The following is a 124,244-nucleotide window of genomic DNA, read 5'->3' as shown; positions in this document are numbered from 1 at the left end:
GTCAAAGACAATGATCAAGCTTGCATCATAGATTAAGGCTCGACTTGTTACAACTCAGTTACATTATATTTATATATATGCTGGGTAATTCGTACACTCGATTTATTGATATTGTTGGAGGAAAAATATTTTACCAGTTGAAATGTACTTTTATGAATTTGTAGTTGTCTATTGATTTAATTAAAACAAAGAGGTCTCCCGTTGTGGTAAGTGGATTACAAGATGCTCCATCCAGTTGAATTAAGATGCATGGGAAATTAATATCATCTCAAGATAGCACAAAATAATTGCAACCGACTCATTGTATTTTTTCATTTTAATTACTCTTATTACCGTCGATGTAAGATCCCTTAATAAATTGCTCAACTCAATTAGAGATTCCCACACAAATGTGTGGAGTACCTCCTGAAGTCCAATCGGTAACAATTTGATATCAATCGCCATGAAGATTGACTTAATGTCCAAGTGATTGCAGATTTCTAGGCAAATTATATATGGTTATGCATTTTCCTTTTTATTTAAATTAGGTCAGGTTTTCATGGAATTTGAACAAATTAGGACTTATTTAGAAATTGATTAAATTCAATAGAGCAAATTTGATAAGATTATTGTCTTTTACACTCATCATCGGAGAGATCAAAGTTATTGGGGGATTGAAAACCAAGGTCTAGGTGACACGTTTTTTGTCTAATTTTATGTCCTACCTTTGTTCACTTATTCAAACTTTCCTTTATTAATAACAAATTGGTGCGGTGATTGTTGTTGAAAAACGTTCGTCCACATCATGCTTGGATGGCACACTCCCGCGCGTCGAAGTGGGATACTCATATTATAATTAACAAGGTTCAAATGCATCTACAACATTGTCTAATTGTTTCATAATTACAAAGATTGATTCCAATAATGTAGTAGGATCTTATAATAACCAAATAAAAGTTGACAAAATCTCATCACATAAATAAAAGACTAACATGAAATAGTACTAGTACTCTATTCCTAAGGAAAAACAAAGCTTCCTCTATACTCAAGAATCTCAAGCTTATCCCTCCACATCTCGAAATATTCCTCAAATTTTTCTTCATAATAATCCCAAAGTCGCAAATACCTATTTTTCCACTGCAAAACAACACAACTCCTCTCACACAAAGCCTTGGGTATGAGAGCAACAGCAAATGGTCCAACACCCTTCAAAAAATGCGTTTGCAGCCTATTCCCTTCAATTGTCATCCTTCATATGTTAACCCACATATGCCATACCCCAGCACTACCGGAAGAAGTAAACACAAGAAAAGAGTCATCACCCTCTTCAAAAATCATCCACATCTTTTTCATACTCCTTCAACCTCTTAAAATTCATCTCCAAAATACGGAAACCCTCGTTCCTGAAGTCAAACGACAAGATCACCTCATTTCCCGCCTCGTCAATCGCTAGTCAGTGTGAGAAGTAGCCATTCCTGCACGACGACTTGACAGGGCTAAGAACACTCAAGCCATCACCAACAATGCTCCCGTTGGCCCAGGAATTCGTTGCTCTGGAGTATACCGAGGCATGCAAGTTTCCGGAGCAAGACCACAACTGCACCACCAAGTAATCTCGTGCGACCTTGTCGAACCAAATCCCGACGTCGCGAGGATAATCTGGATCAAACGACCTACACTAGGGTTTGGTTTGGAATTGGAATTGGAAAGGGCAAGGTGGTAAGATAGTGATAAGACCTAAACTAGGGTTGCAAACTGCAATTGGTGCGTCAGAATCCCTGTAGTAGATGAAGATGAGGCCGTGAGCAGGTCCCGCGATTCGAGCACAACGGTCTGCTGAATCGGTTACGTCGAGGCTGAGCGTCAGGTGGTTGTACAACTTGCGGTTGTGTCGGGATAGCATAGACACCTCCGAAACTCCTTCGAGCCGGAAACTGAACTGCACGAGTAGTCTATCGTCGTCGCCGCCGGCATGTGTTACGAACGCACCTGCACCGTCGACGGAGAACGTGGCAGAGGAGATACCGGGCGAGAGTGAGGTGAATGCACCAACGGTGGAAGAGTCGCCGTCGGAGGCAGAAGCGGCGCTGCAGGAGCAGGCAGAGGCACCGACGATAGGACGGCAGTTGAGGCCAAGAGATCAGCTCAAGCCGCCCAATCGTCTGCTGAATTAGTCCTTATGTTTTTTTGGTATTTTTTATTCTATTTTTGGTAGTTATTTTGGGAAGAATATTTTGTTTGATTTATTTTAAACTTATGTTGAGTCGGGCGATTTATAAGCCCCGTCGAGTTTTTTTTGTTGGTTCTTTTCTGATGTCTAGGTTAAGTTGAACCAATCCTAGGTCCTTAATAAATGAAGAGAATTTAGAGAATGGGATGTTCTCTATTTCCCAAAAGTTCAATCATCCCAAGGAATTATTTGTATTTAATTGTTGCAAGCCGTGGTTGTTATTTATCTGTTTTAATTTTTTTTGTCATTCTTTTATAATTTATCATAAGTCTTTGTTGTAATATAATCTATACATATATAAAAGCTAAGTTGTGAGAATTTTTACTTTCTCCTTTTCGTTAATTTTTTTTAACGATATAATTTTAGTAGCATGCACTATTTGATATTAATACAAGATTTATAGTATGAGATATATAAAAGTGTTGTTAAATTTGTAAATAATACTACCTTTGTCCCCCAAAATTTGCTACACTTTGACCCGACACGGGTTTTAAGAAATGTAATGAAAAGTGAGTTGAAAAAGTTGGTGGGATGTGGGTCCTACTTTTAAAGTATTAGTTTTATAATAAAATGTGAGTGGAAATAAGTTAGTGGAATATGAGGTCCACTACCAAAAATGGTAAAAGTGAAGTGTATCAAATTTTCAGGGACGGACCGAAATAGTAAACTGTATCAAATTTTCAGGGACAAAGGTAGTAGTTGTCACGATTGAAAAGGTTAAAAGTTAAAATCAATGGTATATTATACTACTGTTATTATCTAATGGGTAAAATTAAAATTCACTTATCTTATTGCATTGATGCTCGATTGATTTGATTAGTGAGAGGAATGTGTTAATGAGATTTTTTTAGGCAACGTATACATTTGTTTGGTTCAATTTGTGTTGCTTTTAATTAACCTAACTTTGCGCTAACTATAGAAAAGTCATTTGTGCAAATTGCATCCGATGCGAATTTCGTAATATATGACATAAAGAAATAAAATGAGTAAAATATGAAAGATCAAAATCAAATGTGAATAAAGTAAAAGAGAAAAGATAAAAATGTGAGTAATAAATTAAAAGTTATTTTTCATTTTAAATATAAGACTATTTTTTATGGATGGTCGGAAATGAAGATGTGAGACTATTTTTTATAGACGGAGATAATATTTAATAAAATGGATGATTTGATAGTGAAGCTAAATTGGCCAAATAGTCTATGAAGGCCCAACCCATGCCCGTGAGGCCCGAATAATTCAATCACGATACTTTGAAATTGTTATCCATTTAAAGCAAGTGAATAAATTAAGGTGTAAATATTAACTTTTAGACTCTAGATATTGATCCTTTTGTGTTTTATTAGCATTGATTATTTAGAATCTTCAAATTGTAGATAGTATGTTTATAGAATTATTGGGATTCTATTTGTTAATTTAGTATAATTCATTCGTTTGTTCTCAACTATGGAATGATTGATTGTTGTAAAATTTGAGATATTTTAGCATGCATATATATATTTATAGAGAAGTTATTTTTGGGTCTTATTAATAAATTTGTATAGTTATGGTTAGAGTTCCATTATCCACAAATCCACTCTTAAAGACTGAACCACCGAACCCTACCAAATTAGGGCTTTTAGATCTAGTTTTTTATGGATAAGATACAGAAATTTATAAATTATTTTTGTCTTCATCACGAGCCTATTTTAATTCATCCGAAGGTAAATAAGTCATACTAACATGTTACGAAGATTTAACTTCGTCCAGAATATATTACTTCATTCTAGTAGGTTTTTACTTCATACCAGTAGGTTTTTACTTCATTCCAGTACGTAAATGTGGTTTCGCCGTCGCGTGCCGTTCTTTCTCTCTACGATATCTATCACCACCGCCATGGCGCTAATATGGTTTAATAAACACATGGAATAATATAATAAATTATTGGAATGAAGTATGTGTAGAAGCATTTGAAGTCCTACTGGAATGAAGTAAAAATCTTATCCAATGAAGTAATAACGTTTCTGAATGAAGTAATAAACTTACTTGAATAAATTGCATATTTAAATGTCAATCAAGCAAAAACTCACGTCAATGAATTTGAATGAAGCATATGTTGAATCATTTCAAAACCTACTGGAAGCAAGTAAAAACATGTTGTAGTTTCAATGTATTACGTACAGAATGAAGTAATAAACCTATACAATGAAGTAAAATGGGCTAGTAATGAAGCAGAAAAAATTTTCACAGCAGCACATCTCATCAAAAAAACTAGATCTAATGGCCCAGATTTGATCTCTAGTTCGATCTTTAAAATTGGTTCGACATTGATCACAGCTCGTTATTATTATATATAAACTATATTATTTGATTGTAAATTGGTTTCTTTATATATTGAATTTCTGATTATATATTGTACTCCTGGTAATTGGATTGTATCGATTGAATTTGTAGAGTCAAAATTTTCAACTTTCTTTAAGGGTTCGGGCTTATTCGTATTTATTTAGTTTTTATAAAATTTTATTTATCCTTCATAAATTTAGTGCTAATATTAAAATTAAAGAACAATGTCTCAATTAAAAATACTTATATATATGATTAAAGAACATTGATAAATGTACATAAATGACGTTTTAGTTCCATTTTATTAAATAATATAATGTGCTTAAATATATATCCTTTAGCAAAAATTTAGGAAAGGATTACGGATTACATTTTTTATGTTAAATACTTATCTATCTATAATAACTATATAAAAGAAGAGTTTTGGTCTAAATTTGAATATTTATGAATTCTAGGTATGAATTTGAATTATTGTAGATTTAGGAGTGACTGTTTTTTTCTAAATTTTTTTTGATTAATATATAAATAAATACTTAATGTTGTGATAACAATTTAGGGTAATTTTTAAATAAATTTGAATTAATATTTAAGTAAATAATTAATGGATGGTTACAATCAAATTCCTTTGATTTAATTGATTTATATTTTAGCCTCAACTTTTGTACATGTACTTTTTTATCTCATAACTTACATGTCATCAAGAATTGTAAAAGGTTACATTATTAAAAAAATTGATGGCCAAATTTTTTAAATCAGCCATTTCACTAAAAAACAAGTTAAAGCGTCAAACTATAAATTAATAATGATTCTCAATCATAATTTTTTTTTTCTTTTGGAAACCTACTTAATCCACATTTTAAAAAAAATATCAATAATGATTCTCTATTTATTCTCGTGATGACTTAAAATCATAACCTATTGGATTGAGAAAAATCGTTTTATCAACTGAGTTGCGCTTCGTCGTCTTCTTATTTTAGCATGTTCATTGCACGGAATGTGTTCAAATAAACAATAAGTCTAGCTTTTGTAATTAAAAATTGAAGATAATTTATAGTAGAAATATATAGAAATAAATAGAATATATAAGAAAAAAGTAGAGAATTCTAGAAGTGAAAAAAATATTAGGATGAAAAGTTTAGAACAAATACATATGTAGTCTATATATATATATGTCTGTTGTAAATATTTCGTACTATAGGTTAAGTTTTGGAAATTTAGTTTTTTTAGTTTTCAAATTCAAGTAATGAAAAAGTGATATATGAAATTAGTTTTCATAAAATTAATTGAACCGTGCATCGCACGGGAGTGGACACTAGTTGCAGATTAAAGAAAAGATATATCTCGATAATTATCTCTAAATCAAATTGTAAATTAAGTGTAGATTTATCATAATTTTTTCATATTATTTAATTTTTTTGTTGCAAAAAATTCCCAGCGGTGAACTAGCCTAAGACTCGGGAATTAAGAAAGTTCAATTTCGTATTTTTCCCTTGATTTTCCCATTTTTTTTCATTCACTTTTCTTCTCTCCGGTCAGCTAGGTTCACCACTTTCCTCTCTCATTATTCGATCGAGTTGTTCCAGCCATTCCCTTTCTCGGTCACCCTTTTGAAATCGGTTAGTTCTTACTTTACTTGCGTTAAATTATTCTTTATATCATTGTTGTAATTTTTTGGTAAATTCTGTTTGATATGATAAATTCTAGTAGTAATTTCTTTGGTCAGAAGTGTTTGTGGAAATGCGCATAAGATCAAAATGTTATACTAGATGAAAATGCTTTTTTCCATTTCAAGAACAAGAACGCAAAGATATGATCTTTATAAATACTTAATAAATTTGCATGTGCATTTGATTACTATTTTGTAGTATCAAGAATGGATGATCTTTATAAATAGTACATTTACTTCTACATTTTATTACTATTTTGTAGGTATCAAGAACGGCAGAATGTTAAAACACCGTCTTCTTCAGCTGGTTAGCTGAACCACAGTGCTGCAGTGTGGAGTGCCTCTAGAGTGAAACTTTTAGAGAACACTAGAAACTACAAGAGTCAGTCTGTTGATGATGAATTACATCTGGCTGCATCGTACAACATAAAAAGCTGAAAATTGGCGTCCGACACAAAAAGCTTTGGTCAAAAGAGCATGTGCATTGGCTAGTCTTCCAAACCCAAGTTTGATTCTTGAGCCAACAGTGGTTGCACTGCTGCATGCACATCAGCAGCAGCAAAACATGCAACAGAGCTTGGGCTACTTAAATCAGAAAATTGTTTTGATATTCAACATGGGTGCTGGATTTTGCAATGTAGTGGTTGATGCCATCAGAGAAGGAGAGCCGCTGGAAATGCAGTAGGAGGCGAAGACATACTTTATAATACAATGCGCCACATCTTACCTGATATGGACAGTCGTTTTTCGACCTATAGGGTGGAAACAGGGACGAAGCCACTATGGGGCCTGGGGGGCCACTCAGCTTATGATATTATTAGTATATATATTCTACACAAATATATAAAATCTCACCTAGTGCAGTTGGTTTGGGCCCAAGCCCTCTGGTCTTAGTGTCCCAGGTTCGAATCCTGGTATGGACAAATCCTTATATTTTTCTTTTTTTATGTCCTACTGTTTTATTTTCCTTGTTTTGTGTCCCAAGTTCGAGTTCCCTCTTGAACAAATCGATTTATTCTCCTTGTTTTATGTCCAATTGTATTGTCTAACACTCTTTTCTCTATTATCTAAAATAAATGCATTTGTACATTATATGCCAATAATCATTTGAATTGATTAAAATTTTACAAATCTTAGTAAATTAAAACTAATTATAGAAAAATAATTTACCTAATTAGATAAACTAACATATCAAATAAAATGAATTTATCGACAGCTTTATTTGACGATTGTATGCTTGTAACACCATTTGGTTATTTGTAATTTAATACCTAATCTTTGGGATCATTTAGCTAGCTCTAGCAATCATTGCAATTTATTAGATCCCTTCAATTTTTCTATGTGAAATTGCATTTGAGATTTCACATGAGTTATATTCATACAGAGTCTTTATTTTATTTTCTTACACTTTTATGTTGAAGAGTGTTACCCGGACTGCTATTTATTTTCATATATATCCGATTTTTGTCTTATTTTCTAATTTACTTACACTTTATTTTCTAACAATGACCAACATATCTATATCTAGGTTCTACTACGTATCTCTAATTTTTTTTCCTCTAATTATTCATCTATATCGCTTGCAACTATCTATTTATTGAAACAACTTTTGGCCATACCGACACTAAAAAATACCTAAAACTCGGGCCCCTCAATAAAAAATTTCTGTCTTCGTCTCTGGGTGGAAAATATCGCTAGATTGGAATTGCTTCGTGTTGACACGCAAGCTTCTATCCACAAACTCTCCTCCCAATTAAGTGTTCTTATCAGCCTTGACTTGACTTAGGGAATGGGAGAAAGAAGCGCAAGATTCTCAATAGGAAAGAATTCGAGCAAGTGAATCAAGAAATATTTGAGAAATGTAAAAGACTCATCGAAGGCTGCTTGCGCGATGCAAAGGTCTATAAAGGATATAAATGATGTTATACTTGTTGGGGGTTGCTCTAATATCCCTAAGTTGCAAAAGATTGCAATTGGTATCTGCGAAAAGGTTCCATACATGGAGATCAACATGTTGGAAGCTGCAGTTCAAGGAGCATCTCTGATCAACATGTTGGAAGTTGCAGTTCAAGGAGCATCTCTGGAAGCTGCAGTAGCTTCTCAAGTCAGCAAATCTTTCAGGAGTTTGAAAACAACTATTCAAGCAACACCGTTGAGCATTGGGGTGAAAGCAGATGGGAATAGCTGTATCCCGATCATACATCAAAACATAAAATTGCCTGTTAGATGCGAAATGGACTTTACAACTGCGCATGATGACCAAGCAGAGGCGTTAATCATTGTGTGTGAAGGAAGTGAGAAAACTGTGGAAAAGAACCAGCTTCTCGGATACTTGAAGATCAGAGGGATACCAAAAGCACGAAGAGGCGTTCCAATTATCAACGCGTGCTTCAACCTAAATGCAGAGAATGATCTCACAATTTTTGCAGGGTTGATCATGTCGTGGGCTAAAATCCCTGGAGCTCTGTTCATGGAAGCCAGCATGGGAACGATATACGATGGTCACGGATGGCGTTACGACGTGTTCAACACAACATACGGGTCTACCCTTGATTTAGCGACCATCCAAAAGGAAGGTGTGCATCTCATATGAAAGTTAATAAATACAGTGGTTGGTTTTTTGTTTTTTTTTTTTTTTTTTTTTTTTGTTTTTTTAATATTGTGCGGCCCAAGCATAGAGCTAATCCAATCTAGTGTTTTGTACTTATAGAATAATCTTGATTCTGGAATATTGTTGATGGTGTAACATCCCTGACTCTAAATATGTTTTATTTTGAATATGTTTATATTTTATTGTCTATTGACATTATAAACATAATAGGTTGTTAGAGATTGTATTAAAAATGTATATTATGTGTGTATATTTATATATATATTTGTAGGTTTGTGTTAAAATGAAAACTCCTCTTAAAGTGACACCGTGATACCACTTATACAACAATATTATAAACGTTATACATCAATCTATAGATTGTTGTATAGCGTGTTGGATATTGCTGGTCAAGAAAAAAATTATTGTATAGTGTACAAAATATTGCTGGCCGTCTTTTTCAGAATTTTTTTTCTTTTTTTGCCATGTGACAGTTTATTATTCGTCCATGTGTACAAATGATTGACTAGGAATGATGACATGATGTTATTTTAAGAGGTGGTGGCACCCTAACACTCCCCTATACTTGTAAGATATGAGTAAAGTTAATAAATACTCCATCCGTCCCTGAAAATTTGTCACTTATTTCCATTTTCGTGGTCCCTAAAAATTTGTCACCTTTCACTTTTACCATTTTTTATAGTGGACCATACATTCCACTAACACATTCTCACCCACATTTTATTATAAAACTACTCCTTCCGTCCCGGCTAAGATGACACATTGCTTAGCCGGCACGGGATTTTAGGAGTTATTGGTTAAAGTGTTTAATTGGAGAGAGAGAATGTGGGTGTAAGTATTAAAGTAGAGAGATAAAGAAAGATGGATATTTTAATAGGAGTGAGAAAAAGTGGTTGAGTGTATTAATTGAAGAGAGAAAGTTACCAAAAAATGAAATGTGTCATCTTAATTAGTTGGGACAAACTAAAAAGGAAAACGTGTCATCTTAAGCGGGACGGAGGGAGTAATATGTAAACGTAGGACCCACATGTCACTAACTTTTTCAACTCAATTTCTATTACATTTCTTAAAACCCGTGCCGGATTAAATGATAACAAATTATGAGGGACAGAGGGAGTATATGAAAACTATAGAGCAAATATTAAAACAAGCTATGTGCCTACATATGCATATATGTGCATGTAGGAAAATGGAAAATAATAAGATTATGTATAATTTCTTTATTTTTTATGAATAAATAATCAAATAGAACCAAAACCAACGTTTACATCATACACTCGGGCATACCCGAGGACATACAATAGAGAAACCACAAGTAGGCTAGAATAGAGCAACAAGGTAAAGACCAAGAGACAAACATCACGGGCCAAGCCCCAAACAAGGACGAACACAGATCAAGTCACCCATCAAAACCCAGAGTGGGCGGGCCTCGTTAAAACCCCTTGGGGAAAAAACCCCATGGGATAAAACTCCCCAAGGGGAAAAAGAGTACCCTGATGAGTGACTCAAAGAGTGTCGTACACCAAAACAACTAAAACCTGAGGGCTTCATCATCTGTCTGGAAGGTGGAGAAGAACCTGCTCGTGTGGAAAGTGTGAGTACAAAATGCTGTAGGTAGATTCTTTGATCTCAAAAATGACCCTCGCTGCGTCCTAAGCTTTCCCATCAAAAATAATCTTGTTCCGAGTCCTCCAAATGATCGCTACTGAAGCCATGAGAGCAATCCTCTCATCTGAACAATCCGTGATCCTCTAATATGTCGTCCTGCCCATTCGATGACACTCCTAATCGTCGCCGATCTCCTCGCAATGCCAAGCCAGAGCATGATCTTACCCCACACTGCCCAAGACTTTGGGTACTTGAAGAAAAGATGATCCACTGATTCCTCCTCACAGCGGCAAATCTAACAAGTAATGTCCAAATTCTCCATGTAGTGGAGGCGATCACGTGTGGAAAGGCGTCCTCGAAGTGCAAGCCAAGTAATGAAAGAGTACTTAGGAGGGACAATGTCCTTCCATACATATTTAGCCCAGAAACGCCTCTCACCTCTCGGCCTAAACCATTCATAGGCCTCATGGACCCCTTTTCCCTCAAACCATTTGCTCCATAGAGCAATGATCTCGTCTCTAGTGCACCTGCCCAACATCTCATCCCGGATGGATAAAAGTTTCTTGATGAGCATGGAATCCCTCTTCTTGTGTGTCGTTGTTAAGGACCTTCTCCTTAACTGCGATCTGCAGCGTGTTTGCGGCGATCGAAAAGTGTTCCGGCGCCCTTCGTCGGGTCGGCGGAAATAATAGTTTCGAGTTGTGTGCGGGTTCCTCCCGTCGGGCAACGCGATAACTAGGCGGCTGATAGAATACTCCGGCGTCCAATCAGGATCGGCGGAGAGAATCCAAATTAGGTTTGGAAAACATACGTTATCTTTGGGGAGAAATAATAATTCATTTATTGGTTGAATGAATGAATACAATATCTCCTATTTATAAGACTAGAATACCATAAACAAATATAGAAAAGATACGGTAAATCAAAATATAACTAAATAATTGTGATAACTAGAGATATGATATTGGATCGTATCAACTCCCCCATGGTTAAAATTCACCTTGTCCTCAAGGTGGAAACCACGAAGCAACGAAGAGTTGAAAGAAGAAGCTTTGGCGAATAATCTCCTCCTAGATCAAACACACACCGAGCAACTGAGCGTTTCCCTTCATCATCCCAATTAAATTTTCGAGCATTAGTGAAGACAACATGTTTGGCAAGCACGTGTAGCTCGATGCGAAAGGTTTCTGCGGCGGCAAACACACACTTGATAACTTCTTCTAGTGGCAGCTCTTTCTCGCTCTCATGTAAATCCGATTTTTCCATCTGCATAGCAAGAAATCCATACTTTCGTTTGCTAATACTGACACATATACCAGGATCGAATGTGCGCAAAATGATCACTTTGATCATCCTAAATATATCACTGTCTTCCTCATCTTTACTCCCCACTAAACCCTTCAGCCCCATCTCATTTTCTTTCCATTAATCTTCAACAATGTTCTTCTCTCCCACAACATCATGAGAACAAGGCACAACTTTCTTATGCCGCTCCTTTGACCTTGAGCTCGTGACAGCAGCTTGCGGAAGACGATTAGAAGCCAACAATGGAGCTTTCTCCGGCAGCGATTGCAAGGGCTGATAAGGTCCTGGAGCAGAGTAGGGCAGCAGCTCCAAGGGCGGTGGAGGACTCAGCTGCTGTGGCTGGCGATCTGATCTGGGCAGCGTTGACGGCGGTTGATAGTCTTGGTGGGACTGCTTTGCGACAATGGTTGCTGGTTGGGGCAGATTCGAATATCAGACAACAGCTGCAACGGGCGGCGACGCTACTGAATTGCAGTGGCTCGCCATGCTCGATTGTTGTAGTAAACCCGACGTCACAAAAGAAACCATGGTACTTCTCGATGGAGGATATTCTATCTTCCGAAGCGACGGAGAAATATATGGTCGATCAAGATCGGGCTGTTGCGACGATCGGGACTTGCTCACCCGGTGATCAGCAGCATCGACACGAGCGTCCATCCTGTCAAACGTCTCTAGTTTTGTGTGAATTGGGTCCTTCGCTGTGGTGGCTGGACCATAATCTGAATATCCTCGCGATGCACGGCGAGGCGGTGGTTCCCAACAAGAGGGCTGTCGCGACTGTGGTGGGTCGTAACACGTGGTTGGCCAATTAAACTGCTGATCATACCCGCCTATTAGGTGACGATGTTGTTGAAATCTTGGTGGGTCCCAACATACACCCCTGCGATTTCTCCCCTCGCGACGATATCGATCTCTCCGCGGGCAGTCACGCGCCCCAAAATTAGGGTTTCTGGGGGAAGACCCCCTCTCCCAATTACGCCTCCATCGTGCCCCGTCACCATCAGAATCGTCGTCGTCGTCATACTCTGTTCGCTGATCACGCCTGCGGTTGGGGTTTGGTTCAAAATTATCGAACCGACGATTCGTTTCATCCCACCAAGAATCAAATCTATCCAGTCTCTCCAACAACTGATCCAGTTTGCAGTTAATTGAGTCGTCGTTGTTGCTGTTATCCAGAGGCCGCGTAGACAGCTCCTCGTCCAAGTGCGGTCGTTGATGTCCCAGGTAGTCACGACGGACACTGACATTGTTGCGTCTGGAAGAACCGTTCGGAAAAGCATCCGGGCGGAGGCTCCCCCAAGTTCCTTTCCCGTTATTATAAAAGCGGGACATGAGTAAACCGATGAAAGCACCAGTTGTTAAGGACCTTCTCCTTAACTGCGATCTGCAGCGTTTTGTGGCGATCGAAAAGTGTTCCGGCGCCCTTCGTCGGGTCGGCAGAAATAATAGTTTCGAGTTGTGCGCGGGTTCCTCCCGTCGGGCAACGCGATAACTAGTCGGCTGATAGAATACTCCGGCGTCCAATCAGGATCGGCGGAGAGAATCCAAATTTGGTTTGGAAAACATACGTTATCTTTGGGGAGAAATAATAATTCATTTATTGGTTGAATGAATGAATACAATATTTCATATTTATAAGACTAGAATACTAGAAACAAATATCTAAACAAATATAGAAAAGATACGGTAAATCAAAATATAACTAAATAATTGTGATAACTAGAGATATGATATGGGATCGTATCAGTCTTCCACTCCCAAATAGAACCATTCCCAATAAATTCTGAGTGAATCCACAGAATCCAGAGAGAGTCCTTCTTTGAGTGAATGTTCCAAAGGATCTTGGCATAAAGTGCCGAGTTCCAAGCATTGAGGTTTCTGATTCCCAAGCCTCCTTCCTTTTGTGGCTTGCAAACATCATCCCACGCAACTTTACCAAACTTCTTCCCCCAAAGGAAAGTGCGGGCAATCCCTATGAGCTTGTCGATGACTGTCCCAGTAAGCGGAAAGACTTGTAGCCAGTAAGCTTCCACGCCTTGCAAGACAGATGTAATCAGTTCCATGCGCCCAACAAAAGAGAGAGTCTTACTTGGCTATTTTTTTATTTTGTCCGTCAGCTTGTCGATCAATTGGCCATGGTCTGAGGAGGCAAGTCTCTTCGATGCAAGCGGAATGCCCAGGTATTTGATTTGGGAGGTTGCCTTCAAGGAAGCCGAACACTTGCAGCAAAGTCTCCTTGGGAACTTTGATGGAGCCTGCAATGAACTTGTTAGACTTGTCCCGGTTGATCCCAAGTCCTGAGCATTCGGAGAACTCCTCCATGGTGTCTGCCAGAACCTGCATAGAAATCAAATCTCCCCTGCCGAACAAAAGTAAGTCATCTGCAAAAGCGAGGTGAGTAATGTCCTGATGCTGACACTTATTGTGAAACTGGAAGTCCTTAGAAGTGCGAACAAGAAGCCAACTAGACAGATATTCCATGCAGAGAATGAACAAAGAAGGAGACATGGGGTCTCCCTGTCTGAGACCCCTTTAACCTCTGAAGTAGCAATGGTGGCTACCATTCACCATGATCGTGTACGAAGGTGATGTGACGCACTCCATGATCAAGTGAACAAAAGAAGAGTGGAAGTTGAGACCAGTGAGCACGTCCCTCAAGAAACTCCAGTCAACTGTATCATAAGCTTTCCGGATGTCGATCTTGACAGTGCACCTCGGTGAACCTCTCGAGATTGTGTAGCCTCTCATAATCTCCTCGGCTAGGTAGATACTGTCCATGATACTTATCCCCGAGATGAAAGCCGATTGGGAAGGGCTAATCATTTTAGGGAGGAGCAGCTCGAGCCGCTTAGAGATGATCTTTGTGATCACTTTGTAGACCACGTTACAGCAGGCTATCGGTCTGAAGTCACTGACCCTTGGGTTTGTGTCTATTTTCAGGATGAGAGAGATGGTTGTTGTGTTGAGGCTTTTAAGGAGCCTCCCTGTAGTAAAGAACTCTTTAACCGCCCTAACCAAATCTTCCCCAATGAACAACCAGTGCTTCCTGTAGAAGGTTGATGTGTACCCATCCAGACCCGGTGACTTATCCACACTGATGTTGAACAGGGCTTCCTTGATCTCTTATGTGGTTACCTCTCGGCTGAGGCCTTCGTTGTCTTCATCATTAAGTCTATAGCCTCTGTCAAGAACCTCCATCCTCAACGGTTGTGCAACTCCCTCAGTGCCCAGGAGTCCCTTGTAGTATTGGATGAAGCTCTCAATAATTTCATCCTGGTCCTTTGTCACAGAACCATCATCTCTACAAAGGATGGTGATCATGTTCCTCGAGTTGTTCCTCGAGACAAGCGAGTGGAAGAAAGTTGTGTTCCTGTCACTCTGCTGAAGGTGTTTCAGGCGTGATTTCTGTCCATAGAAGGCCTTCTCTGATGTGCTGTAGAAAAGGACTTTTGGTCTGACTTCATTGATTCTATCCTGAATCTCTGCATTCCATGTATCTCTATCCGCTGCCAGTTGGAGATCTTCTAGCTCCTTGGTGTAGTCTTTAACTTTCTCTGACAAGTTGTTGAACTCCTTGAAATTGAAAGCCTTTAGAATCTTCTTGAATTCCTTTCCCCTTTCCATAAGAATGAACTGCTTGCAACCTTGGATCGGAATCCTCCAGTGGTCTCTCAAAAGTGGCTCAAAACCTGCATGTGTTAGCCAAAAATTGAAAAACTTGAAGGGTTTAGGAAAGGACCTCAATTCCCCGAAGAGGGTGGCGATGGCTGGTGAATGGGGCTCCTGATGGAGGGAAGCGTGTTGAAATGAGGTAGCCCGCATTGTGCCAACCCTCGTTCACCATGATCCTGTCAATCTTCCCTCCTTGATGGATGGGGTATATGTCTTGCAGGTATCTTTGTCGGACGTTCCCCGGGAAGGAAGCTGTGCTTTCGTTGATGAAAAGATGGCCTTCTCAAGCTTCTGTTACATATCATAGCAAGGGATGGATGTTCTTCCAAAGGTAGCCCGTATTACATCAAAGGTAGCCCGCATTACATATATTTATAATTTAATATATGTCAAACTGAGACATTTTATAATCTTGCTGTCAAAGGTAGCCCGCATTACCTGCAATGTTTGTAATTCCACCAATTGACAACAATATAGTTCTTCAAAGATGAAGAAAAATAATCGACTGCGTGAATAAATCTTCTAGAGAGGTGCTACACAAAAACAGGAAGCCAATTTAGTGAGATAAATTCTTGGTAATTGAAATTGATGTTTTAAACTCGTGTGGTGTGGTGTGGTGTTGTCTCCATGACCGAAAAGCAAAGAGAAAAAGGGACGAGATGGTGCAGTGGTGCTACAATAATTCCGATGAAAATCAAAGAGCAAAAGGGAAGAGAAGATGGAGAAGTGGTGCTGCATATCAAAGAGTGAAAGGGAAGAGAAGGTTGTGGTGCTGCAGATCTAAACGAAATCAAAGAGAAAAAGGGAAGAGAATGATGGAAGAGAAGAGAAGATTGAGCATAAGAGGGATAATTTTGGAAGGCATTTAGTTTCTTGACCAAAATTTGAAAGCTAGAAAACAAACCTCCCCTGCATCAGCGATAAGTTTAGTCCAAAATAGTGGTATACACTCTTGGGCCTTTGCGGGCCGGGTTATTTCGCGGGCTTCTTAACCAAAATTGAAAATGTATTAAACAATGGAAAAACCTAGGAAATTAGTCATTTTCTTGGTTTTCCTGGGCTATTAAACACACCCTAAAGGGGAGAGGAAATATGTACTCCCTCCGTTCCATAGAGTCATTTTGCCATTTTGGTACGTTCCATAGTACTCCCGCCGTCCCAGGGAAGATGACCTCTTCTTGGGACGGCACGAGATTTTATGCAATCTTGTTTAAGATGTTTAAGTAGAAAGAGAAAAGGTCGGTGGGTGTTTTAAGTATGAGAGAGAAATAAATTAAGATAGGAAAATAAAGGAAGAAAGAGAAAATATAAATGGAAGTTTTAAGCAAGAGAGACAAATATGAAAAATCTATAATTTATTTCACTTATTGATTTAAAAAATTCTCAAAATATACAATTAAAAATATTGACAATTTCAACGAATTTTTTAAAATTAATTATATGCTGGATTAAAATTTTTGAAAATTAGGATATGATTTTGTCATTTTCAGAAAACATCATTATAAAGACCCATTTGATTGTTAATTTAATTAAAGTGTGAAAAATCATAAATTCATAAATTACGTAAAGTATAAAATTATGTGAAGAAAAAGAAAACCTGAATTTAACTTGGCGGCAGATCCATTCATTCAATTTTGGAAATTTCAACTTGGCGGCAGATTTAACAATTGATGATTTCATTCATTTCATTTTGAAACCTTTCAAGTTGGCGGCAGAATTCAACAATAGATGAGGCAAAAAGGATTCTTCCACACAAAAAATTAAATTGCTTCCTAACACTAAAACGACAGCTGATTTAGAGGAAGTTATGGTGGGAAAAAAGGATTCTTCCACACAAAAAATCAATCTTGTCGTCCAATTTATCCGTCGTCAAAATCGGCAATACGCCTAAAATTTGGGAAATTTGTTTTGACATCGCCCGAAAATCACATCCGTCTCGTCGGTCATTGCGGGGAGGGTGACGATTCTCTGCGCTATTTGGCACGGACAAAAAGAAGATTGATGAAAGGAGAAGATTGCCGGAAAATATTGTCGGAGACGATTGCCGGAGAACGAGATCGCGATTAGATCTATGGTTTTGTCGAAGAGAAGCAGAGGTGGGAGGTCAAATTGGGTAGTTAATTAGTGAATTAATTAGGGTTATTAATTAGATTAAAATCCCTTATTTTATCCTAATTATTTCCTTATTAAGTAATGAGTCATCTTGATTGGGACAGACGAAAAAGGAAAGTGAGTCATCTTCAGTGGGACGGAGGGAGTAATAGAGTCATTTGCCTTTTTAGTAAAAGTCAACACATTTTTTCACACCTACTTTACTCTCTCTTACTTTTTCCTCTCTTCATCTCTCTCCCTTTTTCATTTTCCACTTTATTCTCCCTTTACTTAAGTTACCTAACACAATTTTTCTTAATCTTCGTGCGGAAAATAAATGACTCTGTTACTACGGAACGGAGGAAGTATGTTATTAGAGTATTATTTTAATGGAAATAGAATTAAAAAAAAAAAGAGAGAGAGAGAGAAGAAAAGAAAGAAAAAGGAAAGGGATACTTCTCTGTCGAAAGGAAGAAAGAGAGGAAAACGAGGGGAAAGAATGAAAAATTTGTTCCAAGGGATCAAAGATTGTAATCATGATGAAATCACAGTACTATATGGTTGATTGTTATCTATTAAATTAATAGTGAATATTTGAATTAGATGGTGAAATATGATATGGATATAAGATTGATACAAATGATATATTTATACAATGCATTGGAATTATTTGATGGAATATAATAACGATATGTAATTGATAGAGTTGATATGTTTTACATATAGTGGTGAAAGTACATGAATCATGTGATTAAAGAGGATCTGTGACGGTCTTGCACTGGATCTGAAATTACAGAGGGACCTATAAGTCCAATACAGAGGGACCTATGAGTCCAATTACAGAGGAACCTTTGGGTCATAGAGAAATCTCAGACATCACAGAATAACAAATTGAACAGAGAGACATATGCATATGGATATAAAGTTATTTTAAATTACTCCATCCGTCCACAAACAATAGATCACTTTTGTCATTTTGGGACGTCCACAAAAAATAGATCACTTTCTTAAAATGGAAATTTTATCTCTCATACTTTTCCCACTTTTTCTTCCCTCTCTCATACTTTACTCACTTTTTCTCCTTATTTCTCTTACTTTACCTACTTTTTCTCCTCCTCTTTCTTACTTTACCAATTCTAAATTAAAACCCGTGCCACACACAAAGTGATCTATTTTTTGTGGACGGAGGGAGTATATGTGATGATTTAGAATATGTTTGGATAAGTCTAATAAATTATGAATTTTGTAATTATAGTATTTGGATGGTGGAACGATTAATATGCGAGTTCTTTACTTTAATTTGTTTTTTATTTATAGAAAGTATACACGTTGGAGGGGTTGGATGGTGACAATTGGATTCTTTGGAGTTTTGTCATAATAGATGATGTAAGATGATGCAATGTTGAGGCTATTGTTAGTCGAATTTTTTCCCATTCTTGTTGTTGCTTCTTAGAGCACCCGCAGCGGTGCTCGCTGGCATGGACGCCGTCCGTGACGCTGACATGACGCACCACTGCCGCCGCTGGCATGGCGCTGCTCGGTCCATCGAGCACGTCCGTGCCAGCGAGCACACTACGTGGCCCGACGAGATTTGCCAATGGCATTTTCAGCATTCTTTTTAAAATTCATTTTTAATTTTTAAAATAAAAAATAAATAAATAAATATATTTTCCCACTTCCCAAAAAATTATATCCGTTTTCTTCCCACTTTTAATATTTTTTCAATTTTTTTCCCCAAAATTCACATTTTTCATCTATAAATACCCACACTTCCACACCAAAAATTTCACACCACACTACACAATTCTCATCTAAATTCTCTCATCAATTCTCAATCTTTGACTCTTACAAAAAAATGTCCGGCTCCAGTGATCATCCCTCCGGCTCCCGCGGTTGGAACCACGATTGGTTCGACTCAGAGCCATTCCCTAGTCCGGAAATGCAATTCTCGGCCCCTTTTCAAACCCAAGGTTCTCAAGTTCCGGATGGCTACCGGACTTACCCGGTGGACAACCAAGATTCCCCCGATGGGCAATACGGGTGGACACCCGAACAAGAATCGGGCGGCTCTCAAACTGCTCCTATTCCTACTCCTACTCCTACTCCTCCTCCTCCTCGTGGCACCCGAACCCCGTATACTTCGGCGGAGATGGATCAGTTATTCAAAGCCTATTTGATCATCTCCGAAGATCCCGAGGTTGGCACGAACCAAACCGGGGATAGGTTTTGGTGGCACGTCTCTCTTCGGTACAATGAATATCGGCCTGCTGGAACCATCATATCGAATGTTCTTCTGACGTCTGAGGACCATAACCCTAGTTTATATTTATATTAAATATAAACCCTTTTATTTTCTATTCGGTCCCTCATCAAATAGAAAATCACAAAATGGTATCTACACTTATTTCCATAACAAATAAATACACTTTAAGCCCAAACTTTAATCTTTATTGAATCACTTTAATTGGACAACTGAAAAATACCTATACACACTAAATTAGTCATGTAGAAGCCCAAATTTCCAACAATCTCCCACTTGGGCAACACATGACACCAAATAAATGTGTACAAACAGAATGAGTGCTCAAAAGTGCTATCACATAGTGTATTTCCGACAATCTTATCATCAACCATATCGACATAGGACTAAAGGGGCAGTCACCATATTTTTTTATGATTAAACCCATCAATAATCACATATGCAAATATAATCAACAACAGATCAATTATGGAGTATAGCATGGAAATTTCATGCAAGGTGATCATACATGCCTATTTTCAACTGGTCCTCCTAAAGTGAGATCAAACCAAAAATAATGGACAAAACATAATACTTTATTTCTGCAGAGAATAATATGAGTTTTATAACTACATGTTCAAACACAATATAGAGCAATAACTAGTACTACTCCCACTGAACGGAAGTATCCTTAAGCAACATAACACCCATTTGGGCTGCATGCCCATGAAAGACCTTGGGTGATAGTCCCTTAATGATTGGATTTGTAATCATCAAATCCATTCCCTTATGCTCTATATGTATTTGTCCATTCCGAACCCTTTATTTAACAACTAGGAAGCTCGTGTTGTTTTCACAACATAACTTAAGTGATCTTTCAATACCTTACAATATGCAGTCTAGTGACAAAATTTCACAGTCATATTCATTAACTAGATGCCCCAAAACAAGTCACGAATTCTGTTGTCATGGCAGAAGTAGCTACAAGTGTTTGCTCAGCACTTCTCCACGAAATGGCTCTAAAGCCAACAGACACACGTAACCTAAAATGGTGTTAGGTTTGGTATACTGAAAAGCATGTTTCGAGCAAGTTTCGCTCGAATAGAATCTTGCTTGTATACGTAAAACTCTATAATCCACTTTTAACCCGATTCAGTATTATTCGAGCAGTTACGCACGAATAGAATCACTATTATTATTACATTGTGTTGCTTGTGCATTTATAAGATGTTTTATAAACATTTAAATGTATAAGAAACAAACAAAGTCTAAGGCTTTTGCTTAGTAGACCGGTTGTGGGCGGCGTCCACTTTAAGGTAACATGGTCAGATCTATGCAATGCTTTGTAAAAGAAAAAGAAGAATTTCACAACCTAGATAGGCTTAGACTACCTATCGTGAAAGGTTGAAATGTCAGTCCGCACATTAGTGTGGTATAGCACTGAACGGATCTAACAGCAAGACGTGTCTTTATGCTATCTACTGAAACACTACGTCTTGATAAAATACTATTTCTTAATCTACATATGTTAGCATTGAGCATACGGTATTGATTATGCACTACTTTGAATTATCAAATGGTGCAGGTTTTTCGCAACCCAATAATCCTGATATATTGGGTAGTGGTGATTAATATGGTGCTAGGATTGCTATTATGTTGAATCGTGCACGAGGTGAGTCTCGTTTGATAATATCCTCAAGAGGAGCTCGAACAAGGTTTTATTATTTGGAAAACTGGCCAGTTGGAGTTTTATTACTCTATGAATAATAAATAAATGTTTCTTGCTAAGTCCACTCTTGGAATTAATAAGATATTAATTAATTAAGTCCATAGCAGATATTAATTAATTAATGGACATTTATATCTTAAGCGCGGGAAATAAATAATAAACAAAGTGGAAACCCGGATTACTTGTAATTTCAGATTTGGATGGGGAGAGTTCAATATTACTTCTGTAGTGGCTGCTCGTAATATTCCAGTATAAGCTTTTATTAAATTGTGGGTTCAATTTAATTTATAAAAAGCTAATTGGGGGAGCTCATATCAAAAACCTTCCATAGATCCCTGTCTGGTCCCAAAAGTAACTTAATATAAATAGGAGAATAAAGGAGACAGAAATAATTCATTATTATTACTCATATTTTTCGTCTCCCTCTACCTAGAGGAGTTCGAATTTCTCTCCTTATTGGAGAAGGATTTCTTCTATCTTCTTTATTCGAGTCCTAGTATTTTGATAAGATCAGCCCACCCTGATATCGAGATACAGTTCGGGAACCAGAGAGAAGATCTGTGGTCTAGTATCAAAGATCATCATGTGGAGAAGGCGCGAGCAATCGACGATTCTTTGGAGAATCAAATCGGTAACTCTAAACCGTAGAAATCATGTTTAGGATTTATTTTCTATGAGCACGAATTATTTGCGTTCTAGTATGCAATTATCTGTTTAACATTGAATTGATTAATCGCATAATCAGTCAAATAGATCCTACGTCTGATTTATTTGTTTTGTACAAGTCTTCCGCTGTGTAAGGGGCACCAAACCCCATCAAATGGATCACATACTGTATTAGCATCTAACAAAATCAGAATCAAAATGCCTAAAGATCTCTCCAAATGATCTGATTTTCTATATGCGAGCATGTAATGCTTAGTTCTCTATAAATATCTCATAACCCGTTTTGTTGCTTCTTAATGATCCATATTGGGTTATTGAAATATCTGCCCAACATATAAACAATTAAAACCAAATTGGGTCTAATACACACTTGAGCACACATTAGGCTCCCAATCACCGAAGCGTATGGAACCTTCTGCACTTTCTAAATCTCAAGATTTATCTTAGGGCACTGAATGAGACTAGGTTTGTCTCCTTTTAGTCATAGGGGTATTTCTTTACTTGCAATTATGCATCTCAAATACTTTAGGCACTTTTTCACTATATCCCTTCTGTGACAATCGAATATTATTTCTTTCGATTCCAAATACAAAAGAGGCTTCCCCAAGATCTTTCATCTCAAATTTCTCCGAGAGAAAATTCTTGGTGTTAGTGCAACATATCCTTATCGAAAATTATTTCTTTTGATTCTAAATACAAAAGAAGATACATTTGCTCCCACTGAACTTGTGATACACACAACCATCAATAGCATTCTTTCTGAATTCAAATGAAAGAACTACTTCATAAATTTATGGTACCATTGGCGAGAGTCTTAATTGAGGTTGTTGAGATTGACTTTAAATGATATCATCCGCATGAGATTGAATGTTTACAACAATATCATCTTGAGGTTCTTAATATGCTTCTTCTTCAATGATAGTAATTGATACCTGATCATTGTCAGAAGGTGTCTATACAGACTCATCCTCAAAAGTAATGTTCCTTAACACATTCTTCCCCCCAAGCTCAACATCCTCAAGGAATACTATATTTCTCGTCCCAAAAATTAGTTCATTTTGTGGGATCATAAAATTTAAAAATCCTTCAATTTTTCTAGAAGACCAAAGTGAGAATATATGCTATAGTCTTTAAGTCTTTAATGCATCTCCCTAAAGCGAATGCGACAAGGAAGAATGATAAATCATACTCCTTCACATATCTTTAAGAGTTTTATTTCGTCTTTTAGCTACACAACTCATGCTAGGCGATCCCTACATGGTGTACAAAAGGACGATCCCACACTCTTTAAAATAGAAGGCAAAAGGTCTTTGACATTGTTCACCTGAGCAGTCATTTCTGTCGTAGTATTCGCCACCACGGTCAGATTTGACTTTCTTAATGCCTTTGTTGAGTTGAAGCTCAACATCAACCCTGAATGTTTTGAACTTGTCTAAAGCCTCAGACTTCTAATAGATTAAATGTAGGTGCTCAAAACAAGAATATTCGTTTATGAATAATATAAAATATTGTTGATCATTCCAAGAAACCAAAGTGAATGAACCACAAATGTCTGTATATATCAATTCTAAAATGTATATCTTTACTGGCACCTAATTTCTTAAGTTTGGTCTGCTTTGATTCGATACATTAAACAAACAAATCAAGTTCTGAAAAGATAAGTGTACTCAATATAACATCTGACACAAGTCTCACAATCCTTTATTTTGAGATATAGCCGAAACACTAGTGTCATAAATTAACCAAATTCCAATTATTTAATTTGCTTAGTCCCTTTTGATTCAACATGTAAAACTTCTGAATATGAAGTAACATAATTGAGCATACAAAGATTGTTATATGCACTTAAGGAAACAGTGCCCACAATGCTAGAATTATTTGAAGAAAGAACTTTACTATTTCTGAATGAACAAGAGAAACCAAATTTGTCCAAAGCAGAAATAGAAACCAAATTTTGTCTAAAAGACAGTACAATAAGGTATCCTTCAAAACCGTGAAATTTCAGTCTTTAATATCAATCTATAATGCCCAATATCTTTCACCATCAATTGACTTTCGGCAGTTCAGACAGCTTTATAACCTTATGTGAGCAGTAGTATCAGAATCTACCCACCAAAATATCATTAGAGACTAAAGTCAAATTAACTCCAGAACAAGCCAAAACAAGAATTGTAACTTCCTTTGCACGTCATGCGTGATATCTATCACAATTCTTCTTTTTATATCCAATTACCACAAAAGAAACAACTATCATTATCCTTATGTTGTTTCTTTTGTGATCAACCCTTATCCATAACAGCATTCTCACACACTTTATCTTAATACCCTTTACTTTATTTCTTGAAATACTGACCAGATGTGCAACACCAAATGCACTAGCAAGTCTTTAGAATTCAAGCTTAAGTGAAGCAACGTGAAACATTTTCATAATGTGATGATCCCTTATGTTACCCTTGCCTTATGCTTTATTGAGATCAAGCATGTTTGTCTCAGCCTTAATGTTTTTCGCAAAACAATCCTTAATTTTTGGCAAGGCATTCACTGACCTTAGTAATCCTCTCAGATATAATACCTCAAAAGGCTTCTAGGATGCTATACTTAATGTGTTGGGACTACCGTAGCAGAAGATACGGAAAACAAACAGGTCCTTAACGGATCTATTTAGGTGATTATGCATTCGACTCCAATTTCATGCAACAAACATAGATCTATAGATATAACATCAAATAAACACATAATCATGCATATTCGATGTAGATTCGATCGTTACCTCTTCTTGATCCATCATAGGATCGAAGTTGCTAGCTGCACCACCCGGAGATCCTTGGTTTATCGACCGTGAATCTTCCAACCTATTCCCTAGTCCTTGATCATCCATCCGTGTGGGCGGATCTTGAATAACCAATAATAGTCTTGAAGAGATCTAGGGAAACCCAATCACAAACTCAATATTGTCTTGATCTAATCCTATGAATTAGGATAGAACAAGAACAAAACAAAACCCTAATTCTCCCACGTGCCAAGGCACGAAAACAGAGGCAAGGAGAGAGAGAGAGAGAGAGAGAGAGCCGGCGACGGCTACTAGGGTTTAGGGGAGGAGTGTTGTGAATAATGGTGTGCTAGGGTTTCCACATCTCATCACTATTTATAATGGACTTGTTGGGCTAGGATGGGGATCCATGGAATGACTTAAGTGTTGGGCTCACCCATTAGATAAATTACTAATTAAATCAAATGACCCATGATTTAATATATTATCAATGGAATATTATTTTGTTCCACTAAAGAATAATATTGCACTCCCACTTAAATCACCTAATTACAAATAACTTGGGTCCATTTTATTTTATAATATTTCCTGCGTTTAAGATTATCTTGATCCGTCAATTTAATTCTTTTGTCTGCTATGTGACTAGAATTAAATTAATTCTCCAAAGAGTTTTTCTAGTTTGAAACTTTATTTATTATTCGTGGAATAAATTCCAACTGCGCAGTTTTCTGAATAATAAATTCCTTTTTCAAACACCTCTTGGGGATCACCCCTTAGGGATTTAATCATACCACACTGGGCACGCGAATTCTATGAACTAATATTTCAATACCTTCATGTTATTCAATTACTACCACCCAAGATATCATGAACTTGAGTTACGTACACACTCTCACATATTGATAAGTCAAAGTGGCGTTTGATTGAATAAACAATATTGATATTAATATCATAGACTAGAAAATACTAAACTTTCTGAAATATATTCTTACAGTAGATAGCAATAAAGAATACATTTCGGATTAGATCCTTTCAGTGCTTTACCAAACCGGTGTTACTAATCTCTTCTTAGGTAAGAGAGAATTATCACAAACACCGCAACCGTACCAATAGGTAGCCAAAGCCTATCTAGGTTGTGAATACGTTTTTCTTCTTACTAGATCTGGCCAAGTCCCCTACTGAAAAACTCATGAGGAGATTCATCGAATTTCCCTACTTGACCTTCTTAGTAAAAAGCCTTAGACTTGTTTATTATATTTCAATAATAAACCATTATATTATACTCCCTCCGTCCCAAGGTATTAGACCAACTTTCCTTTTTGGGATGTCCCAACATATTAGACTCATTTTTCTTTTTTAGCAAAAAGCATCTATCTTATTTTATTCTCCACCTACTTTTTTCTCTCTTCTCTCCCCTACTTTTTCCCTCTCTCATACTTTACTCTCTCCACTTTAACTATTTAAATATCAATTCCTTAAATCATGTGCCCAAAAGAAGTGAGTCTAATACTCCGGGACGGAGGGAGTATTATTTATTCTCACAAATAGGTAAACCAGTGGACGTGGCGTTTCTCGTATACATGCACAAGCTGACTGTACAAAGGCATGTACGCTCGAAGCATCTTTTAGTATACAAACCCCAACATAATGATCATTAGACTTACGTGATTCAAGCATTTTCACTTCTCATAGTTTCTCCTTTGATCAAGAGTACTACTATCCATACGAGAAACAAATTGCTTGGTCCTTAGCACGTAATCTAGATCCATGCAACCTAGAGTAATCAGAATATTATCTTTCAATTCTTAAAATTTGACCTATTCAACATTAACATATTGTTCATGTTGGAAGAAACTGCCGAAGCCGACATCATAATTGAATAGAGAACAAAACCAAATTAATCGTCATGCTCACATCATAAAATTCAAATAAAATGGTAACATCTCGAGGTACAGGCACAACATCCATATCAAGTCTGTGGACAGTAATATGAACTTGCAAGTGGTAACCTTTTGCAGTAATCAAACACTGACAATAAGATCATGTCAATCAATGTCCACCTGTGGGCATCACATTTACTCACATGAAAACTGGATAATCATCACATATTTATCACCACAGGTATGTGTGTATCTCGTGCCAAATATTAATCTTCCTGTGGGTCGACTAATATCCGCATTAAAATACACACACACTTACCGTCCTAACATTCGCAGTAAAGAAGTCTGGACAAGAGAGGTTACTGTTGCAACGTCTTATTTCCACTAATCTATTTGAACATTATTAAACCATATCGAGGTAGTGAGCACAACATTCACAATAAGTCTTTTGACATAATGTGAATTTGTAAGTGGTATTCTCTTTATAATGATCAAACACTGACAATAAGATCATGTTAAGCAGTGTTCACCTGTGGGCATCACACATTACTTACACGAAAACTAAATAATTGTCACATATTTATCACTAAAGGTATGTGTGTATCTCGTGCCAAATATTAATCTTCCTGTGGAACGACTAATATTCGCATTAAAATACACACACATCAATGAAGGAACATGAGATGCACCCTAAAATTTGAATTTAAAATTTTTTAAACTGAATACAAATGCTTGCAAGCAAGTCGTTGTTAACTGTCTGGAATATAGTGGCTAGCCAACGAGTCATTGGGTTCGCATACCTTGCGAACTCAGCAAGTCGCTAAATCCTGACGGTCAGCCCTATAACTCTCCAATAAATCGCAAATTGCTGACTCCTAATGGGATTCCATATAATTTTTTCAAATCCGATTTTTACTAAAATCAACAAAATATCCGAATTTTTATGTTCCCGGGATCGTAACCAACGAACATAAACAGCTAACATCCAAAAACAACATCAAAATAACCAAATAAATCCACGAAATACAAAACCTATAGTTCACAGATTCACCAAGACGGACAATTCTCCATAATTCAACATATATGCACGCATACACACTGGATTATCGATCACAATTTATTCAGTCCCATAATTATGAAACGACCACTCCATTATCAATCAATATCCAAAAGAGTCTAGGCCTCAATCCTTAACTAATCAAAAGAAGAAAAAAAATCTTGACATGCGAGATTGTTAATCTTCCAATTCTCAAAAACAGCAATAAAGAAAATATTGCTAAGACCACCTCCAACCATACACCAAATCCCATTTTTGGTGTAAAAATGTGTTCCAACCATACTCCATACTCATACCCATTTTTGGGTTTTTTAATCAAACAACACTAAATTTGAAGTGAACACCAAAATTGAGTATCTACTGCAAAAAAGTTTTAAATATTGCATAATAGTCCTTTATATTATTTGGAGGTTCATGAATCAGCCGGCCATAATTTGTGTATTGGAGTACTTGATAGTTTGAATCAGCCGACACTCCTTGCAAATATTGAGTAGAGCTATGGATGTTGAGTAGAGATATGTTGGCGTGTGTTTTACTAGTGTCTAGAAAATCTGATCACACACACACTCTCTATTTGATTTTGCAAATATTTTTCCATAAGAAAATTAAAAAGGAATCAGAAAGCTGATCATATTATAATAAATTATGTTTTTTTTAGCAAATAATAACTAATAAATTTACAAATATATGAATGAATATTACTAAAAAATCTTGTTATTATTGCTTACCGTATTAATAGTTTAAAAGTTTCAATTATGTGTCAATAGTTTAGAAGTTGTTTAGCTGAGATTCATTTTTACTAAAGAGCTATGGATGGATGTCGCACAACTATAGAGCAAGTCTTTATTAAGAAAGCAAGTTAAACACAATGCATTAAAATAAAATAAAACACGAACAACAAATTATTATAATAAAATGAAAAACGTCATCTAATAATTTGGTAAATCAGAACCGGATCCTCCAATATTGTCGAAGTACGAAGAATATGCTCTAGTTGCATAGTCATCTGGTTCATCTTGAATATATAAAGTACATTTAATATATAAATATATTAATAAGAAAATTTTGTATACTTATTTAATTTACATAATTAAAAATATTGCGGGACTAATATGTAATTTAAAATAAATATGTAGGTACAATTGAAAAGGTGTAAAAAGTATATAAATATGGAATATTCTTTTGAGTTTGAGTTTGGAGTAAATGATTGGAGTAAAAATACTTTTTGGTGTGACCAATACTCAAAAATGGGTTTGAGTTTGGTGTAAATGGTTGGAGATGGTCGTGCATAAATATAAAACCACACAAAACCAATCCATACTCGGCGTGCATACTCATCATCCATGATTTGAATATTATTCACAAATATTTCAACTTGGAAACTATTCACACATACAATCAAAAATGACAGAAACCTTCCATAATCATATATACCTCATGAATTCTCAATAATCAAAATCATATTGAAATGCGTGCATAACTATAACTATGAATTAAATAACCAATTCGATCACTTCTATACAATAATTATAATGAATTGTCATTCATTCATGAATTCACACTTGTGAACAAACACCCAATGATGATTGAGCAAAATTAAAACAGAGACAATCGATAATTGTAATCACAAATCAGTAACCTAACAAACGACTGAAAAGAGATTCAAACAAAATTTCGACGCAATCTCCGATTTAAAGAATCGAGAATTCTAAGCAATCCCTAATACCAGGAATAAATTCGTCGATCCAAAAGACAAACGAAAATATAACACCTTAATTCACCTTTTCCAATTCTCATGGAATCATCTATAGAATGGCTCTGATACCACTTGTTGTAATAATTGAATGAAAAATTATACTCCCTCCGTCCCCCATTAAGAGTCACATTTCCGTCCCCAATTAAGAGTCACACTTCATTTTTACCATAAATAGTAAGTAGGTCTCACATTCCACTAACTCAATTCACTCACATTTTATTATAAAACCAATATAAAAAATGGGTCCCACATTCCACTAACTTTTTTCAACCAATTTTTCTTTACATTTCTTAAAACTCGTGTCCGGTCAAAGAGTGACTCCTAATAGGGGACGGAGGGGTATAAAGCTCTCTATGATGATTAACCGAGAACGGAGAAGGAGATAAACTGTAACCGAGAACGGAGAAGGAGATAAACTGTAGAGGGGAACCGTACCTTGATCCATAACGAATTGAACGGTAGAATTGCTTTGCAGTGGCTATGGATCTTCCAAACAATCAGAGACATTCTTCGCAATAGTCTGCCGAGAGAATACAGAGATATCGAATGTTATTCTGTCGTCTGGGGACCATAACCCTAGTTTATATTTATATTAAATATAAACCTCTTTATTTTCTATTCGGTCCCTCATCAAATAGAAAATCACAAAATGGTATCTACACTTATTTTCATAACAAATAAATACACTTTAAGCCTAAACTTTAATCTTTATTGAATCACTTTAATTGGACAACTGAAAGATAGCTATACACATTAAATTAAATTAGTCATGTAGAAGCCCAAATTTCGAACAGATAGATCTAATAAGCCCTGCTCCTGTCCACGGGGAGCAAGAGATTCCCAAAGAAGAAGTGGTGTGCAGGATCTGTTTGGACACCTGTGAAGAAAGAGATACGTTCAAGCTGGCATGCCTTTGTAAAGGAGCACTCGAACATTTACATCGAGAATGTGCAATAGAATGGTTTAGCAGGAAGGGAAACAGATACAGTGAAGTCTGTCGTAACGAGGTTGTGAATCTACCCGTCACTTTGCTTCGAGTAGCTCCACATGCTCAAAGAGAGACCGGAGAAATGGCCATACATCAGTCAGTAAGTTAGTTATTGATGTTTCATTCTACAGATTTCTTGAATTTGTTATTGATCAACTTCTGAATCTGTATATACTCGGTGCCTGACAAGATTTTGTGGTGCTCGTGTTGATTACTACAATATGCTACTTCTTCTTCATCGAGCAGCTACTGGTGAGATATTTGACAATAAGATGCTAGATTAAATGTTTGCATTTTCCGATTGCTTCATGGGTAGAAGAGTGTTTAAAAGGGGCGATAACTTATATAGATAAAAACAATATAAAGCAATCCACCACATAGCGTGATCATGCGAACCTTTAACACGCAATCCTATTATTTTGGATCTAATATATCAGCCACAGTAAACGTCCCCCTCATCATATGATTTTAGTAATGAGGATCTGCAGACCGAGGATATGAAAAACCAAGCGCTTGTGATTTCTGCTCCATTCGCTTTCACCTTGGGTCTTACTTCGTCGATTTTTGCTGTGGTTCTTGGTTTGTGCTAAATAAAACTCAAAATGATTTTTTTTTGTGTGTGGGAGAATATTCATCCAAACATAGTTTATGTCTTCTTATGCAGCACTAAAAGAGCATGCATGGACTTATGCGGGGCTTGAATTTGCTCTTGTGGCCTTGATTCTCCACATTTTCTACAATTTGGTGAGAATCACTCATATTTTGCCTTTTTTTCTACTTCTAAATTTCTAACTTCTTGGGTTTTAATTATTTCCAAATTTGGTGAGAATCACATGTGGACTTCCCAAAGTAGCTAATTTCCAAATTCTTGATTCTTGATTTTGTAAAAGAAATAGTTGTATGTAGTTAGAGCATCCGCAATGGTCGGCTAGCGACCGGCTAGCCAATTCGTCGCGCTGGCCGATCGGCTAGCCGAACCATTGCAGTCGGCGAGAGCGAAACCGGCTAGCGCTTCGGCGTGGGCTGGCCGATCGCTCGTCGCTGGCCGATCGGCTAGCCGCCATTGTGGCGGCCCGATCGGCCAGCGCCCATTTTTGTTTTTGTTTTTTTTTTAAAAAAAAAACCTATATAAACGCGATTTTCGTTTCATTTTCATTTGCACCACTTGTTTTAACGAGTTTTCTCTCTCTCTAACTTTCTGTACAAGAGCATCATCGAGCGATGGATTACAACAACGAGTCCAGTCCAGCGACGAGTGGATCTCAGACTCCCACGGTACCTGTGGGATCTGGATGGGGGCAGATGGGCCCGGGGTTTAACATCCCTTGGAATCAGATGATGGGGATGATGGCCGATGCGCCGGGGGGGGCGCAGGGGGGTATGCCGTGGGGGATGACGGGCGGCGGGCAGGGGAGTGGCGGGCAGTCAGCGCCCGGGTGGGGGGTATGCCCCAGATGCAGCAGCAGATGATGCTGCAGCAGATGATGGGGATGATGTGGCAGGGCGGGATGTCGGGGGGAATGCAGTACGGTATGCATCCCGGGATGCGGGGGGGTTTCAGGGGTCACCGGGAGGGGACACGGTATATCGGCCCTCGCTTGATTTTTTGACAGCTTCGTCTCACACGTCGACCCCAGTGGAGACGCAGTTCACTGGCGATGACCTTCTGTCATTGCATGATATGGGGATCGATCTCGAGGATCCGGATACTCCCGTTCCGGCGAGGCGGGCCGTGCCGAAGAAGAAGACGAGGGGGAAGGCCAAGGCGGTCGGCGAGTCATCGCAGCCCGCTGTTGACCACACCCCTGGCCGGAGGAAGTGGACGGAGGATGAGTACGCCGGGGAGGCCAGGGGGTGGTTGGAGGTGTGCGACGATCCGCTGGTTGCGAACAACCAGCGGGTCGTCAACATGTGGGCGAAGATCAGAGCTGCCTATAGGAGGCACTGCCCGCACGGGAAGGACTTCAGCAACGAGGAGGTCCGGAAGGGGTGGGAACGCACCAGGGCCGCAGTGGGCCGTTTTGCGAATTTGTACGCCAACGCCCTCCGTCAGCTCAGAAGTGGGCAGAATGAGGACGACGCCCGGAGGATAGCCGCGAGTCAGTTCCCCTTGGAGTGGAAGTATAAGGAGTTCACCTTCTGGGAGTGCTTCTTGTTGCTGAAGGACTCCGAGAAGTTCCGGGCGGGGTGCGACGCTGGGTGGCCGAAGAAGCAGAGACTGAACTATAGCGGCGACTACAGCGGCAGCAGCGGCGGATCCCACGACCTCCCCCCGGATGCTGAGGAGTTTCCATCCCCTCCTTCATTTACTGGTCGCCCCCGCCCGGTTGGACAAAAGCGGGCGCAGCGGGCTGCGAGGGGCGGATCCCCCCTATCGCCCCGCGAGGTCCAGTCCTCCGCCCTCCCACCCGCCCCACTCGAGTACACTCTCCATTCGCGTAACCATACGCGGGATCAGATGTACAAGGTCTTCCAAGAGTGGAAGAACGCCACTGACCCCACGGAGAAGATGTTTCTTCACGAGATGCTCGAGAGCATGCGTGTTGATTTGGAGATCGCGAGGGCACGGCTAGCGGGTTCCAACGTGGGCTCAGATACCACGGGTGGCGGCAGCGGCAGCAGCGGCGACGACGGCGACGGCGATGAGGAGTAGAGAGCGGCGGGGCTCGTGTGTGGAAGCCCTTTTTTTAAAAAAAAAATCATGTACTTTTCTTTTAAAATCTTTGTACTTTTTTTTTTAATGGAATGGATTATCTTTCCCGTATATGTGTCGTAAATTTAATTCCATAATTTAATTATAATTTTAATTCCGTAAATGTAGTATATTTTGAATTATTTTTATTGCGGCTGGCCTATGGCTGGCCTAAATCTGATGTGGCAGGTGGATTTTTTAGTGTTGCTGACGTGGCAGGGGAGAGAATGGCTGGCCTATTGCTGGCCTATGACTGGCCTAAGCATCATTGCGGATACTCTTATTGTGAATGTGGTATTGGTATGATGTGACATGTGTAGAGTAGTACAGGGATGTGTTGGCCATTTTGCATAAGTATGTGTATGTGTTACCAAAGTTTGTACTTTCAAATATCTCTCTTGCAATTACTATTTCTCTAAGTATTTTCTTATTTCTCTAATAAAAGTACCTCCTTTACTTTTATCCTTGAACTGATTATCTTTACGCTTTATTTTTCCAACGAGGATCTCTTAACTAATTTCCTTCACAAGGTACTTCACTAATGATACTACATATAATACCTTGCATTTTGTCCTCCAAATCAAGGGTTCAACATTTACAAATTATCACGGCTTCTAGAAGACCTAAATAAATGGTTTATCAAGAATACATATACCAGTAATTTAGTTAATTTTTTTGTAGCAAGCTTAAATAAATGGCTTATCAAGAATGATCAATAATTGTGCATAGTGGTATAGTGGTATAGTGGTAAATGTCTAACAACCAGGAGATAGCTTATCGAACATCACTTAATGAATACTGTATTAATCTTTGCTAACTGTATGAAGCATGCATCAATACACGAATTACTCAATATCTCATATTGATTACTACAAATATTACAAATAAATTACAAAGAAAGAAAATGTAATATGCAACTAGTATATATTTAAACAAAAGCAACAAAGTAACTTAAAAATAGAAATCAATTAACAACACTGCATTTCTTCCTAATTTCTCCTGCATTCCCAGTAAGAACGCCTAGAGCAGCCATCCTCTTCATAGATTGGCTAAACTCCGTTAAGAATTTTCCGAAAACCAACATCTCATTCGCAATCCCGTTTGCAATATTGTTAGTCAAAAGCGCGGCATCCGACTGAAAAAGCCCCTGCCCTTGTAACAGCGTCCAAAAATAACGGTTGTCAAACACCAACGAGCTTCCTGGATCCATTTCCACCGTCGTCGTGTTATCTGATAAACTCCGGCATTGCGATCGCAGAGTAGCAGCGTAAGCAGCGTCCAACGACGGATCTGCGTCCCCTTTTCCGGTGAAATTGTACAGCCTATTGCTGAACAAGTTGCAGTGTCCCATGCCAATCGTGTGTGCGCCTATTATAGTTTGAAAATACAACAATAAATCAATTTAATTTTTCGCAAATGTCCCATGAATTGATATGGCAAAATTGAAGTTTATGTGTCAAACCTTATGAAATTACCGGATATCATGGGACCATAGTAAAAAATTGAAATTTTATGATTTAATAAGAGAATTACATCATCCTTTATAATAGAAATAAATAAGTGGAATATATATTAGGTGCAATGAAATTGGTAATAATATCAATCATAGTAATGATAGTAATAAAATTTTACCTGAGAGTACAACGAGATCTTTTACCGTGAGATTTTTACTGGCAAAAGATTGCTTGAGGGTAGTGAAGTTGGAGAAGGGTGAAGGGATTTCTGCCACAGCCTCCGAATCACGTGACACGGTTCCGTCACGTCTGCCAGTTAGCACTTCCCACATCGACATATCCAACTGAGGTTGCATTAATTATCAATTCATTAAAAAAATTCTGATTCCATCACTTATTGCACTGATTTAGTAAATGCTAACTTACTTGAAATGAAACAGAATCTCGGGCCGCTAGGGCTACAATATCTGCGCACGATACTTTACCAGGGCAAGTCTGCTCGAGCTGAGTCTTGATCTCGTCGATGACTTCAAATCCCGCCAACGACCTATTTGGGACCGCATCTTTCTCTGCTGTGTTATTCATAGTCGAGTCTATCAAAATCGAGCCATCACAACCCTATAAAAAAAATAAAGAAAAACCTTATATAATCAATCATAAATTTAATTAATTCAATCTCTACAAAATCTCACCCTAACAAAGCAGTCATGGAAATGCATCCGCAGTAACTTAGCAGGCAATGCAGCATTGCTTGCTGCATTTTTCCAAGTTATGTTTCGCACGATTTGCTCGGCATGTGGACAACTCGTACGATAAAAGTTCTTCCTTAACTCCCCACAATTACATAATTCAAATGTTAGAGAGCAAAACAAGAATAAGGTGTATGAGAATTTAAAATTTTCCATTATTTGTAGTAATTTTGTATGTGGATGTCTAACGAGTTAGGCAATTTATATAGTAGTACAAAATTTGTAGGCAAGATTGTTGTATAACCAATCCTCAAGTTACAAGAAATGTTATTACAACAAATGAACCTTAAAAACCTACCCATTTCCTTATGAAGAAAGGGGTAGCGATAAAAAGGATTATACACCTAAGGTGTCTAGGAAAGATCATAAAATATGGAATTGCATACACCTAAGGGAGCCAGCCAATTTCTAGGTATCTTTCCTTATATAGTACTTATTATTTAATTATGAGTAAAGCTTATCCAATAACCGTTTTACCTCCATACCTATTAACCACCACAAAAAAATTAATGACTGTTTTTATCTTAGGGGAAATGCCCTATAAGGGCTTGTTTGAGGAAATTAAAGTTAGGACTCAATTTCTACCGACTGTTTCTTCTAGGCATCGAACCTTTTAGCTTGTACGCAATCTTGTGAAATTTAGCACTCTTATGTTAAATACTCCTAATTGGGATATTTTTCACATTATAGGAGTAGTCCTTTACACGAGTCTCTTCAATATTGTATAAATTAAGTTTTCAAGTACGTACAATATGTTTAATATTTGGGCAAATTGCATGTAAAGTCACGAACCTTTAAAATAGTTTGATTTTTTCCGTGAACTTTAAATATTGCATGAAAAGTCATTAACTTTACTAGACTGTGTAAATTTCTCATCTGACCCGACCCGATAGATTTCCAACACAAATTTATCCTACATGGTGCGCCGGAGGCATTATTTGGCAACTCCACTAATTCCGATCGTTTCTCTTCTATCTCTTCAATCTCTGACCCCAGACTTATAACAAACATACAAGCTAGACAAATGAAAACATACAAATCGAATTCCAGAAATCGAATTTAGCATACAAATCGACATAAACATACAAATCGAATTTCACAAATTGAATTCAGCATAAAAGTAGCATTAGTTCCACAATTCGAATTGAACCCAAAATTTGTCATTTGTCAAGTCACGCCTCCGACGCACCACGTAGGGTAAGTTTGTGTCGGAAATCTATCGGCTGGGTCGAATGGGAAATTTACACAATCCGGTAAAATTCATGACTATACAACATTTAAAGTTCATAGGAAAAAACAAAATAATTTTAAAGTTTATGACTATATAGGCAATTTGCACTTAATATTTTCGAGGAATTAAATAAAATGTTAACTATTGTAGTTTAATCCATTCCTACCTACTACCTCGGCCATTTTTGAGTGGTTAATGTCTACAACAAAGATTGAATGACTAACTTAGTTGCTATCACTTAATTACTAAGCAATACTGCTTGTGCTTCTGATACCAAATAACTCAGGCGATGAAAGAATTGAAATTGTCAAACGAAGAAAATTACGTTTAAACCGTTTTTCTAATTTCCCCTTATTTACGCGTTTCATAATATAAATGTGATTTTTTATTAAAAAAAATATGTTTAATAAGTTAGATCTTGTAATGGCATTCATACCTCCTGGATCAAGTTGATTTAGTCGAAATGAAATTGAATTGGTGCTTCCAAATGAGCACAATTTGTTTTCAGTACCAATATAATCTAAAAATTGCACCAAACCTAGAATTTCAATACAGAATAAAAAACAAATCCCAACTTGATAGTATTTCAAAACCAGTGAAAGAATCCAGTTTGAAAGAGTCAATTGCACCACAAATTTCTAAGCTTTACGTTTTTAAAGAACTTTTAATTTTTAAGTACGGAAATGATATGATATCATATTACTATTTATTTAAGCATCATTCTTGTTTGACGTCACTAATTTTAAATAATGAATAAAATAATAAATTTGAGTTTGCTTTTTATAAATAATAATATGTAATGTAATTAAATCAAACTAAATGTAATAAAAAAGTAATACTAAACATATTATATGAAAATGATGCTCATATAAGGTATGGAGCTTACTAAGATTGAAGAATGTTATTGTAAATTACGGCCAATACCGGTATATAATTTTCTGTAAGTATCACTAGTTAATTTGTCATATTTTGACAACTTATAAGTACCATTCTAGTCATATCGTGATTTGAATCTTAAAATTCTTATTTCGTCTTTCTACTCTTTCTTTTAGACAAATAGACAATGATAAGTTTTGTCAAAAGGAAACTAATTCCACTCGTAAAAACTGTCTCGCTTCTCTTTTCCCAGAAATCGCTAATATTGAATATTTCAAAAAATGGACGTACAGTCATATAAATTCTAAAGTGAAATATTGGTAATTCGATGGCGGACAACGTACGTATCGATATATTAGCCTCATAGTGGGCCAATGATTATTAATTTTTGGGCCAATCAATTTACTAACGAGGGCCTCTAGGCCCAAACTACTTGCAGGCAGCAAGCAGCATCTAAAGTTTTTTCTCTCTTTCTTAATCTCATGCTACTTTCCTCTTTTTCTTTTACTTCCATTCTTTTAGGAATAATAGCCAATTAAATTATAAAATTTAAATAAATTCTAATGAATCTCATAAAATTTAGAAATGAAATATTAAAATATGAATTTTCAATTTTTCTTGGTTATCTCATTCGTATACAAAACAACGTCTTTTAGAGCATCCGCAACGGTAGGTTTTTCGTCGGCCGTCCGTCGCCAGCGGCAAGGACGAGCTCGTCCGCCGCTGCGAGCTGTCCGTCCGTGCCAGCGGCACGACGCTGCTCTTAGCTAAGAGCACGTCCGTACCGCTGAGCAGCCTTACGTGGCGTGTTCTGATTGGCCAACGGCATAGCCGTTGGCATATTCAGATTTTTTTTAAAAAAAAATCGAAATTTATTTAAAAAAATGTTTTTAAATGAAAAAAATATTTTCCCACTTCCCAAAGAATTATATCCGTTTTCTACCCACGTTTAATTTATTTTTCAAATTTTTTCCCCCAAAATTCACATTTTCATCTATAAATACCTTCATTTCAACACAAAAAAAAAATCACATTTCATCTATTCTATCATCTACATTCTCTCATCTTTTAATTTGTAGGATTTTAATTATGTATTTTTTTTATTTTCTAGGATTTTAATTATGTATTTTTATTTTTTAAGATTTTAATTATGCAATTTTTAATTTTTAGGATTTTAATTATGTAATTTTTATTTTTTAATACTCCCTCTGTCCCATTAAAAATGCAACGTTTTCCTTTTTTGATTGTCCCATTAAAAATGAAACGTTTCCTAAAATGGAAACAACTCTATCTCTACTTTTTCATCTCTCTTACTTTACTCTCTCTTCATTCACTCACAAAACAACACTACATAAAATCCCGTGCCGATTTCCAAATGTTGCATTTTAAGTGGGACGGAGGGAGTATATTTTTATAATATATAAATATTTTTAGTAATTGAAGTATTTAAATTGAATAATAGAATGGTGAGACCCTTGAGCTTGTCCTTAGCTAAGAGCACGGATATGGGTGTTGTGCTCTTAGCTAAGGACAAGGAGTAAAAGTGGGTCCGGGCTCACTTTCGTGCTCTTAGCTAAGAGCACGGATGGAGATGCTCTTAGTGATGCTAGAAATGACATTAATTAATTCAAATACTTAAGTTTTTTTTTCATCTCTAATTAGAAAATGGAGTACCATTTTAAGCATCATCAAAATATAATTTGTATACGAATGAGACAATTAAGAAAAATTAGTACTTTCATTATTTAATTAATAATAGAAAAAAGGCCACTGCGGTTGAATTTATACGAGTTAAAATCCAAAACGACAATGCAAATTTCGACGAAATGAAAATGCATGTTCAATGAGATGTGTCCAAAATATAAATAATACAGTATGACATAAATAATAAAAATGATAGACAAGAAATATATTTGAGATATTGACGCAACCAATTTTCATTTCTTGCATGTGAGAGTGGGACACACTTGGCTGTGGCCCCTTATTATGCACGTATGTAGTTTCTCAAATTTTTTTGGAATTGTTTGGGATTGCGAAATCAGTGATGCATACGGAAAATGAACTACTTATAGTGTTTTTTCATATACTATATATTAGTAAGGGTATTTATCGAGTCAAGTAACTATTCTCTCACAAATTCTCAATTAATGGGACAGTTGGTCCAAAAATTTACTATGAGTTGACACAGTAGCGGATCCAGACCCCGAAAATGGTGGGGGCGAAAATTTAATATTTAAATATTTAATATTTAATATTTAATTTATTAATATTTTTAATAATTAATTAAATCATATTATATTAATATTTAATGAGCACTAGCTTCGTTAATAAAATATAAACATGAATTAGCATGCAAATATAGGCAAATTAGTAAAAGTTTAGATTTTATAAAGTATTTAAAGGTATTATTTTGATGATAAAAAATAAATATGAATAGATTTTATAAAGTATTTAAACAAATATGAATAGATTTTATAAAGTATTTAAAGGTATTATTTTGATGATAAGAAAGAAATATGAATTGATAAACTAAAAGAGTAAAAAATGGAAAAAATATGCTCTTGTTGAGGATTGATCATTAGACCTCTTAGAAAAATATCAACATACAAACCATTAGACTACTCCATTTTATATGCTATTTATTGAAAACAAAGTATATTTCTACACTCCACGGAGGGGGCGGATATGCTATTTTTGGCTCGATTCAAGGGAAAGTTTTGGCTCTCCGAACGACCGGGAAGGGGCGACCGCCCCCCCCCCCCCCCCCACCCCCAAAATCCGCCACTGAGTTGACACGTTAAAATATATTTCATCCATTTCATAGAGGAGACATTTTTTCGGTATTTCACTGTAGTTCAAAATAGGCATCTTCTATTTTGAATTTTTTTTTTTTCTTTCTAGTAAAATCCGTCTCATTTATCTGTAGTAGTAATTCATTCACTTTTTTTAACTGTCTTTTCTATTTTACTACTCCGGTATCCATTTATGTTATTGGGACATACTTAGTTATATATTATTGTTAAAATTAGTTTTTTTTGTTAAGGGTAGATTGAGTAATAAACATTTAATAGTAAGGGTGATAATATACGAAGCAATTATAGACAGACACCCTACTGACCTCATCACTCCTTGTAAGTTGTAATCATTCACTCATTCATTCTTCCTTAGAAAACACTTGATCCCACGAAATTTCCAGGAAAAATAACACTTGATTCTTGGGAGAAGTATTTGATCTTTCTCGGTGAAAGTCTGCATTTTTGTGGGTCAGTATGGAAAATTCAGGAGCAGGTAGTGAGGTGAACAGCCAATTAGCTGATCATCTTTTAACTCAGAGCCTTCCAAGATTAGAATCACAGGTTGTTCGTCTGATTAATGCGCTGTTCAGTTTTTGGTGTGTGTGTTTTTTTTCTCTGGTGATGGAGTTTGTAGCTTTGTCTTGCTAAAGAAAACAAGTGTGGCTGAAACAATAAATAATTTTTAGAGAGAAGGTTGAGTCTGCAAGAATCAATTAGAAACAAGAAAAAACAGAAGTTGCTGTATGGTGCTGAATTGGCTTCTTATCATGTTTTAGTAGTCAAAATAGTAACTTTCATTTATATGCATATGCATCTCAAGAGGCAACAAGAACAGAAACAGTAGTTACTTTTTTTGGATGTTTAAGTAATTTAGGAAATCTTCTGCTCATGTATTTCTCTTTCTTATTTGAGTGATTTGGTAATTCTAGTACCCTTGGTTTCAAATCCAATACTTGTAAAATGTAATTGTGCTAATTATTTAGTACCTTGAACCTTGTCATTGCTTTTTTCCAGTCTTCGGGTTATATATTCATTTTGTTGCACAGACAAAATGTTGGTATAGTATAACTGAACTAATGTGGAAGATGAGCTAGATATCCACCTTGGGAATAATTTGCATATTCCCAATTTTTCTCAACTCTCAATCACAGTATTTTGATGTATATTTGATGACTTACTCCATTCTAAGTTTGTATGGCTTGTGTAGTTAATATGAACGAGTCTTCCTCGATTTGGTTGCTTGCTGAAGTTCCCTTCAGCCCCTTTATTTTACATAGATGGAAAGGGTGACTGGCTGCTGTTTTTTCAATCACATTCTATGTTCCCCAAACTCTGTAGTTGTATGATAATCTATTAGCTTATGATACGAACATTTTTTTTGACAATGCAATTACCTCTGCACGTAGGCTGAATCAGTTAGTAGAAACTCTACAAATACGGCTGCTAATCCAGATCCGAGTACACAGCGTGCAGATCACCTAACTCTTCAAATACCTCCGAGACCAGGTATTTTCTCAAAAAGTCGCAGTATCAAGGGTTTCTTTCACTCGCTCAGCTTTAAGAAGAAGAAAGCTCCTTTGGAGGGTGAAAGAAGCCCTCTTCTCAGTTCAGATAAGGCACCTCTCCCCGAGAGCCCCGCCTTTTCAAATATCTCGCCTTGGCAAAAGTGTGCTTCCGTTCCAGTAACACCTGCCTCGTACTTGTCGCCTAAGACACTCAGTGAAAGACACAGATCACATGTACTTTTGCCTCTCAACTCTGTATACTTATTAAATTTTGTTGATACATCTTCTTGTATGTTCGAAAATTTGGTCGAGCCATGTGTGTCTACGAGCTAGATTTTCAGAGACTTGTATTTATGGTTCTCTTCTACTATCTATGCTGCATTAAAACTAATGAATATTTGTTATCTTACCTTACTGTTAGGTGACTGTCGCCACAGACCACTTATATACAACGAATTTGCAAATGTCTTACTCTGCAACTTATCACAGGAAACTGCAGCTAGAGTTGCTGTCTCGAGGTCACTCTCTGTGCCAGGGAGGAGGAATTACTTCATTGTGAGATCTTTATCGTTAAACTCCCGTGAAAATCAAGCTTCACATAGTAATAGCGGTATGTTATTCATTCGTCTTTTTTTCTGTTCTCCAATATAAATTGACTAGGTGTATGCAATACTAATGTCATAAACCTGATGATTTATGATGCTGCATGAGTTTTTGACCTCTTAGTGTTGCTTGTTGCAAGATAGGTCAAATAAGCCCTGCTCCTATCCACGAGGATCAAGAGATTCCCGAAGAAGAAGTGGTGTGCAGGATCTGTTTGGACACCTGTGAAGAAAGAGATACGTTCAAGCTGGCATGCCTTTGTAAAGGAGCACTCGAACTTTTACATCGAGAATGTGCAATAGAATGGTTTAGCAGGAAGGGAAACAGATACTGTGAAGTCTGTCGTAACGAAGTTGTGAATCTGCCCGTCACTTTGCTTCGAATAGCTCCACCTGCTCAAAGAGAGACCGGAGAAATGCCCATACATCAGTCAATAAGGTGATTTCTTCTGTGTTAGTTAAACTAAACAATGAACTTCACCGGATATTGATGTTTCATTCTACAGATTTCTTGAATTAGTTATTGATCAACTTCTGAATCTATATTTACTCAGTGCCTGGCAAGATTTTGTGGTGCTCGTGTTGATTACTACAATATGCTACTTCTTCTTCATCGAGCAGCTACTGGTGAGATATTAGACAATAAGATGCTAGTTTAAATGTTTGCATTTTCTGATTGCTTCAGGGGGGAGGGTGTTTACATGGGGCGATAGCTTAGATAGATTAAAACAATACTATAAAGTAATCCACCACATAGCATGATCATGTAAACCTTTAACACACAATCCTATGATTTTTTATCCAATATATCACTCACAGTGAAGTGGTAAACGTCTCCCATCGTCATATGATTTTATTCTTGAGGAATGTTTTTCCATCTGCAGACCGAGGATATGAAAAACCAAGCGCTTGTGATTTCTGCTCCATTCGCTTTCACCTTGGGTCTTACTTCGTCAATTTTTGCTGTGGTTCTTGGTTTGTGCTCGATAAAGCTCAAAATGATTTTTTTTTTTTTTTGTGTGGGAGAATATTGATCCAAACATAGTTTATTTCTTATGCAGCACTTAAAGAGCATGCATGGACTTATGCGGGGCTTGAGTTTGCTCTTGTGGCCTTGATTCTCCACGTTTTCTACAATTTGGTGAGAATTACTCAAATTTTGCCTTTTTTCTATTCTAAAAGTTTCTAACTTCTTGGGTTTTTATTACAAGCAATTGTTTCGTTTATGAATCACGAAACTTAGGATTTGTAACAGAATGGTGCTTTATGAAACTGAGTCTAAATGCCTAGGCTTATATAAAAAAGGCTAATTGGATCATAAATCACGAAGTTGCCCCGAATTAGGTTATGCACAGGTCTGTTAAATTTTGTTCTCGAATACACAGACTTGTACATTGTTTGAAATTTCTCATGATTTTGCTTTCCGACGAGATTGAAGCTGGCTTGGCAGCTAGAAAGCACGGGCATGTCGTCCCGCATTCAAATCATCTGGAAAACGAAATCAAGAAAAAATTGCAAACAATGTAAAGTATGTGTATCAGAGAAGAAGATCCAAAAGTCGTGTGCAAAAAACAAAATCAAGGCAAAGTTCGTGTATTATAAACCAATTAATCCTGTATAAAAAGTATTTTACGCCCCAGGAAAAATTAGTACTTGATGGCATGTTCTTGATCTGGCAGCTTCACTTGTCAGCAATTTACGCCATCTTGATCGCGTCGTTCTTAGGGCTTGGGACGGCTATGCTCCTCCACACTATATACATACAGATTTCCTGGTGGTGGTCTCGAGAAGCACAGCCCTCCGAGCTAGTGTGACACCAGCTGAGAGAGATGAAATCAGAGAAACACGCCGTGTATTTCCTTGTAGCCTGCATGATGTTGCAGGAACGTTGCCCTGCAGTAAAACGAAGAGGCTAACTCAGGGTTACTGCAGAAGCTCAATTGCATATTGAAACTCCGAGATTTCCGCTCTATCAAGGGGCCTACAGGGTAGTGAAAATTTGTACTGATATTAGTTTGACATGTAGTAGCAAGTGGTATTGTCATTTTTGGTGGTGATAAACAAAAAGGAGATGATATTATCTGTTATTATTTGAGTTACATATAACTCTTTTCCCTTTATAAGCATATTGTGATGTAGGAAATTAGAATGTAATGTGTGTAAAAATGAAATTCAATTAGCTGACATAACTTACTTTTCAAGTCTGCTGATTTTCTGAAAGGGTAAAGAAAGCTGAATTTCAAGAGTCTTTTTGTGGCAAGAAAGGCTATGTGATCCCATCCCAGATAGAAGGAAAAGATATGGGGAATCTCATTTCAAATCCAAGAACAGATAGCATCATATGCACATCTTCCTTGCACAAGCAAGAGTTGCTCCCAGCAACGAATGCCGCAACCTGATTCCTCACTTCGACCCAGCTGCAGCCGGGCATTTTCTTAATGCCGCGGTCAGCCATTGCCTTCCTCAAAGTCTCCGCTCGTCTCCACTGCCCGCTAGCTGAATACATATTCGACAGCACCACATAGCTCATCTCATCACCGGGCTTCACCAGCTGCAGCTGTTCTGCTATTTCCGCACCCATCTTAACACAACCCTGCGACGAGTATGACCCAAAAAGAGCCTCCAATGAGCCAACACTCACATTTTTCGACTCTGCATATTTATCTGCTATTTCTTTTGCTCTCTCCAACTGTCCGGCTCTTCCTAACATATCCACCACACAAGCCACATGCTCGATTTCAGGAGAAATGCCATAGCGCGAAGTCATTGACTCGAAAAGGAAGAGGCCATCGTTGATCAAACCCAAGTGGTTACAAGTCATCAATAAACCTATGAAGGTCACATTGTCTGGCTTCATCCCAGAAGCCACCATTTCTTCAAGAATGCCTAGAGCTTCGCTAGAATGCCCGTGCAATCCAAATGCAAATAACATCGTGTTCCAGGAGATCAAATCCTTTTCAGAAATATCTGCAAAAGCTCTGTACGAGCTGCAAATGTCCCCACATTTTCCGTACATGTTCACAAGGCCATTGCCAACGTAGGCGTGAGCATGAAAACCATATCGAATTACACAGCCATGGACCATTCTACCATGGCCTAGCGTTGCCAAGTTCGAGCAAGCATGTAGAGTAGCTCCTACCGCAATATCATCTGGCCTAATTCGATTCCTCATCATATCAATAAAATAGGTTAAAGCACACTCTCCACGCCCGTTTCTCATGTATCCAGTGATCATTGATGTCCATGAGATAAGATTCTTTTCAGGCATACGCTGAAACACAAGATGAGCTTCTTGAAGATCACCTATCTTCATATAAGCATCGATAATTGCATTCCACGAAACATCAGTACACATCCCAACAGCCTGGACTACTTCAAGAACCTCATGTTTTTCACCGAAGTTGGTATAGAAACTAAGAGCCGAATTGTTAACCTCCACTGCAGAACTCCATCCACTTTTTATGATAAATCCGTGTAGCATATGACCATAACACGGCTCACTTGTTTCAGCACAAGCATTCAAAACTGCACTCAAAGTCCACTGATCAGGCCTGAAAGATTCCTCTAACATCATCTTGAAAAAACTCAAACACCATTGTAGTTCTCCCCACTTTGCATAACCAGCAATGATAGTATTCCACGCTATGACCACTTTTAGCGGCATATCATGAAAAACACTACGCGATTCTTCAAGAAGACCGGCATTTGAATAAGCAAAGAGCAACGAGCACCACGAGACCTCATTCCTATGCCCCATCTCTGAAAACACTGCATTAGCCTCTCGAGCTCTTAGGCATTTCCCGTACATATCGATAAGTGCATTATTCACAGGCATGAACAGACTGCACCCTGAAACAACGACAAGGGCATGAAGCATTTGGCCGGATTTGTTATCTTTCAACGCGGCACACGTGCTTAGCACTGCAGTGCACGTGAAGTGATCGGGCTTGACATTGCTCGATCTCATGGAATTGAACAACGATCGAGCTTCTTGATAGAGGCCCAGATGCAAATATCCGCTCACCATTGCGTTCCATGCAATGGTATCTCTGTGGGACAATTCATCGAACAGTTTGCGAGCGCGCGATATGTTGCCTGATTTAGCTATGGCCGCAATCTTGGAAGTGACTTCAACCAAGTGTGAGCGCATTGGACCTGAATTTTTAGAGGTCAATCCATGAAAATATTTGGGGAAGTGTTGGAATTCTTGAAGTTACAGGAGTGAAACCATGTAAGTGTTCTTGGTTGATGAACTTAACTTCCTTTACTGAAAGTCTGAAACTGAATACATTTTCATCTAGATTCTCATATTTACAAACGGTATTATTCGGACATGAATTAGGCTCTATTTGTAATAATTTCCGCGTTGGAATGATAAATTTGTGATTTTAGAATTGTTGGTTTGTTTAAATTAACAATTCCAAATTTGCAATCATTTGTTTGAATCCACAATTCCAAATCTGAAATAATTTACAGCTTAAAATAGATTAATTGTGATTATAGACTAAAATCCTCGAATTGTTGATGTTTTTAAATTCACATTTCCAAATTTGCAATCATTTCCAAGTTAAAATAGATTAATTGAGAGTATAGGCTAAAATCTTACGAATTCACAATCTTTAACCAATGTTTAGATGTACTAACATAAATCTAGAGTCATGGTCTTCAAGTGTGGGTGTGAATTGGCCTATCGAATGAGTGGATAATGCCAAAGACCAAATATCAGTCATCTCCAGCTATCGACTCTGATATAGCTCATCTCCAGTTAAAAGACCCACAAAAACATTACTCTTGATACTAACAGACATCTCCATCCCGATCAATATTTAGTAGTAGTACTAAGAAAGCAATTGATATGTGCTAATCAACAATATGCAGTGAAGACAATTTTTTTATACGGCACTCTAATTTCTTGCTTAAACTGAAGTACAAAACACAAGAGATGGAAATGTAGTCCAATTCAACAAGAAAATTTTATTAGGAAATTGGAAATGATATAGGGTACTTCTAACAAGTAAATGCAGGAGACGCAGTGCAAGCCATGATTAAGTAGAGTGCACAACCAAGTTTGCTCAGCCCTGAAGGCCAATAATACCTGCAACAAAACAAACAAAGTTAGTGGATGAATGTCTCATGCTTCTTCGTCAGAATCTATTGTTGTCATTGTCTTTTGCACTAAGCTGTTTTGAAGTTATCTGTTTATTGGTGTGGAACGAACTACATAGACAATTCAAATGGTGACAATTCAAGGATCCACTCATTCTGCAACAATTGGTTGAGCGAAAAATAACTGGCTCATTATTGAATACTTTGACTGTGGCGTATGGATGCATTTAGTCTTTTGACCTTGAAATAGGTGGTTTGATCTATCTATCATCTATCTATCTAGTATCTATCTATCACAAATTACTACTATTCTTGTTTGATTAGTGCAGAAAGATGATTACACTTACCACAAGCAATTCTACCACCAGCATTGCCAGTGCTCTTGCTCAATTCATGTCCACCTGAGATAACATAGTAACAACGTAAGGAGATAGGATATAGTTAGACATAAATGGGATTATGGGGGCATAAAAATAACCACAGAAAAATACTATGGTGGTATACTAGTGGCTCAGCAGGAATACAGTTACAGCTTACAATGTTACATCAGTGGGTAGAGTCAACAAATTGGAGAGCAAAAATTACTCAAATTAACTTATGAGATTGTTGCAGATTTGTAGAAGAATAACTAGTTAGTGCTTACAATGATGTCCCACACGGAAAGATATTAACAAATGGTTTTTGTATTCGAGTCAGTCTGCTCCAGGAGGATCAGATGATCGATTAGATGAGCTTTAAAGGTACAATTCATTTTTCTTATTTTAAAGAACATGCCAACTTTATAAGCAAATTACTAGGAACAGAAAGTAGCAGAAAGGCCTACCCTTTCCAAGATCATCAGGATCACCATGAACAACAACTGCTCTTCCAATGATGGAATGTGGTCCACTCAGTGGGATCTGGCAGAGAAATTAATAGGAATTTTAATACACTTGATCAAGAAAATAACCTTAGGTATTTATAAGATAGTGGGGAAGAAAAACACCTGCTTGTCAACAATGGTGAATGATGCGGTGCCTGAAACAAGATATCAGAATGGTGTTGGAGTCAGAGGGGATTCAAGATTACAAAATGTCAGATTCATAATAATTAATAAATCATAAGCATCAATGAGCGCAAGCAAATCAAGAAAGAGAAAATGGCAAAAGCAAAATAGAATGTGGCTTTCAAGTTGTTTTACCAATAAAATATGTTATAATCCATTATAACAAGTGCCACTAAATTTGGAGATCAGGAACTTGAAACTCTAACCAATGTGAGACAGTCTAGTGAATAAACAATAAAGTTAACATGGATACCTAAGAAAGATACATTAAAGACTTTTTAAGTAAAATTATGGGTATATACCATCTTCTCCAGCTGTGATATTCCCAAGATCACCAGCATGGCGAACCTCATCCTCGGGAGCACCATGCTCTTTGCCATTAGGATTGAAGTGAGGACCTGAGATTTGGATACACATTGACCAATTTCAATCAAACAATTTTTGGCAAATGATAAAAAATCATAAATTTATTTAATGTACAACAGAGCCATCACAAATAGTGCAAAAAATTACCAGTCGACATGCAACCATTAGTGGTGTCACCAAGGGCATGCACGTGAAAGCCATGGAGTCCGGGCTTAAGGCCAGAAAGGTTTCCGGTGACAGTTGTTGGGCCTGCACAGAAAAGGAAAAGAAACTAAGCATCTATAACACAAACATGTAGTTACATCAACTGATTACATGACAATGATAGATACCATCTCCCTCCTGGGTGAAGCTGACGGTGCCACTAACACCCTCGCTGCTATTAAGAACTACGACAGCCTTCACCATGATTATCTACTTGTGTGATCTACAAAATTCAGAAGGAAACACCTCAATCATCTTGTGCAAAACAAAATACCATCACAAAACTAAGCATCCAGTTAAATGGTCAATACAGAGCATATCACAGAACATAGCGAAAAGTAGAGAAGATTCAGATCAGATTGGTTATATGACATAGAAATGCGACCAAATGCCTCAGAAAAGATCAACTCATGCTACGAAAGACGACAAATCCATTGCCTACACTTATAGCACCTTTCAGGTGTTAAAACTAAGAAAAGATCTCACTACTCTTAAGAACTTCATTTCATACATGAAAATTTGTTTAATTTTTGCCAACATCAATTAAACAGAAAGAATCAATTCCAGAATATAAACCAGACTCGAACACATAAATACTGAGCCATAAGATGAAAGATCCAGACTATTCAACCATCCATATACTAACGACAGAGTGAATCACACAAATAGGAGGACGTGCTGAAAACTAAACCAACCTACATACAACAAACGCAAACAAAAGGGGTAAAAACGAACTAGCATAGTCAGATCCAGGCCAGATCAAAAATAGATTGAATTATAAGCAGAAAGTAAACAACAGATCAAGTCAAATTCACATTTTAATTAGAAAAAATCCGAAGAATGAATCGATAAACAGTAATTAAAATTGATGAAACACCTGATAGTTTTCTGATAGTCTGGTAATGAATAAATTTTACCTCAGAACACCCCTGATTGAAGTAATAGAGCTGAGAACTGAGAGCGAGCGAGAATGAAATACTGAGAAATGGAAGATTCTAGTTAAAATTAAAACTCAGAAAATGGGTAGGTGAAGACCATAAAATTAGTAGTAGTAATTTAATTCGATTTTTAATTCCGTCATTTTAATTTGAAGTCAATAAATGACCAATGTATGGTCATCGTTTATAGCGCCGATTCTATTTGTAACCCCCATTTTACTACACGCGCCACGCTCTTTGTTCACAATTAGTATAGCTATTTTCACTGGTTTATAATTCAATTTTATTGATATTATTTAAAATTAAATTAGGGTCGATAATAAAATATATTTCTTTGATGTAACATTATAAGCCATATTGTAATCCATCCATCCCATTTAAGTGACGGATCTCTTAAAATAGAAATATCATTATTCTATTTTATTTTCTCTCCACTCAACTCATAAAATAAAATTATACTCTCTCCGTCCCATATTTGAAGTTACTTATTAATTATTATGGCTCGAATTTTAAGAAAGAGTTGAAGTGTGTAATAAATGAAGTGAGATGGTGGAGTGTTTAATAAATGAAGTCAGATGGTGGAGTTGGTTGAAGGTGGATCCCTTTTAACTTTTGATTTTTGTTTTGATTTATTTTAATGTAAATAATGAAATTTTTATGTAATTTTGATAAAGAATGGGGTAAAATTGTATGACCAAATATGACAAATTCTAAAAGTGACTCTTAAACTGAGACAAACTTTTATGGCAAAAAGTGACTCTTAATCTGGGATGGAGGGAGTATAAAATTTTATGCGAATAAGAAATGATCCATTTAAAGTGGAATAGAGGAAGTATTGTTCACCAAATGTAATACCTTTATCTGGAAATCCTATAAAAAAACATTAGTGTCTCGCTCCATCTAAAATAACAACTATTTTAAATATAGTTATTAAAATTACAAAAGAGAACTATTTGTAGGTACAGAATGAGTATTTGATAATATCATACTCCTATCATCTATTTTTAGCATTTATTTTTTTAAATAAAATTAAATATATCCCACCAAAAGTCCAAAACTATTTTATTTAGAAAGATTTACATTTTAATTTTTTCAAGATATAATAAACAATGTTAATTAAGGAGTGGAAATCAGGTGCGCGTGGGCTAGCGGGTTTTGACTTGCAAAACCTGCCACGAGGTTGCAATTGGTGACCGGCGAACACTTTCTTTGAATTTAATTTTGATGGACGGCTTGGATCACACTACTCTTCACTCCCCATTTTACTTGCCACAAAAATTCTTTCAAAATAGCCTACAATCTCCTCAGTCCTGTCCATTAACGACTAACTCGGTAGTCTATACCTAAGCATTAATTTATTCTCTATAATTTCTTTATTTAAAAATAAAATAAATTAATTCCCTATCTAGCCCCTAATTAATTCCCGTAAATGGTGGCTTAAACTAAAAACCACAGTTGTTTTCTCTTCCTTGGCTAAAGAATAAAATAAATGTACCTCTCTTTTACATTTTTATTACAGTACATGTTGTTCCTCTTTATGCAAGCTCCACGTTTAACTCTTATTCTCTTGAAAATGTTAATATATCCAAAATTCTTCAATCAGGTCTTCTTGGGGGAGAGCATGAACTTGTTCTTCACACATAGAAGCACCCGAATTGCGATCTCTTGAACTTTATAGGTGAATAATGCGCTCCACATCTTTACGAGCTGCCTCCTGCTTTTAACCGAACAATGTCCTCTTTAGTGTTATCAGACGCGTTAGAGCATTAGCAATGGAGGCCGGTCGCAAGGGTTGAGTGATCCCCCTCCCAGGCCACTCCCTTCCACCTCCACCCCAAGGCCGATAAATCGGCCCAGCCGATCTCCCCTTTTTTTAAAAAAAAATTATTCATCTTTTATCCACTATATATACTTCATTCCTCATCAATTCACATTCATCCCTCTACAATCTCAATCTCAATCTCAATTTTTTTGTTTTTATTATTTTATTGAAATCTGCTTCTCGTTGTATTCTTTTTTCCAATATTGTAATACAACGAAGAATTAATTTATTATGTATATTTTAATTTAAAATATTTAGACATTGATATTAAAAGAAATAGTGATGATGTGGAAATGAGATGAGCTTTGAGATAGGCTGTGGAATAGACTCTCACTGTAGGGAGGTAGGATCTGAGATGGATCTCCTGACGTGACAAGAGAAAATTGAGAGATGGATTCTGGAGATAGACCACTGTTGCTAATGCTCTTGTACAAAAAATTTTATAGTTTTCTTATGTAGATTTATTGTATCAAGAATTGTTCCTACATTGAATTAGAATATAAGTTGATATCGATGTGTTGAGTCCAACGACCCCATCTGATCAATCATTGAAATCGAACAACACAACAAATAAGTGATTTCTACTAGTATTTGTTAAGATTAACTGCTCAATATAAACTATAACTATTAATCTAGATTTGTATTCATTTATTATTTTCTTTAGGTATTCATCCCTGTTATTTCCGGCTGGAAATAAACATATCGAGCCAGTGTCCTTACGAACCCAATCGTAACTTCGCAAAAATTGCAAGGAATTTGCAAGCTCATAAATCGTGTTTGCTACTCAACAAGCATTCAAACTTAGTGGACCTTTGTGTTCTCTACTACTTGTTGGAAATAATGTAGCCTTTACACTCGGGCAAACTCTTGTTATTGCAAAAAACCAAAAAGCTAGAAGGTAAATTAAACAAAGTAAATAGTAAATACAATAAACGGAACAAGATGCAAACTATAGTCTTTTTCAAGTCGAATCGAGATATCTCTCTCTCTGCAAGATGAGATATGCCCCGGCTAATGCTCACGGATTGGCGCAACGTCCCCAAAGATGAAACGACTTTCCTCCTACCGAGTTGAAGCACCTCAAACTCGTAGGCCCCGGCGAACTTGAATTGGAGGTAAGAACCGAGCTATGCAATGCTCCTAAGATGCGAACTAGAATGCTTGAGCGCTTAGTGAGAAGAGAGAATGATTGTTGGTGTGTTTCTACTCCAAAATACTCATCTATTTATAGGCTAGGAATGACCACATGAGAGATCTCGGTATTAAGGTACGACCAAAAGCCTAGCCTTTTCCAATTTCCCTCATGTTCCATATTTTCCTACACTACTTATATTTAACTCGTAATGCATTGATTAAAAAAATGAACCTTACTCAAACAGTCAAACTTGGTGGAATTTATAAATCATTAGTGTGAATCCAAAATCACCGATTTAGTCTAAATGCAGATTAACTTGAATTACATAACACGGTAAAAATAATTAAAATATGTAAATCATAGTTATAATGATATACAATGTACCCAATTTCAAAAAGGTAAAGCTACATGTCAAAATGTCCTGGCCCCTACCGACCAAACCACCTGTTTCTTCAACAAGATGATTGAAATACCCCCGACAATAATCTAAATAAATTATTTATACTTTGAAACACGATGACAATCTAATATAATTGAAATTGAAAAATTGAAAAAATTAGATAAAACTCCACTTGAAATAAAGCAGGCGACAACAATTTTATAACTAATCTATTTACTTAGACGTGAAGAAGACAATATAAACACACTGAAATAACAGATGGTAAAACATTACTAACCCCACTCTAGTAAGAAAAAGATGTAACTGCGACATGTTGTTTCAATGCTCTAGTAGACTTGCAATTTGTCAGAGTTGACGATCTCTCCATTAAAATCAGGCCATCAAGAGCAGCCCAATTTGAAAGATGAGATCATCAACTCCGACAAAAATGCAAGTCTACCAAGGCCTCGGCATCACCACCAACAGCATAACTCGAGAGGGGAACAGATGTTTCGACGGCGCCGCTGAAAGTATCAGCTCTTCTTCGAACAGGCTTCCTTACCAAATCAGAAACAGGCAAAAATATTTTTTTATAACAACGAAGATCAACGTAACAGGAAAACTAACAATTTTGTGAACCAACTACGTCGAGCAAGAGATTTAGCAGAAAATTCAATAATCTATGTACCTTTAGAGGAGAAAATTAACAGCATTGAGATGTGTTTTGATGAAATAAAAAAGAAAATATGGAAAGAAGAATAAGGTGGATAGGAGAAGAGAGGAGATTGGGCATATTTATAGAGAAAGGGGTATGTTCGTCATTTAAATAATGTAAAATTGTTAAGTGCTCCATGTTCTATTGATGTAAAGTGTAAACAGTCTTCTTTTATGGTGCCATTGTGATTTGTGACATGGCTTTTGTTTGTTTGGTAAGAAAGGTCAAAAGATAATTAGCCACCTTTTCAAATTTTCTTCATTTGTAATTATATTACTCCATATGCACAAACATTTAGGCCTTTACATTAAAAGGTTATTTTCTTCGTTGAATTGTTTTACATACATAAAAGTTGTGTCTTTACATTTATCTGTGAAGTCTTTTTTTAAATTGAGTCTCCATATTGCGTTTGTTACTCCTAATATTTAGACATCTAAGAGTGCTTTCATTTCGGTTCACATTAATGTCCCAGCATATTTTTGTGCCTCACCATCAAATTCGTTACTTTGATCAGATCTATTTTAAAATTAAAATATAACGGATCATAATTAACATATGAATACATATAAACAAATGTTGAAATTAATAAATTAATCACATGAAACTTAAGTTGAAGAAAATGTAAATACTAGGAGTAGCTTTGAATAAAAACCTATTGATTGGATGAGAACAACTTTTCAAGTAAGTTTCCTTGAGTGCAAAATTATTCTCTTTTGCAAACCATAAACTTTAATAAGTGAAATTAGGACCTGCACATATATAAATGAAACAATTTTTTTCTGCAAACTAGAACAACACATCAATAGGGCTAATTATTTGAAACTCAATTCATAGTTTCATCAGAAATTTTAGACCCCATACATGATTTACAGTCGGACACCAATTCCTTGATACATGACAAAGACAAAAAAGGTAGAAAGAGAAAAGAGAAATTCAATCAAAAATAAATACTAGAATCCAAACAACAAAGACAAGCTACATACTTCAAACATAAACAAAAATACCAGCACCAAGAACTCAAGGTGAGGGTTTGTCGTCGGATTGCAGCAACAAACATTCATTGAAATTATATGGTTCTTCATTTCTTTTCCAAGAGCTCCTCAATGAGATCAGCTGCTTCTTGAACAGTGCTGATGCTCTGGGCGCTCTCTTCCTCCACACAGATTCCAAACTCCTCCTCGAGTCCCATCACAATCTCAACCTGAACGGACATTTAAACAATTATTGGAAAAGATACTGATCTGTGTTTTTTAAAGGAAAAAACTACTACAAATAGATCAACAATATTTTCATTCTTCCATGTTATTGAGGAATATATAGTAGCTTAGTACTATTACTATATAACATAGACATTGCAAATAAATAAGTGTAAAAAGTCAGAAGATCATACTCATCTCACTACTACTGCTCAAGCAATCAGAAAGGAAGAATGTAATTTGAAAAGCAGGGAATGCTCATAAACAAAATTAGATGATAGAAAAATTGATGCAACAATTCATGTATCAACTGAAGAAGTAAACTATATCTCTATACACAATGAATTTAATGACAAATGCAGTTCACATAGCATACTGAAGAAGTAAAAGATATCTCTATACACACAAATGCCAAACCATCTATGGGATCAAGGAATGTAAGCAAAATGCTTAACAATAGCTAAACGTGGACCAGAAAAAAAATAGGAAGCAACAAACACTTCATAACACTCATAGTTGTAACTGAAGAGACTTTACCGTGTCGAGAGAGTCAGCACCGAGTACAGAAAATTTTGACTCTCCACAGACATCACGATCTTCAGGAAGAGCCAGCTGTTTCCTCACTATGTCTACAACTTTCTTTACGGTCTCTGGTTTGGCCTGCACCATAGAACCATCCGAAATCATTTGTAAAATCATCAAGCTTGTGTACAAACAGACGCTAAGGAAAAGCAGATATGTCTAGAAGCAATAGACGACAATAAAAATACTTACTGCACAGGCAACACGGAAGCGAAGAACAGGCAATCTGCGAGATTGGAAGCCATTCCCGGCAAATGACAGTGAAGCCTTCTTCAGATTTGAAACCTGCAGAAAATGCAACAAAATCAGGGGAAATCGAGATTTAATTCCCGTATAGGAACAAGCAAACTAATTGAAAGAAATTATTGAATTCGACATTCTTTTGTTAAATACTTATTTCATAATTCTTGTAAAAGCTTATTCAAACCATGCTCAAAGTTATATCAGAAACTAATTCTAGAAAGTTTAAACAAGCAACAAGAACAAAACACACACATGCACTCAAACATTAGGCATCTAAGTCCAAATCCTATAAATAATTAGAAAAACTAGAAGATTATTAGAAATTGATACAAATAATCAATTTTGCACATCTTCAAGCTAAAAAGTAGATCTGAAGGCTAAAGTCAAGAAGCTTAAACCCCATTTCCTAAAAATACTTCTTTCTAACCTATAAACCAATAGATAGTAAAGGAAAAGGAAAAGGCGATGGATCGATCAAGTTAACACTGAAAAGGTCAACATCAAACTCATTATAAAGATCCATTTTTTCAAAGATGTCATACTATTCGTTGCAAATTTGCAATAACAGGCACAGATCAGATTTTGTCGCTGCAAGATCTCATATATTCCTAGCACATATCACCAATAAAAAAATAACCATAGTTTACAAAATGCAACCTATTAACAAAAGCACAAAAAAACATCACAAAAACTCGTAGAAACCAATAGAATCGATGAGAATTAAACCTGACTTTGCTTGATTAAGCAAGAAACCGATGAGAACTTAACACTGGAAGCAGTAACAGAGGCCATTTTTTATGGGATCAAAGAGAATGGATCTGAAAATTTGAGGAAAAAAAAGGGGGTGGCGAAGATTGTGAAGCGTGAGATTATAAATGTGTATATATAGGATAGTGATTAATACTATACAGTAGTGAAGCGGAGTACTGAGCTGTTTTAATTATAGCAGCTGGCTTTGTATTTGTGCTTCTTCGATTGTATCGATATGGGCTCTGTTTGGTAGTTGGGTTTTAGGTTGGAATTAGTATTTTTGTTTCATCTGTCATGAAGAAATTTATAAGCACAAGTTTGAATTTTAAAAAATTACTCGCGCACAAAATATAGAGCACAATTACCATTTTTGACCATTCACAAAAAATAGAGCACGCTCATTTATGGAAAGTTTTCAATAAATAATAACCCTGCACATCATTCCACTAACACTACTTTTCACTTACTTTTTCTCCTTATGTCTTACTTTTTTCTCTTATATCTTACTTTACTAATTCTACATTAAAACATGTGATTGCTCTATTTTTTATGGACGGAGGGAGTACTATATATTCCCCGGTAACGACACGTGATTTTAGAATATGTTGTTTAGTACTCCATCTGTCCCATTCAAGATTGCCACATTCTTGAGTGGCACGAAATTTTATGAAGTATTGTTAGGTGAAAAAAGTAGTTGAATATTTTAATGAGGAGAGAGGAGAGAAGAGGTTATTTCCAAAATTAGAAAGTGGTCATCTTGATTGGGACAAACAAAAAAGGAAATGTGGTCATCTTGAATGAGACGGAGGGAGTATGTTAAGTTAGAGGAAAAATGTATTTTTACTACTCTCTCTCTGTCGTTACACATTTTTTTGGGCACAGGTTTTATGCTAATCATTGAGTAAAGAGAGAATAAAGTGCGAGTGAGAAAAAAAGTAGAGAAAAAAAAATAGTACTGAGAGAGAAGATAAGTAAGAGAGATAGAGTGGTGTTTTTCTCCTATAAAATGAAATGTCTCATTTGTAGTTGGACGACCCTAAACGGAATACATCTCACTTATAGTTGAACGGAAGGAGTATAAAGTAATTGAATTTTTTCTAAAAAATGTGACATTTTTGTGGAACAAATTAGGATGGGAAATATGACATTTACCTTGAAACAGATAAAGTAGTAGTGTGTCCGACGATGACATGTGGACAAAAGATGACATGTTACTATTTCACTATAAATTAACATGCCATCGTTTTGAATTTTTGATACCTATAAAAATCGATACGGACGATGTTAATTCTTTTGTTTAAACGACTATCTTTACTAGGAGCATATACAACTAATACAAGGGGAATAAAATAAATATTCCAACAGATGTAACATTGACACCTAATTTCGAGAAGTTTAAAGGGAGATGTATACGTTGGTGACATAATGTGTATTTCAATAAAAAAGATAAAGAAAAAAGGCCTTGGTATATCCATGAGTCTATATAGTAGAGTATTCAAAATTTCTCGCAACTAAAGTGTTTGTGTGAAAATTTAGGAAAATACATTTCACCATCTAAATAAAGAGCTAAATAACAATAGCAAGATACTCCTTATGTTTGTGAAGGTGTTCGTGCAGTGCTAATTATATCTAGGATTGACAAATCATGTGGAGTATGTTATAATCATGTCAATTCAATAACAATTCAACCTAATTAGTTTAATTGGAACTTGAGTTTTAAATTTTTTTCTTAATGAGAATACAAACTGAGCCTGCTACCCTTACACAACATGAACTCACTAGGGACACAATATAATATGGGTTAAACCAGTATTTTTCTTCATTTTTACAAACACTATTGCTCATAGTGAATATTACTACTTATTAAAACAAAAATATAAATAAAATATGTACAATATTACATTATTCAATGAGAAAAATATTTAAAACATGTCATTCTATAATACAAACATGTCATTCGATGTATAACTGTGTCAGTGTCATTATATAGCAATATTGCACTGCATAACCAAAATATCGTGGGTTGGATGAGTCCAATTTGATGATATTTTGATGAGGTGTTTGAAAAAGTTTTACTATTATTCAAAACTTGATCGGTTTGAATTTATTTCAGAATAATAAATAAATATTTTGAACTAAACAACTTTTGAAAAAAGATATTAATTAATTTAAATCAAATCATAGACTTAAATTAATACATGAATATTTATGTCTTAAACACGGAAAATAATACTCCCTACATCCCACTTTAGGAGTCCCGGTTGGGATAAACTAATAAAAAATGCCTACAAAGTAAGTAAAAAATGTTAAAAGTGGGTCCCAACATCCACTAAAATATTTATTTATTACACACTCAATTAAAAGTTGGTCCCAACATCCACTACAATATTTATTTATTACACACTCACACTTTCTTAAAACATGTGGCCGACTCAACTGGGACTCCTAGAGCGAGACGAAGATTACTTGTAAATTGATTCGTGGTTGAGTACGAAGAACCTCACATGGAGATGTAACAAGCAATCGACGATTTTTTGGAGAATCAAATCGTAATTCTAAACCATAGGAATTCACGATTTAAGTTTAAATTACTTTAGCATGAATTAGTTGAATGCAATTATTGTTTAACATTGATATCAATGAATCACATAATCAGTCAAATACTAGATTTGTTAGTCTAATTTATTTATGTCTACAAGTCTTCTGCTAGGCACTGAAAGCCCAATACATTCATCAACCAGCAACAAGGGTCATCAAAGGGAGAAGAAAAGGAGAGCGAGTTAGATAGATAGTGAGCTGATCATCGAAACTTCAAGCTAGAGTTAGTCTTGATTGATTTATTGTAGCTCGTCATTGTCTATTGATTTAAAATATGAGTTTTAGTTTTCCGTTCGTGGATGTAAATCAAATTAAGTTCTATCGAATAACATTAATTATGCGTCATCTTTGTTAGTTTTGTTTTAATTAAAACGTTTATTTCTTAAATTTCGTAAAAAAATGCTTTTATTAACAACAAAGCGAATAAAGTACATTATATGGAGTATACTAGTACCTTATAAAAAGTTTATGTAATTTGATTGATTCTAAGTTCACCTTAAGCAACGTTCACTAGAATAAAAAAAATCATTAAATATATTTTTAATATAATTAAGGATTTTAATATGTGTTCTAAAATCTAAATATACAACAAAAATTTAAAAAATATATCCTTATTGTTAGTTTCACGACTAAAATGGGATGACCCAAATGGATACGTCCTAAAAAACAAACAAAAGTTCAAGTTAATTTATCTTTCATTTAGGGACGCTTACTTTTGTGTCATAAATTGTTTTTATTTCCTATAAAAATGATTGTATTTTAATTTTTTATCCTTAAAAAATTACTTTTTGTCGTGATTAATTAAAGACTATAAGTACTAATACAATTAAGTAGTATCAATGAATAAAATCACGCATTTGATCGAAATAGACTTTAAAAAAATACTTATTTAACGAAAAAAGAATAAAAATTTCAAAACAATTTTTGTGAGGCGTCTCAAAACCAATTATTGCTAAATGCTACAAGGTATGTATCCAATCTTTGCGATGTACACGACTTTATTTAAAAATAAGACACTGTAGAGAATCGAAGCAAACGGAACTGCAGAGTTTCGTACAGTCGTTCCATCTCCCACTCTAAAATCTAATTCAATTATTTATATGCATAATTTCTTAGTACTAATATTTTATTTTTTTCGGAGAGAGAAATTTGTCGACTAAATTTATCAGAATTTTCGGGTTTCAGCATTACAATTTTTCTTGATCATGATGAGAACAGCTCCAATTTCAAATTTGTTTCAGAGTTTTCGAACGATTCGGTGAAAAATACTTCCAGGAGAAAAAAAAATTGGAATCAGGAATTTGAAGCGAGGTAATGCCGCTTCTAATTTTGAAGTTTTGATTTTCGTATGCACCTAATCTCCTCGACGAGATGAAATCCCGAAATGCTAGTATTTCTTCACGTTTTGATTCAGTTTTCTGTATTTTCTTGATATAATGACAACCTCGGTTGTGATTTGCCTAGAGCGAAGTGTAAGGCATTGTGCATGTGAAGATAGGTTTGTTTGGTGCTACATTGTGTTGCTGACGTTTCATCGTGCTTGAGCTGGGGAACTAAGATCATGAGTAATTTCGTTTAATGAATTTTTTTTGTTATACTACATTTTTAATAAGAAAATTGGGGTGTTGATTAGAGTTTATAAAATGTCTGCGAAACTTAATTCCAGAAAGTGTTTTATAATGGGCACACACATTTTTAGGCGCTCATCGTCCTCTTTAGTTCATGTGCCATGATCTATTTTATTGCTGTTGTTTTTCCTGTTGTAAAAGGTACATTTGAGTTCAGTAATGTATGAGAAATAGTATGCTCGTATAACAGTGTAAACTGTGAATTTAGATTTTTAGTTGCCTGTTTCCACTTTCACTTGCCCTTTGAATTAGTGTGGCATAGTAGTTATTTTATTGCTTTTATTCCTGGACAAGGATGTAGTATTTGTTTCTCGTCGTAGGCAGGTGTTACGTGATGGTAGTTTTTGGATAACCTCGACGGCTCGACCTTGATTGTTTCATTTTTTTTCCTCAACATATGCTCTCCCATCCTGGTATTGGATTTGGAAGTATCATGCTTAGTCAGTTTGCTGGTTGAGTTGATATCAAATTGTTATGGACACCAATTCCAGCATGCAGTCAAGTTGATGTTATATTTTCGCATAAAACTGCATATGATTTGTGAAATTCTGGTACATTTTACAAAATTGACCTTCTCATGCAGTCAAGTTGATGTTATGGCTCTCCGGATTTTAGATTTTTTTAGGTTCTAGTCATAGTAAAGAATCGGATGCTTATATTATTATTTGTAGTTGGAAGGCAATAGTAAGGGTTGAAAATGTGACTTGCACTTATTGGTTGTCTTGCTTTTATGTTGAGTGAATATTTGACATCAGTTAAGCATATGATTTCTTTTTCTTCTTTTGTTCCTTCAAGGCTTCAACTTCGACGTTCTCTAACTTGCAGCTTGTTGGGGTACATGTTTCCCCCCATTTGATGGTAATGCTCTATTTGGAGTGGGAGAATGACAGCCTTGGCGAGGCTTGTGGATGCTGGAAGTGTCTCAAGAGCTGCAACAGGTAATGGTTGTTGACACTCCTATCACCAATTGGTTTTAGGATGGAGCCCTATGAATTTCTATATGTGTATATAAATATAACTAGATAATATGGTCTCTGATTTATCCGATGATAGGCTTGCAAATGTAATGTTTTTAGTATAAAGCCCATGTTCAATGAAATGATTGGAAGTAGATCTGACAGGGATACATGGTAAAATGTGATTTTAACCTAGGTACTGAATGAGTTCTGTGAGTGAGAGTACTCAACTGGAGGAGTTATGGGGCTCTCCATTCTTCATTATTCCTCAGCTTGGCAGCATATAATAGTGTTTCTATTTGGTCCTTTATCATTTAAAAGGTCATCGCAATCTGTATTAGTCTATGCATCATCCGACTAGAACCCTCTTGGGGAAGTGCTACATAATTATTTATTTCATGTCATGTTGCCATGTTTTGATCTTCTCTCTTCCATCTGTTGCACTCACAAACTCTCTTATTTCCTATGTTTTGCTATGCATGTACAATTTGCTTGACCTAATTATAAGTAACTGAACCATAAGCTTCTGTCATACACCCTTATTATTTTACTATTTTATTTTATGTTTTGTCTAGCTAGGAAAGACTAAATTTAGATTGTGTAGTATGATATTAAAGAGCAACTTCTGCTCCATTCTTTCTCTTTTACAGAGGAAGTTAGCTTCCAAAAGTTGGCTGCACAATCCATAGGGAGAGAATTACGAGATGCAGATGAAGCAAATTTGATTGATGAAGAAGGTATATATCTATTTGTGTGTAAAGTATAGATGTCAATTATTTTCGTAAGGTCCCTTAATACAGTCCGAGTTATGGCAGGTCGCATGAAGGTGCTACTCTTTTCCATGCGCTGGCATAATTGTGTTGCACTATCTTGTCCTAGGATCCTTTATGTACAATTTGGCTTCTGATTCGTCAATGTTTTTCTGGTTGATTTCTCTTGTAGATATGCGTATTTTTGGTTTGAGACCAATGACAGATCCTTTGGATTTGGTAAGTCTTGGTCACTTACTCACTATAGTATTTATCTTCAAATTCTACTTGTATAGCATTACAGTGTTATACTTACAGATGGTAAGTCTTGGCCCACATTTGCTAGAGCCGTCAATGAAAATTTAACTGTAGAAATTTATTTGTTCATACTCCGAATGATTAGAGAAGAAGAAAAGGTAGTGCAAAGGTGTGAAGTACATTATGTGGCCTATGAACTTTTATGGTTTGTGGAAACACCCAATACATCAACCAATTATTAAAAAAATGGTTTGTGAAGACAGTTAATATACTGTACAGTAACTGCTCATCGCAGTAATATTGGTTAAAAAACAAAGTCCACGCCCTTACAACAGTGAAAGGGCCCGGCCTTGTTTACAGGAAAACTGGAATCACATGAATTATTAGGATGAGTTTTGTTCAGAAATCATATGGCATGTAACTTAGTTTGCATGGTTACTCCCAGTAAAGTAGAAAATTCAAATAATTGTGCTTGAGGTCTATAAATTGAGTTTACATAAAATTAAGTGAATGGATTCATTCTGCTCATATCTTGAAGATGTTTGTCATATTAAATTAATGATTTATGCTGTACAATTAAATATTTGCTTTATGAAATAGAAATGTGGATAATCATTTACAGATTATGAATACTGCTGCTATCCATTAGATCTTCATCTCTAACAATCCCATTGTGTTTCTATTTGTATTGGAGGTATGTTGCAATGCTTGCAAGAAGCCAATCAAGGCCAGTCATTATGCTACGCATGCAGGTTATTTGTAGTTTTTGTTGTTCATTGGTATTGTTAATTATGACTTTCAACAGTTGAACGTGAAATGTTGTTTCTCATCTTTCAAGTATCGATGCTTTTTTTTCACTAAAATGCAACAGTATCACCTAATTTGATGTATGTTTATCCAGCACTTTAGTATTGATGATGGCTTTTTCAGTAAAATGCTTTCTGTTGTCATATTTTCCATAACCTATCGAACTTATTGCTTTCTGTCTTTGCAGAGCTCTGTAAGTCTCTAGGTTCTAGAGCGGAAATCAATGTGGAACTTAATGGCCCTGCAGTGACTAAGAAACCTCCAAGGAAGGAGAGGAAAAAGTCACAGATTACTCAAAGCAGTATCCTTTTGGCTTAAATGGCCCATTTTGCTAGTTTTTTTGTTTTGTTGTACTCAGCAAAGCTTAGTTTTCTTAACCTCTTAACAGAAAAGGCCAAATCACTCGGAGAGTCCAAAAAATTTGATTCTGTAGACTCTGGTGATCTAGCTGCACCAGGACGTCGTATAGATGGGAATATTCAAATGAGTCTCTTGCCTGAAGCTCGACGTACTGTTCTGATTTTCTTTTCACGTTTTGGCCATTGTCTGTTGTTATATAATCAATCATGTGTATAAGGGGTTGTTTGGTTGGCAAGATTATATCTCATGATTAAATATGTACTTATGTTTGGTTTTTGAGATTGAATCTCACGACTTAATCGTAGATGGATAATTATGTGATAATTAGTCATAGTCACCCCCCTCTAACTAAAATAACCACACAACTTAATCCTAGATGAATTATCTTATGATAATTAGTCATGGCAACCGAACGACACCTAAGTACGTTTTAACTCATTTAGCTAGTCAGTCTTCAAGTGGCATGTCAAACACCTTCTTTTTGCACTGCAATTTAAATGTAGTAGATACTGAATAATATGCTAAGGTATGCTTATATCCTTGAGGACTTGGATTGTTTATTCCCATCCATGATATCGTATGGCTCTTTATTGCAGGTGAAACACCTTTGAACACCAACAAAATTAATGGTTCAACAGTGAACCCTTACAGCGTGGACTGTTTCAAAGATGTAACCAAACGCTCATCGAAACCGCGCAAAAGGTACGTGACTCACAATTGTACCCATTGTAAAGTCTTTTTCTGTCCTGTCATTTCATTTGTTTGCTTGCATTGCAACCACTATTCTGCTCCTGATATTCAAAAGTTGGGTTGCCTGGAGCTTTTGCTGTCTTATCATTTCTTAACAGAAATCACTAACACAATAACTTCATGATTTAAATTCTTGGCTGATAAATTCCAAAATCATATATTTGTGTCATTAAGATGGATGATTCTCACACTTCCTTGGTTGGATATTAGCTTCATTGGTCATTATATGGTATCGTAATAAATTCGATAACTTATGCTGCATATGAAATGATAAATATACATGTGACAGAATAGGTAGCTTATAATGTTGCTTCTAACTCAAGGAATCACTATGAGTAATTTTGATGTGTTTGTGTCCTTAGCAATACATAGTTTTCTGCTCACATCTTTAATCAAATGGTTAGGATTATTTTGTTTCTGTAATGTAGGACATCAACTGAAAATCCATCAAATCAAGGTACTCAGAATTTGTGCAAGCCAGCTGCCGAGGTTCTTCCATGTAAGTTCACTCAGTCATTGACGTTACTAATTTGGCATGTAATCAAGTCTTCCTATTCTTTGGAATATGTCATGTTTTGTCATGAGATTCATGAAAAATAAATTCTACAATTGTGTGTTGTTATTCTATGTAGAGAAGTATTACATTTTGAGATAATATATTACGAATTCAGAAATCTGAATCCTTCACCAATAACTGTTCAAAGCAAAGTGGTCTTGATCCCTTTCTGTCCTAAATAGTTTCTTACCTGGTTGAATTACTACTGGTCTCTAACTGCCTCATTTACTCATGACATGGATAAATAAATATTCTCCTGCATATCGTCCTAGCCATCCTTAATTTCTCAGAAGTTGATGTTGGTAATACATGTGACAATCTCAGATGTACCAGCTCCCCTTGCGACCAAAATATACTATTCCCAAAGAAATCACAATCTCCGAAGAGCCATTTCTCACATGTTCTTTGAGGAACCAGACAAACAGTTGAGCAATGAGGTTCCATCTTCAGAAGATTATCAAGTAAATGCTACTCTCGGACAAACTTCATATCCTGGAACTTTTTGCAATGAACAAGTTGCACCTCAGCAGGTTACTGTGTCTGCCTCTCATTTATTTTTTGCCTATATTTATGTTGACATGCATGAGGTACTAGGTGCTATAGTTAATGTTCTCGCTCATGATAGTACATGTTAACTGATGGAAGCAAATATTTATCCTTGTAGAAGTTCTAAAGATGGGTACGTGTTACTGGAACATGAATTAGTGGGAACAAGAACCTAAACTTAATTCTTTGTTGGCACAGAGAGACAACAAAATTTTGCTCTTTGCTCGAACTCCTGACCACGTTCTTTCAGCAAGGTCAAACTTCTACATGGGCGAGTCAGGAGCATTTGAACCATCCATGACCTCAGCTGCTCAACTCCCTGTGAATAATACTCTAGGACCTCATTGCATAGTGAATTCTTATTCATTTTCTGACAAACCTGGTAAGTTCTTTTCTGTAGTTTGTGGTTTGTGCTTCTTTCTGAACTTGCCAAATGCTACATTCTTTTCAGCTTTAAATTTTGAGAATTTCAATGTTACTAGGAGTTTGTTTTGATGTAGTAAGAATTAGTGTTTGTTTTAAGAGCAGGGAAGAGCACTTCCACTGTAGATGTCAAATTTTATCTGGTGAAGTTATAGAAGAAATGATTTTGTGAGTTATTATAAGTGTCTATTTCATAAATGGAGACGTCAAATTGTCTATGGGTGGCAGTTTTGTTCTCGATATATTCTCTTACATTTTCATACAAACAAGAAACTGAATCCGGAGTACAAAATTGCAATTTTAGGTCTTCACCTCAAACAATTTGAGTTTTGACTCCATGAAGTGCATAAGCTTCAACGATCAATGTTCCATACTGACAGCCACAGAAATTTTCTTATTTGTGTAACTGGTCTTATCCGTATGGGTTATTCTTCTTCGTTCAGATATGTGGTGAACTGCCACCTATCTCATGAATATGATTTAGTAGTTTCCTTTGATCATTTTGTATGCTAAATTTCCTGCAATATTGAAGAAGCACTCCAAATATTTGATTTTGCAGGAAACTCTCTAGTTACTCTCCAGCAAGGCAGTGGAACTGTTCCCGTTGTATAGGACTTCTTGTGGAGAACTTTGCTCAGTACAGCTGTAGTTACTCTGGTTGCTCTAACCGATGACTTGAAAAAGAAGAAAGAAAAGATGCACAGTACTAGCTTAACGCTTAACCGTGATCACATCCCATCCACTACCAGTTTCAAGACCAGTGTACAGGTTGGTCTTGACAATTTCAATACTCTCATGTTGATACAAAGACAATAGTATGGGATCATTAGTTACTTAAAAAGTAGTCGAACCAATCATCTGTTTGCTTTCGTAGCCTGTAGCCAACATTTTCTCAAATTGGTATTACACATCATTGCTGAATGCAACATTCTATGATCCAAACACACACACACACACACACACACATGGTGAGAGTGGTTCTCACTGAGTGCTTGGTTGGTTGGAGGCACACGGACACGGTGTTAGATCATTCCCACCTAAAATGCATTCTGGTGCTCATACTCAGTGATGAAGCTAACATTTTCGTGGCCGTTTCTTAATCCTACTTGCATGATAGAAGCTTATAATGAGATAGTCGTTGGGTATACATTAGAAACTTTTAAAACTTAATTTTTCTTAAAATTCGATTTTTCACATTTAAGATAAAGAAAATGTCACGCCTCGTCCTACGCAATCCATGCTCATGTCTTAAGCTGTTGTAGGAATTGGATGGGGAAACATGGCCTTGTATACCTGTCCTAACATGCTGACGAGAGATAAGAATAGAATCATTAGTTGCATCAAATGTGGGTCATAATATATCTACAAACATGTCATGTTTTAATCGCATAATCATGTTTCTCACTTTGTCCAGATGGGGAGTATGCTCCTAACAAATCACTATCTATTTTAAAAAAAAACTAATACTTAGAAGGGAATTAAACAATGAATACCTTATATACTATGCTATGCTATCAGTAACGTCTAGGATTGTACTATATGTCAAAATGGAATGATAATGATTATTTCGTCCATTTTATTAGTCTTCAAATTAAGTTGATGTACTGTATGAAACTCAGCAGGCAATTTTGCCCTAAATTTTTATTTAAAGTTGACTGGATATATATTATGAGGATCAGGTATATTGCACATCGAGCTTTGCTAGTCACGTTAATATTTTTCCTAAATTTATTGGAATTGAATTATTACTAGTACCTTCGTATTTATAAATTACTCTCTACGTCCCACAAAGTTTACTTTTTTTTCGTTTTCTTCATCTATTTCTAATGAGCTGGGAGGAAAATAAATCAAGACTGGTTTCTATATGTATGTAAAAAATAAGAGTTTTATCATGATCATAATGAGTTATAATAAGCCAAGAAGATTAAAACCACAGAAGTTAGTAAGATTAACATCATTTATATGTCAAGGTGCTTGGTAACTTGTGACTAAATTTATGTATGAATAATTGAGATTAGATTTATTAGAGAAGCAGACAATAAAATGCAAAGTCTGATTAATTTCACGTATTGTTTTGGGATTAAGTATTGAGATGAATTCATTCAATTGACTAATATTTAAATAATTCAATCATCTCTAATCAATCAAATCCAGACTTCAAAATCAATAATTTAGTTTCGGAATTCTTTCTAATTAATCGGTGAAGTTCTATATGGAAAAACAAAAGAAAAAAAAAATAAGGAAAGAGGTTGAACATGATGTCAGGGGCCAACTTTTCTAATTGTAACATATTGCACATTATTATGACTTTTCTTTTAGAAAATGTAGTTGATTCCAGATAGTTATTTATTTAAAATTAATGTAAAACACACCCCATTTGCCTTTTTTCTTATTTCCATGGCAAAAAAAGCATTATTATTTGAGTGAATAATTTACTGCGATAATTTGTAAAGCAGTAGCAATGATACATCAATAACTTCACAAAACATCAGTAGTTTAATATCTTCTTCTAATTTTACATTAAAATAAATTTACAATATGTAATTTGCAAATGTAATAAAGAGACCAAATAAAGTCACACCATGAATGGTTCGACAAAAAATAAATCATCAATAATAAAAAAAAATTATATTAAATGATGAATCCGATTGATCATGTTACAACTATATTTGTGCTAAGCGTAACAGACAACTTATCTAGAATTCTCCATCGTTACTCTAAATTCTTGTTTTATCTCACGTTTTTTTAATCTTGAATATTCTGCTTAGATTTCTCAGCTCTCAAAAATCTCTCATTTGAGTCGTGAGGAGGTCGTCAAGGAAGTCATGAAGGAGGTCGTCAAGACTCCAGAAATGATCACGTTTCCTATATCTGAGAAGCAGGTTGTTTTATTTTCGCATTTTGGTTGTGTTGTTGAGTTAATATTGATCCATGTTTGTTTGCGTTGGTTTTCAGTTGCTAATTAACTCGTGATGAGGATGATCCTCTTTTAGACCGTTGCTCATTAATTAATCCATAGCCAATCTTAGTTCACATTGGTTTGGTAGTCTGTTTCGAACTACCTTTTCGAAACTTCATTTGTATTCATGTCTATGCAATCAAGAATTCTCTTTTGTTAAATGGATATTCAACGGCTAAGCTTGTGATTGGAACTTCTTTTATCGTTATAATGTTTCGATTTCCACTAAGAAATCTTCATGTTTGTGCAGCCTGGCCCACGAGAATCTCTTATGCAATGCTTTATAAGAAGGAATCGATCAAATCAAACATATTATCTTTTCATGGGCTCAAGTCAAGGTGAATTGCATTCTCTTAGCTAATTTTCCGCCAAATCATTTTCATGAAAGCTTTGTTCTTGATTTTGTTAGCCTCTACTGCTACACCTGTTGTAGACATTTCTTTATATTTCTCTCTAACATCCTATGTTGTTGTCCATGGCAGCACTTGCTGATGATGGCAAGTTTCTTCTTTCTGCTCGTAAGTGTAGGCGGCCGACATGTACAGATTACATGATCTCTCTACATGCAGATGATACTTCAAAGGGAAGTGAGACTTATGTAGGAAAATTAAGGTGAATGCCCGTTTCAGCTGCTAATTTTTTTACTAATGTGGTATCAAAAATTATTATCTCTCAGATCCAATTTTCTCGGAACAAAGTTTGTCATCTTTGATGCTCTTCCTCCCCATTCTGGAGCCAAGATGGCAAAAAGCTGGTCCACCCGCATGGTCGGCTCAAAACAGATTTTGCCTAAGCCTCCTGCCGGCAACTACACGGTAGCTCACATCTCGTATGAGTTGAATGGGTTGGGATCCAGGTAAAATTAAGTTCTCTTCGCAATTACTGAAATTTTTTGTTGTAAACATAGTGAGAAGTCTTGTATAAGATGGTATGTGGGCTAGAGACTCGTATGGGTCAAGATCATATCCAAAAACAATTAGAATTACACATGGCTCATTGAATATGGGCTTTGATGACTTTATCCAGATCTTGACACGTCAAACCATCTTATCGAAGCTTTAGTGTTCTACCATAATAACTTGAATCTGTCATTACTTGTAGATGTCCAAGAAGAATGCATTGTGTCATCGATACAATCCCAGTGTCGGCCATTAAACCCGGAGGCGTTGCTCTAACGCAGACATATTTGCCTCTAACTAGCATCGACTCGTCTCCTGCTCTGCCGTTCTTCCGCCTAAACTCAAACAGTAGCAACAAATCCTTGTCTGGCTCGGTGAGCAATCATGCTGACGCCCCCCTCATCTTAAGAAACAAGGCACCACGATGGCACGAGCAGCTCCAGTGCTGGTGCTTGAACTTCCATGGCCGAGCCAGTGTCGCATCAGTGAAGAATTTCCAGCTGGTTGCTTCCCCAGAGAATGGCGTGGTTGGACCAGAACACGAGAAGGTCATTCTTCAGTTCGGGAAGGTGGGGAAAGATGTCTTTACGATGGACTATCGCTACCCGCTATCGGCCTTCCAGGCGTTCGCCATCTGCCTTAGCAGCTTCAATACGAAAATCGCATGTGAGTAGTACTAGTTTGGAGTGGTTGAGAATTAGAATGATGTTTAAATAAAGTTATAAAGGTATATGATTCTTAACCACCTTTGTTGGATCAAATAGAATGCAATGTAAATATTATTGTTTTTGTATGTTAAATCAATCCTTTTCGGTAGAAATTTGCAAGAAAGGTGTGAAACATGAGTTGGAAAAGGAAAAATGTTTTAGGAACTATTGTGTAAGTTGAAGAACAACTGTTGTAAAATTCATTTAGAAATTGTTTCTACAGTCTACACACCACCATGTACAACCCTATACTCCAAAAAAGCAAATATACATATTTGGACCAAACCAAAATGATCATATTTACATACACTTCAGCTGCCATATTCACGCGGTTACGCCGTCTGCATCTGCATATTAATACCCAAGAGAGATTCCGCACTTTCCTCATCTTCCCCGGCCAAATCATCGACCAATGGAGCCGGCTCGTTGAGGCTGCGGACGAACTGCGTGAAGCGCGGGAAGTGCTCCGGGGAGAAGAAATCTGCTCCCATCCTTTGATATGTAAACAATTTCGCCACTGCATTTTCGCCCATCAAGTTCTTGCTGATCTGCTCGAAGCTCCTCGGGGATCCACAAACCACCGCATTCTGCCCCGACACCACAGTCTTGTGCTTCCTGCAACTAGCCTGCATTGCTGCCAGTAGGGTTTCCGGGCTCGACCATGATTCAGCAGGCTGCCTGTCGTCTGTCAGGTCGAAGCCTGGTAGTATCATCTGGCATGAGTTTCTCGAGAACATCTCAGCAACGTCCCCATATCCGTCTCTGCTGGCCGTGTTGTAGAATCCTGCGGTTAACTCTGAAGGGTGTGATCGCGCTTTGCTCCACCGGTGCATCAGAGGAGTTTTCCCCGACAATGCTACTGGGACGTCTCTGAAGGTCGAGGCAGCCAGAGAGAGAACTCGATCCCCGTGTGATAACAGTTGGCTTGAATACCAAGAGAGGAAGAAATCGCCATACTGATTCTCCCAAGCTCCGCCATTCTCTGCAAAGAACCCTCCCGCCATAGGAGACTCGTTGTAGCCGGGAGCATCATGGGGGCCACCGAGCCCCCACAGAGGGTTCCCGTGTGCTTCTGCGTGCTGCTTCAGCTGGCTAAGCATATTCACGTCATAGCATTGGAACTCCCCGGCCCCGATGAGACTCGTGCTCGTTGCTCGTTGGGATGGATACCGTAGCTCGCCATCCGGTCCGAGACCAATTGTCAAGCCCTGAATACAAAGAAACTCAGACATATCAGCAACCAAGACGGCATGAGTAAATTTTCTGATGTAGCCCTAATTGTATTATAAAAGTAAATGAGAGCCTACTGTGATCGTGGAGCCCATGAAAGGCGAAAACGAGGATTTGAAGCTTTCAAGAAGTTCCTTGTACACTTCAAGTGGAGTCTTTCCATCTAAAACAGGAACATCATCCACACCTAATGAAAGACAGTCTTTATACTGCTGCCCGGATTTGTCCGTGAAGTAAATGCTTGGGTTCGAATCACCAATCCGCGAAACCCATTCTGGGAGAGGCAGCTTGGGATCTTCAGAGGCGTGGAAGCAAAGAGATACATGTAGCTCAAGATCCAAACTTTTCACCATTTCGACTATGGCAAGGTAGCTCGACCAGTTGTAATCCCCCCTTCCTTCCTTCTCGGCTACTCCCCACCACACCGGGAGCTCCACACCATCTACTCCTAACAGCTTCAGAGCCTTAAGCCCTGCAGCAATGGCTCGAGCATGGTTTATCGAGTTGCAGCTGGAGACAGTGTCAAGTGGCAAACCAACACACAGCTTTGTGCCATCAATCTGCAAGCAAATTGAAATGAAAACTTAGCCCATTTTGTCTCTTCTTCCATTTGCAAATGAACACATATAACAGCAAAAGTAATGCAACATAGAAGAAATGCACCTAAGCGACATGGATTGGGAATAGAGCTGATAATAAACTTTGAAGATGTGAGTATAACTAGATACAGCAGATTCAAAAACAACTCTACTAATCCTAGACTAAAATACTAAAAATTAGTATACTAAATTTTTAAAGTGAAATAATGTTATAGTATATCCCTTAATTTTATCTTTTAAGTTCCTCAAACATAACAAACTATTCATGGATTACATAAACAGCAATAACAAATAAAAATCAGCAAAATGGAAGAAGTTAACAAGCTGAGAAACTTAGGACTTACAGATATGTTTGTTGTAATATTTGAAGCTTTGTCGTAAACAAGAGGTTGATTTTGAGCAGAAGAAGATGCCCTAAGACTGAGAACTGCAGATCTTGAAGGCCATAAAAATCTTGGGCACTGAACAAGGTTGTATCCCTTTGAATAATTGCTATACTTGAAATTCAAGATGTTAGCACTCAAATTTCTTCTAAGATTACACAATCCAACATTATCAATCCTTCTAAGATTAAGCTGAGAGCTCCCAATCACAGACACCTCCATACTTCCAAATATCCCAAATCAGGAAGAGAGAAGAGGAATTAAATGTATTTGCAAGATTTTGGACCAACAACAATATTGGAATTTTATGAAAAGTGCCAAATGACAAAACTTTTTAGGTGAATTTGATCCAAGAAAGTGGATGCAATCCCACAAAGGTTGAATTTTGCTCTGATGGGTTTCGATCAAAATCAGGAATTGTGAGAAATGGGAGGGGAAAATGTGAGGATTGAATGTTGGGAAGTCGATACAATTATATAGAAATTTTTTGTAGTATAAGAAAGATGGGTCCCATCTAAAAGGGCAAAAGCGAAAAGGGAAATCACACAATTTGACTGCAGTCATGGCTAAAGATAAATCAACTGCATCGTACAAGGTAAATTCTAAGTAGTGACTTGTGTTTCTTGTTTCATCTTCTTCTTCGTTGCTTTTGATCATCTGATATTGAGTTTGATCCCTAGTCAAAATTAGTATACCATCATTTACTATGCATGACATTTAGTGGTGGAAATAGTTTGTAATACGGAGTATACAAATTGTTGTTGAAGAAAAATTAATTTAATGTAGATATATTTTGATTTAATTTAGTTTGGATGTTTAAGTAGGAAGGAGGAAATAAAAAGTAGACTAAAAACTGAAAAAATGGAAAAAAGTAATGCCATACATCATGCAGATTATCAGATAGATAATGTCATAATGCAATACAAAGAGTTAATGTGGCCGTGTGTGATATTTTTTTTAAATTGAAAATGGGAAATGAATAAATCAATCCAACCATTGACCTAATATCGCATGTATATAACAAAATATATTTCAAATTTGAGAGAATTTGATTTTGAAATGTCACCACTAATCAGATAACGCGCGAAACAAGGGTGACATGTAAAGTTAGAAAAGGAATAGCAAAAAAACTGGATTTAGTTGTGACAATCAATTTAACGACCGAATTTATTTATTTATTTATTTTTAATCTATTTTGGAAGGTGATGACAAACTGCTGACTCATATTAATGCATATATATTGTACCACGTCGATCAATACATCTCTAATCGTTTTATTTAAAATATTTCACACCATGGAAACACAAAAGCATTGTAAACCTCAAATTCTTGCAGCTTGTCATTTTTATGTGTGGAGGTGTTGAATTATTTTTATTTGGTTATTTTCAGTATTTAGATTTTGATTCGGCTAGAGATATGTTGTATTGATGGTTGACATTCTATTTTATTCACTTTTGAAGCTATTATTATTTCAAAATAAAGAGCATATTTGGTAATAATACATGGACGGAAACATGAAATGTTTTAAATTGTAAAATTGTGTTTAAGGTGGGTGGGCCCGTTATCATCAAGGTGCCAATATGTAGTACTACTAGCCATTTCACACCACAAATATATTCGTGTTCAAATTCGATATCATTTTATTTGGGCAAGGTCACATCCTCTAAACAACTGGTCTTCAAAATCTCAACGTTCAATTTCATAGTACTACTACATAGGAGTATTTATACAGTAGTATAACATTTAATATCATCAATTACCGATTACTCCAATAATAATTTACTTATGTTGGGGGTTGGGGCATAAAGGTTGTTGAATAATTTATTGTAAAAAGAGAGATTAGGGTAATTCTGGTCTATTGATTGTAATCGGTTCTTCCCTAGTTATAGGGTGATACAAATTTATTTTTAGTAGAGAATAATCTATTCTAATGTGTATCAATTACAAATCAATTATCAATCTTCCCTTCTATACTCTTCTCATCATTTGGTATGTTTTGTTTTTGGTAAGTTTGACACTCCCCCCTCAAGCTGAGCAACGGCATCTCCGATGCTTAGCTTGCTCAATACTTCCTTGAACATCTTTGGGTTGACGGCTTTGGTGAGAATGTCGGCAAGCTGATCTTCTGATCGTACAAAAGGGAGATCAACTACACCGGCCTCAAGCTTCTCTTTTATGAAGTGACGATCGACTTCCACGTGTTTAGTCCTATCATGTTGGACTGAATTTTCTGATATGCTGATAGCAGCTTTGTTGTCACAGAACAATTGACTTTTCTGACTAGGTGGAAATCCAATCTCTGTGAGCAATCTTCGCAGCCAGAGTACCTCAGTAATGCCACTTTTAATCCCTTTGAATTCAGCTTCAGCGCTTGAAAGAGCAACCACTTTTTGTTTCTTATTCCTCCATGTGACTAAATTCCCACCAACAAATGTGAAGTACCCTCCAGTTGACCTCCTGTCGATAGGGTTACTAGCCCAGTCTGCATCAGTGTATCCATCGACTTCAAGATCCTCATTCTTTCGTAGTAATACTCCATAGCCGACGGTACCCTTAAGGTAGCGAACTATCCTCAATGCTGCATTCATGTGGTCTTCTTGAGGTCGATGCATAAATTGACTGATCACACCAACTGCATAGGCGATGTCTGGTCTAGTGTGCGACAAGTATATCAACTTGCCCACAAGTCGCTGGTATTCTTCTCTGTTGGCTAGTTTAGCTCCATCTTCAAACTTCATTCCATGATTCACCATCATTGGAATGTCTGCGGGTTTGCAATCCAACAACCCTGTTTCAGCAAGGAGGTCGAGCACATACTTTTTCTGTCTCAAGAATATGCCTTCCTTAGATCGCAGTACTTCTATTCCCAAAAAGTATTTGAGCGGATCCAGATCTTTCATCTCAAATTCTTGGAACAAATTTTTCTTCAAATTCTGTATCTCCTCTTCATCGTCCCCAGTTATTATCATGTCATCCACATAGATAATTAGGCAAGCTACTCGACCATCTCTCTTTTTCAAGAATAGGGTATGGTCTGAGTTGCTTTGAGAGTAGCCATTCTTCTTCATGGCTTGCGCGAATCTCTCGAACCACACTCTTGGAGACTGTTTAAGTCCATAGAGTGTTTTCCGCAATCTACATAATTGACCTCCAAATTCTTCTGAGTAGCCAGGTGGTGCGTCCATATAAACTTCTTCATTCTTCTTTAGCTCTCCATGTAAGAACGCATTGGTCACATCAAATTGGTGTAGTTCCCAATTCTTACAGGCGGCCACTGACAACAATGTTCGGACTGTGTTCATCTTGGCCACAGGAGAAAATGTTTCTTCATAATCAATTCCATAAACTTGAGTGTATCCTTTTGCCACTAGCCGAGCCTTATACCTTTCGATGGATCCATCTGCCCTTTTCTTGATTGTAAATATCCAACGACAGCCTATTGGTTTCTTCCCTTCTGGTAAGGGACATTTCTCCCAAGTTCCGCTTCTGATCAAAGCATCCATCTCCTTTTTCATAGCTTCCCGCCAATGCTTGTGCTTCATTGCCTGTTCAGCTGATTGAGGTATCTCCTCCTCTTCATATACCATCTCGAATGCTCGGGCCATTTCAGTTAGTGGCCCTTGCATGAGGTTGGTGATGCACTTTTTATTTGCACTATAAATACATGCAAGTATACAGAGTAGGTATAGTATAGCAAAAGGTTAGTACCGGGTATCGAACACGGGGAAGATGTACACAAAGTGTCTATCTTCTACTAGAACTCAATTACTATCTGGAGAAACAAGAATTTTTTGTAACTTTTTGAAAACAGTAAATATTGAAAACAGTAAACAACTAAAAACAAGCAAATCACGGAGAGAAAAGTATAGAGATAAGGGGAATTCCAGGGATGTGCTTTCACTTTGTGGTTATACAAATTCCAAACTACAATACCCTAGCACAGTTAATACTTTGAAAGGACGAGTCACCTAGCTTATGCTCATGCGATACAAACGTTGATTACTAACATTAGGGTTGTCAATCCTAACACGTAACTCCAAAAAGCTCCTAAGACCCTTGAAAAGTCCTCACTCTCAATTAACAGTGCCGTATTAAAGGAAGCTAACTGTAGTGTCTAGTAAGTGGATCTAACTCGCTAGAACTCTGTCACAGTTATGAAGCAAGTTGTATTGAATCATACATAATTGTGTCACTCAATTATGAAGCATCATGATTAACTTAGGGAAGAAACAAAGTAAAAACAAAACGGATATTAAATAGAAAACGGAATTGTATAACCAAAGTTGCTACTAACACATCCCTAGAATCCTATGAGTTTAGTTACACATGACTGAATAAACTAAAAACATAGATTGAAGGGAAAGCAATTTGAACATAAACCTAAAGCAAATAAAACCCGTAGGTTGAATCCTTGTCGTTCTTGATGTTCTTGAAATCCTTCTTCAACTCCTTGCACAATTGAAGTACTCTAGCTTTTGATCTCTATGAATGTGTTCTTGTTGTGTGTCGGAAAAAAACTCCTTTTTTGATGAAGCTTGAGGTCCTATTTATAGGGGAAGATTATTCCTCATCATAGAAGGAAAAGATCTTCAAAATTTGGTAAATCTTGGAGCAAATCTAGGGCTGGTCGGATTCGCCGCCTTTCTCCGGCGGGCCGCCGCACATTGGCCGGCGGTCGCCGCGTTGGAGTCCAGAGACTCTGACCCTTCGGTGGCGGACCGCCACATGTCCTCCGGCGGTCGCCGGGCGAGACTCTTCTCCTAGCGTAAATTTCCGAGGCGGGCCGCCACATAGCTCTGACCGCCGGGCGCCGGCGGTCGCCGTACAACTTCGCGCCGGTCGCCGTCTGACTCCAGATTTCCAGACTATGCGTTTTTACTCCCCTTTTCGGCTCAAATATGCACATTTCTCACAAAACACGTCAAAATACCAAAATGTATAGAATATGCAAATAATGGACATGTAGAGTGATTTTGATGACAAAAACGGACCAAATAATGGCTTTAAAACAGTGCAAAATCCGGGCGTATCAACTCCCCCAAACTTACATTTTTGTTTGTCCTCGAACAAAACACTAAAGACACAAGAATAGACGCACGGAATGCACAAAGACTAGACGTCATAATTGCCTCAAAAGATGAAAGAATAGATTAAGCATGGATTAACACAATCAAATCAAGCAAGGCTTAATAGTGCACTTTCATTACTAACTCGTGGAACACCTTGAATTCAAGCACTCACATGTGGCAAACTTCCAAAGATGGGAAGTGTTCTTTCTCTCACTCTCAAAGTGTATAAAGGTAAAGTGTAAAGCACTCAAATCATGCATCATGCAAAGTTTACCATAGGCTTGCTCAAAGTCTAATCCCTCCTCTACTCAATGTGATTAAGCATCAAAAGTCCGAAAGGTCTTTCTTTTCGGTTGTAACGTAGGCTCTTTGGTAGGTGAGGAATATTTGGCTAAAAAGTGACTCAAATATAAAAATATCCCAAGTAGAGTTAAGATGACTCCACTTTTCTAAAACTTAAGGCACTTCTAACACTTTATTTTTCTCCTTCAACTTACTTTCAATCCTTCGTTTTTTTTTTTTTTTTTCACAACCTTTCACACATATTTTTCTTTTTTCTTTTTTTTCTTTCTTTGTCTTTCTCTTTCTTTTTTCTTTCTTACACATCCTTTCTCTTTTTTTCTAAGATCAAGCACATATTTGGAATTTTTCTCAATTTCGCAACTTGTACTTTCTTAATATTAAGCACACTACTTTTTATACTTTCCTCCTTATCTCTCCAATTCCTTTACAAAAGAAGATAACAAAAACTATACTAACCCAAGGAATTGTCCCCCCATTTATTTTGGCTTCCAAAGAAAAGGCTTAAAGGCTCAAAATTGGCTCCAAAGGAAAAAATTGAGAGGGTCGAAAATTTTGGATATAAAAGTAGCTAAGAAAAGACGGCCTAACATCCTCCTAAATCAACTTAAACACTATGTAAGCTTAGGCAGACTAAGAGCAAGTTCTAGAAACATATACATGCATACAGATAAATCACACAAGAAAGAATATAAGGCTCAAATCTCACAAGGTAGAAGCACGATTCAAGGCGAACAAGCAATTCACTAATTATGCACCTTTTCACCCAACCATCATATCAAAACGTTAAGCCACACTTAAACATAGATGGAATATAATATCATTGGCAACTCGGTCTAATGTGTCCCTAAGCATGCGTATTTCTAAGTTCTTCATGTTATGTTCATGACATGGATTCAAGAAAACATTTTTTAGAACACAAAAATCTCCTACGGGTTTTGGAAAATTAAAGCAAAAACAAACAAAAAACCCTAAACAAAAAACCCTAAACTCACGGTCCACCACTTCATCCCCCCAAACTTATTTACAACAAAGTGTAAAATAAGTTTGTAGAGTCGGTAGGGACGTGAGTAAACTACTGAAAACAAAAACGTACCCTGAAAAATTTCGCGTAGAGGTTGAGCGGGGCGAAATTTTGAAGAATTTCGAAAAATCGCGCTGGAAAAATGTGCCCAGGTGGCGGTCCGCCGCAGCTGTTCGGCGGTCGCCGCACGTCAAAGAAGCTTTCCAGCGTTCAGGTGGCGGACCGCCGCAGAGCTTGCGGCGGTCGCCACGGAGTCATTAGCTTTTTTTTACCCCCATTTTTCACTCCTTGGGTGGCTCTTCGAGACCAACCTCTTCATCTAACACTTTGTCTGCACTGTAATACTTCTTAACACGGTGACCATTTGCTTGAAACAACTGTCCATCCGGGGCTAGTAACTCAACTGTTCCACTATCATAGATTTTCTTGATTATGTATGGACCAGTCCATTTGGACTTCAATTTCCCGGGAAACAAAGATAGTCTCGAGTTATGCAACAAAACCACATCCCCCAAGGTGAGCTCTCTTGGACTGATCATCCTATCATGATAAGCCTTCATTTGCTCCTTGTAGATGGATGAACTATCATAAGCCTCCATTCGAAATTCATCCATCTCATTAAGAAAAAGACGTCTTTCCTCACCGGCCTTTTGAAAATCTTGATTCAACTTCTTGATTGCCCAATACGACCTGTATTCCAACTCAAGAGGCAAATGGCATGACTTTCCAAACACAAGTTGATAAGGAGACATACCTATGGGACCCTTGTAGGCAGTGCAGTAAGCCCATAACGCAACTTCCAACCGAAGTGCCCAATCTTATCTGTTCACACTCACCGTCTTTTGAAGAACCGACTTGATCTCTCTGTTTGCTAATTCCGTTTGTCCATTCGCCTGCGGATGGTATGGAGAAGTGACCCTATGCTTGACTCCATATTTGTCCAACACGTTGTCTAACCATCTATTGTTGAAGTGAGATCCTCCATCACTAATGAGGGCACGAGGAGTACCAAACCTGCAAAAAATATTCTTTCTAACAAAAGCAGTAACCACTTTAGAATCGTTAGTTCTGGTTGGAATTGCTTCCACCCATCTAGAAACATATTCTACTGCAAGTAAGATATATTGGTACTCTCCTGATTTTGGGAATGGTCCCATAAAATCTATCCCCCATACATCAAACAATTCCACCTCAATAATGGTATTCATAGGCATCTCCTTCTTCTTAGTGATCCCCCCCCATGCGCTGACATTCATTACATTGAAGAACAAAACTAGCAGAGTCGCGGAATATGGTGGGCCAATAGAAACCGCTTTGCAAAATCTTTATTGCGGTCCTTTGCACACCAAAATGTCCTCCAGTAGGGGATGAATGACACTTCTCAACAATGGCTGCCCAATCCTCTTGAGGTACACACCTCCTAAGTATAGTATCTGCACATCTTTTAAACAAGTAGGGCTCATCCCAAAAATAAGATCGTACATCTCTATAAAATTTCTTCTTCTGATAAGGAGTGAGATCAGGAGGATGTACCTTGGCTGCCAAATAATTGACAATATCAGCGTACCATGGGAAAGTGGCTTGAGTGAAAAACAGATGTTCATCGGGAAAATCCTCGTTGATTTCAAGTGATAAGTCTTCTCCTTCCACCGGATGTTCCAACCGCGACAGATGATCAGCCACAACATTTTCACACCCTTTTCTGTCTCTTATCTCAACATCGAATTCCTGAAGTAACAAAATCCATCGAATGAGCCTGGGTTTTGCTTCTTTCTTTGCGAACAGATGCCTTATAGCTGCATGGTCAGTGTAAACAATGATTTTAATCCCCACAAGATAAGCTCTAAATTTATCAAAAGAATATACGATAGCGAGCATCTCCCTTTCGGTAGTCGTATAATTAGCTTGAGCAGAATCTAAAGTTCTACTAGCATAATAAATGACTCTAAAAATCTTGTTTCTCTTTTGTCCCAAAGCTGAGCCAACTGCAACATCACTTGCATCACACATAATCTCGAATGGTTGACTCCAATCTGGGGTAATGAGAATGGGAGCGCTCACTAGAGCTTTCTTCAAGGTCTCAAAAGCCTGCAAGCAATCAGAAGTAAAATCAAATTTCACATCTTTCTCAAGCAATTTACAAAGAGGTTTAGAGATTTTTGAAAAATCCTTGATGAATCTCCGGTAGAAGCCAGCATGTCCCAGAAAACTTCTTACTCCCTTCTCATTGCACGGAGGCGGGAGCTTTTCAATGGCTGCAATTTTTGCCCTGTCGACTTCTATACCTGCAGAAGACACTTTATGTCCTAGAACTATACCTTCTTTCACCATAAAGTGACATTTTTCCCAATTGAGAACTAGGTTAGTTTCCACACATCTCTGCAAAACCTTAGCCAAATTTTCAAGACAGTGATCATAGGATTTTCCAAATACCGAAAAATCATCCATAAAAACCTCCATTACTTTCTCAATTAAATCATGAAATATAGCCATCATACATCGCTGAAAAGTAGCGGGAGCATTACATAGCCCAAAAGACATTTTTCTATACGCAAAAATACCATAAGGACATGTAAAGGCAGACTTATGTTGATCCTCGGGAGCAATAGCAATTTGATTATAACCAGAATAACCATCAAGAAAACAGTAATAATCATATCCCCCTAATCTATCAAACATTTGATCAATAAAAGGTAAAGGGAAGTGATCTTTCCTAGTGGCTGCATTTAACATCCTATAATCAATGCAAACTCTCCATCCTGTAGCTACTCTAGTGGCTATCATCTCTCCATTCTGGCCAGGCACTACAGTCATCCCCCCTTTCTTAGCTACTACTTGCGTAGGACTTACCCATTCACTATCAGATATTGCATAGATAATCCCTGCATCTAGTAACTTTATTACCTCTTTTCGTACTACATCTTGCATGATAGGATTAAGTCTACGTTGGCTTTGCACACGAGGTTTATGCCCTTCCTCAAGTAAAATTCTATGCATGCATGTGGTCGGGCTAATCCCCCTTAAATCACTAATAGACCATCCTATGGCAGACCTATACTTATTTAACACACACAAAAGCTTTTCACACTCCTTTTCATTCAATGCAGCGGACACCACAACTGGAAAAATGTTACCTGGCCCTAAGAATGCATACCTGAGATGTTCGGGGAGCGGCTTTAGCTCCACCTTTGGTGGTCCCCGTGGTTTTCCCACTGCCTGCCTTCTTTCTTCCTCTTCTTCGGGTGTACGCAATGGCAAAAATGCATTTCCCTTTTGAGGAATTCTCTCCGGTAGCGCTTCCAATTCTGTCACCACTGCACAAACACTTGCATCACAAGATGATAAATCAGAATTAGGAGTAAATGAGTTTATGAGACAAGATTCAAGAGGATCCTGGGTTTGATGATAAGTGACTTCTACTTCTCCCACACAGTCGGTTACGATTTGTATGACACTGCATTCTTGATAGCCTTCTGCCCCCTCCTTTCCATGGAATTTCAGTGCACCGTAGATGTTAAATGTGATGCTTTCATCGTTCAACTTCAATGTCAGCTCTCCCTTTTGTACATCTATCATGGCTCCGCCAGTGGCTAAGAATGGTCTTCCAAGGATCAAAGGCACCTTCTTGTCTTCCTGCATATCCAAAACAACGAAGTCAGCAGTAAAAATAAACTCTCCCACTCTTACCAAGACATCTTCCACTATCCCCATTGGCGTTGTTGTGCTACGATCTGCCATTTGCAACGTGATTGAGGTGGGACGGATACTATCAACGTCGAGTTTCCTGTAGAAAGATAAAGGCATCAAATTAATACTGGATCCTAAATCACATAACGCCTTACCTCTCACATCATTCCCTAAAACACAAGATAATGTAAAACTCCCTGGATCTTTGTGCTGGTGGGTAACCCTTTTTGAATGATAGCGCTGCAGCTCTCCGTTAGGCCCACTGTCTCGTACTTCCCCCACTTTCTCTTCTTTGCCACAACATCTTTCAAAAATTTGGCGTAATTGGGCATTTGTTGAAGGGCTTCTACCAGTGGAATGTTGATGTGGACTTTGCTCATTGCTTCCAAGAACTTGGTAAACTGAGCGTCAAGTTTCTTGCTCTTTAATCGTTGAGGATATGGAATGGTGACACTGCTTTGTGGTAAAGCATCTGCTTGCTGTTTATCGGCCGGCGGACCGCCGCGATGGGGCGTGGCGACCGCCGGGTCTTCAGCCATGCCAATTCCAGAATCTTCCTCGTCCTATTGGTGAGTACGCGGCGGGTCGCCGTGTTGGAATGCGGCGGGCCGCCGCACATCATCGACAGACAAGGTACCAGGTGGTTTTTCTATTTCTCTTCCTCTCCTGCCCAGGTCTCCTGCCTCCGGAGGTTGATATGTAGTCCCGTTGCGTAGCTGCACCGCGTGACATTTTCCTTTCGGGTTTATTTCTGGCAGGCTAGGAAGCGACCCTGGAGTGTGCCTGTTTCCTATGGTTATGGCTAAGATCCCAAGGTTGAATTCCAGCATCCCGACTTGAGTAGCGAGGTTTGCCAACCCTCTTTCCAAGGCGCTGGTATTTCTTTCCAAATTCTCCAACCTTTTGTTCGTCACCTGTCTATGGTTAAGAACCTCAGTAATGCAAACTTCTAACAGAACCTCCCAACTGGAGCGGGGTTGATCCTCCACACCTGCACATGTTTCATAATCATTAGAACAGTACTCTTGTGCATCATAGGAGTAATCAGAACAGTCTGGGACGTAGTGCGATCCCCTATGCTGCTCATCAAAATAACCACATGGATTTCCTACGCCTGCAGGAAAATCCATTAAAACAAAAAGAAAAATAAAATAAAATAAATAAAATAAAAATAAAAATGAAAGCGATTAAAATCCAAAGTAGTAAAATTATCCGTTTGAAGATATCACTCCAAAGTGAATTGTCTTCCCCGGCAACGGCGCCAAAAACTTGATGCACTTTTTATTTGCACTATAAATACATGCAAGTATACAGAGTAGGTATAGTATAGCAAAAGGTTAGTACCGGGTATCGAACACGGGGAAGATGTACACAAAGTGTCTATCTTCTACTAGAACTCAATTACTATCTGGAGAAACAAGAATTTTTTGTAACTTTTTGAAAACAGTAAATATTGAAAACAGTAAACAACTAAAAACAAGCAAATCACGGAGAGAAAAGTATAGAGATAAGGGGAATTCCAGGGATGTGCTTTCACTTTGTGGTTATACAAATTCCAAACTACAATACCCTAGCACAGTTAATACTTTGAAAGGACGAGTCACCTAGCTTATGCTCATGCGATACAAACGTTGATTACTAACATTAGGGTTGTCAATCCTAACACGTAACTCCAAAAAGCTCCTAAGACCCTTGAAAAGTCCTCACTCTCAATTAACAGTGCCGTATTAAAGGAAGCTAACTGTAGTGTCTAGTAAGTGGATCTAACTCGCTAGAACTCTGTCACAGTTATGAAGCAAGTTGTATTGAATCATACATAATTGTGTCACTCAATTATGAAGCATCATGATTAACTTAGGGAAGAAACAAAGTAAAAACAAAACGGATATTAAATAGAAAACGGAATTGTATAACCAAAGTTGCTACTAACACATCCCTAGAATCCTATGAGTTTAGTTACACATGACTGAATAAACTAAAAACATAGATTGAAGGGAAAGCAATTTGAACATAAACCTAAAGCAAATAAAACCCGTAGGTTGAATCCTTGTCGTTCTTGATGTTCTTGAAATCCTTCTTCAACTCCTTGCACAATTGAAGTACTCTAGCTTTTGATCTCTATGAATGTGTTCTTGTTGTGTGTCGGAAAAAAACTCCTTTTTTGATGAAGCTTGAGGTCCTATTTATAGGGGAAGATTATTCCTCATCATAGAAGGAAAAGATCTTCAAAATTTGGTAAATCTTGGAGCAAATCTAGGGCTGGTCGGATTCGCCGCCTTTCTCCGGCGGGCCGCCGCACATTGGCCGGCGGTCGCCGCGTTGGAGTCCAGAGACTCTGACCCTTCGGTGGCGGACCGCCACATGTCCTCCGGCGGTCGCCGGGCGAGACTCTTCTCCTAGCGTAAATTTCCGAGGCGGGCCGCCACATAGCTCTGACCGCCGGGCGCCGGCGGTCGCCGTACAACTTCGCGCCGGTCGCCGTCTGACTCCAGATTTCCAGACTATGCGTTTTTACTCCCCTTTTCGGCTCAAATATGCACATTTCTCACAAAACACGTCAAAATACCAAAATGTATAGAATATGCAAATAATGGACATGTAGAGTGATTTTGATGACAAAAACGGACCAAATAATGGCTTTAAAACAGTGCAAAATCCAGGCGTATCAGTTGGCAATTGCATATTGGGCCTTGGGTCCCTTCCAGTCCGGCAAATATCGTTTGGGTGGTACACCTCTCGTACTTCTTGGTGGTAGGTCAAAGTCTCTCCCGCTTACTGTAGGCTCATCATTCTCCTCACTCTCCTGTCTCACATGGTTAGTATCATCAACTTCATTATTACTAACCTCGGGATCTCTTAACGGGGTCGATGGTAAGGCAGTGTCACTGATCTTTGAAGGTGTATCAAGCGTATTGGGTGGCCCGGTAGTACTACTACTCGCATCGTCTGTTGGAGCAACTTCTGTCACAGGATTAGGCAAAGATACCGACCGACTAGGGGTTACAGGAACAGGTTCAATCTGGGTGTGGATGTGGGTGTGAGGCGTAGGGGCTGAAGAACAACTTAGCGGGTCACAATTTGGTACTGTATCAGATAATGGTTTCTCCCCCTGACTGCTAAGTTGGTTATAGAAATATTCATCTTCAACAAAGTCACAATTCATGGTGATGTAAAGACGTTTATTTTTGGGGTCGAAGCATCTATAACCTTTTTGATCTTTCCCGTATCCCAAAAAAACACATTTAATAGAACATGGGGAGAGCTTGGAGCGATCTGATTTAGGTATGTGGACAAAAACAGAGCAGCCAAATATTTTGGGATCGAGTGTGAGAGGTGAAGGGATTTGGTTTTGTGTTGAGAGAATATCAAGCGGTGTTTTGAATTTCAAGATATATGAAGGAAGACGATTTAGTAGGTAGACTGAGGTGGCTACAGCCTCTGGCCAAAAGGATTTCGGGACCTGAGAGTCTTCAAGGAGTGCTCTAGTCATTTATAAGATTTTCCTATTTTTCCGTTCTGCTACCCCGTTCTGTTCTGGAGTATGAGGACAAGTGGTTTGGTGCACTAACCCTTTTTCTGTAAAGAATTGGTGCATGCTTGAATTCACAAATTCCCCCCCATTGTCTGATCTAAGAATTTGGATTTTCCTATCGTATTGGGTTTGTACAAGAGTGTAGAAATGAGTAAATTTTTCAAAAAGTTCAGATTTTGATTTCAAAAAATAAACCCAAGTCATACGCGTACAATCATCAATAAATAACAAAAAATACTTAAATCCATAATTACCCAAAACAGGGGCTGGACCCCAAACATCAGAATGTATTAGAGAAAAAGATGTGTTCACACGAGAGTTATTAAGCTTATAGGAATGTCTGTGGCTTTTTGCCAAATAACATGTATCACAATGAAAGGAAAACTGGGTATTGGAAAAATTAGGAAAGAGCAATCGTAAATATCCAATGGAAGGGTGTCCTAACCGGCGGTGCCAAAGCCAACCTTGTGATTTAGTCGTTCTATGAGTCAGCATTGCAGTACCGTGTTGGGCCACCTTATCCACATAATACAATCCATCTTGTTCAGTGCCATGCCCAACTGTCGAGCCCGTCTTGAGATCCTGCAAAACACAAAGATTTGGTTGCATTGGTAGTTCGCACTGCAGCTCTTTCGTGACATGACTGACAGACAATAATTTATGTGTCAATGATGGAACATATAAGCAATTTGAAATCTTCAATGTAGGTGATATTTTGATCGTGCCCGTTCCTTGGACAGGAATCAAATGTCCATTGGCTGTTTGGACAAATTTTTTCCTGGGAGCAAATACATCAATAAAATCAGATATATCAAATGACATAGTATCCGTAGCTCCGCAGTCGAATATCCAATCATTGTCTTTCCCTCGGGATTCTACCGAACCAATAAGGGCCAGGGCCTGAAATTGATTTTTGCACTCAATGTTGGGGTCAAAGCCTAATTTAGGAATTTCTGGGGTCATTTTTCCGATTTTGGCAAAAAGATGGGGCTGATTTGGTGTGTAGGGCTGAAAATGGGGTGTTTTTTTTGTGATATTGCAAACTGTATGGGTTTATTTCGAATTATGTGGGGGTTTGGGGTGGTTTTTAGGGTATCTAAAGACGCTGTGGGTTCAGGTGGAATAATAGCACATTCTGGGGACCTTCCTGCAAAATATTGAGGATTAGAGCTTTTACCCCAAATTGAATCGCCGTCAATGTTACCTTCATCCCACACCCTCACGGCTGAAGCTCGCGCTGTCTCCTCGTTTCTCCGGTCTCCTCCGTCAGTGAGTTGCTCAGCGTTGGAGTTGCCTGCGGATTTTCCGGCGTCAGCGATGCGGTCAGTTACCACCACCGCCGCCCGCCCATTATTTCTGGTCGCAGACTTCGCCGCCCTCGCCTTCTTCATATCATCCCACCAGTCGGGATACCCTACAAGGAGGAAGCAGCCCTCCTTCGTGTGTTTCTTTCCGCCGCAGTGTGAACAAATTAATTTGCTCCGATCTTCGTCCTGTCGCCGAGACCATGGGCGATTGGTGGCAACGTTTGGTGACTGGCCGGAGCGACCACGGTCCACGGCTGAGAGACCAGTCCCAATTCCGGGCTGCCCTGTTTCCTTTGTGAGGATTTGGTTATTGTTTGATTCTCGTCGAACTATTCCATACGCGGCGCGTACGGTCGGTAAGGGATCCCGCCTCATTATCTCCTTTTTCACGACATCATATTTATCGTCTAATGTAGTGATGAACTGATAAAGTCTCTGTTTCTGAACTATTCGACCGTATTTTTCGATCGCTGATGCTGCCTCTCCTTCCATGGGATTGGGATCTCTTCGGTCGATCGAGATCCATAAGCCTTGCAGCTTGTTCCACAATGCTTCTAGGGACATACCTTCTTGCTTGATGACACTTGTCTGTCTATGTAGGTCATAGATCTGAAACGGGTCAGCTCCGCTTCCATACGTGACGGCAAGGCCCTCCCATAGGTCCATTGCCGTCGCATACTGTGACACCTCATTCACAAGATCGGGACTGATGTTGTTGATTATCCAACTAAAGACGCAATGATCGCGTTGTTTCCATTGCTGATACGAGGGGTCAGATCGAAGAGGGGGGTTTGACAATCCGTCAATGTGAGACGTCAATCCTTTCCCTCCAATTGCCCTATCGGTCATATTAGCCCATAGTGGATAATTTTCTCCATCTAGTTTGGGCGAGACGGTAATGTCGCCCAATGATTCAGGGCGATGGGGCTTCGTTTCTTCGGTTGGATTTTTTTGCAAGGCAGAGCTAATGCTCAGCCTCAGAAATTCTGCGAATTGCGCGGCTAGTTCTGGAGGGAACATCGGCGAGCTTTTGCTCGATGTCTCCATGGTAGGTTTTCCGGAATCGGTACTCTCCGAATCTGACATGGTTTTTGGGTTTGTGCAGGTACAGGAGGATGAGAAAGGTTATGGATGATGATACCATATTGTAAAAAGAGAGATTAGGGTAATTCTTGTCTATTGATTGTAATCGGTTCTGCCCTAGTTATAGGGTGATACAAATTTATTTTTAGTAGAGAATAATCTATTCTAATATGTATCAATTACAAATCAATTATCAATCTTCCCTTCTATACTCTTCTCATCATTTGATATGTTTTGTTTTTGGTAAGTTTGACATAATTTACTTATGTGAAAAGATAGTTGATGGAGTACTTGATAGCATTATTCGTGTTGATTAGAGTGACATAATTAAAATAGAACTATTGAAATAATTTTGAAAATTCAATAAGGATTATATGTAATAATCGTGAATAAATGTATTAATTAAAATAGTTGTCTAGTCTTAAAAGTCCTACAACATTATCCTTTCACGTCAGTAATGTAATATTGTATTGGTTGGATGCAATTTATACCAACTAATATGATAAATGATGTTGTTGATTCGTTTGTTAATTGGTTACATAAAACTAAGGTGTGCAATTTCTTAATTGGATGCACGAAATAGGATAGGGGAGCAATGACAAGCATGAAACAAACTTAACATATGAACCATGTTTATTCCGATAATAATTGTACTTGCCTATTAAGACAGACCATCAACTAAGGTGGACCCACTATTAATTTCAAGTTTTAAAGTTTAAACTCATTTCAAGCATGGGGCTCTTTTATCCATTCCCTTCAACTCTATATTAGTTGTTAGTACTATCTCTTATATTTTGTTCAGTCTTCTAATATATCTGTATAAATAGTTTTCCCAAGGGTCATGAATTTATGATTGATCATAAAACATTTCGATATTGGTTTAGCACTTGTCACGACAAAAAACGAATAAAATTATATCTATTTCCTGTTTTCGTCCTTTGGAAATATCACAAAATTTTAATATATGTACCGCAAAACATTCTTTTACTAAAGCTATATATTCAATATATATTTCTATAAATTAATGATAAAAATAATAAATTAAAGCAAAATAAAACAGTATTTACAATTATATTTTCGAATTAAAGAATATTATATTATACTATCAAGCTCAATTTCAAACAAACAAACAAACTTTTAAACCATGTAACACAAAATCAAGAAGCCCTCAAGGCTCAAACTAAACAAGTAGGAATGCTAGTATTAATTTCCTCATCAAGAAATGCGATGTTGCAAAAGTTTCAGACAAAGAAACTACACTTGATGAATTAAAAAAGGATAAAAAGAAAATTTTAACAAAGAAATGCAAAATTAAACTTTCTTGTTTTTTCAAAAAAGAAACGACAGCACCAAAACAGATGAAAGTGCCTCTTAAATTGGACATATTTCCCGCCAAAGAATATAGTATAACACAACTTCTTGTATGCGAGGAGAGAGTGAGAGTGTGTGAGCTACATTACAAGTCATCTCTCCTTATTCCCACACTCTAATTATCGTCTTTCCTGCTATCCTTCTTAGTCGGTTTCGACCTCCTTCTTGGGGCTCCCATGGCAGCAGGATCGGCCAATGGGCCAGACCAAGTCTGCATTTGGTCTTTAGGGTAAGAGAAATTAGTTGAGCTGAAGGGTATGCCGGGAGGATCATAGGTCGGATTGAGGTGCTGAGATGTCCCCACAGGGTAGCCAAGTCCTCCATCTTGGTGCGGAGGGGGGAACTTCTCGCTCTTGCTCTTTGCATTGGCGTAGGAAATCAGACGCCGTCTCTGCTTCAACAAAGGCCAAAGTTACTCCCAAATCGGAGTTTAGATTAAAAAAAAGAGGATAGTTATGCGTTGGAAACAGAACGAGGCACACTCGAATAGAAATGAAGATGCCTTCAATAGAAATTTGACAAAAGTCGAAGAACCATGTAAATATACAGAAGGCTATAAATCACATCACGAAACAGATGGTACGAAATAGGAGTAACATATAGTATAAACGTATCCCGATAATAAATACTCTATTTTTAACAACTTACATCAATATTAGCCTGGAGCTCAGCATTGGCTTCGGGAGCAGGAGCACCCCGTATTGCCCTTTCACGTGCCCGAGGTTTCTTTGCTGTGTCAGCTTGAGTTTTACCAGCAGCTCGCAGCCTACAATCGTGCAACTCATGCTGTTAGGTTTGAGAAAGCCCTTTCTAACAGGTGACTTTCTCCATGGATAAAAGTTAAAACAAATCGAGCAAAATCAACTCCTCGAGTTTGACCCTTCAGTGAAGATAAAAAGATAACTACAATGGTAGGACCATATTTTGTATAGAATGCTAGTTTTCCAGACCTTCGAGCTTCTTCATCACGGCGCCTAGCATCCATCTCCTTACTCGGTGGGTACTTTGGAAGGCTGGAAGGCTCACATGCATAAGGCTTGGCTGTGAAAAACTGCAAGGAAGCAAATGGATAATCCGTGTTATTGTCTTTGATCTCCAAATACGATCCTCCCGAAAAAAGATGTAACAGAGAAGTGTTTCTAAATTTTATTGAGAAGAAAATAATGTGTGGAGAGAAGATAGGGAGGCAGAGAGCTCACTTCACTCTTTAGAGCAGCTGTAGCTGTTTGACGTTCGCTCGGATCAATTGCCAGTAGAGTATCTATTAAAGACAATGCTGACTGAGGGAAATCCTTAAACGTCTCCCTTATGCATCTTTTGTACGACTGCTGCGGTTTGAATGTGGTCGCATGAGGAAGCTTCGACTTCTTCCAATATTCTTCAGATGGAGAACCGCATAGCTTGAAGATCCTGTGAAGTTGTTCCACCTGCGCACAATATATAATGTATCGTTATCGCTATTCAAACAGATAGGGGTTCCAAAATTTCATCTACAGATTCAAGAAATACAACTAAACTCAAGATTCAATAATATCATCTCTATACTTTTAAATGACAGGGGCCTTAACCCACAGCAAAACACACAGAAATATAGTTTCTGCATATGCAAAAACCCGCGTAAAATATCAAAGCAATATATTTCCCGGAGACAACAATCAGTCACACAGATGATCAAGTGAACAAGCAGCAGTTATAATAGGCATGGTTTTTAATGATCCATTTAAACATTGATTAAAGAAAACGTTACCTCTGTCCGGCCAGTTATAATTGGCTTCCCGGCAAATAGCTCAGCTAAAATGCAGCCGGCACTCCACAAATCAATACCTGCTCCATAATGGGTGGCCCCAAGAAGCAGCTCGGGCGGCCTATACCACAGAGTGACCACACGGCTTGTCATGTGCTGCTTGCTATTGGGATCAAAGGTGGAAGCCAATCCAAAATCAGCTATCTTAAGAACTCCTCCATCATCAATGAGGAGATTCGAACCCTTAATATCTCTATGCAGGACGTGGCGGTTGTGACAGTGTTCAAGGCCGGACAATAGCTGGTTCATGTAGCACTTGATCTAACATATCAATCAAACTATGGAAATTAACATAAGGGAAAACAGTTCCAAATCTCCTATAGTCAAAATATAGAAACAAACAGAGATTATCACACCTGAGGTTCTGTAAACTTAATTCCGGGGCTTGCAACAAGACCGGCTAGATCATGCTCCATATAATCAAAAACAAGATACAAACTACACGACATCCTTGATGTCGCTAATCCTTGCAGCTTCACCACATTGGGATGATCCAGGCGGCGCAGGATCAAAATCTCCCTAGCCATGAACCTCACACTCTCGGGCTCTAAATTATCGAATCTAACCTTTTTTAGAGCTACAACTTTCCCCGTTATGGCATCTTTAGCTTTATACACATTGCTATAAGTACCTTGCCCAATCTAAAGACACAATTACCAAAACAAAAACAGGAAAAACAATTAAGACCTAAAATGAAGTAGCAAAAAAAATACTAAAAGCAGACTGATTAACCACTTGCCTTATCAATCTTTACAAATGAATCAGCGCGACGAGGCGTCCACCCATTGATCGCCTCACCTGCCACAGCAGATAGCCAAGAAGGCCATCCAGCAGCCACTTGCTCACCATGGATATTCTTAGGAGGATTGCTCAGCCTCGGATTCGGCCTAGGGCGTCTCCTCTCGCCTCTAGGCTGCCGAGCATTCTCTCCCTTCCTCTCATCATTCTCATCCCGTCCATTCGGAACTTGACTTCCACCACCAACAACAACAACACTAACAGCCTCTCCTACTGATCCAACAACTACTCTATCTCTCCTCCCAGAATCTCTGTCTTCCCCTTTACCAGCTACACCGCTGGCTCGCTCAGACGATGAAATCCGTTTCCCTAATACACACCCCATTTTGCAATAACCCTAACTCTCATATCTCACCACATAACATAATCATTTAAAACCCACAAACTATTCAACTCTCAACGCAGATCATTAAATAGAACTTTAACAATACACTTCAAATTTGAGAAAAATAGGAAAAATGGGAGTCCTAAATTGAATAAAAATAAATTAGAAGTGTATTCGGAAAGGGAATAGGTATGATTTGATCACAGATTATGGAACCAACAAGAATAATCTAACAAGCAAAAGCAAACACAGTAATATTATACTACTCCTGTAGAGTAGAAAAATAGTAGTTACTTGTAATAGTTTGATTGCGCTGCTTTGTGTTGGATTGAAGAAAAGATGAGAGGCAGCTTATGAAAGAAGGAAAACTCGTCAGTGTTTACTGTTTGATCAAATATTGGCGAAGTGGCAATAACGATCAAACAGCAGATCTTGAAGCAGACACACTTTTTGGCCGGAATCGTAATGATAAATGTTTACGTCTGCAGTTAGTCAACACTGTTTTTCACTGTTTGTCCATGATTTATTATTTAATCTTGATTCAGACCAAATCTAAAAATAAAATTAACTACCTTTACGATTCCAAAACACTACTCATCTATTTTTGCCGTTTATTTTCCAGAATCTTGTCCCAAAAAGTATATTTGATTTCTCAATTTTTGGAATCTGGTGTTTATTTTGATTTTTTGTTAAACTGAAAAAATTTAGCAAAATCCTTAAAACAAGGAAAGGAGTATAATTATCCACGATTCTGATTTGCAACTTTTTTCTAGATATTTTTTTTCCAATTTTAGAATTTTTAAATACTATAATTTATATTACTTTTTTAATACATAATTTAAAATTATGAATAATTGCAGCAAAAAGGCGATTCCGTCGCCTTGGCGGCTCCCACACTACGGACCGACATCATGTGAGGGGGTTCAATTAGGGTATGCAGTAGCCCGTTAAAATTATGAATCATAGTACTCATAATTATAGTTATAATTATTTAATAATAATTCTTACTTATACTACAAATAACTTTTAATTTATCAAGTAATTATAATATAACCATTTAATTATGAATTTATAATATTAAATATTATTAACATTACTATTTTTATAAATCCACAACTATAATTATAATAATATTTCTGTTATTATTATATTATTATTTAATATGATATTATAAAGTAATATTCTGTGACTTATTAAGAAAATCTTAATCTGATTATTTATATTATGCTTATAATACTCCGTAAATATGGTAATTAATTATCACCGCTATATTTTTAGTTATTAAAGTATTAAGAAAATCTTATTACAATTTTGTAATTATTGATTATACTGTTATTATTAATAATTATTTTTTAATAAAAAATAATTATTTATTTTTTAGTTTATTATTTAAATAAATATAATTAAAATCTTAATAATTTATTAAACACTGGAAAGTAAAGTTGTAAATGGTTGGAAATGCTATTAATAAATTGTTTGACTCGGCACGGGTATTAAGAAATATAAAGAAAAGTTGGTGAAAAGAGATAGTGGAACGTGAATCCTACTTTTATATATTAGTTTTATAATAAAATGAGAGTGAAAAAAGGTGAGTGGAATGTGGGGCCTATTACCAATTATGGAATATTCCAACCGGGACTCCTAAAGTGGGACACCTAAAAGTAGTAAACCGGGACTCCTAAAGTGAGACGGAGGGAGTATTTGACTAGGGGTGGGAATACGGATATTGGGTATTAGGTTTACCCGTACCCGATCCGATATCCGCCAGATATTGGATACCCAATATCCAATTTTATGGGGTTGGGTATTGAAATTTAAGATAATCGGGTATTGGGTAACCCGAAAGGGTATCAGATATTACCCGAATATCCAACTTATTATTTAAAGCATTTTTTTTAATTGGATTTAGCCATTTTAGGCTTCAAGAGCTAGGCTAATTTATTTACTAATTACAACTCCCTAAGTTAACTTTCTCTAAACTTATATAAATAATTTCTCATACTCTAGGTCACGGTTTCTCCAAATTCTCAAGTTTATCGTATTGCATAACCAGCTCATGTGGTTTTTATATTTTAGTTAATTGTTATATTATTATTTTGACTCTCAAATTTATCGTATTGGGTAACCCGAATGGGTATCGGATATTACCCGAATATCCAACTTATTATTTAAAGCATTTTTAAATTGGGTTTAGCCATTTTAGGCTTCAAGAGCTAGGCTAATTTATTTACTAATGACAACTTACTAAGTTAACTTTCTTTAAACTTATATTATAAATAAGTCTCTCATACTCTAGGTCACGATTTCTCTAAACTCTCAAGTTTATCGTATTGCATAACCAACTCATGTGGTTTTTATATTTTAATTAATTATTTTAACTTTTGAATTATATTATTAGTTGCTTCTACAGTTTAATTAAATGCACAACTTTTATTATTTTACTTACATATTGCAAAACCAATCCCCATAGGCCATAAATATAATCATATACTTTAAAATAAAAGTGACACCTTTATACTACAAAATAAATGCAATATTAAAGAAATTAGTCAATTTAAATACTTTTATATTTATATTAGTATATAAAATTTGAATTTTTTTATTAGTTATTAACACATGTAAAGAGTCAGGTATTTGGATACCCGATACGTCGGGTATGGATACCCGGGGCGGGTCTTGGAGTACCCGGAAATATATCGGGTCGGGTTTTGAATAGACATTTAGATGATTTTTGGTTTTGGGTATCCGGTTTTTTCGGAATGGGTATCCATAGATACCCGTATTCCCATCCCTTTTGACTATACAGAGTAAAGTGGATATAAGAAGTTTGCGGAATGTATATCTCATTTTGCATCATTAATTTTATAATAAAATATAAATGTAATAAATTACTAGTAGAATATGAGATTTAAAAAAAAAATAAAAGTATATATAAATGCGTCTTTGAATCATTGACGTTTCAAAATGATAAAATGAGTTCTTAGTTTGTTTGACAAGATAGTTGGGTATATTTTTCTGTTCATTTGCAATTCTTTGTATCTCCAGGTTTGAACTTTTTATGATAAATACCTAAATTTTATTTTTCTTAAAACCTTTTTTTCCCTCAAGATTTTGATTAATGTCTCACTGCCCACTTCACAGATTATGATGTTGGTATTCATACATCATTTTTATCGTTGCAAATAATAATACTAGTTTCACCTCATATCTTCGAAATCAAATATGCTTCCTCCATTCCATAGTAATAGAAGCATTTCATTTTGCACACTCATTTTGAAAAAATAATTATAAATAGTTAAAATGGAGAAAAAGTAAAGTAAAAGAGTGAATAATGTAGAGAAGAGTCTTATCTATAATATTCTCTCTCACTTTACTTTTTCTCTACTTTAATTATTTATAATTATTTTTTTAAAATGAGTGCGTAAAATGAAATGTTTCTATTACTGTGAAACAAAGAGAGTATATTTCTCGCATTTATTACACGCTAAATTAATTGACGTAGAGAACAATGCATTCATCAATTCTACTTTTTGAAAACATTTTGAGTCATAAATTTGGATTGAACCTTTTACTTTAGTCCATTTCATGATAATCAATTCAACCCAATTATATTTCTTCTTCAATTATATTGTTAAACAAAACAAAAGTATGTATGCTTAACAGGATGCAATGATGTTTATATCACATTATATTTTGTTAATTAGGTGTACTAAACAACCAACAAGTGTAAATTATGTTAGAAAAGAAATACTAACAGTTTAACTTTTTAATGATTCAACTAGGATATGATTATGTTTTGTGCAACTTATACACTTATAACATCTCATAGATGGTACGAATTGTATATACATAAAGTTATTATGTTTCAAAGTAAACAAAACACTAGGATATTAAAAATTTATTGTACACTCACTCTTGTGGTCAGTTGCAAAAAATATTACATATACTTTATATTAACCCAAATATGTGCTTTTATTTTATTCTTTATACCTACCCGCAGCTGTGCTGAGATTAAATATTAGTCATATGATAATCTACATGTCTCCATCTTTGACATTTAATGAACTATAGTTTAAAATCCATTAAATAAAATCAAGTAAAATGTAATTGAATTTAAAAGTTAGAAAAAAGAAGAAATAAATTGGTTCTTCGAGTTAGTAGGACCATAGTTTCTTGTTCATTTTCCACCAAACATTTCTCCGTAGAATTAAATATGTCGCAAATGAAAAAAAAAAGTTAGCACTCCGATAATGACTTCTAGTTAAAAGAGCTTTTAATTGGTTGGGTTTCTCCATTCCTTAATGTATGACCTTCTATACTTTAATTTGAGTGAAGATTTGATTTTTATAAAAAATGGTTTGAGATCATACACATATTATATTTAGTACTCCTACAACAACGATGCATTGAGACTTGAAATTTAATTGAATGATGAGTATGAAGAAATTGTCATATAGTTTAATAAATGGCTCAAGATTAGAGCATTGAAATTAGGATAGATTATTCCAACATTCATCTAGTATCCGTAATTGTCAAATTACACATATTTATTAAAATTTAAAATTTATAAGATGATGAAGTGTAGCTAAATTAATAGTAGTAATATTTAATTATTTCTGTTTTTTATTTCCAGAAAAAAATGAACAAATAAAAAGTTCAACCGGAAAAAGAAAAATACGTAAAGTATAGGAAAGCCACCAATATTCACTGTATAATTTGGCTTTGCTTTATGTTTTTGTGTAGCTTATTTTTGACCACCATTCATCGCGGGCTTTAACAAAATCATAATTGCTTCTTTTGCTTTCTTGCGCACTCATAAATCTAGGGTTCTTGCTGCATTACACTGCAAGATTCAATCTTTATTGCTCAAATCGCCTTTAACAGCAATTCCCATTGCACCCCATTCTGATTATTTACTTAATTTAGATTTATTTGCCGGTTGAATTGAGTAATGCGTGTGTTTTTGCAGCAGTAAGTGTGCTTCTTTCCACGCTTGGTTTTTTGTGTTTTTAATTTAGTTATTTGGTGATATTTTGGTGGGTTTTGAATGAGGGGCAAGATTTTGCCATGTGCTGAGAAATGAGGGCTGGAGTGACTGAGAAATGGGGTGTGCTTTCGGCAAAGAAATTTCTGTGTCTGGTTCACCCGGAGGGAATGGTGTAGTGGAGAAGAGGAGAGACAAGTTGTCAGTGACAGCTGAGAGTGGGGAGAAAGCAGTAGAGAGTTCGGTGAGTATACCAAATGGTGGTGAAGTTCAGAATGGTGGCGTTAAGAAGGAGGATTTGAAAGATGGGATTGTGAGGAAATCGAGAAACGAAAAGAGGAGGTCGAGACCGAATCCTAGGTTAAGTAATCCCCCTAGTAATGTTCATGGCGAGCAAGTGGCTGCTGGATGGCCTTCTTGGCTTGTGGCAGTTGCTGGTGAGGCTCTCAGCGGGTGGATCCCCCGTCGAGCTGATACATTCGAGAAGCTCGATAAGGCAAGCTGATTTTCAGTTCTAGTTATGTTTCAGTGTGTTTATCTTGTTTACATGTTTTTTTTGCAGTGCTGATTTGTCATTTTGTGTGTTTCTGTTTGTTTAGATTGGACAAGGTACGTATAGTAACGTGTATAAAGCTAGAGATGCTCTAACAGGAAACATTGTTGCGTTGAAGAAGGTTAGATTCGATAATTTAGAGCCAGAGAGCATAAGGTTTATGGCTAGGGAGATTTTAATTCTGCGCCGCTTGGATCATCCAAATGTCATCAAATTGCAAGGTTTGGTGACCTCAAGGATGTCCTGTAGTTTGTATCTAGTGTTCGATTACATGCCACATGATTTGGCTGGCCTTTCATCGAGTCCCAGCATTAAGTTTACAGAGCCTCAGGTAGGATTCTGCTGTGATGTGATTTAGTATTCTGTGTCCGATTTAGATTTGAATATTTTTGTGTAAATTGATACTGTAGGTGAAATGCTTTGTGCATCAGCTATTGTCTGGCCTTGAACACTGTCACAGCCGTTATGTTTTGCACCGTGATATTAAAGGCTCCAATCTTCTAATTGATGATGAAGGAGTTCTGAAGATTGCTGATTTCGGACTGGCTTCCTCTTTTGATCCCAGCAAGAAGCAGCATATGACAAGCCGTGTGGTCACTCTGTGGTATAGAGCACCCGAGCTGCTTCTTGGCGCCACTGACTATGGTGTGGGAATTGACTTGTGGAGCGCTGGGTGCATTTTAGCCGAGCTATTTGCTGGGAAGCCCATTATGACGGGGCGGACAGAGGTAATGCTGCAGCCATTAGATTTTAGGCTCCTCACAATGTGTATACATTCTATCTAAGTGATGATTGTTGATTTACCTAATTCTTGTGCTCAGGTTGAACAACTTCACAGGATTTTCAAGTTATGTGGTTCTCCGTCTGATGAGTATTGGAAAAGGTCGAAGCTACCGCATGCAACCATATTCAAGCCCCAGCATGCATACAAAAGACGCATAGCAGAGACATTTAAGGATTTCCCACAGTCGTCACTGCCTTTGATTGAGACCCTACTTTCGATTGATCCAGCTGAGCGCCAAACTGCCACAGCTTCTTTAAGGAGTGACGTGAGCTCTCTCTCTTTCTCCCACACACGCTCACACTCATCAAGTATGCCTAGTTAAAAACGATAAAAATAAAATAAAATCTGCAAAAAGTATCTATATGATAGGCAAACCTCCTGATTGATTTCCCTTTATGATTTCTTGTGTCCATATCTTTGATCTCTAATTTGCCTCATGCGCGAATCTGTCTGTGACTCTGTGGTTCTGTCCGGCATCCCCTTTTCTATGCTGCACAAGCTAATATGCTTTTAATGCTTCATGTTTTTGCAGTTCTTCACTACAAAACCTTATGCATGTGATCCTTCAAGCCTTCCAAAATACCCACCAAGTAAGGAGATGGATGCTAAGCGTCGGGATGAAGAAGCTAGAAGGTCTGGTGTTATAAGTGCCCAATGTCTTTTAGTAATTGTTTACCAATCGCGTATATAAATAAGCTTGGGTTTGCATTAATTTGGAGTGACATGTAATTTATTTAATGCTAAGCTGATGCAGCTACAAAATTGCAGGTTGAGAGCTGCCGGTAAGACAAATGCAGATGGTGTGAAGAAACCACGGACACGTGAACGATCAATGCGGAAAATACGTGTCCCCGAAGCCAATGCAGAGCTGCAAGCCAACCTTGATGTACTTCTCTTAAGATTCATCTTTCAAACACCCTTTATTTGCTTACAATCTAGCCTTGAAACTTTACCTTGATGATCAACATCAGAACCCTTTTTTTCCTGTTCAGGAATGAGCAGAATGCTGTTTCTTCATTGTTTTGTTAGTATCGTTCTTAGTGGACTAGAATTGTTCTTCGTTATTCTTGTTGGTATATCTGCTTGGCTGAATTGGGAATGGATCTGAAAGTGATTTAGAAGGTTTAGATGGTGGGTTGATTGCCCGAAATAACACAGCACTTGGCCGAAAAGCAATTTTTACACGACTTCTGAAGTGTTGCTATTACGACACCACTTCTGAAGTGTTGCTATTCAGCAATAAAATTATAAAACTACATCGTGTTAATGCTGACAATTTTGGGGATTTTGTAGGTCACGCAAAAGTTGGAAATTTGGTTAGTTATTGTCTTATTTCCAAAATAGTAACCCTTAAGTATTGGATACTTGGATACTAGTCATTCTCACTAATGAATGGGGTATTATTAGTCATTCTCACTAATGAATGGAGTATTATTGCTAGGAGAGATCACATATAGTGTTTGTGAATATTTTCAAATTTCATTCCGCATGATGCATTCATTTCTAAACTGGACCAACTTTGTCTTACTCTGTTAAACAGAGGCGGCGTCTGATCAACCATGCAAATGCAAAGAGCAAAAGCGAGAAATTTCCTCCTCCACACCAGGATGGAGGGCTTGGCTATACTATGGACTCATCACATCTTATCGACCCAGCCTTTGATCCTCCTGATGTCCCATTCAGTTCCATGAACTTCTCATATGCCAAAGAACCCATGCAGACGTGGTCAGGCCCGTTAGCCGACCCTGCTGGTGTTGGGGTTTCAAGAAGGAAGTCAAAGCAGTCGAAGAAGAGTTCTGTACTGAACTAGGGGGAATAGACTGTCATACACTCACTCACTCCTAACCCATCAACTCAGAGGCAAATTGCAAGAGACGATGCAAACTCGTTTCCTGGTACGCTGTCTCTATTTGCAACTCCTTACCTCAGGCCGGATAATCTGCAATTCTTGGAGAGAAAATTTGTCCTGCATATTTTGTTTCTATATATTTTTTGGGATCATGAGAAATATTTTTAGTTTTTGTATATGCTGAAAAGTCTTCCATTGGGAGAGAAGTCTTGATCTGTGAGATGTGAGATGTTTAGTTTCAATATCAATATATGCTGTATGCACAGTTTACTTTGATCTTACCTGTTTTCTTGGCTTATTTTTAAGTAATGCTGGCATCAAACTGTCTCCGGCGCTCCATAAACAACATATATATGGAAATTGATTGGACAGATGCTTAGGTAGTTTGAATCATTATTTAAACACACTAGTTTGTGATTTCAATATCATGGTTCTGATGTGTGATCATGTTTAATTTTTTGAAAAAGAATTTCTATGAACATATGCTTGTCTTTTACAATCTGTTATAGTGGATTAGAGTTTCTGATACGTAACACTACTATTGGTGTCGATTTTGAGAAGCTCGGCAAACGTTCCCCACAAGAGGTGAGGAAATTAGGGTTTTGAATAATAAAAATTAGGGTTTGTAGGAGAACAAGGATAAGATTTAACTAAATTCATTCTTAAAAGGTAATGGGAAAGAACCGACAAAGAAAACCCAACCTGGAGCTTATGATATGCTCGACTCTGAACAGGACAAGGAAGTAATAAGTGGAGTATATAAAAGACTAGTATATCCTAATCTACAAAGGACTTCAGATATAATCTTTGAGATATGTGGCCATCCTACTTTTGGGGCATGAGCTGTGGCTTGGGAGTTAGCTAGGCGAACTTGGGCGTGGCATGCGTCGTCGAGATGTAACTTTATTTATATACATAAGAGTATATAATTTTAGATGACAAGGTGAACAATCACGGAAACACCTCAATTATAGACCTGACTCCTAAAGTAGGAGTGATTTTATAATTTTTGAAGCCAGCAGCAGAAAAGAGATTAGCCCATTCTTTCTCAGTTCTTTCTTTTCCAGTAAAATTAGCCATCATAACCACATCCATGAACAGTTGAGTTTCAGTTGCCTCATGAGCTTGCTTCTCCTCATCCACAACCATGTCCACAATAATCACTTTTTTACCATTAATTTTGCTGTGAACTATTGCTTCTTTGCATTTTCTCAGTAGTTTGATGCAATCTTCGTCGCCCCAATCGTGTATTATCCACTGTCAATGACAAAGTTGCATTCCCATAAGTAAAGGATTTGAATCAAATAAGAGAAGTCGTTATACGTACCAAAAGACTAGTCTACCAGAAACTCGATTAATACCTTGAGGAAAACTGCATCAGCAGGAGGAATGAAGTCAAACATGTCTCCACTGACAAACCTCACATTCTCAGAGCCTTCCATGCTACCAACGACATGTGGCTGGTCGAGAACGATGCATTTTAACCCGGAAAATGCCCCGGCCAACGCCTTGGACACCCCTCCTGTGCCACCTCCGACATCCACCATCGTCTTGAACCCTTCAAAAACATGCTTGTATTCTTCAATAAGTATGCTGCTCACGAAGCGTGCATCAGAAGCCATGGCCTCATTAAACCCTTGATTCCATTTCTCATCTTTGGCTGCAAACTCCCATTGATCCATCTGATTTTTGGTGAAGAACGCAGTGGGATATTCGTCATGAAACCATTCACTCATATGATGGAACGTGTCAATCCAGGCCGGGTTGGTGGCGAGAAGTGCAAAAGGAGCCAGGCTCAGTGGATCATCTTCTATCAAGAGACGTGAAGCCACGGTGAGAGAATAAGCTTCTTCTGGCTCCTCTTGGTCGGAGATGTTCACCTTGTCGAAGAACTTGGAGTGGACTAGAATTCGCATGAGGCGATAGAGGGCATTGGATTTTGCTGTGTTGATGCAGAGGGCGTTGGCCAGCTGAGAGAGCGTCATAGGCTTGCCGTGTCTGTGGATAACATCGGGTATCCGTAGCTGAAGCGCAGATCTTAGGGACAAGCTGTTTATGTAGTTGTACATGTGGTTCCAAACATGAGTTTGAGCATCAAGAAGATCTTGGGAGGGTGATGCCATTCTTTCTTGATTTAATCTTTTGATTTGATTCATTTTTTGTATCATTGGTATTGTCCTATTTATAGGTAAGTCGCTAGATAAGACAGGACGTATTTATAAAGATGCCCACGGGGGCAGCGCAGTTGATTTCAGAGGAGCAGAGTTGCAAGAATGTATTTTAAAAGATTATGTGTTGCTATTACTCTTTCGTCCCATAAAAATGTCATTTTTCCTTTTTAATCTATCTCACAAGAATATGCACTTGTAATGCGTATTTTTATTAGGACATAGGGAGTAGTAAATATTCATAGCTTGTTTTAGGGTATGGACATTTGTAGTTTTCAATATTACTACTTACTAGTATTAAACTAACAGTTAAACACCGAGATTGGTTATATCCCATGGCTAGGGTTATGTAATTTTCTCTAAGCTTCAAATAATAGGTTAATCGGTCTGAGGCATTTACAGCAGTTTAACCAATTAATTCACAGAAAAAGAACACTAATTTCTTGTTCCAGCTATGGAGAGAGCTATGTACTCCATCCGTTCCCTCATAGTTGAGACATTTTTCCATTTTAGGAAGTTCTCTCATATGTAGTACTAACTTTTTATTTTATTTTCTCGACCTTTTTCTCTTTCTTACTTTTTTACCCATTTATTTAACACACTCAACATTCATTTCTTAAACTCCGTGTCGAAAAGTTTTGCCTCAACTATGAGGGAACGGAGGGAGTATATATGATTATGTTTCTTAGTGATCTAAAAAGCTTACATATTTGAGTGAGTAGAAAGTTGGGTGGAAATGAATGCAACTCAATGAAAAAGATGCTGAGCTTTTAATAAACTCAATTAAAGTTTTGTAGAAGTGATGAAGTAGTTGCATCATTCTAAAAATTGGCGGTGCTATTTTGTTGATGAATGTTTATTTCTTCATATCCAAAAGGATGTCACGATTCATTTATATCATTAGGTGGTGGAATTTGTAGATAACATTTGAATTTGATGTCCTCTTAATTAAGGGTCTGTTCGGTAACTTGGAATTCGGGCCTTGGAATTGGAATTGAAGCTTCAAATTTCATTTCAGCTGTTTGGACTAAAATACGTGAATTTGAAATTGAATTCTAATTCCAGCAATTCTAATTCCACAATTTCAATTCCATCAATTTGCAAAAGAATTTCAATTCAATTCCATACTGGAATGGGTCAAATTTTAAAAATACAAAGGAATAAATAAGCACCATTATTGACTAGTGATACCAAAATAAATAAATAAACGGGTCAACTTTTGCAGAGAACATTTGATGTCTTCTTAATTAATTAAAGGGGTAACTGCTTTTAAAGTCACCAACTTTCCATGAATTTCGGTTTTTCCCACGAACTTTAAAAAGTTCGTGTAATGTCACGAACTTTATTGTTGGTTGTCATTTTCCCATGTCAGATTTTCCGGTCTGATTCAAACTGTTCGTTTCCTATTAAGACAATGTCCAAATTCTTTTATCTTACTATCATTATCTTCGCCTTTGAAATAGCTTCGCGTGAGTACCTTGTACGCCTCAATCGGAACTCGGATGAAGAAGTTATGGCCATTTGATGAAGGCTGCGAACTTTGTGCGACCTTGTACTATCATAATGGCCATAACTTCTTCATCCGAGTGCCAATTGAAGCGTACAAGGTACCCACGCGAAGCTATTTCAAAGGCGGAGATAATGATAGTAAGATAAAAGAATTTGGACATTGTCTTAATAGGAAACGAATAGTTTGAATAAGACCGGAAAACCTGACGTGGGAAAATGACAACCGACAATAAAGTTCGTGACATTACACGAACTTTTTAAAGTTCGTGGGAAAAACCGGAATTTAGGGAAAGTTGGTGACTTTAAAAGCAGTTACCCCTTAATTAAATGATGGCACCATTTTCCAACAGTGATCAAGAGCAGGAGGAGACTAGTGAAATTGTTTATTCTCTAACCAGCAATTGTTGACTCTTTATTAATTTTATTTAGCTATAAATAGCCTTTATTGGTGTTAATTTTAAAAATATAAAAAATTAGAATAGAAAGTGAGTAGTAAAAAAGAGCTAGCTGAAGAACTTAGAAAGAAAGAAACGTTACGGTACTGAAACACAAAGAAGAGAAATGGGAAGAGTTCTGATGACAAAATTCACGATCAAGGTATGCGTGCGTTGTAATGCACAACATGATTATTATAGATGAAGCACCAACCACGATTAAATAGTTCGGCGAAAATACCACGGCACGTCAAACTCTGCCACTGCAACCAACACACCAAGGTGCGATGCCATATTTTCACGAATACCTAGTCGAACATATCTAGGATAACTTTAGCCACAATTTAGATTATTTACTTTATCACATCTAATAAAATGTAACTATAGTATTTGGAACTTTTTTGTAATAAAATATAATTTTAGAATATAATGAATTCGTATTTTAATTAAATTGAAAAAAGAATAAAAATCAAAAGGTGAGTACTAAGGCCTATGAATTACTTATTAAGTAAAGAGATGACGGATTGTGAATAATATTATACTAGTAAAGTATTTAAAAAGTGTTGTGTTGTGAGTCTAGAGTAATATTATAAAGTTTAAGGAACGTTATTGTAGATTTATATGAGTAAAATTTCCGTAGGCTTCACTTATCAAGTGACAATACGTACAAATGGATCCATAAAAGGGTTATAACTTCTCCCAAAATTTCCGGGTCTTCCGTATACTATATATAAATAAATATACACTCTTATTTGGTACCTTATGGCATATATATATATACCTTTATCTTTCTTACTTATTATATAAGTACTACGAGGTGTGGTCAATTGCTAACTTTCTTAAGTTGCTAACTTGCTAACTCATCAATGCAGTGTATTAAAAATGTCAACACATAATTTTGTTGAACTTCAATATAATGTGTTGATATTATGTGTTGACATTTTTAATACACTGTATTGATGAGTTAACAGAGACAGCAACTTAAATAGTTAGTAATATAACACACTCCTAAGTACTACTATATGAACGAAAAATAAATGTGGCATAACTTGAAAGATTACATATAAGTTCTCAAACATCTCATCATTATCAATTACATAGTTAAGGCCTACTGCATTTTTCAAGAGCTTAGCAGGACAGGTTGAGCTAGTTAAAGATGGGAAGCCTTATGTCATGTTTGGAGACGGGAGGCTATGCGCGTGCAAGCCTATTAGTGAGCCGGATTTGGCTTCCTTCATCGCAGAGTGTGTGTTGAGTGAGGAGCTGGTGAATAAGGTTCTACCTATTGGTGGACTGGGGAAAGCAGTGACCCCGTTGGAGCAAGGGGAGATGCTGTTTAGGCCAAAGTTCTTGGAGTATGCAGCGGAGTTTGGCAAGATTGGGAGATACTATGCTGCTGAGAGTATGCTGATTTGGGATCCTGAGACGGGCAAGTATGATGCTGATAGCATGCCTAGTTATGGCAACGACACGTTGTTTAAGAGGGTGCCAGAACAGGGAATGGCTGGCCAAGAATTAGGAGAGCAAACAATCTTCTGATTGAAATTCTTTCAAAATTTTGCTTGCTATGTACCTACCTACTATGTGACTATTCTTGTTCGAAGAGATTTTCGTGCAATGTACCTTTCATGATAGCCGATATTTCATAAGCATGTGTTATGGCATGTTCTTGAATTCTGGTTATTGCTGTAAATTATGACAAACTAGGTGCACTGATTGTCACAAAAAAATTGTATTGAAATTGTCTCTCACAGCAATCTTAACAGCACGAACGAAGCAAATACACGACAATGAATACTAGTTGTGCAAACTACAGAAAGAAACACATCTACATATGCACACACAACAATAGAAGACTCCATGATCAACAAGCATGATTCTGATTCATATCTGACTTAATGTTGTCTTGGGATTTTCTTGGCCAGAGAGCGGACCGACAGCAAGATGAGCAGTGCCAGCATGACAGATCCAAACAAGGAGACGGCAATTGAACCCCCAATGTGCCTGCAGAATTCACCATACAGATTGCAGATCTTGTTCCACCGGACATACTTGTTGCCCTTCAAACCTATGTAAGCAACTCCGCCTGCTGCTCCCGTTGCTGCAGCCATGATTCCGAGCAATAGCTGCATCATGTACATTGTTAGAGTCCATAATTATGATCATCTGCTTCATTTTTTTCTTTATATATAACTATGATGAGTGTTTTTAGCATGAAGTTTTGAGAGCTTACGACGTCGAAAATGATGAAGTGAGAGATGAGTCTTGTATGGATGCCTGGTTTTCGTAGAGCCAGGAGAGAGATGAGGGTTGTTATGAGGCCATACAAGCCTGCAACTGAAAGTGCTGCTACAAAGAATCTGCATATTCAATCATAAATCTCAATTTTTAGATTTCTATTTTTTTGCATATAAATTACTAAATCTTAAAGACTTATGATATTGGTATAGCTGAAATAGTGAAATCAAATATAACTGTCACTTGATGTGGTGACATATCCACATACAAATATCTTTCTAATAATAATAATAATATAAACGGATTATTATAATTGTAATTATTGCGATACTAAAGATTCCAAACCAGTTTATCTCTTGTGGGGCAGATTAGCCCACTGATTCAAATATATAAGTATGCCACTTTTGTAACTTTTTTAAAGAAAAGTAATATAATCACGACTAACTTTGGTGTTACTAATAGCAATAGTCTTATACTCCTATTTCAATTACTAAGGCTAATTTAGAAGTTTGGTATTCATATTAATATAATTAATTTGCTTAATTTGGTGAAGAAAAGAAACCTTTTGTACATGAAATTCTTCTAGATTTTTATGATTTAATAGGGGTACACGTGTACCATAGATTGGTCGCAGGTAAGCAATGAAAAAGATTAGGTGATAATACGACCTATTGTTAGTCAAACAAACAGGTACGAATTTGTCAAACATTTACTTTAATCAGAAGATAGAAATAATATTATTAATTTGCCGTTTTCATTAAGCAGAAGAAAATAAGTTTTGGTACCACTAAATATAACAGCCGCCAAATTAGATCTCTATGAAGGCAGCAACACAAGACATATCACAATCAGATTTCTCAACTAACACCTCAGCACACTCTACATATTTATTTATTAACATACTTTATCAAAATTTTCAGGTTCAATTTCAATATTGATATCACAACACATTTTCGATATATTGTACTGAAATTTAACGGCATACTAGATTTCGATACAATTTTTTTTATTAGTATTCACGGTATATGTTGATGCCGGTATATACATGTTATACCGACATGGTCGAAATTTCAGCATGCTGTTGTATATAAAAATTCATATCATTACCGTACCGAAATGTTAATGTTAATTACTTACACGAAAGCTGGTGAATGGTTGAACTTGGCAGATTGTCTAACGAGTCCAAAGGGTGGAATGGGACTTTGGCCAACGACTTGTGTTTCTTTGCTTGTGACCATTACCAAAACAGCCACTAAACCTGATGCAAACACCAAGAATCTCAGCACCACATCCGCCACCGGAAAGCTGTCTTTCTCCACTGCTGGTGGTGGCCCCGCCGCCATCTTTTCGGGCTCCGTAGCTATGGATGATGCCATGGATATGTGTAACTGTGTGTTGTGTGTGTGTGTTTTTTACCAAAGTTGGAGTTTGATAATGAGTAAGATTTCATGATTATGGCCACATAAATAGAGTTTTGAAACTATGTTCAGTCTGTCGAAAAGACCATTATACCCTCATGACTTTAGGAAAACATCTATAAAGTCGTGTGAGCTAATTATGGGGTCCGGCTAGCTTGAAAAATACAAACACAAGTTTTTTAATTGGACAACAAAAATAGATATATGTGGGTCAATTTCATAATTAAGTTGTAGAAGAAACACTTTATAAACATTTATACGGATAAAAAAATAGATAATCACTTTATTTGAGAGAGAGAGAGAGAGTGAAAAGACGATTATACCCTCACGACTTTAAGGAAACATCTATAAAGTCGTGTGAGCTAATTGTGGAGTCCGGCTAGCTAGACAATACAAATAGAAGCTTTTTGATTGGACAACAAAAATATATATATGTCGGCCAATTAGATAAAAACATTTATACGGTTAAAAATAGTTAATCATTTTTTGTTTGATAGTACAAATTAAAAAGTTAAGTGTACATTTTTATACAAATATCATGATTCGTTATATTTTAGAATAGATTGAAACTATTGAAATTATTTGCATGATGATCGTCTATCACAATCATAAGTACTCAATTTTATATTCTTAACACTGTTTAAACATCTCACTCAACTATATAATTTCATAATTTGGATTAGATTTGGTTGGATATACCTGCACGCCAAGCAACTTGTTGTGCGTAAATCAATATGAATAAGATATGCTATAAGCTTATTTTTGTTTGTTTAATTGAAATAGTGGTCACAATGAGGATGCTAACATACTTGACCATGACATCTGATTAATGCAAAGTTAGGACATGATATAAAGTATATCTGTGTTCATTTATTTAGATAACGGTTACAGCTAATAAGGTTGATCATGACAATATGAACATGCAGAAATATGTATGAACATTGACTATTATTTTGCTTCTATGGGAATGGAACCGTTTGAATTTTTTTTTCACAACTGAAAGATTACGTAATTCGTATTTTAGAATCGTGTGAACGTCAACTATTGAATCATATAAATATGATCATGCTTGTTTGAATCAACTATTAAGTTGACGAATACAAGTAGTAATTTGAATAGTACTAATAGAAATATAGAATAATACTCCATTCCAGCTTTTTCTTGAATTCATGTTGACCACTATTTTTTATTGTTTTTTTTTTAAATTTCGCCATATCTTCTTTTCCTTTTTTTTTAACAACAATTTGAATTCTCTACATATCTTGTGATACAATCAACTAAATATAAGTCGTCTATTGCAATACAATATTTTTGTTAATAGTGGGATATGATTAATTGCTAACTAATTATCAATCCAAAATTGAGATCAATTTTTAACTATTAGATTAGAAGATCTTGTGGTTAATATAATGCCAAGTGTAATATATTTTAAATTTAAATAATTATTAATTAAATTAAAAAGGTATTAATGTAGTAATTATAACTAACTACTTTCTCTCTCCTCAAAATCATCTCAAATCTTTAAATTTACGTAACTCTCTCAATTTAAATTATTTTTTTACAAAAAATATATCAAATTAAAGATAATTTAATAAGGATTCCAACGAGATCTCAATTGCATATGTTCCGACGATGTTCGGGTGATGAAATTTGATAAATTATATTTCAATTTTCATACATGTTGATAAACAGCTTTTATCAACAAATGCAACAAAAAATCTCAATATATTGTAGGCAAAATCTCAATATTATGCATGTCCAATCTAAATAAAAATGTGTTGATATTTTCTTGTCCTTGTGTTGATGTTCTAATGTCATATTGTTGATATTTGTAATACACAATGTTGATATAAAAAAACACTCACGAAAATTATCATATGATAACATAATGATGATATTACCCTTTTGTTGATATTTTTTCTACTATTTATTGAGATTTGTGAGTTTTAATCTCATCCACTCATTTTAAAATTCAAAGGTGGAGATTTAGTCTTGATTTTGGATTATGGTGCTATAAGCATTAGAATAGGACCCTACTACTATATATATTATTAAAAAATTAACTTCTTTAGATACTTGAAATACAATATTCTTGTAGATGTTTGAAACTACGCACCAACAAGAACTCATGGAGTATATTCCCGACCTAATGTGACTCTATTTTTATTTTAAAGAAAAAAATTTGTAAATGAGACGAGTTTTAATATGTAATCCTAGTAAAGTAAGAGAGAGATGAGAAAATGTGTGGAATTAGTATTAGTGGTGTGTAATTGATTAAACACTTTTTATATTTAGACTTTGTATAATTTTGGAGGACGGCCAAAAATGATAAAATTAGTTTGTCTTTTCATAACAAAGTACAAGTTATTATTCATGAGAATAAAAGTTACTAAATTATTGTTTATGCAAAACTAAACTAAAGTTAAAAAAAAAAAGTTATTGTTGTTTTGATTAATAAAAAAATAATTTGTTTCAAAAAACAAAAGTTATTATTTATTGCGAACAAAAGTTAATGTTTATTGCGGACAAAAATTATTTAACTTTTCTATCGTACAAGGGTTGTTATAATTGTGAAAAAAAAATAATTGTTTGATGAATAAAATGTATTTTATTATTATTCTCAATTAAAGAATTATTGTAATAAAAAAATTACTGTTCTTTAAAATGAAAGTTATAGTTCCAAGAAATAAAAAATTATTACTCCAATAAATAAAAGTTTTTATGCTTATAAATAAACTTTATTGTTCTTGTAAATAAAAGTTAGTAGTAATATTTTGTAAATGATATTTATTAGTTTAATAGATACTCCCTCCATGCATAAATAGGAGTCTCGTTTTCCATTTTAGTTCGTCCGCGAATAAGAGTCCCGGTTCACTTTTATCATAAATGGTAATAGGGTCTCACCTTCACCTAGCTCATTCCAATCACATTTCATTTAAAACTAATACATACAAGTGGAACCCCTATTCCACTAACATTTTTCCACCCACTTTTCTTAACATTTTTAAAAACTCGTGCCGCCAAAGAATGAGAAGCCTAATGGCCGACGGAGGGAGTAAAAGTTAGTACTTCATATGTCCCTCAAGATTATGCACTATCTACTTTTTAGTTCGTCCCACAGGAATATGCATTTTCTAATTTAGAAACGCTTTTCTCTTTAATGACTAATGACGTGAGACTCATTCTCTGCTAAAAATATTTTAATTACCTTTTCTCTCTACCTCTTTTTATTTTATTAATTTTGCATTAAAACTTATGTAAAATTTAAAGTGCATAGTAAAATTCAAAGTGCATATTATTTGAAGACACAGGGAGTATATTTTAATTAATAAATAATTTTATTCTGATGAAAGTTGACGTAAGGTGTGTTATTTCATGCCCAGATGAGCGATAGCCTGTAGATATTTCAGACATCTAGAATAACCATGATGATAAACTTTTCTTGATATCTCTATACCATCAACACATTTTTATAAATTTATATGTCATCAAGTTTATTCTCTTTTGTTATTCGCCCCAACATTTGCTTATTTTATTTTACTACTCCTAGAGTCCTATTTGATACTAAGGACTCGTTTGATACAAAAGATGTGATATGAGAAGATATGTAAAACAAGATAAGAAATACGGGCTTCATGTCAAGATTTGCAAAGATATGATTTTTTTTTCGTTGTTTGATAGAAAATAAATTATCTAAATTTGTATTGTATATTAAATAACATGGCTTAACTTGACAAATTGGTGAGATACATAAACAAGGTTAATGTTATAATTTTGGTAAGATTAGATAGGGCCCTGGTCTTATATTGAGCTTTGAGTTAAGCTTAACTATGATATCAAACAATTAGAAATGTCCATATATAATTCTCTATCTTGGTATTACTAACTTATCAAACATGCCCTTAACATTTATTTTAGATTTGTAAGTATTCTCAGTTTAGTTCATAAACTTAAGAATTCCAATAAACTAGCCAAACATTAAAAGAATAAACTAAATAGCCCAAAAATTTGAGCACACGTTAAATAAATACAATTACATCCCACAAAAAAGGAAAGAAATAAAATCAGATCATAACGACCGCCGCCGCCATAGCGTGCTTTTCTTCACCATCAAGAAATTTCTCATCGCCGCTTCTCCTTCTTATTCTTTTCCTCTACGCCGCCGGTATTTCTCTTCCCTAAATTTGGAATGTGGTGTGACCATAAATTTGAAGATATCAAGGTGATGCAAATTAATTTCTTGAAATTGGCAGATGAAGTTTATGGCGGCTTTCGTCAATTTAACTTGTATTCACTCAAAACTAATTCATGGAGGTTAATATCATTATGCACTCAGTTTGACTATGACTTATTAGTATGGGCTTGCATATCTGGGGTTGTTTATTGTAGAGTATATGATAGAAAGAACGACGTCATGGTTATTAGTTCGTTTGACCTCTCTATTGAAACTATGTCTACTTTACCCTCTCCTGAACTTGGTGGGAATATTTGTTAACCTTTAGAGTGTAATGGGTTGCTTAGTGTTGTTGCATTGTTGTATGGTGAAGATAATGTACCTTGTAAATTCCATACTCAGTGGTGTTTGGCGGATGTTATGGCTTTCGCGGGACGGTAAGCTATTGTACTTTGTAAGAGCATCTCCAATAGGAGATGTAAATGGAGATGTAAACTAATATAACTACCATATTTATTTTTCTTCATGAAAAATCACTCTTCAAGGGGAGAGGTATTTGAAAAGGTATTATATCTTTTCCCATTTTGAAGAGGTATGGAGAGGTAAAATCATATAACCACCATATTTACCTTCTTTTCATAAAAAATCATTCTAAGGGGGAAGGTATTTGAGAAGGTTAATCACTTTATATTTTTTTAATGCTTTTATACTAAGTATTATTTTATTTTTTTTAAATGATATACCTTTCAATATACCTTTTATCCTTGGAGTGGATTGATTTTTAAAAAGGTATATTGCACTTTTTGAGAATGTATATGTTAGAGTGAAAGGCGATGGACTGATATGAGCACAAACGGTACTCAAAAGACTGCAATCAAAGAGTTGGTATAGTACTGGAAAAGGGAAAGACTTGGCTTTATTGAATTACTGAAATTGAAGGGAACAAAGAACAAAGAACTCCTCCGCAGAGGCCTACGAGATAACTCGTCCTATTCTGATACTTTTTCCAAGATGCATAATCCTATCAGAGACTTCCTATTTATAACCACGGTAGAAGCTAAAATAAAGGAAAGGAAATAACAAGAATTTGAAATGAGTTTGTTCATAACAGCTGCCATGAATTCAGGGCCTTCCGTAACAACTTCAGCTCTCATCCGCAACAACCTCTTCCTCTGGATTTGTTGACTCAGTCGGCCAAACAACTCCCCTAATCTCTCGCTGATACACTCTCCACTCCGTATCAGTATAAACATGATATACCCTTTTCATTTACCTTCTCTTCTTGGAGTTGCTCTAAGCATGGCTGATGAGATAGTGGTGTTTGATCGTAGCATTGGAAAGTTGAAGCATCTTGGTGTCAATTGTTTTTGGTATGAACCAAATATCATTCCGTTTGTTGAGAGTTTTGGTCAACTCAATGGAATTTCACATGTTGAGGAGGTACATTCTCAATTCCTTATGCTTATCCCTTGTATAAATTGTGAAAGCTTACTTATATATGGATGACTAATGTGTTTTTATTGAAATAAGTCAATTTGACCGAGTGCCTTTTTTTTGTCACGAGAAAGACATTGGAAGAGAGATTGCCCAAAGCTCAAGGCATAAGGTGCACTGAGTGAGAGCTCAGGTGTGTTAGTTATTGAGATAAGTATGTCTATGAATAACACACAATCTTGGGTATCGGCTACCTCTTGTGGCTCACACATTTGTAATAATGTGCAGTGCGCCAGTGCCTGAGAAAGTAGACCTATGCGTGGGAAATGGAGCTAAAGTTGCTGCTGAACGCTTAGGGACTTATATATTACTCCCTCCGTCCCGGCTAAGATGACACATTGCTTAGTCGGCACAGGATTTTAGGAGTTATTGGTTAAAGTGTTTAATTGGAAAGAGAAAAGGTGGATGTAAGTATTAAAGTAGAGAGATAAAGAAAGATGAATATTTTAATAAGAGTGAGAAAAAGTGATTGAGTGTATTAATTGGAGAGAAAAAGTTATCAATAAAGGAAATGTGTCATCTTAGTTGGGACAAACTAAAAGGGAAAATGTGTCATCTTAAGCAGGACGGAGGGAGTAGATCTTTTTTCGGGATACAGACCTGATTTATATAGTTGTTATTTTGTTCTTTTTATTTTTAAGAATATTATTTTCATTTCAATGTTAAATACTGAATGTTTTTCCTTCTATTTTGCAAACAACATATGCTCAACATGTTTGGAGGATGAATTGGTGTATTACAAGTTTATTTTATGTTGTGATTTGAAGTGAGATCCCCATCCCAAAACACATTCCAAAAATTTGAATAATTCATCAAGAAATTCGATTAGCAGCATGAAAATCCTCGCTTGCACGTTTCTATTTTATGTACATCAACTTTGAGCTATACCAAACAACAATTCCATTGATTTATAGCTGTTCACTTAATCCAGCTTATGAAAACATTGAATTTCTGAATTTATTCTAGCAACTTATACACTCATTTCTCACTAGTTCCCTTTACATGCTTAGTTAATCTTTTGATGAGATTGATAATTTCAACAATTAATTAAGGAAATGTGTAGTTAAACTATAAAAAAATTGTCTTCACCAAGCACGGAATTTGTCAAGAATCGGAGAATACCGAGCACATTCTGATCGTAGCTAAGCTAAGGGTACCTTAAAAATTGAAATGTAATTATTTAACTCAACTGAACATGATTTATACATATCAAATTTAGATGCACCGTCATCATTTACCATACTCGTAAGCGCTAAATTTTCTATACCAAGATAGAAAAGTTGTGATAGGAATTTGATAAATTTGCATATATACCAAGATAGAAAACTTATGATAGGAAATAAGATGAAGCTTTTGTGTAATAGTACTCTCTCCGTTTCAGATAATTTGTCTTATCGGGCACAAATTTTAAGAAATATAATGAAAAAGTAAGTTGAAAAGGTTAGTGGAATGTAGATTCTACTTTTATATATTAGTTTTATAATAAAATGTGGGTAGGAATGAGTCATCCGACCTCATATTCCACTACCCAAAAAAGATAAAAAATGAAATGGGATAAATTATGTGGGATGAACCGAAATGGATAAATAGGACAAATTATCTAGGACGGAGGAAGTATATGTTTATCGAATAACATCTAAAATGACTAAATTGACCTTTTTGAAATTACAATACTACTCCATATATGTTGGGCGATAGGCTCACCCCGTCCACAATTCACTTATTTGCATCAGTTCCCATAATTAAACACTAATTCTCAAATAAGCGTAAATTTTTATTTTTATTTAGATAAATATGCAGTTTCTAATTTAGATTTTTTTCTCAATAGTAAGGTGAGACTCATTTTCCACTAACAATATTTTAATTACCTTTTCTCTCTACCTCTTTTTACTTTATCAATTTTGCATTGAAACTCGTGGAAAATCCAAAGTACCTATTCTTCGGGGACGCAAGAAATATTATTTTAATTAATAAATAATTTTATTCTGACGAAAGTTTAACGACGTTAGGTGTGGTATTTCATGCCCAGATGAGCGATAGCCGGTAGACATATAATTGTGCTTTGAGATCTTTCAAACAGCTAGAATATTTAAAATCATAAGTTTTTCTTGATATTTCTATACCATAAACACATCTTTATAATTTTTTCTCTTTTGTTATTCGCGCCAACATTTGCTAATTTTGTTTTACTACGTATATTTGATTACATCTAGTTTAGATTTTTAATTATTCTCAAGTTTAGTTCATAAACTTAAGATTGCCAATAAACTAAAAGAATAAACCACTAGCCCAAAAATTTAAGCCCATATCAAATACTATTAAATACAATTAAATTCTTAAAAAAAGGAAAAGAAATAAAATCAGATCATAACAGCCGCCGTCGCTTTTCTTCTTCACAAATTTTTATCCTTCTTTCTCTCGACGCCTCCGGTATTTCTTTTCCTTCCTAAGTAAATTATTTCTGCAGATTAACTGTAGAGATAAAGCATATTTTGTTGATTCCTTGTTTTTTCTCAAATTGATCTCGTTATCTACCTTGACAGAAAGCACGGCTACCTCCGCCATGCGCTGTCTGCAGTACTCCGCCATACGCTGCCTTCCTCTCTGCAGAGATGTTCGATCCTCCATTTACGCTTCAGTGCCCGAAGCTCAAGTCATCCGCAGGTTCAATTTTAAAAAAAAAATAATAATACTACCTCCGTCCTACAATAGGATTCCACATTTATAACGAAATATGAGGGAAATGAGTTAGTGTAACGTGTTATGGGACGGACTAAAATGATAAAAATGAACTCTTATTGTGGGACAAAGGAAGTAATAATTTAATAATGTGACTTGTTTTTAAGTCTAACTGTGGGAAATTTGTAATGTTTGTTAGAAAGGTGGAAGCTACCCTGGACCCCCAGTTTGATAGATTACCATTGTATCGTCGATCGAACAGTCTCCCACGTATTTCCTCTTTATCTTTATCACCTCATCATCAATTGTCAATAACAAGCTTAAAATGCTTTCCATTTTTATCGTGTAGGTTTCGATTGGCCACTGGATCGTGCTTTATGCGTATACGAGATAAAACATACACCATCACTTTCCAAGCCAGACATCTACCCTAAGCCTGAGACTGAGACCATTATTTATTATGATAATCATGTTCTTTGTACATATCTCCTTAAAGAGGATGGCACCTTCTCACCTAAGTATTACACATGTCCTCCCTCTTTTCTAAACGACTATTCCTTCACTGGGGCTACTTCTAATGGTCTACTTCATTTTCATAATCGTGACTCGTCGGCTCATGCTCTTTGGAACCCAACAACGAATGAGTATAAGATCCTGCCTATCCCCGAGCCCCGTCCAAAAAATCTTGAAGAGTGGCGTTTAAGGGCATTTGGAATGTGGTGTGACCATAAATTTGAAGATATCAAAGTGATGCAAATTAATATCTTGAATTTGGCAGATCAAGTTCATTGCTTCTTTGATCAATTTAGCTTGTATTCACTCAAAACTAATTCATGGAGGTTAATATCATTATGCACTCAGTTTGACTATGACTTATTTGTCTGTGCTTGCATATCTGGGGTTGTTTATTGTAGAGCATGTGATCGAAAGAACGGCGTCATGGTTATTCGCTCGTTTGACCTCTCTACTGAAACTATGTCTACTTTACCCTCTCCTGAACTTGGTGGGAATATTTGTAAAATTTTTGAGTGTAATGGGTTGCTTAGTGTTGTTGCATTGTTTTTTGATGAAGATAGTGTACCTTGTAAATTCCAACTTTGGACAATGAGAGATGGATCATGGATAATGGAATCTGTTTTCCATACTCGTGGTGTTCGGCGGATGTTATGGCTTTCGCGGGACGGTAAGCTATTGTATTTTGTAAGCATGGCTGATGAGCTAGTGGTGTTTGATCGTAGCATTGGAAAGTTGAAGCATCTTGGTGTCAATTGTTTTTCGTATGAACCAAATATCATTCCGTTTGTTGAGAGTTTTGGTCAACTCAATGGAATTTCACATGTTGAAGAGGTACATTCTCAATTCCTTATGCTTTATCCCTTGTATAAATTGTGAAAGCTTATTTGTATATGTATGGATGACTTATGTGTTTTTATTGAAATTAGTCAACTTGACGAGTGCCTTTTTTTTGTCACGAGAAAGACATTGGAAGAGAGATTGCCCAAAGTTCAAGACATAAGGTGCACTGAATGAGAGCTCAGGTTTGTTTGTTATTAATATAAATATGTCTATGAATAATTCACAGTTGAGCATCAGCTACTTCTCTCTCTTGTGGCTCACACTCACACATTTGTAATAATGTGTATGGCCTAAGTAACATCAGGAAGGTGAGGTCGGAGGAAGTAGACGTATGCATGGTAAATGGAGCTAGAGTTGTTGTTGAACGCGTAGGGACTTATAGATTACATCTTTCTTCGTGATTTAGGCCTTATTTATGTAGTTGTTATTTTGTTGCTTTTATTTCAAAGAAATATTATTTTGCTAATAATATTTTGTTGCTTTTATTTTGTTGCTTTTACATCAACAAGATTTAGGCCTTACATCACGTTGAATATTGAGATTTGAGGGTATTCTCAAGTCAACAACCAGGCTTCGGGATTTTGCTAATGCGAGTGGTGAGCTAAAAGCATCATCCTTTGTAGTATTTCTTTCTTATGTTTAGTTCATAAGGTTTGACATCATATCATAGTTGTCTTAAAACGATTCTGAAAAATCTAATGATAATTACTGAATTGGTGTATTATAAATTTATTTTATGTTGTGATTTGCAGTGAGATCCCCAACCCCAAAACACATTTCAAAAATTTAAATAACTCATCAAGAAATTCGATTAGCAGCATGAAAATCATCACATTATTGCACGTTCCTTTCTTATGTATATCAATCAGCCTTTGAGCTAAATTTTTTGTGAAAGTCGATGAGTTACTACGCTAGTTTGATAAATTTGCATGATATAGCAGGTTACTGGTAATAAATTTATCGAAGAACAGGGGAAATGACTAAATTGACCTTCTTGAAATATAGTCCTATGTCGATACTTCATATATGTGGGGCAAGGCTCACCCCGGCAACATTTCACTAATTAATCATTTGCATCAATTTCCATAATTAAACTCTAATTCCCATATAGGCATAAATTTGTTTATTTAGATAATTATTCACATATTCCATATGTCACACTAACAAACATTAAGTCTTGATTTACACTAGCACCGCTCTATAATAGGCGGTGGCAGCTCGCACATACTTCTCAACTTATCTCTCATCATATTTCCTTCACTTTGTCCCTACAAAAAAAGAAAGAAACAAATTTGTAATATTTAGAAAATTAAATATGGATTCTCAATACAAAAGCAGCGGCAATGGAGGAATTGAGAGTGGTAGTATAACTATAAGAGATAGGGAGGTGACAATGGCTAACAAGAGAAGTATGCGTGGATGCGACGTCGTTTTGAGGTTCTTGGCCCTGGCGCTCTGCCTCGCCGCCGCCGTGATTCTCGGCGTCAGCAAGGAGACCAAGATGGTGGCGATGACTCTGGTCCCCACGCAGCCGCCGGTCACCGTTCCGGCCACCGCCAAATGGCACTATTTGTCGGCTTTTAAGTAAGTTCACAATTAATATTGAAGTTAAAAACTGTTTATGATTTCATATATCTTTCTGAAGTTGTAATAGAATTCAACTTTATCTTAGACACAATTTAAAATTTGATGATTTTATTCATGATCATGGAATATAGAAACTTATTAGTAAGTTAAAATATTACTAACATTTACTATACTTCTATAATGTCTACGCGGGCTGGTTTGATCCCAATGAGAGGGAAATATTCGTTCATATAGGAACTATATTAGAAAATGAATATAGTATTTAATAGCATTCTCATGATTTAGATTGTAGAGTTTATGTCCAAACTCCTAAGCAATATTCATTCGTAGATGCCGGAAAAGCTTCTAGTAATAGATTTAAGGGTAAATAGCCGTTTAAATCACCAAGTTTGGTCAAAATCTGGTTCATCCCACAAAGTTTAAATCCGCTAATTAAATCACGAAGTTTCATTCTTCTAGTTTATCTCATGAGTCGAATTGTAGGTGGAATCTTTGCATCTCTACATTGAAATCCATCTTGAAATCTCAATTCAACTTTAAGATCAAGCTTCTTATAATTACACTTTGGATTATACACGCATCATTTTCGTGATTTAAATCTCTATCCATGTTAACAAAGATTCCACCTAAAATTCAACTTATGGGATAAAGTAGAAAAATTGAAATTTCGTGATTTAATTAGCGGTTTTCAAACTTTGTGGGATAGACCAGATTTTGACCAAACTTGGTGATTTAAATGGCTATTTACCCTAGATTTAAAGCGTTGGTCTTATATAAAGTGTTGGCAAAATATGAATTCTTGAACCTTATTTTATTTAATTACTACAAGGAAATTAAAAGACCTTTACAACAGACTGGTAATATTAATGGAGTTGTATAGAATCTTGGATTCTTAGGTTAGTGGGTTAGATTGTAGTTAGAGCTAATTAAGGTAGTTAGTGCTAATAGCTGAATCACGGCTTAATTTCTACATAATTATTCATAAATAATTAGTTGTTACATCATTGTGTTATTTATCACTATTGAAGTCTGCATTTAATTGTGTTGGTTGTGCGGCAAATATCACACCAGTTAAATATTATTATTTGTCATTTTTAGTCGTATTTGAATGTTTGAAAAATATCAATATTACTAGAACTAAATTTAGTTTCTCAATCAACACGCCAGATGTCACAAAACCTTGTTACATGAATATCCTATAATTAAATTACATTATGTGTCATACCTTTGAAAATGAGATTTAAAAAATAAAAATCAATATAGCTTGATTGAGTAAGTATTATCCAACGTCATACTACTATATTTAGATTTCAATCATCTGTATCCGAGTACACTGACCTATATATAAACTATTTTAGTATGACATCAAAGAATGTAGCATTATTAAAGTAGATCATGAAAAATGTTGGCTTTATTTATTACTACTGATTTCCTCCTTAATTCCTTAGGGCAACATAAAATTGCAATCGACTCTTATGTTGGATTGAAAATAAAAAATGGTACATGATAATATCAACGTCAATCTTTATGTGTGTGTGAAATATTAAAGATCAATATAATATTTTTGAATCAAAATAGTGATTATAGGGTGAATTAATCTGAGTAATGCATGTTTTATGAAATTGTCTTGTTTAATTTTAGGTACTTCATGGTGGCAAATTGCATAGCATGTGGCTATGCAGCCATTTCATTAGTCCTAAGCCTAGCAAATAGAAATGGCAAAAAGGGAATCACAAAATTGATCATTTTGTTAGACCTAGTAATGGTGGTGCTCCTATTCTCTGCCATCGGAGCCGGAGGTGCCATCGGCCTCATCGCCTACCAGGGTAACTCGCGCGTGCAGTGGAACAAGGTGTGCAATGTGTTCGACAAATTCTGCCGCCGGGGGGCCGCCTCCTTTGGCCTCTCCATTGCTGCCTCGATTGCCTTCTTCTTGTTGGTGGTGCTTGCTATCCACAACCTCCACCGCAAAAACTAGACATCAGTGTTTGAAATGTTTTCCTGATAAATATGTTGCATATCTATAAGACAATAGTTAAACTTATGTTTCTTGTTTAAACATGGATGTTTTATTTTTATATGAAAGGGTGTGTGATGCTTCTTTTTGTTCTAAAGATTATTTCAAGGATTAAATATAAATAAGCCTGACTGTTACATTTTGTTTTATAAGCCCAACCCAGAAAATTATGGATCCTCTAATAAGGAAACTTTATTGTTGGGCCCAAATGTTTGCTCACTGCATATGTCATAACTTTATTTAACAAAAAAAATTCATTTCAGTAGTACTATATATCAAATCTCATTTTATATTATTTTGTCAATTTGAATAAGTTAATTATAACCTTTAAAACTATATTTAAATTTCATAATATAATAAATACTCTCTCTGATCCGCATAAGGTATCTTTTTTCGACCCGTAATATTATACTCCAATGGGACATTCTGAAAGAAAAGATAAATCACTTTATATGCGATAGAGAAAAGATATAAAAATGAAAATCAAACTTTACTAATTTTTTTCAATCAAATTTCTTTCATGTATTTTTAACCCGAGTCAAAATGAGATACTCATACTGCAGCGTACATTATTATTTTTCCTGACATAATTACTCCCCCCTAACAAATTTGTTGATTTGTAATTTTGTAGCAATTTTGTAGCATAAAAAATTAAGAGTAATAGCCAAAATTGGTTCTGAACGTATGACCATTTTATTTTTTGTCTGAAATCTTATCTTTTGGATTTTTTGTTCCTGCACATATGGAAATTTGATCATTTTGGTCATCCGTCAATAGTTCTGTTAAAAACTAACAGTCAACGGGTTTAATTCCGATTTTGACCAAATTAAACTCTTAATTCTGATTTTTAAGTCACTAATTAATCTCCTAAATATTTTAACAAATATCCATTTAAAATTAGAATTAAATCTTGGGTTTTTATTTTTTCAACATCGCATCGCGATTTCACTTCATCCGTCATCTACTTTCTTCTTCCTTCCTCTAATCTTTCATCTTCTTCCTTTCTCTACATCTCAAACCCTAGTTATGGAGCGAAATCCCAAAAACCCCAAGCATTCAAATTCTGGAATTCCATTCCCAAAATAAAAATTCCGTTTACGAAAAAACTGCCAAAACCTCAAAATTCATTAATTTTCAGAAGGGTAAAACTCTCTCCCAATTCCCTGATTCCTAAATTCTCAAAATTGGGGGAACCAAGGCAGAATTCACCCCCACCTGAGTTGAAACCGCGCCTTCAGATCCGTGATCGAAGTCATTGATTTTCCGTTTCTTTGTCTCGATCCTCGAAGGCGTGGGAACCAGAATCCGGTTCGGATTCGGAGGCCGGCTCAGGTTCCGGCT

General features: G+C 36.5%; 16 protein-coding genes, 1 long non-coding RNA gene and 2 pseudogenes across 19 annotated transcripts; 8 read left to right on the top strand and 11 right to left on the bottom strand.

Annotated features, from left to right (window-relative positions):
• Positions 1-1,502: 1,502 nt before the first annotated feature.
• Positions 1,503-8,787, top strand: LOC125194588 (heat shock 70 kDa protein 8-like; annotated as a pseudogene).
• A 25,431-nt stretch (positions 8,788-34,218) lies between these two features.
• LOC125194584 (peroxidase 3-like) lies at positions 34,219-35,617 on the bottom strand. The gene is made up of 4 exons (XM_048092843.2): positions 35,405-35,617; positions 35,139-35,330; positions 34,891-35,056; positions 34,219-34,626 (listed from the first exon to the last, which is right to left on the bottom strand). The coding sequence occupies exons 1-4, from the start codon at positions 35,615-35,617 to the stop codon at positions 34,223-34,225; spliced, it is 975 nt and encodes a 324-aa protein (XP_047948800.1). The 3' UTR covers positions 34,219-34,222.
• A 5,078-nt stretch (positions 35,618-40,695) lies between these two features.
• Positions 40,696-44,593, top strand: LOC125193068 (RING/U-box superfamily protein). Of its 2 annotated transcripts, XM_048090784.2 has the most exons (9): positions 40,696-40,924; positions 41,770-42,102; positions 42,358-42,478; positions 42,615-42,909; positions 43,025-43,097; positions 43,355-43,445; positions 43,532-43,611; positions 43,909-44,057; positions 44,150-44,593. In XM_048090784.2, the coding sequence occupies exons 1-9, from the start codon at positions 40,838-40,840 to the stop codon at positions 44,178-44,180; spliced, it is 1,260 nt and encodes a 419-aa protein (XP_047946741.1). In that variant the 5' UTR covers positions 40,696-40,837; the 3' UTR covers positions 44,181-44,593. The 2 variants fall into 2 exon arrangements, with proteins under 2 accessions (XP_047946741.1, XP_047946742.1); XM_048090785.2 differs by lacking the exon at positions 43,909-44,057 and having other exon boundaries at positions 40,698-40,924.
• On the bottom strand, positions 44,432-46,834 carry LOC125193066 (Tetratricopeptide repeat (TPR)-like superfamily protein). The gene has a single exon (XM_048090781.2). The coding sequence runs from the start codon at positions 46,618-46,620 to the stop codon at positions 44,737-44,739; it is 1,884 nt and encodes a 627-aa protein (XP_047946738.1). The 5' UTR covers positions 46,621-46,834; the 3' UTR covers positions 44,432-44,736.
• A 509-nt stretch (positions 46,835-47,343) lies between these two features.
• LOC125193071 (superoxide dismutase [Cu-Zn]-like) lies at positions 47,344-50,265 on the bottom strand. 2 transcript variants are annotated; one of them, XM_048090788.2, is made up of 8 exons: positions 50,109-50,265; positions 49,320-49,414; positions 49,135-49,236; positions 48,924-49,019; positions 48,562-48,593; positions 48,400-48,475; positions 47,924-47,977; positions 47,344-47,565 (listed from the first exon to the last, which is right to left on the bottom strand). In XM_048090788.2, the coding sequence occupies exons 2-8, from the start codon at positions 49,393-49,395 to the stop codon at positions 47,543-47,545; spliced, it is 459 nt and encodes a 152-aa protein (XP_047946745.1). In that variant the 5' UTR covers positions 49,396-49,414; positions 50,109-50,265; the 3' UTR covers positions 47,344-47,542. The 2 variants fall into 2 exon arrangements, with proteins under 2 accessions (XP_047946745.1, XP_047946746.1); XM_048090789.2 differs by having other exon boundaries at positions 50,069-50,213.
• A 2,487-nt stretch (positions 50,266-52,752) lies between these two features.
• LOC148927194 (uncharacterized) lies at positions 52,753-54,241 on the bottom strand. Its single transcript, XR_016128777.1, has 2 exons — positions 53,764-54,241; positions 52,753-53,091 (listed from the first exon to the last, which is right to left on the bottom strand). It is a non-coding gene; the product is annotated as an uncharacterized LOC148927194 (long non-coding RNA).
• A 732-nt stretch (positions 54,242-54,973) lies between these two features.
• LOC125193072 (acyl carrier protein 1, chloroplastic-like) lies at positions 54,974-57,143 on the bottom strand. Its single transcript, XM_048090791.2, has 4 exons — positions 56,928-57,143; positions 56,151-56,243; positions 55,914-56,036; positions 54,974-55,381 (listed from the first exon to the last, which is right to left on the bottom strand). The coding sequence occupies exons 1-4, from the start codon at positions 56,991-56,993 to the stop codon at positions 55,259-55,261; spliced, it is 405 nt and encodes a 134-aa protein (XP_047946748.1). The 5' UTR covers positions 56,994-57,143; the 3' UTR covers positions 54,974-55,258.
• Positions 57,144-60,640: 3,497 nt separating this feature from the next.
• On the top strand, positions 60,641-67,524 carry LOC125193070 (uncharacterized). Its single transcript, XM_048090786.2, has 12 exons — positions 60,641-60,860; positions 62,003-62,115; positions 62,784-62,870; positions 63,076-63,122; positions 63,835-63,892; positions 64,135-64,248; positions 64,336-64,455; positions 64,904-65,009; positions 65,486-65,556; positions 65,938-66,143; positions 66,358-66,541; positions 67,142-67,524. The coding sequence occupies exons 2-12, from the start codon at positions 62,061-62,063 to the stop codon at positions 67,192-67,194; spliced, it is 1,101 nt and encodes a 366-aa protein (XP_047946743.1). The 5' UTR covers positions 60,641-60,860; positions 62,003-62,060; the 3' UTR covers positions 67,195-67,524.
• Positions 67,229-71,322, top strand: LOC125193073 (tubby-like F-box protein 6). The gene is made up of 6 exons (XM_048090792.2): positions 67,229-67,350; positions 69,351-69,464; positions 69,792-69,879; positions 70,024-70,153; positions 70,218-70,397; positions 70,643-71,322. Exons 1-6 carry the CDS (start codon positions 67,279-67,281, stop codon positions 71,112-71,114), a joined length of 1,056 nt encoding a protein of 351 aa, XP_047946749.2. The 5' UTR covers positions 67,229-67,278; the 3' UTR covers positions 71,115-71,322.
• Positions 71,323-71,324: 2 nt separating this feature from the next.
• LOC125193067 (inactive beta-amylase 9-like) lies at positions 71,325-73,807 on the bottom strand. The gene is made up of 3 exons (XM_048090783.2): positions 73,321-73,807; positions 72,455-72,937; positions 71,325-72,355 (listed from the first exon to the last, which is right to left on the bottom strand). Exons 1-3 carry the CDS (start codon positions 73,579-73,581, stop codon positions 71,480-71,482), a joined length of 1,620 nt encoding a protein of 539 aa, XP_047946740.1. The 5' UTR covers positions 73,582-73,807; the 3' UTR covers positions 71,325-71,479.
• Positions 73,808-80,033: 6,226 nt separating this feature from the next.
• Positions 80,034-83,978, bottom strand: LOC148927193 (uncharacterized). Its single transcript, XM_089056515.1, has 7 exons — positions 83,662-83,978; positions 83,440-83,536; positions 82,314-83,385; positions 81,970-82,037; positions 81,170-81,840; positions 80,589-80,766; positions 80,034-80,474 (listed from the first exon to the last, which is right to left on the bottom strand). The coding sequence occupies exons 1-7, from the start codon at positions 83,976-83,978 to the stop codon at positions 80,034-80,036; spliced, it is 2,844 nt and encodes a 947-aa protein (XP_088912641.1).
• A 2,126-nt stretch (positions 83,979-86,104) lies between these two features.
• On the bottom strand, positions 86,105-89,364 carry LOC125194582 (uncharacterized). Its single transcript, XM_089056514.1, has 3 exons — positions 88,176-89,364; positions 87,436-87,909; positions 86,105-86,712 (listed from the first exon to the last, which is right to left on the bottom strand). Exons 1-3 carry the CDS (start codon positions 89,362-89,364, stop codon positions 86,105-86,107), a joined length of 2,271 nt encoding a protein of 756 aa, XP_088912640.1.
• Positions 89,365-90,542: 1,178 nt separating this feature from the next.
• Positions 90,543-94,163, bottom strand: LOC125193196 (putative serine/threonine-protein kinase At1g54610). Its single transcript, XM_048090952.2, has 7 exons — positions 93,276-94,163; positions 92,893-93,177; positions 92,480-92,797; positions 91,932-92,159; positions 91,683-91,783; positions 91,381-91,498; positions 90,543-91,123 (listed from the first exon to the last, which is right to left on the bottom strand). The coding sequence occupies exons 1-7, from the start codon at positions 93,657-93,659 to the stop codon at positions 90,848-90,850; spliced, it is 1,710 nt and encodes a 569-aa protein (XP_047946909.1). The 5' UTR covers positions 93,660-94,163; the 3' UTR covers positions 90,543-90,847.
• A 4,233-nt stretch (positions 94,164-98,396) lies between these two features.
• Positions 98,397-102,110, top strand: LOC125193197 (putative serine/threonine-protein kinase At1g54610). The gene is made up of 7 exons (XM_048090953.2): positions 98,397-99,139; positions 99,243-99,527; positions 99,607-99,924; positions 100,018-100,245; positions 100,513-100,613; positions 100,749-100,866; positions 101,521-102,110. Exons 1-7 carry the CDS (start codon positions 98,762-98,764, stop codon positions 101,788-101,790), a joined length of 1,698 nt encoding a protein of 565 aa, XP_047946910.1. The 5' UTR covers positions 98,397-98,761; the 3' UTR covers positions 101,791-102,110.
• Positions 102,111-102,780: 670 nt separating this feature from the next.
• Positions 102,781-103,961, bottom strand: LOC125197342 (8-hydroxyquercetin 8-O-methyltransferase-like). The gene is made up of 2 exons (XM_048096077.2): positions 103,191-103,961; positions 102,781-103,086 (listed from the first exon to the last, which is right to left on the bottom strand). Exons 1-2 carry the CDS (start codon positions 103,950-103,952, stop codon positions 102,781-102,783), a joined length of 1,068 nt encoding a protein of 355 aa, XP_047952034.1. The 5' UTR covers positions 103,953-103,961.
• A 2,106-nt stretch (positions 103,962-106,067) lies between these two features.
• LOC148927192 (divinyl chlorophyllide a 8-vinyl-reductase, chloroplastic pseudogene) lies at positions 106,068-107,479 on the top strand (annotated as a pseudogene).
• A 177-nt stretch (positions 107,480-107,656) lies between these two features.
• On the bottom strand, positions 107,657-109,619 carry LOC125192807 (CASP-like protein 1). The gene is made up of 3 exons (XM_048090467.1): positions 109,316-109,619; positions 108,174-108,300; positions 107,657-108,066 (listed from the first exon to the last, which is right to left on the bottom strand). The coding sequence occupies exons 1-3, from the start codon at positions 109,552-109,554 to the stop codon at positions 107,836-107,838; spliced, it is 597 nt and encodes a 198-aa protein (XP_047946424.1). The 5' UTR covers positions 109,555-109,619; the 3' UTR covers positions 107,657-107,835.
• Positions 109,620-117,876: 8,257 nt separating this feature from the next.
• LOC125194581 (uncharacterized) lies at positions 117,877-119,335 on the top strand. Its single transcript, XM_048092840.1, has 2 exons — positions 117,877-117,928; positions 118,293-119,335. Exons 1-2 carry the CDS (start codon positions 117,877-117,879, stop codon positions 119,333-119,335), a joined length of 1,095 nt encoding a protein of 364 aa, XP_047948797.1.
• Positions 119,336-120,496: 1,161 nt separating this feature from the next.
• LOC125196439 (CASP-like protein 1E2) lies at positions 120,497-123,000 on the top strand. The gene is made up of 2 exons (XM_048094955.2): positions 120,497-120,883; positions 122,528-123,000. The coding sequence occupies exons 1-2, from the start codon at positions 120,615-120,617 to the stop codon at positions 122,862-122,864; spliced, it is 606 nt and encodes a 201-aa protein (XP_047950912.1). The 5' UTR covers positions 120,497-120,614; the 3' UTR covers positions 122,865-123,000.
• The last annotated feature ends 1,244 nt before the right edge of the window (positions 123,001-124,244 follow it).

Source organism: Salvia hispanica, chromosome 4 (genome assembly GCF_029641045.1).
Source record: "Salvia hispanica isolate PSC_SH4W2 chromosome 4, Shi_PSC_v1, whole genome shotgun sequence".
Classification (NCBI taxonomy): Eukaryota; Viridiplantae; Streptophyta; class Magnoliopsida; order Lamiales; family Lamiaceae; genus Salvia; species Salvia hispanica.
The sequence above is the reverse complement of the archived record's forward strand: the minus strand, read 5'-3'. Positions and strand labels throughout refer to the sequence as shown.

Excerpts from the sequence above, each read along its gene's own strand:
- LOC125194584 (XM_048092843.2), bottom strand. The coding sequence starts at position 35,617 with ATGGAAAATTTTAAATTCTCATACACCTTATTCTTGTTTTGCTCTCTA. Across the intron at positions 35,331-35,404 it reads TCCATGACTGCTTTGTTAGG|GGTTGTGATGGCTCGATTTT; the intron begins GTGAGATTTTGT and ends TTTTTTTTATAG. Across the intron at positions 34,627-34,890 it reads AGATCTCGTTGTACTCTCAG|GCGCACACACGATTGGCATG; the intron begins GTAAAATTTTAT and ends AAACTATAATAG.
- LOC125193068 (XM_048090784.2), top strand. The coding sequence starts at position 40,838 with ATGGAAAATTCAGGAGCAGGTAGTGAGGTGAACAGCCAATTAGCTGAT. Across the intron at positions 43,612-43,908 it reads TCCACGTTTTCTACAATTTG|CTGGCTTGGCAGCTAGAAAG; the intron begins GTGAGAATTACT and ends ACGAGATTGAAG. Across the intron at positions 44,058-44,149 it reads AAAAACAAAATCAAGGCAAA|CTTCACTTGTCAGCAATTTA; the intron begins GTTCGTGTATTA and ends TTGATCTGGCAG.
- LOC125193066 (XM_048090781.2), bottom strand. The coding sequence starts at position 46,620 with ATGCGCTCACACTTGGTTGAAGTCACTTCCAAGATTGCGGCCATAGCT.
- LOC125193071 (XM_048090788.2), bottom strand. The coding sequence starts at position 49,395 with ATGGTGAAGGCTGTCGTAGTTCTTAATAGCAGCGAGGGTGTTAGTGGC. Across the intron at positions 49,020-49,134 it reads TAATGGTTGCATGTCGACTG|GTCCTCACTTCAATCCTAAT; the intron begins GTAATTTTTTGC and ends TCCAAATCTCAG. Across the intron at positions 47,978-48,399 it reads TCCTGATGATCTTGGAAAGG|GTGGACATGAATTGAGCAAG; the intron begins GTAGGCCTTTCT and ends ATGTTATCTCAG.
- LOC125193072 (XM_048090791.2), bottom strand. The coding sequence starts at position 56,993 with ATGGCCTCTGTTACTGCTTCCAGTGTTAAGTTCTCATCGGTTTCTTGC. Across the intron at positions 56,244-56,927 it reads GCTTAATCAAGCAAAGTCAG|GTTTCAAATCTGAAGAAGGC; the intron begins GTTTAATTCTCA and ends CATTTTCTGCAG. Across the intron at positions 55,382-55,913 it reads GTGCTGACTCTCTCGACACG|GTTGAGATTGTGATGGGACT; the intron begins GTAAAGTCTCTT and ends ATGTCCGTTCAG.
- LOC125193070 (XM_048090786.2), top strand. The coding sequence starts at position 62,061 with ATGACAGCCTTGGCGAGGCTTGTGGATGCTGGAAGTGTCTCAAGAGCT. Across the intron at positions 64,456-64,903 it reads TCTCTTGCCTGAAGCTCGAC|GTGAAACACCTTTGAACACC; the intron begins GTACTGTTCTGA and ends TCTTTATTGCAG. Across the intron at positions 66,144-66,357 it reads AACAAGTTGCACCTCAGCAG|AGAGACAACAAAATTTTGCT; the intron begins GTTACTGTGTCT and ends TTGTTGGCACAG.
- LOC125193073 (XM_048090792.2), top strand. The coding sequence starts at position 67,279 with ATGCACAGTACTAGCTTAACGCTTAACCGTGATCACATCCCATCCACT. Across the intron at positions 67,351-69,350 it reads GTTTCAAGACCAGTGTACAG|ATTTCTCAGCTCTCAAAAAT; the intron begins GTTGGTCTTGAC and ends TATTCTGCTTAG. Across the intron at positions 69,880-70,023 it reads TTTCATGGGCTCAAGTCAAG|CACTTGCTGATGATGGCAAG; the intron begins GTGAATTGCATT and ends TGTCCATGGCAG.
- LOC125193067 (XM_048090783.2), bottom strand. The coding sequence starts at position 73,581 with ATGGAGGTGTCTGTGATTGGGAGCTCTCAGCTTAATCTTAGAAGGATT. Across the intron at positions 72,938-73,320 it reads ATATTACAACAAACATATCT|ATTGATGGCACAAAGCTGTG; the intron begins GTAAGTCCTAAG and ends ATTTGCTTGCAG. Across the intron at positions 72,356-72,454 it reads TCATGGGCTCCACGATCACA|GGCTTGACAATTGGTCTCGG; the intron begins GTAGGCTCTCAT and ends CTTTGTATTCAG.
- LOC148927193 (XM_089056515.1), bottom strand. The coding sequence starts at position 83,978 with ATGGCTGAAGACCCGGCGGTCGCCACGCCCCATCGCGGCGGTCCGCCG. Across the intron at positions 83,537-83,661 it reads AGCGCTATCATTCAAAAAGG|GAAACTCGACGTTGATAGTA; the intron begins GTTACCCACCAG and ends ATCTTTCTACAG. Across the intron at positions 83,386-83,439 it reads GGATAGTGGAAGATGTCTTG|GAAGACAAGAAGGTGCCTTT; the intron begins GTAAGAGTGGGA and ends TTGGATATGCAG.
- LOC125194582 (XM_089056514.1), bottom strand. The coding sequence starts at position 89,364 with ATGTCAGATTCGGAGAGTACCGATTCCGGAAAACCTACCATGGAGACA. Across the intron at positions 87,910-88,175 it reads CGTGAGGGTGTGGGATGAAG|GCTTTGACCCCAACATTGAG; the intron begins GTAACATTGACG and ends TTCCTAAATTAG. Across the intron at positions 86,713-87,435 it reads TAGAACGACTAAATCACAAG|ATCGCTCCAAGCTCTCCCCA; the intron begins GTTGGCTTTGGC and ends TACCTAAATCAG.
- LOC125193196 (XM_048090952.2), bottom strand. The coding sequence starts at position 93,659 with ATGGGGTGTGTATTAGGGAAACGGATTTCATCGTCTGAGCGAGCCAGC. Across the intron at positions 92,798-92,892 it reads TTAAGTTTACAGAACCTCAG|ATCAAGTGCTACATGAACCA; the intron begins GTGTGATAATCT and ends TTGATATGTTAG. Across the intron at positions 91,784-91,931 it reads CAGCTGCTCTAAAGAGTGAA|TTTTTCACAGCCAAGCCTTA; the intron begins GTGAGCTCTCTG and ends GCTTCCTTGCAG.
- LOC125193197 (XM_048090953.2), top strand. The coding sequence starts at position 98,762 with ATGGGGTGTGCTTTCGGCAAAGAAATTTCTGTGTCTGGTTCACCCGGA. Across the intron at positions 99,140-99,242 it reads CATTCGAGAAGCTCGATAAG|ATTGGACAAGGTACGTATAG; the intron begins GCAAGCTGATTT and ends CTGTTTGTTTAG. Across the intron at positions 99,528-99,606 it reads TTAAGTTTACAGAGCCTCAG|GTGAAATGCTTTGTGCATCA; the intron begins GTAGGATTCTGC and ends TTGATACTGTAG.
- LOC125197342 (XM_048096077.2), bottom strand. The coding sequence starts at position 103,952 with ATGGCATCACCCTCCCAAGATCTTCTTGATGCTCAAACTCATGTTTGG. Across the intron at positions 103,087-103,190 it reads CTGATGCAGTTTTCCTCAAG|TGGATAATACACGATTGGGG; the intron begins GTATTAATCGAG and ends TGTCATTGACAG.
- LOC125192807 (XM_048090467.1), bottom strand. The coding sequence starts at position 109,554 with ATGGCATCATCCATAGCTACGGAGCCCGAAAAGATGGCGGCGGGGCCA. Across the intron at positions 108,301-109,315 it reads AACCATTCACCAGCTTTCGT|ATTCTTTGTAGCAGCACTTT; the intron begins GTAAGTAATTAA and ends TTGAATATGCAG. Across the intron at positions 108,067-108,173 it reads ACTTCATCATTTTCGACGTC|CTATTGCTCGGAATCATGGC; the intron begins GTAAGCTCTCAA and ends TACATGATGCAG.
- LOC125194581 (XM_048092840.1), top strand. The coding sequence starts at position 117,877 with ATGTTCGATCCTCCATTTACGCTTCAGTGCCCGAAGCTCAAGTCATCC. Across the intron at positions 117,929-118,292 it reads GAAGCTCAAGTCATCCGCAG|GTTTCGATTGGCCACTGGAT; the intron begins GTTCAATTTTAA and ends TTTATCGTGTAG.
- LOC125196439 (XM_048094955.2), top strand. The coding sequence starts at position 120,615 with ATGGATTCTCAATACAAAAGCAGCGGCAATGGAGGAATTGAGAGTGGT. Across the intron at positions 120,884-122,527 it reads CACTATTTGTCGGCTTTTAA|GTACTTCATGGTGGCAAATT; the intron begins GTAAGTTCACAA and ends GTTTAATTTTAG.